Source organism: Marmota flaviventris, chromosome 18, assembly GCF_047511675.1.
Source record: "Marmota flaviventris isolate mMarFla1 chromosome 18, mMarFla1.hap1, whole genome shotgun sequence".
Classification (NCBI taxonomy): Eukaryota; Metazoa; Chordata; class Mammalia; order Rodentia; family Sciuridae; genus Marmota; species Marmota flaviventris.
In genome coordinates, this window is record NC_092515.1 from 2,032,437 (window position 1) to 2,166,483 (window position 134,047).

The 134,047-nt window shown below is 56.4% G+C and overlaps 14 protein-coding genes across 28 annotated transcripts in view; 8 read left to right on the forward strand and 6 right to left on the reverse strand.

Annotated features, from left to right (window-relative positions):
* Positions 1–232: 232 nt before the first annotated feature.
* On the reverse strand, positions 233–19,690 carry Ssc5d (scavenger receptor cysteine rich family member with 5 domains; the record flags this gene model as incomplete). The annotated part of the gene is made up of 12 exons (XM_071604907.1): positions 233–1,650; positions 4,118–4,282; positions 10,154–10,300; positions 10,505–10,819; positions 10,896–11,492; positions 12,950–13,267; positions 16,514–16,690; positions 17,236–17,553; positions 17,936–18,244; positions 18,501–18,611; positions 18,799–18,912; positions 19,201–19,690. Coding segments are annotated over 12 exons (4,413 nt in total), but the record flags the coding sequence as incomplete, so codon positions are not given.
* Positions 19,691–21,253: 1,563 nt separating this feature from the next.
* Positions 21,254–31,508, reverse strand: Nat14 (N-acetyltransferase 14 (putative)). 7 transcript variants are annotated; one of them, XM_027921250.2, is made up of 4 exons: positions 23,683–23,743; positions 23,338–23,579; positions 22,834–22,959; positions 21,254–22,274 (listed from the first exon to the last, which is right to left on the reverse strand). In XM_027921250.2, the coding sequence occupies exons 3-4, from the start codon at positions 22,903–22,905 to the stop codon at positions 21,726–21,728; spliced, it is 621 nt and encodes a 206-aa protein (XP_027777051.1). In that variant the 5' UTR covers positions 22,906–22,959; positions 23,338–23,579; positions 23,683–23,743; the 3' UTR covers positions 21,254–21,725. The 7 variants fall into 7 exon arrangements, with proteins under 7 accessions (XP_027777051.1, XP_071460634.1, XP_027777048.2 ...); XM_071604533.1 differs by lacking the exons at positions 23,338–23,579; positions 23,683–23,743 and adding an exon at positions 31,425–31,508; XM_027921247.2 differs by lacking the exon at positions 23,338–23,579 and having other exon boundaries at positions 22,834–22,956; positions 23,683–24,331.
* On the reverse strand, positions 24,401–31,574 carry Znf628 (zinc finger protein 628). The gene is made up of 2 exons (XM_027921244.2): positions 31,425–31,574; positions 24,401–27,653 (listed from the first exon to the last, which is right to left on the reverse strand). Exon 2 carries the CDS (start codon positions 27,646–27,648, stop codon positions 24,523–24,525), a length of 3,126 nt encoding a protein of 1,041 aa, XP_027777045.2. The 5' UTR covers positions 27,649–27,653; positions 31,425–31,574; the 3' UTR covers positions 24,401–24,522.
* A 5,954-nt stretch (positions 31,575–37,528) lies between these two features.
* Positions 37,529–46,648, forward strand: C18H19orf85 (chromosome 18 C19orf85 homolog). The gene is made up of 2 exons (XM_034635281.2): positions 37,529–37,701; positions 46,065–46,648. The coding sequence occupies exons 1-2, from the start codon at positions 37,529–37,531 to the stop codon at positions 46,576–46,578; spliced, it is 687 nt and encodes a 228-aa protein (XP_034491172.2). The 3' UTR covers positions 46,579–46,648.
* An 873-nt stretch (positions 46,649–47,521) lies between these two features.
* Isoc2 (isochorismatase domain containing 2) lies at positions 47,522–55,463 on the forward strand. Of its 4 annotated transcripts, none has more exons than XM_027921237.2 (7): positions 47,522–47,654; positions 51,378–51,447; positions 52,127–52,266; positions 52,826–53,035; positions 53,238–53,308; positions 53,398–53,554; positions 55,066–55,463. In XM_027921237.2, the coding sequence occupies exons 3-7, from the start codon at positions 52,129–52,131 to the stop codon at positions 55,141–55,143; spliced, it is 654 nt and encodes a 217-aa protein (XP_027777038.1). In that variant the 5' UTR covers positions 47,522–47,654; positions 51,378–51,447; positions 52,127–52,128; the 3' UTR covers positions 55,144–55,463. The 4 variants fall into 4 exon arrangements, with proteins under 4 accessions (XP_027777038.1, XP_027777041.1, XP_027777040.1 ...); XM_027921240.2 differs by having other exon boundaries at positions 53,437–53,554; XM_027921239.2 differs by having other exon boundaries at positions 52,826–53,023.
* A 149-nt stretch (positions 55,464–55,612) lies between these two features.
* Shisa7 (shisa family member 7) lies at positions 55,613–72,132 on the forward strand. Its single transcript, XM_027921068.2, has 5 exons — positions 55,613–55,804; positions 61,753–62,459; positions 64,148–64,302; positions 66,123–66,272; positions 67,769–72,132. The coding sequence occupies exons 2-5, from the start codon at positions 61,780–61,782 to the stop codon at positions 68,407–68,409; spliced, it is 1,626 nt and encodes a 541-aa protein (XP_027776869.1). The 5' UTR covers positions 55,613–55,804; positions 61,753–61,779; the 3' UTR covers positions 68,410–72,132.
* Positions 72,133–86,573: 14,441 nt separating this feature from the next.
* Positions 86,574–92,287, forward strand: Ube2s (ubiquitin conjugating enzyme E2 S). Its single transcript, XM_027921270.3, has 4 exons — positions 86,574–87,086; positions 87,689–87,836; positions 89,958–90,148; positions 91,805–92,287. The coding sequence occupies exons 1-4, from the start codon at positions 87,084–87,086 to the stop codon at positions 92,129–92,131; spliced, it is 669 nt and encodes a 222-aa protein (XP_027777071.1). The 5' UTR covers positions 86,574–87,083; the 3' UTR covers positions 92,132–92,287.
* Positions 92,288–99,606: 7,319 nt separating this feature from the next.
* Positions 99,607–102,093, reverse strand: Rpl28 (ribosomal protein L28). Its single transcript, XM_027921264.2, has 5 exons — positions 101,994–102,093; positions 101,568–101,656; positions 101,349–101,472; positions 99,887–100,005; positions 99,607–99,733 (listed from the first exon to the last, which is right to left on the reverse strand). The coding sequence occupies exons 2-5, from the start codon at positions 101,646–101,648 to the stop codon at positions 99,644–99,646; spliced, it is 414 nt and encodes a 137-aa protein (XP_027777065.1). The 5' UTR covers positions 101,649–101,656; positions 101,994–102,093; the 3' UTR covers positions 99,607–99,643.
* Positions 102,094–103,720: 1,627 nt separating this feature from the next.
* On the forward strand, positions 103,721–107,212 carry Tmem238 (transmembrane protein 238). The gene is made up of 2 exons (XM_027921064.3): positions 103,721–104,314; positions 107,093–107,212. The coding sequence occupies exon 1, from the start codon at positions 103,786–103,788 to the stop codon at positions 104,305–104,307; it is 522 nt and encodes a 173-aa protein (XP_027776865.2). The 5' UTR covers positions 103,721–103,785; the 3' UTR covers positions 104,308–104,314; positions 107,093–107,212.
* Positions 107,213–108,006: 794 nt separating this feature from the next.
* Tmem190 (transmembrane protein 190) lies at positions 108,007–109,048 on the reverse strand. The gene is made up of 5 exons (XM_027921231.2): positions 108,991–109,048; positions 108,866–108,901; positions 108,461–108,586; positions 108,297–108,381; positions 108,007–108,214 (listed from the first exon to the last, which is right to left on the reverse strand). The coding sequence occupies exons 1-5, from the start codon at positions 109,046–109,048 to the stop codon at positions 108,007–108,009; spliced, it is 513 nt and encodes a 170-aa protein (XP_027777032.1).
* Positions 109,049–113,311: 4,263 nt separating this feature from the next.
* Il11 (interleukin 11) lies at positions 113,312–116,465 on the forward strand. The gene is made up of 5 exons (XM_027921065.2): positions 113,312–113,318; positions 114,423–114,595; positions 114,772–114,858; positions 114,945–115,106; positions 116,295–116,465. Exons 1-5 carry the CDS (start codon positions 113,312–113,314, stop codon positions 116,463–116,465), a joined length of 600 nt encoding a protein of 199 aa, XP_027776866.1.
* Positions 116,466–118,379: 1,914 nt separating this feature from the next.
* On the forward strand, positions 118,380–122,849 carry Garin5b (golgi associated RAB2 interactor family member 5B). The gene is made up of 10 exons (XM_034635282.2): positions 118,380–118,529; positions 118,695–118,849; positions 118,923–119,181; positions 119,400–119,424; positions 119,600–119,679; positions 119,763–119,863; positions 119,955–120,007; positions 120,096–120,169; positions 120,614–122,637; positions 122,822–122,849. Exons 1-10 carry the CDS (start codon positions 118,380–118,382, stop codon positions 122,847–122,849), a joined length of 2,949 nt encoding a protein of 982 aa, XP_034491173.2.
* A 2,169-nt stretch (positions 122,850–125,018) lies between these two features.
* Cox6b2 (cytochrome c oxidase subunit 6B2) lies at positions 125,019–126,062 on the forward strand. The gene is made up of 3 exons (XM_027921303.2): positions 125,019–125,280; positions 125,712–125,812; positions 125,888–126,062. Exons 1-3 carry the CDS (start codon positions 125,094–125,096, stop codon positions 125,939–125,941), a joined length of 342 nt encoding a protein of 113 aa, XP_027777104.1. The 5' UTR covers positions 125,019–125,093; the 3' UTR covers positions 125,942–126,062.
* A 4,754-nt stretch (positions 126,063–130,816) lies between these two features.
* Kmt5c (lysine methyltransferase 5C) overlaps positions 130,817–134,047 on the reverse strand; it is a 6,525-nt gene continuing 3,294 nt past the window's right edge. For 5 of the 6 annotated variants that reach the window (XM_027921095.2, XM_027921097.3, XM_027921096.3 and 2 more), the window contains 3 exons: positions 132,453–132,589; positions 132,142–132,326; positions 130,817–131,960 (listed from right to left, as the gene is read on the reverse strand). In XM_027921095.2, coding sequence (XP_027776896.1) covers positions 131,467–131,960; positions 132,142–132,326; positions 132,453–132,589 — 816 coding nt within the window. In that variant the 3' untranslated portion in view covers positions 130,817–131,466. The remainder of the gene's footprint in view (positions 131,961–132,141; positions 132,327–132,452; positions 132,590–134,047) is intronic. The other variant, XM_071605126.1, reaches the window with a different exon arrangement.

A 134,047-nucleotide genomic window follows, 5' to 3' on the forward strand; every position in this document is an offset into this window, starting at 1 on the left:
TGCCGCCGTCACCATCAGCACCATCTCCATCACCACCTCCATCAGCACCCCGTCATCATAACCACCACTGCCATCACCATGGTTACCCTCATGATAATTGTTACCCTCACCCTCACCACTGCTGCCATCTTACTGTCACCACCTCCACAACCACCCAGAGACAGAGGTCTGTCTTGGGATGCTCTCCAGCGTTCCCAGAATCGCCCAGAAACACTGGTCTCACACGCCTTGCTTTTCATCAGAGGCTTGGCTTTCTTTGGTTTGAGAGTACATTAAGCTCCCCAAATCCTGGACAGGGTCACACATCTCCCCTCAGAGGTCTCTCCTCCTCCTCTGGCGTGGTGGTAGTGGGCACAGGTGTGCTGGGGGGCCAGGCCACCTCTGCCAGTCTCTTCACAGCCTCCCCCAGGTGCCCCAGCCCCTGGGCGGCCTCTGCCAACTGGGCCAGCCCCAGCTCCAGGGCTCGGCGCTCCTGACGGTCTTGTTCCAGGACCTGGGTCAGCCTCTGCAGCTGGTCACCCACGGCCCTCACAGCGTCCACCAGCTCCACCAAGGCAGGTGGCTCACAAGCCATGACTCTTACAGGTGGTGCCGGGGACAGGCACGGGCCCAGGGGACCTGGGATCTGGCCAGGGGCTGGGCCCAGGACAAGGGGATCAGGGGGTGGTTGGTCCAAGGGGCGAGCCCTGGGAGGCAGGTGGAGGTCAGGAGTTACTGTGGGGTCAGAGGCTGAGTGTGGGGTGTGGGCAGGTGGAGGGGTTGACCTGGGGGTCTGGCTTCTGGGTGGCTTGAAGCCCTCCGTGGATAGTGGGTCCACGCTGGGCGCCGGAGAGGCCCTAGAGCGGCTGGACCCGGAGGCTGGGGAGGGGTCCAGGCTTAGTACCTGGAGTGTGGGCGTGTGAGGGGTCCCCACTGCAGTCAGCTGGGGGTGCAAGCTGGGCTTGTCCTTTGGTGCCAGAGTGGGAGAAGGGAGTTCTGTCCCCAGGGAGGCTGGAAGGGACTTGGTGGAGAGGGCTGGAGTAGAGACGGGGTCAGCAGTCCTACTAGGGTGAATGGTGGCAGCAGGCTCAGCTGTCACGGTAGGTGGAGAGGCCGTGGTGGGGTGAGGGGTCATGGTGAGGTCAAGGGTCATAGGAGGAGGAGGCACTGTGGTGGGGTGAAGGGAGGTAGTGGGGTGGGTGGTGGCGCGAGGGGTCGTGGTGGGGTGTGTGGTCACAGTGGGGCCAGGGCTTGTGGAGGGGTCTGAGGATCCAGAAGGTTCTGGGGCTGTCTTGGGGTAAGAAGCTGTCTCCATGTTTGGGGTAGTGACAGATTCTGGGGTCAGCCCTGATGGCGTGGAGGGGCCAGAGGTCGGCTCTCGGGGCGAGGTGGACGATGGCATGGAGGAGAGCGCCCGGGTCACAGCCGGAACCACACTGGAGTCAGCGGTGGACGGAGCAAGGTCAGCTGTTGTCAAGGAGGGCAGGGCTGGGGTGGGTGGAGGAGTGTCAGCAGGGTCCGAGGTCACTTCCCGTGGTGCAGCCCAGTCCAGGACGAGCGGATCCGAGGGCCCTGGCGAGGGGGAGGGCGCGTGGGATGGGGTGGGGGCCGCTGTGCGGGCTGCGCTGGGCTGCGACAGTCGGCGCCCCGACCCCGGCTTCCTCGGGGAACCTGGAGGAGGCAGGAGGGACAGAGGTCCAGCTGAGGTCAGTCTGCCCCGCCCACCCTGGGTCCCGCACCCTCTCCGGCCAACTGGAGGGCGGGGAGCTCACGACATCACGGGTCACCAGCAGACTTCGCCCGGCCCTAGTGCCCTCCTCCCTCCTCCTCCGAGGCTCCAGACGCCACCTGGCGTCCTCTGTCCTCTGCCTGAGGCAGGAAGTCCCAGCCAGATGTGCTGGACAGAGATGGGCCTGCGGAGGGGGCTGCGGAGGTGCTGAGGAGGGGGCTGGCTGCGGAGGGTGCGGCCTGGGCACAGACACAGGGTGTGGCGCAGGGTGCCTGAGCAGGGAAGCAGGCTGGGAGATGGGAGAGGTGATCTTAGGATTCAAAATAAGTACTTCAAGGCAAAATTTTAAACAAAATCAATGTAGAAAATCCACAATGAGCTAAATAACAAAATTTTAAGGACAGGATCCAACGGGCTGGGTTAAGGGGAGTGGAGCGAGGTGGGCAGGATCCTGTCTTTAGTCAATTCTGGTCTGTACTTCATCGTGGGTCTTTTTCGCATTAATTCTGATTTTTAGCAACACTGTAATAGAGCGGCATTATCTTGATTACTGCGGTTTTTGTGCCCCTTCATTCTGTGCCCAGTGGAGTGAGGGGCTGGCTGCCCCCGGCCTGGCTTCCCCTTCGGGAGAGCTCATCTCCTTCTCACAGAGGCGAGCCGAGGGGCAGAGCACAGGGAACCTGCCCGAGGCGACAGACGCAGTGGGCAGGTTCCGGGGTGAGACCGGAGCCCGGGCAGTTGGCACCCAAGTCTAGGTTTCAGATCTCCCCTTCTCAGTGAGGGGGCTGTTCCACCAGCTGAGCGTCAGAATTCAGTGGCCACTAGCCGCTGGTGGCTGGCGAACACTTGAAATGTGACCAGCATGAATGAGGAACAGCGTGGGTCACTGTTCACCATGTCGCCTGACTTAAATTCCAACAGCTGCCGGTGCTGAACGGCCACCGGAACAGCACCGCTCTGGAGATCCCACCAGGTCCGGGGTCTTGGAGGTGCACCCCTCCCAGGTCCTCTACTAGCGGGCTCCAGAAGCTGAGAAGCCAAGGGCAGGGCCTCTGCCGGCTCTCTCCCCGGCTGGGTGACATGGGCAAGCTCCTTCACTGCTTGAATCTCAGTGTGATCCCCACCCATAAACCAGAGGTGACCAAATCCCTGTAGAGCAGCCACAGGGACCCAGAGGGACGGTGGCTGCGTGAAGCACAGCACAAGTCCCGGCAGGGAACAAGCACTCAGGCTACTGGGGCTGTGTCACGGATGCCTGCCTCAATTCCCCTGGGTTTGGGGAGCGTCACAGGGACTAAGGGAATGACGCACAGGGTGCTCCAACAGCACTCGGCGCGGGTGCACCACTCGTCATTCTAAATGTTTTTAGTCATTATTTCAAGAATCTTGACGTGGCTGTGTACTGCAGCCTCAGACCCTGGGAACGGTGGTGGTCTCAGCTTGTCAGAGCCCAGGTGCAGAGGGCCGTGCTGTGTCATTCCTCTGCAGGAGGCCATCAGCAGAGGCTGGAACCCTCCTGGCCCTTCTCCACCCCATCACCCTCTCCCACAGGTACTTCACCAATGCACTTGACACATGGCCTTAAATACGCCTGTGTCCTCCACAGCACGTTTTGTAAGTGTGTGAGTGTGTATGTGTGTGTGTGTGTGTGTGTATTTTTGTGTTGTGCTTTTAACTTCTGCAAAAAACCATTCAGCTGAAAACCTCCTTCTCTTTCTGACTTCCGCCTTGGTGTAGGCCAGGTCCCGCGGCGCCCAGCGGGCGTGCATCCAGAGCTCCCATCCCGGGCCCACTGCATCGCTCACCCACCTGCACTCTCCTCCACGCCCTGCGAACCCAGAGTTCCCGGACGTCCTCATACCTGCCTCCCTTGGTAAGTCCGTATGAGAATTCCTCTGCGGAACCGTCCTGGGAGTGGGATTTCTGGGTCCCCGTCCATGACCACGTAATTCCACTAAGTGCTTCCAGACTGTTTCTGTCAGGTGGCTGCTCCCGGGCTGCCCTGTTCCCAGGGCTGCTGCCCCACAGCCTGGCTCCCCGTGGGAGCACTCTGCACACAGACTTGCCTCTGCTTTCTCTGGGAGTTACTGGCACTCTCTCATTGGCTGCAGTGACTTGTGGGGTGCAGGCCGCGCCTCCCCCTCAGCCCTGTTGGCATCTGGGGCTGCGTGGCTCTGGCTGAGGGACCGTCCTGTGCCTAACACCACCCCAGCCTCCACTCATGAGGGCCAGCGGCTGGCTCCCTGCTCTGACGTTACCAAATGCACCTGCGGCTGGCTCCCGGGCGCCCTGGTCTGCACAGTGCCTTGGTTTCAGGATGCACTTCTGTTGGGTCTTCCTGGGGCAAGAGCTGGGCTACCACTGGGGGGTCTGGAGCCTACCTCTACCCTCCCTGGGCACGTGCCTCACCTCTGTCCCCAGGGGCCCTTGGAGCTGGAGAGGGCTGGCCTGGGCTCTTGGTGGTGCCAGTGGTTAGAGTGGGTCCAGCTGTGGCTGCAGTGGGAGTCCCCTTGGCCAGGTCCCTTCTGGAAGGTGTGTCCCATGTCCAGGAAGACTTGTCACCATCCTGGTCACCTGAAGAGACAAGAGGAAGAGGGTTGGGTCTGACCTGGCTTTGTGCCCCAACTGTCCCAGCCCAATGCGGGCAGCACCAGGACCCAGAGAGTCCATCACGCAGACTACTCCCCAGTCCTACAGCCACCCTGGTGGCCAAGTGGCACACTCCTGCTACCAGAAACAGAGCCTGTGGCAAAGGCAGCTCACAGAACAAGAGCGCTTGTGGTTCCCATTCCCTGAGTCCCTGGCCGGCCTGCTCTTCCTTTCCCTGGGGAAACCAGTGACTCTGCCCACCAGCCGACACTGTGCTCCCTGGTCTCTTTCTTTTTCCTTTTTTGTTTTTTTAATTTTTTAGTTGTAATGGACACAATACTTTAATTTATTTTTTTGTGGTGCAGAGGACTGAACCCGTGCCTCACCTGTGCTAGGCAAGCGCTCTGCCTCTGAGCCACGACCCAGCCCTCCCTAGGTTTTCTGGCCAGATACACTTGGATAGTCTGTAGAACAACTTTATATAACAAGTTTATATAAGTTTATCATCAACATAAAATTTCATTTAGGGGAGAATAGAAAGATGATTCAGTCTTCGAACTTTGTTGATCAAAAAGCTTAACACCCTTTTCTTGGGATAGAACCCACAAACATGGCCACTGACTGACCGAAGCGGCACAAGGCATGGTTCTCAGTGCATTCACGAAGCTGTACAGCTACCGTCACGACGAGGGTCAAGTGTTCACCGGCATCAGAAAGGAAGAGCATCCCCCTCGCCTCAACAGAGAGCTCCCTGCCCACTGCTCTAACCACACCCAGACCGACTTCTGTGACCGTGTCCCCCAATTCTGACCTTAGAGGCCTCTTCACACCATGGATCCTGCCAGGCCCCTCCCAGGCTTAGCTTTCCCACGAGTCCCCACGGTCCACTGTGAAGTCCACAGAAGCTGCCCTGCCGGCCCCTGGGCATCAGTCCCCAGTCCCCCAGTGCTCTGCAGGAACTCCCTTCCGCCCACTTCCAGTGAGGGGCCTGCTAACACCCTCTCCCCTCCACACTCAAAACCAGGCAGAAGGGCAGGGCCCAGGGCCCCGGCACTTAGACATGATCACTTTGCTCTCTAGCTGCGCCCCTGCAGAAACCTCTGCTACACTGATGTGCTACGTGCCCAAAGAACAGGGTCCACTTCCACCCGAGGCCAGTGTCACGGTCGCCCAGCCACGTCTTCAGGTTATTAATCACTTTCCCCCCTTTTTTGGTACTGGGGATGGAGCCAGGGCCCCTCCCGTGCTCGGCAAGCGCTCCACCACTGAGCCCCAACCCAGCCCTCACAACTCCCTTTTTAAATTTTGTTGAGACAGCGTCGCACTGAGTCGCCCAGGCTGGCGTCGAACTTGTGATCCTCCTGCCTCAGCTTCCCGAGTCACTGGGGTCACAGCCACCGAGTCTGCTCCATTCTTAATCAGCTACAGTTCTCTCTACATTAACACCAAGGGGATGGCTCTGAGATCCTACAGGAAGGCACACTCCTAGGGAACTTGAGACCCATTAGCAGCGCTAGCGATTTAAGAAATGATGAAAGAAAAAGAGGGAAAACAGTCCATTTTCGTGAACTGTTAAAGATTTTCCGAGAGGGTGGACTTTCGGAGGACTCCTCTAGGAACAAACTCCAAGCTGACCACCTATTGGAACGCGGCCACCGACTGCAGACGCGCCCTGTGCACCCGGCGAGTGCTGAGAGGTCACTACATGCTCACCGTCCGTGGGTGTGGCTGGATTTCATTAAGATATACTTTTTAAGTGTTTTTTAAAAGAAGGACCAGTACACAGTTACGTCCTTCCCTTCTCCAGAGGGAGCTGCGGCGGGACGTGGCTGTCACTCTCACGCAGGTGCTCACACTTGCTGCCACAGAGGGCGACGGCTCCCGGTGTCAGAACAGCACCTGCCACTGCGCTCACCACTTGGAACTTGTTTTCATTCAACCTCGTGTTGACTGTGACTGCCCGCTATGTCCCTAACTGGTTGGGTAAGCAAGTAACTTCTCTGTGACCCAGTGTCCTCATCTGTAAAGTGGGTATCCTCAGGATGTCCACGTCATGGGGTCACAGAGCTGGGCACAGGATATGCTGTTCTTCACCCTGAAGTAATGTAACTCTGGTTCATTCTTTTTAAACCTGTGTAATATTCCACACTGAACAAACAACCAGTGACCTGCCCACCAGACAGATCTGCCCTGGGACTCCTGCTAAAAGGAGCTGCACAGGTGGCTGGGGAACTCTGCCTTGCCTCAGGCTTGGCCCTGACACAGGATTGCTGTGTGGGCAGCAGGGGCTTCCCCTGGGCATCACCAGGCTGCTGTCCAGGGGGGTGCCAATCCTCGCTCCCACCTGTACCCCACATCCTTGGTACTGTCAGAGGGTTTGATTTTTGTTGGTCTTGTGCGGAGGGAGTGATTGGGAAGCTTCTGAATTGCCACAGATAACTCCACTGAAGCTCAGAGAGTTCGAGGAACATTACCACAGTCACACAGCTCAGTGCCATGTCAGGCTTCAGGCCCAGGCGTCTCCCCTGTTCTGAATGGGTCCTCTTTCCCTCTGGGCACAGACCCCCAAGCCTCACCCCACTCCTGATTTAGCTCAAAGACCTCCCCAATTCCTCCCTGGATGAGGTTCTCCCCCCTCCACGCTCCCTGGATTCTTCAGGACTGACTCTGTCCTTACCAGACTCCATGTTGTGGAGTAAACTCGAGTTTTTACCTAAGCCCTGCCTTTTGCTATTCTGACATCTCTCTACCCCAATCTCCTTACCTGCAAAACGGGGCCAAGGACAGTAGTTACCTCCTAACGTTGCACTAGGAGGAAGGAATTAAACCCGGTCAGCATCATGTACTCAGCACGACTGCTATGATGTGATCTAACACCTAAACTTGATCTTGCTTTTAATCTCGGACCCTCTTCTCTCTGCATGACCTCCTGCAGCAATGGCTTAGGACAATATCTCAAATACAGGTCATCCCACCTCCTCAGGGGCAGGTGGCAGGAACTACCATACACACAGCCGTCCGCTGGCCTGGCCTCTTCACTTCTCGGCCCAGACGCTCCTCTGAGCTGCAACACTGATGTCTCCTGACATTCCCACCCTGGCTGCTGTGCACCCGCCCCACACTGCAGATGGGTCCCGCCACCTCCTGGCCTCCCCTAACCCCTGACCTGGCCTTCAAGCCAGCCGAGGAGCTTCCCACCGGTCCCTCCCTGGAGCCCCTCACCCGGAGAGCTGCATGGCTTTCTCCCACTCTCCCTCAAGGTCTTTGTGCAAATGGCACCTTCTGAGGTGTCTCTTGACTGCTCTGTTTCAAAGCACAACCTCAGGACCTCTCCAGCCTCTGCTGTGTTCCTCACCGCTGTGTTCCCAGGGACTGGTCCACAACCTGACACACAGTTGGCCTCTGACATGAATTAACGTCGGCCTCCAAAAGCCATCAGCCAGGAAGCTCCAAGACATGCGGCTATGTGCAATTGGAAGTGGAACTCCAACTCCGCAGCCTCCAGTGTCATCCCCGCACACTCCTCTGGGCTTACACTGCAGACTCTCCTCCACTCACTCATTCAACCTTAAGTAGAAAGAGTTCCAAGCCCCATCCTAGACCCAAACACGGTAGGCAGAATAACGCCCCCACCTCCAAAAATACCATCCCCTAATCTACAAAACCTGTGAATATGGCAAAAGGGACTATATGTACAGACCTGATAAGAAACTTGAGAGGGACTGAGAGGTGGGGTGGGGCATGGAGGAAATGACAGGCATGAATTCGTATCTAATATGGTTAAGGACCCCGACCTTGGGTGGGAGATTATTCTGGGCCCAAACTAATCATACAAATCCCTAAAATCAGGGAAGCTGTGAAGCCAGAGTGACAAGGCTGTAAAGACAGAGAGCCTCAGAGAGATGCCATATTACTGACTCTGAAGGTGGAGGAAGGGGCGGGGAGGCCAGGAGCTGCAAAGTGGGGGGGGGGGCGGTTCTCCCTTGGGGCTTCCTGAAGGGAGCAGCCCTGCAGGTATTCTGATCTTAGCCCAGTGAGACCGATGCCTGACTGCTGACCTACAAAACTGCAGGAAAATAAGTTCATGTTGTTTTAAGTCATTAAATTCGTATTATGGCAGCAATAGAGATGGATACAGATCCTTTATAGTTTAAAATCTGGCTAAGATTGACAGCCTCGATGCAAATATCGAGCAATGCAAACTTCTTCCCTCTGGCCTTTGCTCCTCTGAGAATTCCCTCCTGCTCTTTTCTGCTGGTGAAAGAATACCACCACCTCTATGAGGTTTTCCTTGATTCTACTACTAAAAATAATCACTCCATCCCTGGGATACTACAGTTGCTGGAAATTTCCAGTAAATAACTGTAACAACCATCGATTTGTGGTTTGAAGCAATTTCACACACATTTTGCTCTTTGGATTGGGAACTGTTGTCTCCCATCAGTTCTGGTCCCGTGGAGCCTAGATTGGCAGCTGGTGGGGGAGACGGACGCCAGAACTCCAGCTTCTAACTAAGTAGCATAGATCCTTCCCAATCCAATGAGCAAGATGTGTCAAGTTTTTTTAAAGCTGATTCCCATCAGGGCTTCTGCGTTAGAGATGAACCTCCCGATCCTTTCTTTTCCCTATCCGAAACATGGGGTTAGCAACAGGCCTTACACCACCTGGTTGCTGGAATCGTGCCTGTCCAGCAGAGACAGCGAGCTCTCGTTGAGGTTTTCCAACAACTCTGGAACCCAAGTTCCCACCGCCAGAGGAAGAAATGAGGGCTCAAAGAGAGGTCATTTTTGCACTGCTACTGAAGATACGAATTCATGCCTGTCGTTTCCTCCACGCCCCACCCCACCTCTCAGTCCCTCTCAAGTTTCTTATCAGGTCTGTACACGAGACTGTAGATTTCCCTTGCGCAGTCGGTAGCTCTGCGTTACTTGCGCTGCGGGGTCTAGCTGGGGAAGGCCGCCTCTGCAGGGCAGGTGCCCCGCAAGTGGCCGTCTCTGCCACGAGGGGGCGCTACAGGCCAGGGAGGCCGCACCAGGTTGCAGGGCACAGGGCGATGAAACCCTGGCCACACCTGAAGGAGGAGCAGCACTGCTGGCAGCTCCAGTTTCCGGCTTGGGAAGCGGGACGGGCAGTCCTACTCTCTGCCTGAGCCCCCCACCCGAGTCACGGCGCCCCCAGGGCCAGGTCCCTTCCTCTCTCCCTCTGGGGCAGGCTACAGGGTTCCAGGCACCTTCGGCGCTTCATCCCACCTCCATCGCCGTAGCAGTGGGCCATCCAACCAATCAGGACACGCAGCGCCCTGTGACGTCACGAGGCGCCAGGAACGCCTGCCCACCGCGTGCGCATGCGTGCTGGGCGCCGGAGAAAGGCGGGAAAGAACGCCAGCGGCCGGGCGCTCCGGAGGGGGCATGCTGGACCACAGAGGCGGGAAGCCGGCCGAGCAGGGCGGAGGAGGACAGAGGGAAGCGGCAGGGCGGAAGACGCAGCGGGACGGCGGGAGGCGGGAAGGGGGCGGCGGGGGCCGACGCCAGGCGGGAGCGCGCGGCGGGAGGAGGAGGGCGGCGTGGTGCCGCGGCCTCGGGGCGGGGCGGACGAGGACCCCACGGAGGCTCTGGGGCCTGCTGCCGTGGCCCTGCGGGTTCCCGGATCGATCGTGGGCTCGGGGCCTGCTGGGCAGTGTGATCCCAGGGCCTCGGGGCGTCGCCGCTAGCCGGCCCTGGAGGGGGCTCCCCTGGGCCCCGGGAGGCCTGTCCAGGGTCCCAGAGGCCCGGGCCAGCTCACTTGGGTCCTTCTGGAACCCGGCAGGGAGGGGAGCAGAGGTTTCCTGAGGCCCCTGGCCGCCCTGCCCGGCCTCACCTGGGTCTGGAAGTCGCTGGGTGGCTGGAGAGGGGCCCCAGGGACGCGTGCGTTCAGACCCCACTGCTGTAGTGGTCTCTGTGGCCAGGTCCTCTCCCGAAGTGGGGTCCCAGGTCCAGGGAGGATAGTCGTCATCGTCTGTGTAGCCTTGGGAGAAAGTGGGCAGCAGTTGACGCAGCTCCCTGTCGCCGAGGTCCTCGCCACTGCTTCCTGCTCCTCTGGAGTCTCCTGGAGCCTGTTGGTGCCCCAGCCCTGACCCCTCTGATCCAGGTCCTCTGATTGCACCCTGGTGCCGTCACCCTGCCCGCCCCCCACTGCCTTGGCCGCCTCCCCTTGGGAGACTGCACCTACCAGTGCAGGTGAGCCCCACGTCTTCTTCATGGTCACAGTTGTGCTTCCCCCACAGCCCCGAGGGGCAGTCACTTAGCGAAGTCTCAGTCCCTTTACAGCCCATGTCATCCAACCAGATGGGCCCAGTCCCAGGGCCATAGTGAGTTTTGCCCACTCGGGGCCGGACCTTTCCACAACCCAGTTCCCAGCAGGCCACAGTGCCATCCCTCAGGTCCCAGTTGTCATCACAGACTGTCCCCCAGCGTCCAGCATGCCATACTTCTAGCCGGCCAGCACACCTGTTGGGTCCATCAGCCAGACGAACCCGGAAGGGGCCTGTGGGTAGAAGGCCCTAGGGTCAGGAGGCAGGGGCAGCCCATCTGTGTTCCCCACTCCTTCCTCCACCACTCACCTGGTTCCCCGAGGGTGCTAGCAGTGGGGGAGGGGACTGAGTTCTTGGATGGCTCTGGAGATCCTTCTGGGATCTCAGCAGATGTCTCTGGGGAGGCCTGGGGGATTTGCCCGGCAGTGGCCTCAGAGGTAGTGTCTCGAGGGCTTTGTGTGGACAGCATTGCCACAGTCTTTGAGGTCCTTTCCCTGGGCACCTGAGGAGTCAGCACTCCAGTGGTATGTGAAGTCAGTCTGTGGGGATCCTCAGAGATCGGCCTTTTTGGCTCAGAAGTTCGTCTGGGGGAGGCTTCAGTGGTCAGGACTGTGGTCTGGGCGGTTAGTTCTCTGGGGGTTGGGGTGCTCAGACCCCTAGAGGGTTTAGTGGTTGGCATCCCAGGAGGTTGAGTGGTTGGTCTCTTTGGAATTTTGGTCACCCACTTCTTAGTACTCTTGGGCATTTTCCCTGGGGCCTTAGTGGTTTTCTCCAGCACACTGGAGGTCAGACTTGCAGAGGGCTTGGTGACAAGCTCTCCTGGGAGCCAGGCATCCTGATCTCTCCCCAGCCCAGGGAGCCAGCTCCAACTGAAAGGATCTGAGATGGTGTCCAGGCCAGGGGTCCCTAGAAGACAGGTGGAAAGGAAAGAGAAGATCAGAGACCATGAGGAGCATATCATCTGTTCAGGTCCCTCCTCTATCTGGTCACCTAGTTCCCGTTTGTTCGTTGATTCTTTCATTCTAGAGGTATGTATTGAGCACTTCCTGTGAGCCACACACTATGTCAGACCCTGGGGGTACTGTGGTGAGCCAACCCAATACCATCTCCTGCTTTCTTGGCACTTACAGTCTGGATGTGATGAACCTCTCCAACTCCTCAGCCTCTGCTCTGAATCAAGGCCTAAATTTCTGGGCCTTCTGAGGGTTTTCTCTACCTCCCTGGCAATTCTTACCAACCATCAGGGTGGCATCAGGTCTGAGAGGCCACTCCCTGGCTTCAGATTCTTCTGTGGCTCCCATGGCACTCAGGAAGAGAGTGGAGGAAAGGGCCGAGTAGCAGTGGAGTTGTGACTCCATCACTACTCATCTCACATCTTTTTGATAGCATATGTATACAGTCAGGAATTAACTGCCTGAAGAAAGCCTTGGCCCTTGGCCCCTGGCTACTGGGAGATGACTTCTAAACCCTCAAATCATCTTGCCCAATGGAAGAGTCGGCCATGCTAGATGGTCTGTGCTGACCAAGTGATTTATGGACTGCCACATAAGCAAGACCAAGCCCTACAAAACCAAGGATATCAAGGCTCAGAGTGCGTCTCTGGTTGGCAGTCCTTCCTGTGTGCAGGGAGAGTTCAGCCTGTGCCCGAGCCCTGCACCACACACCTCTTTCCTTGACTCATTTAAATCCATGTCCTTTCACTGTGATGAGCCATCACCCTGAGTATAAGCCTCTGATTTCTGTGAGTCCTACTGAAGTCCTGGAGCTAAGGATGGCCTTGGGGACCTCCCAACTATGTGTCACATGGGCTTGCAGTGGTTTGTTTGTGCATCTTTCGCTCTCTGAACTGTGAGCTTCTCAAAGACCAGGGCTGTGTCGTCCACTCTGAGGACCCAGCACCTGGCTCAGTGAATGTGGTGAGTGAGCATAGCTGCACGCCTCAAGGTGAGTTGAAGCTGCCCTCACTGTGGCTTCTTGCCATCTCTCCATGCCTCCCTCTCTTTCCACTTCCTTTCATCTGAGGATAAAGCCCTTTTCTTTGTGGGGGGCTGTCTTTGATTTCTGGAACAAGGAAGAGGAAGACATCCCCTGGGTGGGAGTCCTAGCTTTGCCCCTTGGTTGCCATGTGACTTCTAGCAAATTACTTAACCTCCCCATGCTCAGCTTCTTCCTCAGTGAAATGGGCACAACATCCCCTGGTCAGGGAAGTCCACACTACAGTTCGAACGTGGTCACGTGTAGGGAAACACACAGCACAGGGCTGGGGCCTGGGACATGCTCGATCAGTGTCGGTGCCAGGGCAAGTTTCCATTTTCTCCTCCTGGAAGCCTCTTGGAGTCTGGGGGTGGCTATGGCATCCTTACCCGTGCAGATGACCCCGACATCCTCATTGTGAGCGCAGTTGTGCTTCCCCCAGGGAGCAGCAGGGCAGTCAGACAGCGAACTCTCTGTCCCCACACAGCTGACATCATCCAGCCAGATGGGGCCTGCACCCCAGCCAAAGCGGCCCCCAGCAGGGTCTGGCTGCCGAGGCCCCCCGCAGCCCAGCTCTCTGCAGACCACAGCTGAGTCTCGTGTGTCCCAGCTGTCATCACACACTGTCCCCCAGCGCCCATCATGCCACACCTCCAGCCGGCCTGAGCACCTGCTGGGCCCAGCCACCAGCCGCAGCCCAGGGGACCCTGGCATAGAAGAAATGCAAAAACTTAGAGACAGGAAGCTGTCCAGTCCTCCATCTTGGCCTCCACGTGCCGTCCCCTCATTCACCCATCTCTCCTTCCAGATGGGGTGTTTATGGAGGCTCTTCTGTGTTGGCCATACGGCACAGTCAGGCACAGTTGGGTGGTCCCTCGGAAAACTAAAGGTAGAATTACCCTGTGATCCAGAAATTCCACTACTAGGGATATACCCAAGGTCAACTGAAGCAGGTATTCAAACAGGTATGCGAATGTCATGGCAGCACTATTCATAATAACCCAAAGGTGGGAATGACCCAAACGTCCCTCAGTATATGAATGGATACACAAAAAGTGATATTGGTCTTGGCAATGGTTTCATGGATCCAGGCCAAAAGCACAGCCAATAAAAACAAAAATAAGTGAGACTTCATTAAACTAAAATACTTTTGTGCAACAAGGGAAATAATCAACAGGGTGAGAGGGCAGCCTCCATGAGGGGAGGAAATATTGGCAAACTGTCCATCTCATGAGGGGTTAATCTCCAAAACGTGGATATGCCAACAACTCAAGTAAAACATCTCGTAACCTTACATAAAAGAGGCTAAGGACTAGAATAGACATTTCTCCAAACACAATAAATATGAAAAAAAGTTTGTCACTATCCATAAAGGAAATGCAAATTGAAAGTGAAATGAGTCACCACCTTACACCTGTTAGGATGGTTATTACCAAAGGGAAAAAAAAAATCAAAGGGCAACTAGTGTTGGTGAGGATGTAGGGAAATTGGAACCAGCCAGGCACAATGGCACATGCCTGTTACCACAGTGACTTGGAGACTGAGAGGAGGATCAAGTTCAGGGCCAAATTCTGCAACTTAGACCTTGTCTCCAAAAAAATAAAAAAGGCTGGGGATATAGCTTAGTAGTAAAGCACCTCCGGGGTTCACGCTCCAGTATGCCCCCACAAAAGAAACAAACTGGAACCTTGGTACACTTTGGTGGGAACTTCTATGGAAAACAGTATGGAGGTGCCTGGAAAATTAAAAGTAGAACTACTATATCAGCCAAATTATATTGTTGTATTGTCTACATGTATGAATATGCAACAATGAGCCTTACTATCATATACAATTATAATGCACCAATAAAAAATATGGAAAAATAAGTAAAAATAGGACTTCCATATGATCCAGCAATCCCACTTCTGGGCATGTATTCCCCCGAGTTGAAATAATGATCTCAAAGTGATATTAGCAGTCTTAGGTTCAATACAGCACTATTCACAATAAATGAGATGTGGAAACAACCTAAATGTCTATCAGCTGATGAATGGATAAAGAAAATGTGGTACATAATTATAACAATACCATTCAGCCCTTAAAAGAAGGAAATCTTGTCATTTTTGACAATGTGGATGAACCTTGAGGATATTGTATATGTGAAATAAACCAGTCACAGAAAAATGAATGGTATGTGATTCTACTTATGAGAATCAAATTCATGGAGATGGAAAGTAGAATGGTGACTACTAGTAGCTGGGCAGAGGGAAGGAGGTTAATATTTCACAGTGACTCAATCTTCATTTGGAATAATGAAGAAGTCTGGGGATGGAGGGTGGTGATAGTTGGTAACAGTATGAACAGTGGGTACCACCCACCTGTGTTCTTAGGAATGCCGGAGTGGTTGATCCTGTTAGGTGTACAGAGCTGCATTACTTAGAAGTGGGGTACATTCTGAGAAGTGTGTCATCAGGCAATGTCACAGAATGTACTTACACAAATTGAAATGGCCACAGCTTCACTAAGTGATAAAATCTTATGGGACCACTGCCGTATATTGGGGTCTGCTATTAACCACAATGTCACCATGTGGTATATGACTATATTATCAGAAGTAAAAAAGGAATACGGGCTCTGGACAAATCTCTGGGTCTTGGCTTTTCCACCTTTCCGCTGTGCTGCCTACTGGGGACGAGGGTTATAACCAGTTGGAAGCACCCCATGAGTTGTAGCACTGCCTGGATTGAGGCAGAGAACTTGGAACAGCCTCTGTAAATTGAAGCCAGTGAGTGCTCGATAAATGTTGGCTATTATTACAGAGGGTAAGGGAGATGAGGCCTCTGGTGCTCTGCCCGCGGTGACAGCCAGTCGCCACCTGTTCAGCCTCTCCCAGCCTTAAGAAAGCCCTATCAGTTGTGCCTTTTTATTTCCGGTATTTCTGAGTCTTTTGTAAACTAAAAACAGGAGTTCTTCACTTGAGCCTGCAAATGCCCAGTGGTGAACTAAAAGGATGAAAACCCTTGGTGTCTCTACCTGCGTTTTGCACCTGTCTCCGTTTTTCTGAATCACCTTGGATTCCAGGAATAACAGGTCTGATCAAACGACATCTTGTGATGAGTCAAAACTACCCCTCAGGCAATAGCCACTTTCTTACCCTTCTGACAAGTCCCTCCTGTCCTGAGACCTGGTCACCCTGACCGCAGTCCAACAGAGGCTCTTGACTGCATGCTTGTGACCCACCTTGTGAATATGACTTGGAAGCTCATGTCAGTACCCTGAAGACAGGGCTAAAGACCCAGGTCCCCCGTCTTCCCGCTCAGCTATGCTGACCAGAGCTCCTTGCCTGCTTTCCACCATTACTTCTGTTTGATTTTTTAGGGTGAGTGGCTTCATTTGACTTGTTGGGGTCCAGTCACTGGATCACCTGCTTACTCCCACAGAATCCACAACAAAGTCCACTGCCCACATTCCTGCTTGCTCCTAACAGACCCTGGTGCTCCTGTGGCCCTGCGTGGCCTGCAGTGCCTCATCCCCCTTGGGAACTGTGCATACCAACTCCTCAGTGGCCACTGACTCCTGGTCTGTGGACCTCACATCCCTGAGTGTCACAGAGCCTGTTTCAAACAACAGCCGTCATCGATACAGCCCTTTCAGTACTTATGGGAAGGACACAGACAAAATCATTCACCCCATTTTCTAAGAACCTGAGCAGCTTCCCGACAAGAAAGCCAAAGGACATTCCTGAGCTAAGCAGAGGACCTGGTGACAGTCCCACAGCCACACCATGTGGCATGAGAAGCCGGGAGCTTGACATAGTGAACTCTCAGGCCACCACCCTCTCTATCCAGGGCCAGCTACAGCAGCCTGGGCCCTTATTCAAACATGGTCATGGATCTTAGGATGGTGTCAGCAGAGGTCCTGAGCAGGAGGACCCCAGGGGACTCCTCGTGCTGGGGCAAGAAGGGACTCACCAGCTTCTGGCCCAGGCTCCCAGGGGGCAGTAGGAGAGGCTGGAGGAGGTGAACCGCCGGCTGTCCCTAGGGTCTGGCCCACCGTGGTGGAAAGTGGCCTGGTTGCCACCTCCCTGGGTGCTGAACTGTTGCTGTCCACGGCAGGGGCCGTGGGGGAGCCGAGGCCAAGGGGCATGCCTGAGGCAGAAGGAAGCCATTACCACCACTCCCGCTTCCAGACGTCCCCACCCAAGCCTCCCGTCTCTGAGTCCCAGACCTGGGGAGAGAAGCTGTGGGTAGGAGTAAGGGAACAGAGAAGGCAGGAAGTGGAGATAGCCTGGTGGTGATGGGAAGAGGGAAGCTGCTTCTGTGGGGGCAGGAGGCAGGGCGGGGAGGGCCGCCCAGGCTGAGGCTCAGCCTCCGCACTGCTGGCATTGGGGGATGGATCATTCTCTCTGGGTTTGGGTTGAAGTGTCTATTGCACTACAGGATGTTAAGCAGTGTCCAGCCTCTGTCCACCTCCAGTAGCACCACCTCCAGTTGTGACTACCAGAACTGGCTCCAGACTGCCCGGTGCCCCCTACGGGAGCAAAACAGCCCCCAGTTGAAAACCTTGCTGTAGAATGGGCTAGAGGATTGAGGGAAGTGGGAGGTTGGACAGAGCGACTGAATGCAGAGGGACAACTGCACCCCCACTTCCTGCCCAGTGCCTGCCCTCCCCGGGTCCCCCTCGAGCCCCTCACCATCACACACGGCCCCAGCGTCCTCCCGGTGGTGACAGTCATGCTGGCCCCAGGGCCTGGCTGGGCAGAACCTCAAGGCTGTCTCATTTCCCCGACAGCGCAGGTCATCCAGGGTGATGGGGCCAGTCCCCTCTCCAAAGAAGGCACCCCCGGGGGCGGCCAGTGCCCCCCCACAGCCCAGCTCCCTGCAGGCCACAGCAGCATCCCGAAGGTCCCAGGCGTCATCACACACTGACCCCCAGCGCCCACCATGCCAGACCTCCAGGCGGCCAGCACAGCCGTGGGGGCCATCGGCCAGGCGCAGCCGGGGGGCGGGTCCTGGATAGCAGGAAAGGAGGTCAAGAAGACAGGAAGCTAGGATGGACGAGGGACCACCAAGTTCTGATGGGAAACTAAGGGGCAAGGGAGGGCAGGAGGGAGGGCAGGAGGGCAGTCCTGCACAGCTCCTTGGTGTCCGCCTTCTCCGGGTTCCGTCACAGGTCCCAGAGGGGAGTGGCCTCCAGGAGACAGCTGGACACTATGTTGGGTGGGGGTAGGGTGCTGCCCTGGCCCTTCAGCTGTCCCTCCCATTTCCCCAGGAGAGTGGCTGCAATGCAGAGGGACAGACCTGGGGCCAGGCTCTTGGCAGCTTCCTAGAAGCAGGCAGAGGGAGCTGGGGTCTGAGGAAGGTGGGGACAGGACAGCCCTAGCCCCAGCGTACCAGTGCAGACCAGACCAGCATCCTCACTGTGGTCACAGTTGCTCCGGCCCCAGGGGCTTCGGGGACAGTCCCGGAGGGCCCGCTCTCCTCCTCCACACCCCACATCGTCCATCCACACGGGCCCCGCACCAGGCCCAAATCTGGAGCCCCCGGGGGCGGCCAGCGCCCCCCCGCAGCCCAGCTCCCGGCAGGCCACAGCAGCATCCCGAAGGTCCCATCCATCGTCACACACGGTGCCCCAGCGCCCGCCATGCCAGACCTCCAGGCGGCCGGCACAGCCGTGGGGGCCTGAAACCAGGCGCAGCCGCTCTGGGTAAGGACAGACCAAGAGGGAGAGGGACAGTGAGGGGCTCCTCTGACTGCAGCCTGGGGGAAGCAGATCCAAGCCCCCTCCTCGGTAAGCCTGGGGGCATCTCCAACAGGGGAGGGCGGGCGGAAAGGGGAGGCCAGGCCTGTGCAGGTGCAGTGAACACGGGGGCGGTGGAGGCCAGGGGCGGGGCTGGAGGGTCCTCAGTCTAGCCAGGTCTCAGAGCATCCGGATGTTGGGGGGTCTGGAGGGGCTTACCTTGGCGTGGGGCTCCAGTCAGCAAAGGCGCCCGGGTGGACTTGGCTGGCTTGGGTGGCCGGAGGCTCTTCTTCCGGGGGCCATTCTGGGGGATCCCAGCTGGGCGAGGGACTAGGAGAGGACACAGGAGGACAGGTGCTGAGCTGTCCATCCTTCCTGTCCCCAGGGGGCCAGCACTCCCTTCCTGAGGACCTAAAGTGACAAAGTGCTCCTGGGTTGTGCCAGGGGACCTTGGTACTGGCTGAAATGGGAGCAGGGGCACAGGATGGGCACGCACAGCCTCAGCCTTGGGGCTCACCCTGGGTCACGGGGGGCTCCTCAGAGCCGGGGCGCAGCCCCCCAGACAGCTCTGGCCACAGACCTCCATCTGGGGGGGAAGCGGAGTCGTCCCTGGAGGTCGCCACTCGCTGGCCTATGGGAGAGGACAGAAGCTGTGAAGGGGTGGGGGAGCAGAGGCCACTTGCCCCATGGGACAGGGCCCCGCATGCCCTGGTGTCCTGGGGCTCAGAAGTAAATGCTCGTCAGCTGAGGGTCCCAGAAGGAAGGAGACACATGGCGCTAGGGCGGTCTCGTGGCTCTAGGGAGGCCAGGGGTCAGGTTCTGCAGGACGGCCCGTCAGCTCAGACATCCGGGGGTGCAGGACTCGGGCCCCTGGGCCATCTCAAAAGAGCTGCCCATAACGGAAGAGCGGTTCCCTCACCTGCACAGACGACGCCGGCGTCCTCCTCGTGAGAACAGATGTGGGCCTTCCAGCCCCGGTGGGGACAGAGGCCCAGCTGCCCCTCGCTGCCCCGGCAGGCCAGCTCGCTGAGCCACACAGGCCCTGCGCCCTCCCCGAAGAAGGCGCCCCCGGGGGCGGCCAGCGACCCCCCGCAGCCCAGCTCCCGGCAGGCCACAGCAGCATCCCGAAGGTCCCATCCATCGTCACACACGGTGCCCCAGCGCCCGCCATGCCAGACCTCCAGGCGGCCGGCACAGCCGTGGGGACCGTCAGCCAGGCGCAGCCGCTCTGGGGGCAGAGGGAAGGCTGTGACTCCTACCAAGGAGGCCACAAGGCAGGACCAGAGTGAGGCAGGCCCGGGGACTACCCCACAGGGCCCATCAGGAGACCAGCTGCTGCCCGGGACCCTCCTCGTGGACTCCTGGGTACTCAGACAAAGGCACCTGAGGCGCTGGTCCCTGGGGCCTGGTCAGTCAGAGTGCAGTGGGGGTGGCCAGGGACCCAGCAGGAGGGCGAGACAGATGGGGAGGCTTCTCGCTGGGCGAGGCCAGAGGCCAGCAGACGGGAGGAGAGTTGGGAACTTACCAACAGCCTGGATCCCCACCAGTGCTGCTGCAGGGGGGTGGACAGAACAGAGTGAGGGACAGGCCCGGCCCTTCCCCAGCCTACACACACCAAGACACACCAAGACACACCCAGGCTTCTCACACCTCCGAACCAGACACCCTGCTGCTGGGAAGTGGACTGGGCAGAGACTGGGACAAGACAAGAGGTCCCTGTGGCGGGTGGAGCCCCAGATGCCTGGTTCCTGAAGTCAGGCCTGGGACCAGGGGCGGGTGATCCCCCACCAGGTCAGGGCTAGGGCATGGGGGTGGGGGGCAGGTCCCTTGGGTTGCTGAGGGTGGGACAGGACATGCAGAGGGCTGGTTCCCTGCGGGGCTAGGCAGCCAGATGCCAGGGTAACCCAAAGCACCAGGACTGGGCGCTGGACTTCTCGGTCCCTAATCTGGATGCGCTAAGGGGTCAGAGGTGGGCCCAGGCCCTGTGAGTCCCCCGGGAGAATAGGTCACTCACCAAGGAGACAGGCCAAGACCTTCATGTTTGCAGAGTCCGGGGCAGGGGACGGGGTGAAGGGGAAGAGGGCAGGAGGGCAGGAGGGGAGGAGGGGAGGTAGGGACGCACCGAGGCTCCCTGGACCAGCAGAGGAGCGGGCGGCTACAGGCTTTGCCAGGAGCAGAGAGGCGGCAGGGAGGCGGCAGGGGACAGGAGGGGGAGGGGGCCGGCCCAGCCGAGGCGTGGGGAGAAGGGGGGAGGCGGGCGGGAGGGGGAGAGCGTCCAACTGCAAACACCCACACGAGGAGACCAGGCAGGCTCGCCAGCGCACCCTGCGCTCAGAGATGCTTAGGGGATGGCAGGCTCAGGGAAGGGACTGGACTCCAGTGTCTGGAAGACTGCAAGGGAGGGGACACACCCTCCTGCCTCCTCTCTTGTCCAGCCATGGAAGTGTGGCTGTGAGTGGGCAGATCTAGGGCACTCCTGCAGCAGCAAGAGGGCTTGCAGCCAGACACCAGAAGGGACTTTCTGGATTAGGAAAAGAAACTGAGAAAACCCGCTTTTCATTTGACAGCCCCACTGGTGGACCTGAATGTAAAGCCCTCAGGCCCCATCTGAGGGAGGAGAGGCTGAACTTCAGAGCCCCCAGAAAGAAGAGGTGGGGGTTGGGCAGACAGGGCCAAGGCTTGGGGGAGGGGGAGGGAGCTACACACACACACATACACACACACACACACACTCTCTCTCTCCTCTCTCTCTCTCCCCACACACCAGGCAGCAGCGAGGGGAAAAAGTTGGTAATGGGGAGGTGACTCAGAAGCCTGGCAGGGCGGCTGCGTGAGCTCACTGCCCCCTTCCCCAGCCCAGCACCCCCCACTCCACCAACACACACAGCAACTGGCGAGAGGAGGAGCCAGCCAGGCAGAAGGGCCAGCGGGGTCCAGAGGCAGGCTGGAAAAGGCATCAGGACGAGGCCGCACACAGCAGTCTCAGGCTTTATTGACACACTGTAAGGACCAGACAGAAGGACGCACAGGAGCTGTGCCCACCAGCCCCACCCGCTCCCAGGGAGGCCTTGTCCCAGGCACCCTGCCTCAAGTCCTAGCTAGCTCAGGGCGAGCTTGCGGCCGCTCCGCCCCTCCCCAGAGCTCCCCCAGGGCCAGCAGCACAGACAGCACAGCTCTGCAGACAAAGCAGGGAGATTCTCAGTGCAGACAGAATCTGAGGCAGGGGCTTGACAGGTTGACCTCTGATAGCCCTCGGAGCCAAAGGGGAGAGGAATTTGTTCCACACTGGACACTGCAGGCTGGCGGCAGGTGGAGGGGTGGGTGTCTAGGTCTGCAGTCCTCGCTGGGGCACAGGTGTGCTGGGGTCACCGAGGCATGGATGTGACAGTGCCCGGGCACAGCAGGAGCGTTGAGTGCTGGCGTCCCCCTGCCCCAGGTCTGCAGTCACAGGTCTTTGCTGAACTCCCTCACCAGTGTGTAGCCCATGCAGCCCCAGCCCCCCTCGGCCTGATAGCCACAGCCCTCCAGCAGCCCTGCCACCCCCCAGGCAGCCACGGCCACGGGGACCACAAGCCGGGCCCGGGGCTCCCCCATGCCCCCTGCCCAGGCTCGAGCCCGAGACTCAGCAAAGGCTAGGAGCCTCCTACCCACTCCCCTGCGGCGGTGCCAGCGTGAGACAGAGAGGCGGGTGACCCGGGCTCCATCCCCCGCATTGGTGCCAGGGGCCAGGGCCAGGACTCCACACACATCGCCAGAGCCCCTCACGGCCACCCAGGGCCCCCCCAGGCCTCCGGGAGGAGGCAAGGAGCCCCACCAGGCTCGCAGGCCTAGCTTCACTGCGGCCACAGCCAGGAACACAGGCAGCAGGAGGGCCAGGGCGAAGGAGGCCAGGACGAAGCGCAGGCCGCTGCTGGCTGCCGCCAGGAGAAGAAGGGCCGGGGGCCGTGTCAAAGCATGGAGGGCCACACGGTTTTCCGTGTCCTTTACGCCAGCCTGTGGGTAGGGGTGGGGCTCAGCCATCCAGAATGTCAGCGCCCCCAGGACCAGGAAAGGAGGTGGACCTGTCCAGGGCCAGAGTGGGGGCTCCCTCGTGAGGAGGCAGGCAGCTGACGGGGTGGGCACACTGAGTGTGAGTAAAGGGTGAGGGATGGGCGGATGGGGAAGGCTGATATGGAGCTGTGGGCACCATCCAGCGGAGGTCCCAGAGCCAGGCTTCAGGGAAGCACTCTTGAAGGACAAGGAGGCCCCACAGGACAGAAAGGGGAAACCGAGGCTACCGGCTCTGCTCAGGAGAGTCTGGGGTGGGAGGCAGGCAGGGAAGACTAGGAGTTGGTGCTGGGGTGCTGGATGCAGCACCCTGCCCCCTGGGACCCCCATCTGCTAAAAGCCGGGGCAGCTGAGGCCAGATGGGGAGAAGGCACCGGAGGAAAGGGCACAAGCCGCTTAGGAGGAAAAGCCCCCGGCGGTGGCGTGGGTGGACAAGCCCGCCCCTGCCCGGCTCAGGCGTGGCGTGGGTGGACAAGGCCGCCCCTGCCCGCCTCACCTCTCTCACCTTGAGCATCTCCAGCACCAGGGCTTTCTCATCCTCCCTCATCTCCCGCACAGACAGGTGGCTGGGGGCCATGGCAGCCCCCAGGCCACCGCCCCCAAAAGGGAGCTGGCGTAGTTTGTGCACCTGCTGGAAACACAAGTAGGTCAGTACCAGGTGGGCGCCTCTGTCCCCAAAGCCTCCCGCGGGGCGAGCAGCAGCGGCAATTTCCAAATCGGGTACCGAGGACCCTCGGGGTCCCTGAGCGAAGGCCGTGTCAGGATAGGTCCCCCCTACCCAGTGACCTTCCTAAAGTCTCCCTGATCCCCCTCCCCATGGTCAGCGATCCGCCCCTAATCAGGCTGTGGACGCGAACACCTTGCAGCACGGCCCCTCCCAGGCGCCGGGACTGCCCCGGGGGTCCACGAATACCCCGGGACCCACTAGAGGAGGGGCCGCGCTCCCCCCGCCCAGCCCCCGCCCCCGTGCCCCTCGCCCCGCGCCGCGCCAGCGAGGATCGGCGAGCACCTCCTCGGGCGCTCCGATCCCTAGACAAGGTGCTGGGGGAGCAGGGTCAGGAGGGGGTCGCCGGCGGAAGTGACGTCCACACTCGCGCTCGGCTGGGCGGGGCGGCGCCGACTCCGGGCCTTAGCAACTGTTGCCAAGCGTCTCCGGGGTTGAAGGGGAGGCGGCGGGAACCGAGTGCGCTAGGGTGGGACCGGGGCAGCGAGCCGGACCGCTGGAGGTGGGTGGAGGCGACCTATCCTAGCCTGGAGAAGGAACAAGGGGGGAAAGGGACCTGGGGGCGAACGGAAGCAGAGGCCAGCAGGGAGGTGGTGGGAGTAGAGACGAGCGTCTGGGAGAAGTACTTACTGACCCCGAGCGTTCGCAGTTTCCTTCACGACGGTCCCTCGTTGCTAAGCGACCTAAGCGCGGGAGGAGACGGAGACCGCAACCGCGACGCCAGTACATCGATTCCCATTGGTGCTGGGACCTTTGCGGGTGGGGTCCGGAGCCCCCACCTCAATCCCTGGGGGCGCCCTGACAGTGCCCTTCGGGATAAAAGATCTACCCCCCACCCATTTTTCAGATGAGGAGAGAGGGCGAGTGACATCCAGCAAACAAGAGGCAGAACCGGTATTCTGATTCTAATGCCTCCCAGCTGGAGACCAACCATGGCATCGCCACCAGCTCCCTTTTAATGAATAGGGAAAGAACTCCATAAAGAACAGTGGCTGGTCCAAAGACGCAGAACTCTTGAGAGCCAGGAAGCAGAAGTAAAGACTCCAAGACTAGGCTGGGCACAGTGGCAAACGCCTGTAATCCCAGCAGCTTGGGAGTCTGAGGCAGGAGGACTGACAGTTCAAAGCTAGCGTCAACAATGGCGAGGCGATAAGCAACTCAGTGACTGCAGTGTTGCTAAATAAAATATAAAATAGGGCTGGGGATGTGGCTCAGTGATCAAATGCCCCTGAGTTCAACCCCCAGTTCCAAAAAAAAAAATATATTCCAAGACCCCAGATGGAGGCCATAGCCTGACTGCTCCCTGTCTCCTGCCCACCCCCCAAGAGGAAAAAAAAAAAAACAGAGAGGAGATTCTGGGTCTTTATTAGCACGCCCAGCCTACAGCCCCCTTCTCCTGGGGCTAACCCCAGCTCAGCCAAGGAAAATGAGTTAGGAGTCTCTGTGTGGGGTGGACAGAGGCGCCAGTCCTCAAAATGTGTGCACCAGCTGTACTGCTGGTAGGGTCTGCACGATTTGGATAGAGGGCACGCCCTGTGAGGTCATGACCCCAGGCCCAGCCCCTGCGGGGACCACTTGCACCATCTGGGAGGTGGGAACAGCAGGCATCCCTGCGGGGGTAGAGACTGGGCCAGGTGGTGGTGGGGCCAGAAGTTGCAGTGTGGCAGCGCCTCCTCCAACACTGCTGTTCTCCAGCAGTTCAGCCGCTGGGGCACTGCGGATGATAAGGAGTTTCTGCCCCGGCGGGCCAGGGGCAGGTGGCTCTGTCAGTCCGGGGGGAAGGGTCTCTACCTCCTGCACACAGAGCCGGGTCTGCTCCCCATCTGCTCCGCTCAGCACCAACACGCTCTGCAACCCCTCATCCGTCTGCAGTGTTTCAAAGAGGACATCCTGGACCACACCCGTGCTAGCCTCACTATCCCCTGCCTCCCCAGGACCTGGCCCAGTTAGCAATTCCTCAGCTGCCCCACTCTGAACCACCAGCAGATTGGGGGCCTCAGCAGTCACAGCTCCTCCACTGGAACTAGAAAGCTGGCCTGCCAGGGGTTGGAGCTGGACCGTGGTCACTTCCTGTGCGGGCTGGAGCTGGACCGTGGTCACTTCCTGTGCGGGCTGGAGCTGGACCGTGGTCACTTCCTGTGCGGGCTGGAGCTGGACCCCACTCACTTCCTGGGGTCCTGCTTCCCCACCCCCTACATTCTGCAGAACAATGAGGCTCTGCCCTCCCCCGCTGGCCCCTGCTCCACTCCCTCCCTGCACCCCTAGACTCCCAGGGCCTGGCAGCCAGACTACCCCTGTCCCAGGGCTGGCTTTCCCTGCTGCGCGAGGGCACTGCCTTGCACGGCTGCCCCCGCTCCCAGCACTGGAGGGCAGCAGGATGAGCTTAGGTGCAGGTGGGGGCGGGGGAGTAGGGGGCTGGACGCTGCTAGGGATCAGCTGGAGACCCTGGGCAGTCTGCACCAGGAGAAACGTCTGGGAGTTGGGAGCCCCTGGGCCCGGGGGCGGGACCTGGGCTGTGCCCCCAGCCACTTCGAGGGAAAGCGTGGCTTGGAGGTGAGGGAGAACATGGACATCTTGGGTGGCCAGTGAGGCCGGGGCTGCAGCCAGTGGGGCCTGGGGCTGAGAGCTTGGGGCAGCGGAGGCTGTAGTGCCGGAAGCCGTGTTGGCTGGGGCATGCGTCCTCAGATGTCGCTGCAGATAGGCGGCCATGACAAAGCCGCGACCGCAAATGGGGCAGGCAAAGGGGCGCTCGGCTGAGTGGGTGCGCTGGTGCAGCAGCAGGTTGGAGGAGTGGGTGAAGGTCTTGGGGCAGAGCGGGCAGCGGAAGGGCCGCTCGCCCGTGTGCACGCGCTGGTGCTGCCGCAGGTTGGAGGTCTGGGCGAAGCTCTTGCCGCACACGCTGCAGGTGTGGGGCCGCTCGCCAGTGTGCACATGTCGGTGGCGCCGCAGGCACGACGTGTTGCGGAAGGCCTTTCCACACTCGCTGCAGGCGTAGGGCCGCTCGCCGGAGTGTAGCCGCAGGTGGTACTGGTAGTGAGATGACCACTTGAAGGTGAGGCCGCACTGGCCACAGGTGAAGGCCCGCAGGCCTGTGTGTACGCGCTGGTGGATGGCCAGCAGCGAGGAGCGCTTGAAGGCCTTGCCACACTCACCGCACTGGTAGGGCCGCTCACCGGTGTGGTCTCGAAGGTGGTACCGCAGCCCTGAGGAGCCCTTGAAGGCCTTGCCGCACTCTGCACATTTATATGGCCGCTCTACAGAAGCCACAGCAGGCGGGGGAGGAGGCGGGGCAGGAGCAGCAGAGGCCATAGGCTCCTGGGGACAGGTGACCTCGGCAACCTCAGCCTGGGGGGGTGGGCGCCCAGCCGCAGCCTCTTCCACGTGGCATTGCTGGTGCGCCAAGAGGCTGGCCAGCTGCGGGAAAGCCCCGTCGCAGCTGCCGCAGCGGAAGGCCTGTCCCCCAGCTGCCCCATGGCTGTGCTGGTGTCGGGAGAGGCCTGCCACCGTGCGGAAGGATTTTCCACAGGGAAGGCAGGCAAAGCCAGGAGCAGTGACAGGAGGGGGCTGCGGCAGAGGGGAATTCGGGGACAACGACGCAGGGGGCGCATCATTGGGCGTCTCGGCAGGGGCATCCTGGGGCTGGGGAGCAGGCCCGGGGCACGGCTGGTGCTCCAGGAGCAGCTCCTCGCTGCCAAAGCCTTGCTCACAGCCATCGCAGCGGTACACCAGCTCCACCGTGGTCTCAGCTGCCGCCAGAAACAGCTCGGGCACCACTGGCGGAGGCTGGGGCGGCGGGGCGGGGGGCGCGGGCGGGCTGCTGGACGGCAGGTGGCGCTGCAGGTAAGCGTCTGAGACCAAAACCTTGCTGCCCGCGCAGGGTTCACCAGGCGTGGGGGGCGGGGGCACGGGGGTGGGGGCGGGGGCGGGGCCGTGGGTGCGCTGGTGCAGCAGCAGGTTGGAGGAGTGGGTGAAGGTCTTGGGGCAGAGCGGGCAGCGGAAGGGCCGCTCGCCCGTGTGCACGCGCTGGTGCTGCCGCAGGTTTGTGCTCTGCGTGAAGCTCTTGCCACACACGCCGCAGGTGTAAGGGCGCTCGCCAGTGTGCACGTGCCGGTGGCGCCGCAGGCTGGATGAGTTCTTGAAGGCCTTGGGGCAGTCGAGGCACAGGTAGGGGCGCTCACCCGTGTGCTGCCGCAGGTGGTACTGGTAGTGGGACGACCATTTGAAGGCCAGGCCGCACTGGCCACAGGTGAAGGCCCGCAGGCCTGTGTGCACGCTGCGGTGGATCTGCAGCAGCGAGGAGCGCTTGAAGGCCTTGGGGCAGTCGGGGCACTGGTAGGGCCGCTCGCCAGTGTGGCCCCGCTGGTGGTAAAGCAGGGCTGAGGAGCCCTTGAAGGCCTTGGGGCAATCCGGGCACTTGTAGGGCCGCTCGCCTGTGTGCGTGCGCTGATGGTGCAGGAGCCGAGACGACCACCGGAATGACTTGCCACACTCCCCGCACTCATACTGGGCCGCAGGGGCGGGGGCCGCCGGGCCGGGTTTCTCCCCAGCCCCGTCCGCGGTAGAGGCAGGCGCCATGTCCGCGTGGGAGCCAACCATCACACCTGGCGGAGGGATTCCGGATCAGAGTGGGTAGGCACTGAACTTTTAAGGGACAGGGGTGGCAGAGGGCCCTTATCAGGATTAGGGTTTACAGTGGCCCACGTTTTACCTGAGACTGAGAGAGGAGTAAGGGGGTCCCTGGGATGTGAGACTTCCGGTGCTAAAACTTCCCAGCAAACAAATCAGCCACCTCCCAGCATGCTGGCCATCTCCTCCAGGAGGCCCCCTCTGGTACCCTCTAAAGTTGGAAGCCTGGCTTCCCGTGTCCACTCCACTTCAACACTGGCTCTTCCTGTCACACCCTGAACCATTCACTCTCCAGGCCCTCAGAGAGCCGAGCCGAACATCCCACTCTACCACCCCGCCTTCTAGTCCCTTCCCTCGCCAGCCAGATCTAGTTCTCTGGATCCTGCAGGCTCTGCGAGCTCCGGTGCTCCATCCATCCACTCCTGCAGTTCTGCCCTCGCCCAAGGGAAGTGCTGCTGAGGACCCTGCAGTCCCTCGCAGAGCGAAAGCGCAGGGCTGCCTCACTGTGCACTCCTGCCCGCCTCCCTCTCCACCTCACACATATTACTCGGCTTCACGCACTACCCTGGGTGACTGCCTGGCATGCTTCTTTTCTCCTGAAGCCTCCAGCACCTCCTTTTCCCTCCTTTCCCTTGCCATCAACCATACTGGCCACCAAGAGACTGTCTCCACGCTCCAATCACCACACCAGAGGCTCCCAACTGGGCGAATGTCCTCCCACCACCAGACATCTAATGATGCCTGGAGACACTGCTGCCTGTCAGTCAACTGGAGGGGCCAGTGCTACTAGCATTTAGTGGGTGGAGAGATCTGGATGCTTCTCAACACCCTATAATGCACAGGACAACCGTCCCAACAAAGGTGGACCTAGTCCAAAATACGAATCCAGCCCAAAATGTCAGGCTGAGAAACTGCACTATGGGTCCCTTCAGCCCCTTCCTGTGCCAAGGCTTGGAGCTCCCACTGCGTTCTGGAGCTTTCCTCTCTCCAAGACCGTGCCTGTCAGCATGTCTCCCATTGTTTTAAAAGAAACAAAAAATTCTTCGCCCCATTTCCCCCTCCAACCACAGCCTCTCTTCTCTCCGGCCCTTTACAGCAGAGCAGAGCTGCACTTCCCACCTCAGGCCACTTCAGTCACACACTTGCCCTGTCCCCTGCTGCTAAATCCTACTGCTCAGCCCTCGACTCCTTCTTCCAACCACCTCCCCTGGCTTCCAAGAGCCAGGTCTCCTCCTCCCTCACCTGTGGCTGTCTCAGTCCCTAGTTGGGTCCTGCTTGTCCCGGTGACTTCTGTGTGTAGGAGACTGGGGCTCAGTCTAGCCTTGCTGCACCCCTATCTGCCCTCTCCCTAGGAACTCTCAGCCCCTAGTGGCTTCACACCCTAGGAACATGTGACTTCAAACATGTACCTCTGCCTGAGACTCCACTGCTCCACGTCCCCTGCTAGACTGTGCCAGCTGAGGTGCTGGGGATGGAACCCACAGCATCACACAGGGTAGGCAGTGCTCTACCACTGACCTACATTCCCCAGGCCCTCCCCTCTTTTAAATTTTATTGAGACAGTCTCACTGAGTTCCCCAGGCTAGTCTCACACTTGTGATCCTCCTGCGTAAGCCTCCCAAATAGCTGGGATTATAGGCGCACACTACAATACCGGCTCAACTTTAAAACTTGGACATCTAATAGCAAAATCTAAGCCAGCTTTTTGCTCCTGTGCCCCCCCTCAAATTAGGAATTAAATGTCCTACTCAACCATAGTCTTCTCTGAAAACAGGGGTGCTATTCTTCAGGCCTTGGTCCTCCTCACCTCTCTCTCTCTCCCACTCCAGCTCTCTCATTCTGTATAATCAACCCGTCAGCAGATTCCTCTGTTCCAGCGAGAACCGAGTCAGAATGTGACCACTTCTCATAAGCCCCACCTTTGTCCAAGCACTGCCATCTCTCTCCTGGGCAGATGTGACCTCCTAACAGACTGCCATTTTCCTTGCCATCCTGCCCCAGTCCATTCCCAACACTGCAGCTAAAGGAACCTTCATTAGAGAAAACTGGGCATTTCATCCCTCTGTTCAAAGACTTCTGCAGATTCCCACATAAGAGCAGAAAACAAATCCCTTACAAGACCCTGCTGACTTCCCAAACCCTGGGGCCTCAGCCCCTTCCTGGCTTGTTCTGCTATATACCTCCATTCTCATCACTCCAGCCTACCAACCAGGAGAGGCAGGCTGCTCCCATCTCCTATCCCTCACCTCCAAATCCTCACTGAAATCCCCTCTATGAGGCCTTCTCCCATTGCCCTATTAAATCTGCAGTCCCTTTCAACTCTCCTCATTTTCTCCCCCTACCCCATTTTCCCTCTAGAGCATTTATCACCTTCTCAGTACTATACAGCCAATGTTTCTCAACCTCAGCAGTAAAAACTAGGATTGCACCATTTGCCAGAGAGCACATCCTGTGCATACTGTGCTGAGCATGGACCTGGTTCCACCCCACTAGATGCTAGTGGCAACCACATCCCTGCAGCTGTGACAATTAAAATGTTGCCTGACTGACCATTATCTATTAAACACTCCTCCTCTACACTGTTTACAAAGTTCACTACTGCACTTCAGGTCTTTATGCACTGTCACCCAGGGAAGTACCATCACCCCCTCCCACTGACAACCATTGCTACAGAATGCCTGGGGCTTCCTGTTTTATTCTGCCTCCCCATGCCAGAATGCCATGAAAACAGGCACCTTTGTCTTGTTCACTGTTGTATTCCAGTTTCTGTATTAACATCTGTCTGGCAGTGTGTGCTCAGTAAGCATATGTTACATGAATGAAGGCTGAGTATTCCCTTTAGACAAGTATAAAGATCTCCTTTTAAAAAGATGAATATCGGCTGGGGCTGTAGCTTAGTGGCAGAGTGCTTGCCTAGCATGTGTGAGGCATTGGGTTTGATCCTAAGCACCACATGAAAATAAATAAATAAATAAATATTTAAAAAAAAAAAAAAAGATGAATGTCAACTGGGCGTGGTGGCAATGGCTTGTTATCCCAGCAACTCAGGAGGCTGATCCCAAGTTTGAGGCTAGCCTGGGCAACTTACAAAACCCTGTCTCAAAAAATAAAGAGCAAAAAAGGTCTGGAGATGGAGCTCAGTGATAGAGCGCCCCTAGATTCAATTAAAAAAAAAAGACGGAGGTCCAGTTTAAACTGTAAGCAGGTCCTCTAAAGGGACTAAGGATCCCAAGAAGCTGCACACATTTTTGAGAAGCCAGACATTGCCTCTTAAACGCGAAATGCCCACGCTCTGGAGGTAACAGGGATCCACCTTATCAATCAGAGAGCGTGCCCTTTAAAAGGCCAGATCACCCCCTCCAACAGGCTAGAATTTCCCTTTAAGGGGATGCGCTTGCTGCATGCTCATCTCCACCTTTGTTCAGCAAAACTACGGATCGTTTTGAAGGCACCAGGACTATGGAGTTTTACCTTGAATGTCTGAGAAACTGTCACTGGACTTTAATTTGACAATCTCCTTTTCACAGGAGGAAAAATCAGCGGGAAAGTTTAGAAAATGTAAACCCTGCCCCGCCCTCTAAACGCATCTCCGAAGCCTTTAAGAGGGCGGAGCCGGCCCAACCGACAAAAGTCGGAGGCGAAATAGAGAACTTCCCTTTAAGGCGCCCCTTCCGGTTTCACGCTCGCCGTTTTCCAAACGACTCCGCCCTCCAGCCCCTCCCCCACCCCGCCCTCCGGTCTCTCACCTGCGGCCCCGGTCCGGAGGACGAGGCGGGAGGCCCAGGAGCTCCCCGCGGGGGCCGACGGGAAGGGGGGCCCGGCACGGCGCCGCAGTAGCGGGGGCCGGGGAGGGGCGGGGGCGCGCTCCCTCCCGACGGCCCCCGGCGCGAGGCACCCAACCTTTATCGGCGGCCTCTTGCGCACACAAACCCCGACTCGCGTCGCGCGTCATGACGCACGCGCCGCGCCCGGCCCCGCCCCCGGCCACGGCCTCGGCGCTGCGGAGCGGGCGGAGAGGGTTGGCGGGGAGGCGGTGCCAGAGCGGCGCGGCGCGTCCTGCGGTGCTCCGAGACTGTCCGGCAGCGCGCTTCGGGAACCCGCCCACCCACTGCTGGCGTGGACCCTCAGGCGGGGAGACGGAGGCCGAGTCCCCGGCACCGACCCGAGCTCCCTCCCGCCTGACCTGCCCCAGCGCCACTCGTCCAGCGGCAGGGCAGGTGTCTCAACCTGGACACCCGTGACAGTGGCTTGGGTCGTTCTTCTGTGCGTTGTAGGGTGGTCAGCAGCAGCCCGGGCCTCCACCTGCTAGATCCAGTAGCACCAACTACACTCACATGCCTCAGTTTGCCTGGAACTCTGAGCCTATTTAGACCCACTTTGGCCCCGCAGGGCTTGGGCCCTGTCTGCAGGGCATTCCTGCGGGTAAAACCCATGACATCCCGCTTAGCTCAGACATTCCTCTCACTTTGGCTTTTAAAACACCCAGCAAAACATAATGGATGCTGCAGGGCTGGGTTGGGTTAGTGGATGTGGAGGGTAGGCCCAAGGATGTGGGTTCCACTGTCTTCCGCTTTGCCTCAGTCCACCGGGGATTCCTGCAGTGATGAAGAGATCTCAACTCAACCCCTTTTACCAGAGGTGTTAACAAGGGAGGTGGGAGAGGCTCTGCCCTCCTTAGCATTCTCTGCTTTGCAGTGGAAGGTGATCAGAGGTCTAGAAGTGGCCTTGAGCAACAGGCTTTCACTAAAAAGGTAATGCACATTCAACAAGTTGGTCTTGAAAAACACAGAACAGTGTCTTGGAACCAAGGAGGGAGGAATATTCAGCATTTGCCAAGCCAAAGAGTAGTCTTGGGACATCATCACCCCATCCCACATCAGTTATGTGCTTGACCTGTCTTTGAACCCTTGTATGTAGAAACCTCCGTTAACCCTGCATCTCGTACTTACAAGAAAACGGAGAATCCAGGAGCTGAAGTCACAAATAAGATAACAAAATCACCATTGCCCATTCCAGTCTTGAGGTTCATGAGGTGAAACCTCTGAAAGAGAAGGAGGATGACTCTATTGGATATTGGTCTAGAAGCCATTTGTGTTACATTCTGGCAAAGAAGTTGTCTACATTTTGTCCTTGTCCTCAGACTTTTTGTGAGGCTGAATTCAAAGGTGATGAACTAAGTAATCGATTGGAGGAAATTTCAAGGCAGCACAGCATTCAGGTAGTGATCTGGATATTGCTGGCAGCTTTTAGCTACTTTACCATGATAATTGGAAGCAGAAAGCAGAGCAGAAAAACTTGAAAAATTTGCAGTATGATTAGAAAACTGTGGGGCTGGGGTGGTGGCTCAGTGGTAGAGCACCAGCCTAGCATGTGTGAGGCACTGGGTTTGATTCTCAGCACCACATAAAAATAAATAAAATAAAGGTCCACTGACAACTAAAAAATATTTAAAAAGAAAGACAACTGACTAACTAGGTCTAAGGAAAGTGTGTTTATTAAAAGAGATTACAGCCACTAAAGAGGTGCTAACTGTTTTACCTAGAAAGGTAGGAAAGATGGCTTGAGGGCATTTCAAAAATTAGCAAGACCACACCCATTTTAGGCTTAAGGGTATAAAAGTAAACCATTTTACTTTTATGTGGTCTACTGAGAAGAGACCATTGAGGTGCCCTGCTTGCTCAGGGAGGCCTAGGAAGTTATTTCACTCTGCTCAGCTGCCCAGGCACTGAAGGCAGCAGCTGTGGTCCAATGAGGTTTGGCCATGGCTCAAGATGGTGACAAACCTTGGCATCAACCATGTGGTTGCAGAATACTGTACTTCGGGTATCATGGAAGTTTCCATTAAGATTTTAAAGAACAACCTAGGAGTGTAAGGCAAAGTGTAGCAGGGTTGGAATTCCTGCAGCAGCCTCTGAGAGGTCAATGTGCAGATGTGAACAGGAAGCCAAAGCTGCAGCGGAGACCCCTGAGATGCCAGTAATGTGGAAAGTCTGCCGAGGAAAGCTGCAGGGATCCAGCAGAGAGGAGCCAAGAGAGAAACCAGGTGGACTGCAACCCGCAATGCCATATGGCTGGACCGCACAAGCCCGACACCACAGTGTCGTGTGCCCCAGAAGCTGGACATGGAGCTACAGGGCTGGTTTGTCCAGCTGAACTTCAGTCTTGTTCTGGTCCCATCCGTTCCTTCTGTGTCCCTGGTATTCCCTTGTGGAATGGAAATGTCTACTCTGTGTCATATATTGGATGAATATGAATTCCTTTTGATCTTTTAGTCTAACTTGCCTCGAGTCTCATATGAGATTTTGGACTTGTACTTTTGGGCAATGCTAAACTGTTAAGACTATGGGGACTCTTGGAAATGGACTAAATGCATTTCGCATTGTGAGATGGGCATAAGCTTTTGGGGGCCAGAGGCAGAATGTTATGGTTTAGATGTGAGGTATCTCCCAAAACCCCATGTGAGAGAAAATTTAAGAATTTTCAGAGGTGAAATGATTATTTTATGAGGTATAACATAATCAGAGAATTAATCCACTGATATGGACTAATTGGGTGGCAACTGTAGTCCAGGTTGGGTGTAGCTAGAGGAAGAAGGTCACCGAGAAGTGTGCTTTGGAGCTTATGTTTTGTCCCTGGTGAATGGAACGGCTTGCTCTCTCTGCTTCCTGGTGTCATGTCCCGAGATGCTTTCATGCACTATGCTCTTCTGCCATGATGATCTGCCTCACCTTGGGTCCAGAGATATGGGATCAGCCATCTATGAACTGAGACCTCTGAAACCGTCAGCCAGAATAAACTTTTCCTTCTCTAATTGTTCTTGTCAGATCTTTTGGTCACAGGGACACAAAAGATGACTAAAAACAACCTAAACAATATTTTTTTTTCCTTTATTAAAGTGAGAACTTTCACTTTTCACTTTAAAGAGGTACTTTACAGCTTCTCTTTAGCATATTTGAATTACCAGCATCACTGCTCCTGCGCTTTGGGTCCATCATTGTTTAAAACAAGGGCTACTGAAATACAAGCACTTTGATGATACTATAATAGTTTGTCTGAGAATAGAGATGGCTACTAAGCAGGCAACCAATGGGTAGCATATACAGTGGATTAATACGGAGGGAGAAGGCATGAGATTTCATCACACTACTCAGAATGACTCCCACCAAGGTTTGCATGTAACTGAGATTGTGGAAAGTGAAACCCACTGAATACCACCAACTCTCCTGGGTCTCCAGCTTGCAGAAGGCAGATCAGGAGTGCTTCCTCTCACCCTCCTCCTGGCTATTCTTGTCCTTCCACCATGATGTCCTGCTCTGTCTTGGGCCCAATTATGGAGTTGGCCAATCATGGACTAAGCCTCTGAAACTGTGAGTGCAAAATAAATCTTTCCTATTCTTAATGAAAAGGAAAGAAAGAGAGACTGGGGTTGTAGCTCAGCAGTAGACCACTAGCCTAGCACATAAAAATAAATAAAATATCCATTGACAACTAAAAGAAAAGAGGTATCATGTTCATCTACAGCTAAAATTTTTAAAAAAGAAAAAAAGTAAGCAGATCAGGAGACTTTCAGCCTCCGCAACCACATGAACAAATGTCTTACAATAAGTCTCTTTCTGGAGAGATGTCTATACCGGCTTGTCCACCTATCCATATCTATCTAGATGGACTGATTGATAGGTTAATAAATAGTAGATCCTACTTCTCTGAGAACTCCAATTGATCCTAACTCTAACTGCCCTGGGTGGACCTGATAGACTCAGTCAGGCCCTGGAAGACTGTGTCCACAAGTCAGAGATTGTACTGCCGGCCCCAAGGATGTGAGCCTCCATGGAATCCACCGATGTAAGGAAACAAACTCTGCCACATGAGCTTGGAAGAGGACCCTGACCTCAGGTGAGACAGAGAGCCTCGGTGACAGGAGCAGACGACATGTATGTGAGGCCAGAGAGGAGAGAAAGGGAGACTGCAGGGGGGACCTAGGAGGAAAGCAAGGTCCATCCAACACATTCAGCATTCAGGCTACAGGACAAGAGTTACCTCCTCAGAAAGGGGTTCCCCAGGGCTGGGGTTGTAGCTCAGTGGTAGAGCATGAGGCCCTGGGTTTGATCCTCAGCACCACATTTAAAAAGTAAATAAATAAAAATAAAGATATTGTGTCTATCTACAACTAAAAAAGTTTTTTAAAAGGGCTTCCCCATCTGAAGGAGCCCCACCTGCACCCCCACGTCCATCTCATGGTCCAGTCTTGGCCCCACCACAGCGCACACCACCTGATGTTTTCTCATTGCTTGTTTGTGGGCACTTCCCCGCTAAGTTCTGCAGGGACAGCGGGTTGCATCCTCAGTCTCTGCACACAGTAGATGTTGAGTGATTAAATCCACCACCACAGACAGTGTTATGAGGGCTGGCATAGGGAAAAGAAACCTGGCCAGCACGTGGAAGTGCAGGTCCTGGATGAAGTCAGCCCTTGGCTGTGGGAGAGTCTCACCAGCTCAGGGCACAGGAGAAGTAACCATAAGTCTGGGCCTAGAACCTTGAGCCTGGTCTCCCAGCACCAGCCAAGTCATTGGCGCCCCTGGTGGCGCATTCCCAGGCCAGCGCCTGGAGTAGCAGCCCTGTGTGTTCCTGCTGGCTGTGGGGACAGGGTTGCCATAGATGTTGCTCTTGGCTCCTGGGGCTGGGGAATGCAAGTCAACTCTGGAGCTGGACTAGCGAAGGCCATGCCTCAGCCACGGTAGCAGCAGCCCCTTCCTGCCCTCCAATCCTCCAGAGACATGGGGGTCCACTTCTCTCAGCCCCTGGCCAAGGGGCCCTGGGTCCTCACCTCTGGGCCTGAGAGGGACAGAGACCATGAGGAACGTTCAGAGCCTAAGAAACAGACACTGAGAGAGAGAGAGAGAGACTGAAACTCAGAGAGCCTCGGTGACAGGAGCAGAGGACATGTATGTGAGGCCAGAGAGGGGAGAAAGGGAGACGGCAGGGGGGCCCTAGGAGGAAAGCAAGGCCAGGGAGACAGAGGGCAGCGCCTGAGAGGGCACCCCGAGGACTGGGGCTCTGAGAACCTGCGAGACAGGGAGGTCCTGGAGGCCCCCAACCAGAGGACATCCTCTCTCCCACCAGCACCAGGAATGCCTTTTGGGGGAACCTGGCCAGTGTTTTCCCCTCGACCCCCCAGCTCAGTGCCCTGCCACGGCCCCTCCCCGTTCCCTCCTGTGTGCGAGTGCTCAGCACCCAGAAGCCAGCCTTCTTGCGAGCTGGAGACCGCGGGGCTCAGTCTCCCCTAAAGACTTGGGCCAGGGGCTGGGGGACATGTGGGGGCGGGTGGCTGATGAGAAGTCTGCGCACACTCAACCTTGGCGTCCCAGCTCCTTTCAGGGGCTGGTCCCCTTCTCTCCACCCACCACCTGTCCCCTCCCCTGACTCCAATTAAGGGTCCTCAACACTAATCGCTGAGGTTGACTTGCTCCTGGCCTGGCCTCCTTAACAAGGCCTTTGTCCCCTTAATTGGCTATCTCCGGGCTCTTTTCTCCGTCCCCCCACCTACCAGCCCTGTCCTATATCCCAGGTCCAACTATGTGCTAATTGGGCACCTGGGGGGCACACAGGAAGCTCCTTGGCTCCCAGCCATTTGCCTTCCTACAGCCGCCCTTCACCCATGCGTCCCTCAAGCCTCACGTCCAGCTCCGGGAAGTAGGGACCATGTTAGGGATCAGAGGGGGCCCTTACCCTAGCTCCCAGGGCTGACCCCAACCTCAGGGCTGCCCTGCCCGGGAGTCCACTGGCCCCTCGAGATTTGGGGAGGGCTTTCCAATCAGCACTACCTGGGGAGTGACTTCAGAGTGCCCTGGCCATGCACCCTGGGGTCCCGGCGGCACTGGGGCTCTCTGAGCCTGGTCCCCGAGAGCTGTGTGCTTTTGTGAGTGGGGCAGCGGCCCACATGCTGCGGGCCCTGCAGCCCAGACGCACCCGGCCACCCAAGAGGAGGCCCAACCACAGGAGGTTCCTGCACAACCAGATCTGCAGGTGGGAGGACAGTGGGAGGAGGGGACAGGTGGGGGGCAGTGGGAGGAGGGGACAGGTGAGGTGGACAGTGGGAGGAGGGGACAGGTGGGGTGGACAGTGGGAGGAGGGGACAGGTGAGAGACAGTGGGAGGAGGGGCCAGGTGGGGGGCAGTGGGAGGAGGGGACAGGTGGGGGGGGACAGTGGGAGGAGGGGACAGGTGAGGTGGACAGTGGGAGGAGGGGACAGGTGGGGTGGACAGTGGGAGGAGGGGACAGGTGAGAGACAGTGGGAGGAGGGGCCAGGTGGGGGACAGTGGGAGGAGGGGCCAGGTGGGGTGGACAGTGGGAGGAGGGGACAGATGGGGGACAGTGGGAGGAGGGGACAGGTGAGAGACAGTGGGAGGAGGGGCCAGGTGGGGGGCAGTGGGAGGAGGGGCCAGGTGGGGTGGACAGTGGGAGGAGGGGACAGATGGGGGACAGTGGGAGGAGGGGACAGGTGGAGGGCAGTGGGAGGAGGGGACAGGTGGGGGGCAGTGGGAGGAGGGGACAGGTGGGGGGCAGTGGGAGGAGGGGCCAGGTGGGGGGCAGTGGGAGGAGGGGCCAGGTGGGGTGGACAGTGGGAGGAGGGGACAGATGGGGGACAGTGGGAGGAGGGGACAGGTGGAGGGCAGTGGGAGGAGGGGACAGGTGGGGGGCAGTGGGAGGAGGGGACAGGTGGGGGGCAGTGGGAGGAGGGGCCAGGTGGGGGGCAGTGGGAGGAGGGGACAGGTGGGGGGCAGTGGGAGGAGGGGCCAGGTGGGGGGCAGTGGGAGGAGGGGCCAGGTGGGGGGCAGTGGGAGGAGGGGACAGGTGGGGGGCAGTGGGAGGAGGGGCCAGGTGGGGGGCAGTGGGAGGAGGGGCCAGGTGGGGGGCAGTGGGAGGAGGGGCCAGGTGGGGGCAGTGGGAGGAGGGGACAGGTGGGGGGCAGTGGGAGGAGGGGCCAGGTGGGGGGCAGTGGGAGGAGGGGACAGGTGGGGTGGACAGTGGGAGGAGGGGACAGATGGGGGACAGTGGGAGGAGGGGACAGGTGGGGGGGACAGTGGGAGGAGGGGACAGGTGGGGGGGACAGTGGGAGGAGGGGACAGGTGGGGGGGACAGTGGGAGGAGGGGACAGGTGGGGGGGACAGTGGGAGGAGGGGACAGGTGGGGGGGACAGTGGGAGGAGGGGACAGGTGGGGGGACAGTGGGAGGAGGGGACAGGTGGGGTGGACAGTAGGAGGAGGGGACAGGTGGGGTGGACAGTGGGAGGAGGGGACAGGTGGAGGGCAGTGGGAGGAGGGGCCAGGTGGGGGGCAGTGGGAGGAGGGGCCAGGTGGGGGGCAGTGGGAGGAGGGGACAGGTGGGGGGGGCAGTGGGAGGAGGGGACAGGTGAGAGACAGTGGGAGGAGGGGACAGGTGGGGGGGGACAGTGGGAGGAGGGGACAGATGGGGGACAGTGGGAGGAGGGGACAGGTGGGGGGGACAGTGGGAGGAGGGGACAGGTGGGGTGGACAGTGGGAGGAGGGGACAGGTGGGGGGGACAGTGGGAGGAGGGGACAGGTGGGGTGGACAGTGGGAGGAGGGGACAGGTGGGGGGGACAGTGGGAGGAGGGGACAGGTGGGGGACAGTGGGAGGAGGGGACAGGTGGGGGACAGTGGGAGGAGGGGACAGGTGGGGGGGACAGTGGGAGGAGGGGACAGATGGGGGACAGTGGGAGGAGGGGACAGGTGGGGGGGACAGTGGGAGGAGGGGACAGGTGGGGTGGACAGTGGGAGGAGGGGACAGGTGGGGGGGACAGTGGGAGGAGGGGACAGGTGGGGTGGACAGTGGGAGGAGGGGACAGGTGGGGGGGACAGTGGGAGGAGGGGACAGGTGGGGGACAGTGGGAGGAGGGGACAGGTGGGGGACAGTGGGAGGAGGGGACAGGTGGGGGGGACAGTGGGAGGAGGGGACAGGTGGGGGGGACAGTGGGAGGAGGGGACAGGTGGGGGGCAGTGGGAGGAGGGGCCAGGTGGGGAGCAGTGGGAGGAGGGGACAGGTGGGGGACAGTGGGAGGAGGGGCCAGGTGAGAGACAGTGGGAGGAGGGGACAGGTGGGGGGGACAGTGGGAGGAGGGGACAGGTGGGGGGCAGTGGGAGGAGGGGAGAGGTGGGGGGCAGTGGGAGGAGGGGACAGGTGGGAGACAGTGGGAGGAGGGGACAGGTGGGGGACAGTGGGAGGAGGGGACAGGTGGGGGGCAGTGGGAGGAGGGGACAGGTGGGAGACAGTGGGAGGAGGGGCCAGGTGGGGACAGTGGGAGGAGGGGACAGGTGGGGGACAGTGGGAGGAGGGGACAGGTGGGGGGGGGACAGTGGGAGGAGAGGTCATGTCCTGGGGGCAGAGTTTGGAGAGGATCAAAGGCCCCACAGGACAGGAGTGGACCGAGAGCTGGATCAAGGGTCATTCAGTATGCATTTATTGAGTGCCCCTGTGTGCTTGGCCTGTGCCATGGCCTGGAGACCCCTACCTTCCTAAAGTAAGGGTCCTCATGGGGGTGGCAGATAGGAAGGAAGGACCCAAGTAAATATCACTGCGTGCATGGACGACCTTGAAACGTGGTGCTAAGGGAAGGTGGTGAGCCACCAAGGGCAGCGTTGTGCGGGACTCCAGTTCCATAGCAGGCAGATCCATAGACAGAGCCTAAGGCAGCCCCAGGGCCGCTGGGGGGGCTCGCAGGTTAGGGCTTGCCTTGAGGGTGATGGAAGCCTGGGCGCTGGGGAGCGGTGGTGGCTGCACACGTCGTGCGCGTATTCACCGCCCCCCCCCCCCAGTCTCCTGCACTCTCTGAAATGGTGGCTTTGGGTACATTTTGCCTCCATTTAAAAATCTATGGATCTTTTAGAAGGGGACGCAGGCTTGGAGAGAGGGAGGACGGGGAGTGCGGGGGCGGCGCGGTGTGTTGAGGGAGGCCTCCCAGAGGAGGTGGTGTTCCGGAAAGACCAGCAGGGGCTGCGGGGAGGCCCTGGACGGCTGAGGGAGGAGGCCAGGCAGAGCCTGGGTGAAGGCCCGAGGCTGGGATAAGCGGCAGCTTCAGGCCAGCGTGGAGCCGGGGGCCTGGCTGTGAGCACAGGCGCTGGGCGGGGGTCTCTGGCTGCTCTCTGAACAGAGCCTAGGAGTGAGGCTGCACTGAGAGCCGCCCTGGTCCTGGGCAGGGACAATGAAGACGCCACCAGGGCGGGGGAGTGGGATCCCACGGGGTGTTTTAGTGAGTTTTTATTTTACTTTTATTTTTTATTATTTGTTGTCCGAGGGACAGAACCCAGGGGTGCTTCACCCCTGAGCCCCATCTCCAGCCTTTTTCATTTTTTATTTTGAGACAGGACCTCACTAAATTGGGAGACTGCCCTTGAACCTGTGACCCTCCTGTCCTCAGCCCTGGCCGGCACACCCAGCCCCTGCCGCACTTTAGAGTCAGGCTGCCACTCCTGCTCCCAGGCAGGACCCACTCATCCCCTCTGCTCAGGTATTTCCCTAGACTCTCCATGGCCCCTGCCCTGTTCCTGGGCTCTCCCCCTCCCCACCCAGCCCCACCCTTGGGCCGCTGGTCTGTGGCCTGCTCCCTTTGCCCAGCACCGCCCTCCCCGTCTCTGCGGGGGCCTGGGGGCCTCTGTCCTTCAGCTTCAGTCTCGGTCCACCTCCCTCCCAGACCCTCCCCCCGTGTTCCCCTCTAAACAGGACAGTAACAAGTACCTTGCTGTGGGCCAGGACATTTGCTGGGGTCTTGGCATACTGCATGTCACTGAATGCTCCCGAGAATCTCCCTGGAAGGTTCTGTCTTTGTCCCTGTGTCACAGAGGAGGAGGCTGAGAGAGGTGAACAGCCTGTGGTCGGGGCCCACCCTCTGTGCCAGTGGTCAGTCCTGCCTGGACCCAGCTTCCCTGCCCACCTGATGGTGATGGCACTGAGGATGGGGGTGATGGTGGTGACAGTGCTCTACTCAGCTTTTTATTGCTGTGACCAAAAGACCTCACAGGAACAATATAGACACCTGGCGAGGTGGCACACACCTGTGGCCCCAACAACTCGGACTCCAGAGGCTGAGGCAGGAAAATCGAGAGTTCAAAGCCAGCCTCAGCAACTTATGAGGCCCTAAGCAACTTAGCAAGACCCTGTCTCAAACTTAAAAATATAAAGGGCCGGGGATGTGGCTCAGTGGTGAACTGTCCCTGGGTTCAATCCCTGCTACAGACGAAAAGAAAGAAAACCCAGAAAGAAGGGGAAGTTCCTGGGGGCTCATGGTTCAGAGGTTCAGCCCGTGGTTGGCTGACTCCACAGCTCTGGGCCCAAGGTGAGGCAGAGCGCCGTGGTGGAGGGGCGCGGCACAGGAAAGCAGCTCAGGACAGGTCAGCCAGGAGGCAGAGAGCCCCACTCACCAGGGTCGAAAAGGCACAGCCCAGTGACATCCTCCAGCCATTCCCGAGGTGCCTACAGTCACCACCCAGTTAATTCCTACCAGGGGTCAGAGTGCTGCTAGGTAAGGCTCTCGTCACCTAGTGGCCTCCCCTCTGAGCTTTCCTGCAGGTCCCACAGCTGAGCTCTTGGGGACACCTCACAGTTGAGCCGTCACGTGATGACCGTGATGATGGTATGAGAGGGGAGATGATGGAGATGAGAACGGTGACGACGGGTGACGGTGGTGATGAGGTGGAGAGGATGACAGAGAGGTGAAGGTGACAGTTGGTCTGAGGGTTATGTGGCTGGTGTGAAGAAGAGGATTATAATGTGCTGACCTTGACGTTGACCTTGGTGGCGATGGTGGTAGCTGACCGTGTACCGGGCACAGAGAAGCACTTCCATGTTAGCACTAACGAGTGAGCCCTTGTGCACGATGATGGTTACCTGATTAACCTACACCCCAGTCCTGGAAGGTTCTCAGATGAGGACTCTGAGACCCAGGGTGGTAGTGGACTTGGCCACAGACCCAGCTTCCTGTGAGTAGGGTGCCTCTCCCGGCCACCCAGAACCTTGCCCAGCAGGTCTTGGAACCAACCTTGAGTAAACGGGAGTCTATCCTACCTCAGCCCCAACGCCCAAGGCTCCGTCGCCAAAATGCCTCCCACCACCACCGCCACCACCAAAGAGGAAAGCTCATCTCCCCAACAAACCCAGCCCTGTGTTCTCGAACTGCCTTCGAACGCCTCCCAGCCCCCTGTCAACTGCTCCAGGCCCTTCTCATCTTGAGCCCCCAGCCCAGGGTTCCCGGGCTCCCCGTCTGGCCACACTTCCCCTGGGCAGGTAGATCCCAGGCGAGACCCCACCCTGTGCCAGGCTCTGCCCCACACTCCCCAGAGACCCAGGCTGCCCACCATGGTCTTGAGGGCTGGGCAGCCTGGAGCACATTCCCCTGGGACCTGGGCTCACCCTGAGAAAACCCAGGGGCGGAGGGCCGTCCTCAGCATCCCCGACCCTCAGGCCCTGCTCCCCCAGCAAGCCTCCCACCTCTCCCTCGGCTCTCACCCTTTCTTGTGAACATTTCCAAACCTACAGAAAAGTCCAAGCAGTTGTCTGGTGCAGTGGCTCTCGACAGCCACCCCCAGGTCCCTAGAAGCACAGGCCAGCATCACCTGGGGAATGCAGACCCCACCCCCAAATAACAGAATCCAAAAGCAGCTCCAGCCAGGGGCCATCGTTCCCAAGTCACCTGTAGGTGACTCTGAATTGTGCTCAAATCTGAGAACCTCTGGTCTGATCACTCAGACTTAGGTTCTACTCTTTTTTTCTTTAAATGTTTACTTGTATATTTATAATGTAGATGGACACAATACCGTTATTTTATTTTTAAGTTGTGCTGAGGATTGAACCCAGTGCCTCACATGTGAGAGGCAAGTGCTGTGCCCCTGAGCCCCAGCCCCAGCCTTAGGTTTTAACTCTTGACAGCATTTAGCATATTTCCTTCATATATATTTCTTCTTCCTTCTCCTCTTCCTCCTCTCTTTTTTATCTCCCTTCTTCTCCTCCTCCTTTTTTTCTTTTTTTCTTTTTCTCCAGTATGCAGACTGAACCCACGGCCTCACACAAGCTAGGCGAGTACTCTACCACCTAGCCACACTTCTCCAAGCCCTTTTCATTTTTATTTTGAGACAAGGTTTCACCAAGTTGCTGAGGGTCTCATTAAGTTGCTGAGGCTAGCCTCTAAGTTGTGAACCTCCAGCCCCAGCCTCCTGAGTAGCCAGGATTACAAGCATGTGCCACCATACCTGGATGGTGAGATATATATTGCAGAGCTGGGGATGGAACCCAGGGCCTCACACATGCCAGGCAAGTGCTCTACCACTGAGCCACATCCCCGGGCCCAGATATATGTTTAATTAATAATGTGGCAAAATACACATAACTTGTAACCCACCATTTTAGCCATTTTAAAGTGTACAGTTCAGTGGCATTTGATAGAGTCACCATGTTTTAGCCATCACCTCTGTCTAGTCCCAGTACATTCTGTCACTCCTATGAAGAAGCCACCCCAAGACCCGCTCCCCCAGCCCTGGAAAATCACTAATCTCTTTTTTCTCTCTTGGGATTTGCCTATTCTGGATATTTCATTCACATGGAATTATAGATATCAGATATATTTTTAAATAAGCCTTTTTATGGAAATTTAATATATACACCCACACCATTAGCAAAGAGCTCCATGAATCTCCCCACTAGTGTAATAAAGAGAACCCACTCGTGTAATCCACACTCAGATCCAGAAGCCCAAGGCTTTCTCGCCCCAGGGGCCTGGTGGGTCTCTTCCCCTAGGCCGCGGTCCTGCCTTCTCTCCCCACTATCAGTTCATTCCCACTGGGGCTGTGTAGGGAAGGGTCACACAGCACAGCTGATGGGGCTCACTGCCTTCACCAGTGTGTGCACCCGTGTGTGTGTGTGTGTGTGTGTGTGTGTGTACATGTGCCTGTGGGAGCTCTGCCGTAACAAAGCACTGCAGACCCAGCAGCTTACACGACACTCATTCTCTTCTGGCTCCGGAGACTGGAAGTCCCAATCAGGGGGTGGGCTAGGTGGCTCCCTCTGACCTCTCTCCCTGGCTTGCACACACCTGCCTCCTTCTGACCTGATAGGCTCTTTCTTGCCTCTGTGCTTTAAACCTGACTCCTAGTCTCTTCTTCTTCTTCTTTAAAAAAAAAAAAAAGACAGAGAATTTTTAATGTTTAGTTTTCGGCGGACATAACATCTTTGTATGTGGTGCTGAGGATCGAACCCGGGCCGCACGCATGCCAGGCGAGCGCGCTACCGCTTGAGCCACATCCCCAACCCCTCCTAGTCTCTTCTTCTTGGACTGGGACCCAGCCTAATGATTTCGTTTCACCTTAATCACCTCTCTGCAGGCCTCATCTGAAAATGCAGTCTCATCTGAGGTACTCAGACCTAGGAACTCAGTGTAAGAATTTTGGAGACACAGTGTAGTCTACAGCAGTTCATGAAAGCCATCCAGATTGCCGAGAGTGTAGGAATGCTAGGGGAGAGATCCACAGGGTGGCTACTGCAGTTGGGAGATGCTGGAGACTCCAACCTGCGGTTGCTGGAGAAGCCAAGAAGAAGGCTGATCCAAAAGAATCCACAGGGCATCAATTTGACCATATTGTCATATTGAATGTCACATCAATATGATTGTGCCACCAGTCCATAGCACACCTTTTTGTGATGGGTGATGGGTAATGTGTGCACGCTGGGGTTTGAACCCAGGGCTTGGTGCATGCTAGGTAAGCACTCTATCAATGAGCTACAACCCCAGCTTTTTTATTTTTTGAGACAGGGACTCACTAAGTTACCCAGACTGGCCTTGATCTCGTAATCCCCCTGCCTCAGTCTCCTGAGTACCTGACTAGAGGCATGAAACACCTTGCCCTGCACCTTTCTTTGAAAGCACTCCCATAAGACATTTTACACTTTTTTTTTTTTAGAAGAGAGAGGGAGAGAGAGAGAGAATTTTTAAATATTTATTTTTCAGTTTTCGGTGGACACAACATCTTTATTTTTATGTGGTGCTGAGGATCGAACCCAGCGCCCCGCGCATGCCAGGCGAGCGCATTACCACTTGAGCCACATCCCCAGCCCTACACTTTTATATGTTGGAATAAGGTCATAATAAATCTGTAATGTCAAAAATGTGCCTAGAGCTGGGCTGGAAGGGCTGCCTCTTCCACCCTCACAGCTATTCAGTTTCCCTTACCATACTCAAAAAAAAAAAAAAAAAAAACAGAGCCAGGGCACAGAGATGAGCAGGAAGAAGAAAAATGGGATGGAAAGAGGGGACAAGTTGCTCCAGGGGTGCAGAAAGGAGAGGGGTCCTTTGTAGTCACACAGCTAACACCCGTCTCTCTTGCAGGCAATTCGCCAAGATTGAGGCTGCCACCCAGAGCCTGGCCCTATCCATCCTGTCCCAGGAGGCAACCCCCCAGAGAAAGCCAGCCAGAAGGCCACCCTTGCCGCCTCCATCTCCCTTCCTGGGGGTGGCTTGTGCTATGGCCCCCATGGAGGCACCCCATACCAGCGCCACCCTGAGCCTTGCTGCCCTAGAGGCCTCCACCCTTGACCTCTTCGATGACATTGCACTCACCCCAGACTGTCCTTCAGTGCCATGTGATCTGTCCTCACAGCCTCCGACTGCTGATACTCCCCAGCTGGCGTGGGATCTGTCCTGTCATGCTCTGGGCCAAGGAGACCTGAGGCAGCAGGACATGATGCTGGCACCACATTGCTCAGATCCTCTGCCTCTTACACAGCATGCCCAATGGGGAGAGTCTGAGACTGGGCATCTGGACTGGAGCTGGGTGGACAGGTGGGAAGTGCCTAGTACCTGGCATTCTCAGGGGATCCGCCAAGACTGGGGGACCCCATGATTATCAACTGCAATGCAGCCCAGGGCCCAGGACAAAGCAGAGGCCTCACCCAGAAGTCCCCTGACCTGTCCTCCACTCCTTTCCTGACAGACCCTGAGAAAACAAGCCAAGCCCAGACTCCTGCCTCGGGCCAGTCTCAGGGGCCTCGCCAGGCCCAGGGCCCCACCTCTGTCCCTTGGGGACTCATTCTGGGTTGCCTTCTCCCTTCTTTATTCCCAGCCCCATCTTGGCATCTGTGGCTCCCTCTCACCGGGCTCATCTCTGCCTAATGTCTAGGCTCGTCGCAATTATTCCCAAGATCTACTGAGCGCCTACCGTGGGCCAGGCCAGATGGAGGTGTGGAGGTGCAGCAGAGGATACCCTGCCCTCCTGGCGCTCTCATTTGTGTGTTTGTGTGTGGAGGAGCCAACAATAAACGAGTACCCAGATAGGTCTTCAAAAACCAAGGTAAACCTCCAATTCCGGAGGGGAATGTCGAGCAGTGCATTCTTGCAAGGAGCCGGTCAGGGCAGCTCTGGGGCCTGGGGACAGGAAGGGCACACGCAAAGGCCCCGAGCCCTGAGGAGGACACCTGGCGGCGCGGTGCGGCGCGGCGGGAAGGTGGGACCTGAGAGGCACCGAGGTCGGCCATGGCCCACCATTAACAGGGAGGAATGCAGACTTAGTTCCAGGATACCTGGGAGCTCTGCCCTCTCACCACCCTGCTTGCCAAGTGCAACCACTCAAGGAGGAGGGGACCAACAGGGGGCCAACGGGGGACTCGCTTAGTCTCGGTCTTCCCTGCAAGGTCACCCGCGCGAGCCCCAGGCCTTCCGCGGCGCCCCGCCCCGCTCGCCGACACGCCCCCACGGCTCTCCAATGGTCGGGCGCGCGGCCTCCCCGCCCCGCCCCGGGCCAATCACGTTCTCAGGAAGACAGCCCCGCCCGCGCGGTGTCACGGAGGGCGGGGCGAGCGCGTGAGGATTGGCCGGCGCGCGGCGGTTACCCCCTGGCCACGGCGGGCCGTGCGTCCCGGACGGCCGGAGACCCACCGAGCGCGGTGCCCAGTCCCGCCCGGCCCGATCCCGGCGCCTCGGGTAAGTCCGCCCGCCGCGCAGAAGGGGAGGAGGCGGCGGCGCCCGGCGAGATCCGCGTGGCCGAGAACTTCGGTGGCCGCGAGTGACCTGAGCCCTCCCGGGCGCTCGCGCCGCCTCCGAGTCCCGGGCCGAGTTCTGCGTCCTCCCGGCGGATGGGTGGGTTTGACCCCCACCTCCTCGAGGAGGAACCCGAGGTTCCGATAGAGTGAAAGTTGCCCGGGGTCCTACAGCCAGGACGTCCATCTCAGAGCCCGGTCCCCGAGGCCACTTGGGGAAGTAGCCAGCTCGCCCTCGCCCCCTGCGGGCCAGAGTACTGTCGCACCCGCGGGCTCCTTCCGGACCTCTCCCCACGACACTCAGGTCCGGCTGCAGCCCAGACCTCCCTCCTCACATCTTATCCCCACACTGGTCCAAATACTTACTTCCCCAGACCAGCCCCCCTCGCCTCTGATCAGGTCCCCGCTAGTGTTCAGGTCCTGAACCACACTGGGCCGGAAACCTGGGGTGTCTCCAGGCCCCTGAGTTTCTGTCTTGCCCTCCCGTTTTTTTTGTACCTGGGACAGAACCCAGGGGATCCTTCACCACTGAGCCACATCCCCAGCGCATTTTATTTTTTTATTTTGAGACAGGGTCTTGCTAAATTGCTTAGGGCCTGGCTAAATTTCTGAGACTGGCTTTGAACTTGGGATCCTTCTTCCTCAGCCTCCTGCGCCATTGGGATTACAGGCTTGCACCACCATCCCCTGCGACCTGCCCCCTCTTCTACATCTGCCCCCCAACCTAGTAGACCCCAGCCCCAATCTCCTGTCAAGGCTCCTCCTCCAATCCAGCCCCACCAAGGTCATGGAAGCCTTTTCGTTTTATTTATCTTGAAAACTTTTAAAGGGGAGTATATCACATATACAGAAAACAGTGCAAACCATAAATACACTGCTCAAATAAATCTTCACGAAGTGAACACCTGGTGTAAACAGTGATGGAACATTCTCCAGAAACCCTCAGGGTGCTTGACTATCTTAACATGTTTCACCACAAATTGGTTTTAGGTTCAACCCCCTACCTTTTTGGAGGGGGCATTGGAGATTGAACACAGGGGTGTTTTATTGTTGAGGTTTTTTTCTTTCGTTTTAAGATGGGGTCTCTCCAAGTTACTGAAGCTGGCCTTGAACTTGTGATCCTCCTTGGGCATTCCCACTATGCCAAGGAAATAGTCAGTCCTTTCTTTGTGTTTTTTCTTTCTTTCTTTCTTCTTCTTCTTCTTCTTCTTTTTTTTTTTTTTTAATGGGACTGGGGATGGAACCCAGGCCTCACACATGCTAGATAGGTGCTTTACTACTGAGCTGCATCCCAGGCCTTTTATTTTGAGACAGGATCTTGCTAAGTTGCCCAGTCTGGCCTTGAACGGTTGATCCTCCTGCCTCAGTCTCCCAGGTTTCTGAGAGTACATGCATGGCCACTGCACTAGGCTTCTATATTTTTTCTCTACGGGACAACCTATTATACATTGTCCAAAATTCAAAAGGGTGAAACTCAAGTCTCCATCACACTGTTTCTCACCCAGTTTAGACCCAGTTTCCCACCTGAGTGTCTGGTCCTTGTAGCTGCCAGAGATAGTAGATAAAGATTTTGATATAAATGAAAATATTTCATACACTCTATTTTCCTTTTTTTTTTTTTTAACAGTACTACAGATTGAACCTGAAGGGTCTATACCACAGATGATACATCTCAGCCTTTTTGAGACAGATTCTCACTAAGTTGCTGAAATTGACCTAAAACTTGTGATCTTCCTGCCTCAGCCTCACAAGAACTGGGATTATAGGCGTGCACCACTGCACTGGGCCTCCTTTTTCACTTCTCTTGAATTTTCCTTATCGTTAAAGAGCTTCCTGGTAGTTGTTTCTAGCTGCACAGAATTCTGTAGTAGCAGCCAGTGCCCTAACTGTGAACATTTAGATTTATTTCTGCTCCTTTGCCCTCCAGAGTGCTGTGGTCAGTAACCTTCGTCATTTCACAGGGATGTCTGCCAGATAAAGACTTAGGGGCAGATTTCTGGGGCAGAGGGTTTGTGTATCTATCATTTTGAGAAATGGGGCCTTGTAGTTGTCACCTGGAGTCACTGTCCACACTGCTGCCAGCCTGAAGGGGAGCTCCTCAGTGTACTGACACCCTCGGACTCCCTGAGCTGCCCACTCCCCTCACAGAGATTCCAGGGCCTAAGTGACCCACCAGGGAGCTCTCCATCAAGGACCCTTGGATGGGCTGGGGCTGGAGGGGTCCCCAGAACCTTGTTGGAGGGGGTTGCATCTCTGTCCTGAAGACAAATAGAAGCCATGGGGTCCGGGTTGTGGGAATGGCAACAGGAGCAACAGCTTTGTTTTCCAAAAGATCATCTCTCTCTCTTCACTTCTTGGGAAGAGATTTCAAGTAATCACAGCACTTATCACAGTTGTAATTATGTGATTAAATACTTTGCTGTGGTTTTGTTTTAGGGGGGGAGTATCCATTACATTTTAAAAATTGAGATAAAATTCATAAAACACAAAATTCACCATTGCTCTGGGGTGTAGTGTAGTGGTAGAGCTTCACATGCACAGGGTCCTGAGCTCAGTCCCAGCACTACCAAACAAGTCACCAACATAGTCTTCTGTTCACTCTTAAAGTTGAGATGTTACACATAAAACACATTTTCTATGGTAGATATACTAAGTTTTAATAATAAACACCTGTGGGCTCAGCACTCAGCTTGAAAATATTAGCAGTTTATTGTTTAGTGCCTGCCTCCCCCACCCTGGTCCACACTTCACGGGGTCCCCACAGTCTCTGTTTCCCAAATGAGTCAGTGAATGAGTGAGTGTGCGGAGCCACCATTCAGAGTGGCTTCCCACAAGTGAGCACAAACAAACCTTCCATGTGTAGTGAGAGACCTGCAGAAAAACGCCACCAGAACTCCCCCCACTGTGCAGCAGCGTGGGGACCCAGAAACAGGCCTCCTCGGGACACTGGCTGGGGCACACCTGGGACACACCAAGGTTCTTGGAGATGCTCTGATGGAGGGAGTCAGGCCAGACCTGGGGCAAGTCAGGGGCTCCCTGAGACTCAGTTTCCTCCCTTGTAGAAGGATTGCTGGGCAGGTAGCTTCACCAGTCCCATCCTCTTTCTTCTTTTTCTATTTTAAAAAAAGTGGTAAAATACATAGAACATAAAACCTGTGTGTGTGTGTGTGTGTGTGTGTGTGTGTGGTGCTGGAGTTGGAGCCCAAGGCTTCACCTGCTCTACAGCTGAGCTGCACTCCAGCCCAAAGACTTACCCTCTTCATTTTAAAACGTGCAGCTAAGTAGCTCTTAGTATGTTCATGATGTTGTGCAACTGTCACGACTGCCTCAATCAGAACATTTTTGTCACCCTAAATTGAAAATCTTGAATCGTTAACAGTCACCCCAGGTTCCTCCTGCCCCAGTCCCTGGCAGCTGCCACTCTGCTTGCCTTCTCTGGGTTCGCCTATTCTGGATATTTCTTACAAGTAGAAACACACACAGAGCAGCCTTGTTACCGACCTCTCACTGAGAATATTTCAAAGTTCCCCTGTGGTGTGACGCCTTGGTCCTTCATTCCTTTGTATGGCTGAAGAATACCCGCTGGGGTGTGCCATCTTCTTTCTTTCTTCCTTTTTTTTTTTTTGAGAGAGAGAAAGAATTTTTAAAATCTATTTTTTTTTCCTAGTTTTCGGCGGACACAACATCTTTGTTTGTATGTGGTGCTGAGGATCGAACCCGGGCCGCACGCAAGCCAGGCGAGTGCGCTACCGCTTGAGCCACATCCCCAGCCCTGTTTGCCATCCTCTTTCCAAGACCTGGGAGGGAGTCTGCCAGTGTATTCTGCACTGGGTGAACGGAGGTGGGAGAAGAGCCAGTGGCCACCCTGGGAAGTCAGGTTCAAAGGCTCTGCAAGCCCTGCAGCTGCAAGGGGTGGGGTGGGGAGAGCCACAGCCTGGAGAGTGCAGTCCTTTTCTCTCAAGGGGCACATCCCAACTCTATGTGTCCCTGGGAAGGTCACTTCACTGCTTGGTCCTTAGTTTCCCCAGAGGTGAGGTACGGTTGAGGCTTCACGTAGAAGCCTCATGGGAGGGCGCTGGACACATGGCAGAGCATGAGCCCAGAACCCTGTGAGTGGCAGGTGGAAACTAAGGTCATAGAAATGCTTGCTGATGTACAGTCTCCAGGATGGAGAGGTCTGGGAGGGTGACACTGGGGACCATGATGGTCAGGGCCACAAAGGCTTCCCAGAGAAGCGTCCTCCTAGCTGAAGAAGATGGGAAGAAGATGCAGGAGATCAGTAGATGCAAAGGTCTGGAGTAAGCAAGTCCGGGGTGAGGACCCCAGGCGGAAACCATGCCCACCCTGGATGGGAACTGCAGAATGTGCTGGACTCCCTCCCTGCTGAGCCTGCCCCTGCCTGTCTCCCACTTGAAGGAATGGCAGCAGCTAGGACCAGCCTGGGCCGAGTCCTCCCCGGATCCTCCATTCTGTTCCTCTGTGACATGCAGGAGAGATTTCGTCACAGTATCGTCTACTTCCCACAGATTGTCTCTGTGGCTGCTCGAATGCTCAGGGTATGTGTCAGCCTATTACCTGGATCAGAGGTCCAGGCCCAGCCTCCTCCCTCAGACCCAGGGTCCAGGCCCAGCCTCCTCCCTCAGACCCAGGGTCCAGGCCCAGCCTCCTCCCTCAGACCCAGGGTCCAGGCCCAGCCTCCTCCCTCAGACCCAGGGTCCAGGCCCAGCCTCCTCCCTCAGACCCAGGGTCCAGGCCCAGCCTCCTCCCTCAGACCCAGGGTCCAGGCCCAGCCTCCTCCCTCAGACCCAGGGTCCAGGACCAGCCTCCTCCCTCAGACCAGGGTCCAGGCCCAGCCTCCTCCCTCAGACCCAGGGTCTAGGCCCAGCCTCCTCCCTCAGACCCGGGGTCCAGGCCCAGCCTCCTCCCTCAGACCCGGGGTCTAGGCCCAGCCTCCTCCCTCAGACCCAGGGTCTAGGCCCAGCCTCCTCCCTCAGACCTGGGGGCCCAGGCCCAGCCCCCTCCCTCACAGGCCATAGACCATCTTTCTTCAGACCTAGGGTCCAGGCCCAGCCTCCTCCCTCAGAATAAGGCCTTTGTTCCCTCTCTCTGGCACAGGTGGCCCGACTGCTGCAAGTCCCAGCCCTGCTGACAGAGCAGTACCCACAAGGCCTAGGCCCCACAGTCCCAGAGCTGGGGGCTGAGGGCCTTCAGCCAGTAAGCAAGACCTGCTTCAGCATGGTGCCCACCCTGCAGCGGGAGCTGGACAGCCGGCCCCAGCTTCAGTCAGTGCTGCTCTGTGGCATTGAGGCCCAGGTTTGCATCTTGGTGAGATTCCCCACTGATCCCCTGGGGCCCCACATTCTCACCTGTAGGGACCTCCTCTGACCGGGGACTTACTTCCTAACCTGGGCCCCTGCTCTGATGTGAGCCTCCCTCAGCCCCATTCTGGGTCCCCAGTTCTGACCCAGCCCCTCACTTGGGCCCCTGGTTCTGGCCTGGGTTTGGTTCTGACCTTTCTCCACCCTAGCACACAACTCTGGACCTCCTGGAACGGGGGCTGCAGGTCCACATTGTGGTGGACGCCTGCTCCTCACGCAGGTGAGAGTGCCTCCCAGGAGAGGATGTGTGTGGGGGTCAACTGGGGCCACGTGCCACATGTGCCAGAGTATCAGGTGTCTTTGCCACAGCATGGACCCCTGCCCTCTCTTCCTCGGACTTGCTTACAGTCAGGTGGACCGGCTGACAGCGCTGGCCCGAATGAGGCAGAGTGGTGCCTTCCTCTCCACCAGCGAAGGACTCATCATGCAGCTTGTGAGGGATGCTGCCCACCCCAAGTTCAGGGAGGTAATGGATCCTGGTGTCCCCTTGCTGGGCCACCCTGCACAGGAGAATGTGTATGGGCGTGGGGTAGGCTAAATTCTGGTGGAGGATTGCTCGCCACCATGATACATAAATGAAAGGACATGTCAGATGCCCATAAAGACTCCAGAGAACAAGAGGGATGATGTGGGGTGTTGGAGTGCAGAGGAGGGGGTTACATGGGGTGGTTCAGGAGGCTTCTGAAGTTGGTAGTTTAGAATGAAATAAGGAAGCCAGGCAGACATGGGGTGGACAGTCCAGCAGAGACCCTGTGAGCAGAACCCCTTGACACCCTGATACCCACTGCCAACTCTTCATGCCCTAGGCTTTTGCCCCATTGGGTGCTGGTGCCCATCCTCACCCTCTTCTGGTGCCTGACCAAATGCTAGTGTGCTCTCCCCACCACACCTTCAAACCCCTAGGCCTCAAGATGATGGGAAAAGACTCAAACTAGAAAGCCCCAGTTCTTGCCCCTCCCCTTCCTTACGTGCTGTTGAGCATCTGTTGAGCCACGTGGTTTGGCCAGGCAATGGCAGAATCAGCCCTCCTGGAGCTAGTAACGCAGTGTGGAGACAAAAAGCCAATCCATGTTCAATAACAGGTTGTGACCCGGAGCTGGAATGTGCAGAGGGCGATGATAGGTCATCTGGAACCCAAAACCTGGAGGGTAGGAGCAGTCAGTTCCTTCCCTGGTGCAGGGAACAGCTGGGATAAAGCCCAGAGGGTGGGACTGAGCTTGCCTTATTTGAGGAACTGTATGTTGGAGGACATAGTCGGTGCTGGGCAGGTATGCGGAAGAGGCAAAGAAGGCAAGAGGTAGAGCCACATCTTGGCAACGATTTGGGATTTTAACAATAGGCAGTCATCAGGGTTTTACACAGTAGAGCTGACCATAGTCAGATCAGCAAATAAAAAGATTTTCTGCTAAAAGGATGGGTCAGGTTGAGGGGAGAGGGAGTCCAGCAAGGGGGCAACTTCAGGCATCGAGGCAAGCAGTGATAGGGGCTTCACTAGGGTAGAAGCAGTGGAGATGCAGCCTTGGTTTTTGTTGTTTAATTTTCCAGAGATAAACTTGGTGGAACTTTTTGATGGATGAAATATGGTTGGTTGTTCATATTCAATAGGTAGTTAGGATAAATGGGTTGGAGTTCAGGGGGCAAAGCCTGGGCTGGATTTTGGGAATCAAAGACCAGAAGAATGATGGAGAAAGGAAATAACTGAAGAGGAAGTGTAGACAAGAATCCCTGGACAAAGCCATCCCTGTTTAGTGGTCCAAGCCAGCAAATCAGACTGAGATGGTTTGAAGTTATGACTTAAACCAGACAGATGTGATGAAAGGGAGGCCCTGGGAAAGCTTTTGAGAAGAGAGAATAGTTGACTTAGTCAGCTGCTGCCAAGAGTGTCAGGGAAGATGAAGATGGAGATGTGTCCCTCTGATTTGTCATCATGGAGATGGGGACCCTTGAAGACTTCCTGACTCCTCCCTCCCTCTACAGATCCAGAAGATCATTAAGGAGCCCGTCCCGGACAGCGGGCTGTTGGGCCTCTTCCAAGGCCAGAACCCCCTTTTCTGATGACTCTCCAGCCCTAACTTGAGGGGATACCACCCTCCTGTTACCCCATGGAAGTGCTCTTCCCCCATCCCTGTATCCCAAGAGTGGTGCCGTCCACCAGAGGTACCGCCCCCTTGGGGGGGAGGCGTGGTTATGCCTTCCCATTGGGCAATTCTTCCCGGAAATGCAAATGAAATTCCTGGGAGCTGGGCGGGAATTGGCTGAGAGCGAGGTGGGGGTGGGGCTGGGCCCCGGGCCACTTCAAGGGCCTGAACGGGGAGGGGGAAATAGTATTACAGACTGGGACCCGGACTCGCAGAATAAACATTGATGTGGCTGTAGACCGAACCATTATTGGGTTTGGGGGGTTTCCTGGGGGCGACTGGGGTCCGCGGGTGGGAGAAAGAGGGGTCCTAAGCAAGTGGGGAGGGGGAGGTGCCTTTTCTCAGTCTGTGCAAGGCACTGGCGAGGACCGGCCGCTGCCACATCTGCACGGAAGCCGGCGCATCTGCACGGGAAAAAGCACCGCTGGCCGGGGTCGCCGCCACGCTGCGCCCCCATCGGCGCGGTGCGCGCACGCCCAGCCCGGCTGGCTCGCAGACACGCGCTCGCTGTGCCTCCCCCGGCCAGCCCCCACGCCACCACCCCCGACTCCCTGAGGGTCCCGCATCCGGAAGGTGAGGTGAGCGCGACCGCACCCGGTGCGGAAGGGGAGACTGAGGCACTGGACAGGGAGGAAGGAGCAGGCATGTGGATGGATGGGTGGATGGATGGATGGAAGAAGAGACGGCTGCGTTGAGTGGTCCCTGTGCCCCGACGACTCAGGAGTCCAGGGACTCACATGAGAGCTCCAAGATTCTGCAGCCCCCTTGAAAATCTGGGAATTAGAACTCTATAGACGCCCAACCCCCCGGAGATTGACAGTCCTTGCCCCCTCCCAAGACTTGGGGACCTAGGAAGGTATCCTCTGCGTCCCCCGGGAATGCAGGGATGAGAGCCCTTAGCCAGCCAGCCCTTCACTACCGATGCTGGCAGCCCAGACCCCTCCCAGAAGGCCCGGCAGCACAGAGCCCAGCACCCCGTTCCCTGGGAGTAGGAGTCCCAGCCGCCCCTCCTCTGGAGCCCCTGGGACGGGAGTCGGCACCCCCGGCCCCCGCCTTCCGGATCCAGGTGTCCCCTCTGCACCCCCAGCCCGAAGCCTGCGTCTGGAGCCGCGCTCTCGTCACCATGGCGACGGGAGTCTATTTTGCGCTGGGAACACACAGCTCCCGCCGCAGCGCCCCCCACCCACCTCTCCTGAGAGTGGGGGCCGGAGGGGCGGGGGTCCGAGGAAAGGGGACTCTGGCATTCAGAGGGACAGAGGCACGCAGAGACAGGGAGCCAGAGGCAAAGGGACAGAATGTGGCGGAGACCGGGAAGACGCAGAGCCCAGCGGGGGAGGCAGGGGATGAAGGCTAAAACAGGGGGCGGATTGAGACCGAGATGCTGAGACCGAGACCCAGGCAACGCTGAGATGCCACAGACCTATAGGAGACTGTGACCCAAGGGCAGATCCCGGCAGCGACAAAGACCGGCAGTGGGCGGGCCGAGGAGGGGGCGGTGAAGGCAGGGGTCCAGGGAAGATAGATTAACGGGGACGCCTGGGGCTGGAGACCCCGGAGATGGAACCACACGGGACCGTATCTGGTCCCCCTCAGGTGTTCATCCGGGGAGGGTCGGGGTGTGGTCCTTGCCTTCCGGCCCTGCCACCTCTGCTCAACCTCCCCCCTCCCCTGAACCGGCACCCAGACCCCGCTTCTCCCTCCGCTTTCTCCTCCTGTGGGTCCTCCTAGCCTGCTTCTGACATTCCCACCCCAAACTGCCTGTGAACCCCATGTTCCTGGAAACCCCTCCCGCCCCTCTCCATTGCATCCCCAGCCCCTCCACTGCCACTTGCTGACCCCATTGCTGCCATTCCAGAGGCTCTGACCCTTTCCAGTCTCCATGCCCCTCTCTCCCTCCCTCCACCTCGGTCTGTGCCCCCCAGTTCCCTAGGTGTGTGTCTTCCTCTGCTCACCACTGCCCGTCCCCCTCTCTCCACCTTTCACCTCCCCCCACGCACCACTCCTGGGGGGCATATCTCCTCCCTTCTCTCTCTCTCTTCCCTGTCCCCTGACTCTTTCTGAACTCTCACCCCTCTCCCGGATCTCGAGGTCCCCGTCAGTGCCTGCCCCTTGCTCTGGGCACCCTCAGCTCCCACCTCCTGCTGCTCTCTGTGGGGCTTCCCAGGGGGCAACTCATCAGGACCGACCGTCCCCCAGCTGGCAAGGCTGAGAGGGGACAGCAAGAGAGTGGAATCTGGAACCATGTTGCGTGGCAGGAGGTCCACAGGATGTGGACCCAGAGCAGAACTGCCCCGGGCCTGGCTCCCTGATGTGTGTCCCCTGTCTCTCAAGTTGCAGGCCTGGCTGGAGAGGGCAGGCCAGGACAGTGCATGGACACTAGGGTCTGGCCTGCTCCTCCCAGCTGTGGAGGAGGACAGAGCAAGAGGTGGGGGCCTTCTGGGGGCGGGGTGGGGTGTCACATGCCTGCTTCCAGGCTCTCCATCCCAGGCGAGGGTGTTGCCACGTGTGCGTGCACCCCGAGGCTCTGTGGCTGAGCTGTGAGGGGCCCGCACAGATGTGTGCCCACTGCAGAGAGGTTGGCAGGCCCCTGGCTGGTTTCTGAGCTGCTGTGGCCCCAGCTTGTCATGGTGTCTGAGTCAAAGGTGCAGAAATGCATGGCTGTGTCCATGTGGAGCTGCGGGGACCACACTGGGGTCCTTGCACGTTGTGCCTGGTGCACTGTCTAGTGTCCTGTGCTCTGTGCCCCTGTGTGTGGGTAAGTGCTGTTGTGAGGTAAGGGAAGAGCTAGCCCCTGTTTTTTTTTTTTGTTGTTGTTGTTTCTGGTCGGGCACTGTCTGCAGGTGTGTCCTCTGTCCACCTGTAGGTGCTGCCCATATGGGGAGGTGCAGAAAGGCAGTTTGTGTGGGGGGAGACTGAGCTCGATGGGGAGCATGCTGCTGTGCTACCTCCTGGCTGGTCTTGCCATGCCCTGGCAGCGTGTCTCCCAGGTGTCCACTTGGATGCAGTGGACGAGATAGCAGAATTCCTTTAGCAAGGGATGCCCAGCCAGAGGGTGGCACAGGATGGAGAAAGCAGAACTGCTACTCCACAGAACAGCCTTGTGCAGACCAGACAAAAGCCCCTCCTGTCCCATGAGCTCCCGAGTCGAGTGTTTCACAGGCACATGGCAGCCTGTGAGTCTCCAAGGGCATCCCTTGCCCAGGTGGATGCAGCCCCTGTGGGGAGCAGGGTCCTGCTGGGCCCCTCTGCCAGCGTTCTGCCTGCCTGGTTTTCGATGGCAGCCTCAGTGGTGAAGGACCCCAGGTGGCTGTGTGTGTATCACCCCCATCTCTGGGTGTGGGATAGAGCCATGCGCAGTCTGCAGGCCTCAGTGCCTGAAGACCAAGTTCAGAGGCCACTGCACCACTCCTGCCTGCACTGTGGGGCTCAGGCAAACAATAAGGGCTTTGGAGTTTGGATGTCCCCATCTGAAACGTGCATAAGACAGAGAGAAACCCCTCTCACACTTGTTTTATCTGTTCAATAAACATTAATGGAGGGCTGGGGCCGGGGCACAGTGGTGGAGCACGTGCCTAGCATGTTGAGGCACTGGGTTTGATTCTCAGCACCACATATAAATACATAAAGGTACATTGACAACATGAATCGAACACCTACAAAGGACCAGGCACTAGTGCTGGGTGCCAGACACGGTGAGAGCGCTGACAGGAAGACCTGTCTTATGGATGTCTAGTGCAGGGGAGGGGGGCAATGGGACCCCACAACATGGCAGGTGGAGGCAGGAGTTAGAGGATACCAAGTGAGGAGGACACTGGCGCATGTCCAGGCTGCTGCCAGAGGCTGGACAGGAGGCCCGCTGGGAGAAGCAACACCAGAGGAAAGCAGGGGGGTCTTAGAAGAGAACAGCAAGTGCAAAAGGCAGAAGAGTGCCAGGTGTGGCCACACCTGGGATCCCAGCAGCTGGGGAGGCTGAGGCAGGAGGAGTGCAAGTTCAAGGCCAGCCTCATCTATTTAGGGAGACCCTGTCTCAAAATAAAAAGGGCTGGGGGGATGGCCCAGTGGTGAGGCGGCCCTGGGTTCAATCCCCTATACCAAAACAAACAAGGAAGGTAGGAAGTGGGCACCTGCTGGGCATGACCCTGAGCAGGCAGGAAGGGCCACAGAGAAGAGGAGCAGGGCCCAGGGCTCCTGGCAGAGCTGGGGCTTACCTGGGTGGGGCAGCCTAGGGTCCGGACGGGGAGTGGCTGGTGGGTCAGAAGCATGTGTGCCCATCACTGCTGTCCTCACCCCCCGAAGGAGGCCCCCTACCCATTACACAGCCACTTCCGCCCCTCCCCTCAGCTCCAGGCAGCTACTAAGAGGCTTCCGGCCTCCGGATTTGACACTGTGGAATGCACACGGGGGAATCAGGCACTAAGACTGGCCGCTTCCCCAGAGCAATGCCTCACTCAGGGCTCCCCCAGGCAGCAGGCGTCAGCACTTGGCTTCTTTTCAGGGCTGACTAATACTCCTCTCTGCAGACTGCCATGTTTTGTGTCTGTCCATCCCTGATGGACCTTGTCTCATGCTTGGTGCTGCTGTGAACAGTCATCTACATGTTTTTGTGTGAACATGTGTTTTCGGGTCTGTGGAGGAGAAGCGTGGGAGTGCAGCTTCTGAGTCCCACCGTAACTCTGTGTCTAGCTGTTCCACAGTGCAGGCGAACCACTCTAGACACAGCTAAACACCAAGCACAAGAGCCACAGGCAGTGGGCATCCAGGCTGGAGTTCAGGGATGGATCCCACTGGGAGCTCAGAGTGAAAGCTGAGGCCCCATGTGGGGTGAGGCGGCACCCGCACCCCCCAACCCTCTCCCCACCCAACTGCCAGCCACTTGTTGACAGTGTGTCCCTAGACACACACACGCACTGGAAGGGGACGGATAATAAAAACAGCACCTGATGATATGGTCGGGTTAGTCCCACCCACTCTCCTTCCGCTGATGCTGCTTACTTATGATCCCTCCTCGTTCACCAGTCTTCACAGCGCTATGCTCTCAACATGGATCACATTTATCTGTGTCCGTGACTCTCCCCGCTCACTGGAAGGCCACCCGCAGGCTGCCAGGGCCCTGTAGGCTAGCTCCCCACAGCACCCCAGGGCTCGGTAGGCACTGCCTGGCGGCCCTGTGCAGAAGGAATCGGCATCCCGACCTGGCGCCACAGGGCCTGCGCTACTGAGGGCAACTTCTGGGCATCCTCCGGTAGGAGCTGTCATCCTCTAGAAGAAGGGAGGAGGAAGCCTGCAGCTGCCCACTGCCCGCTGCCCGGTTCTGATGCTCGGTCGTCCTTCCTGGCAATGGAGCAAGTGCAGTCTCCTCTGCTCCCTAAAGGAAGCCAGGCATCCTCCCCACCTGCTATGTCCACTGGGTGGGCATGTCCAGGGCCTGGCTGGATTGTTGCCATAGAAACAGCGGGGAACCTGCCCTGAATGGCCCCAGACTCACTTCTCTACCCCCATCCAGTCTCCCTTCTGAAAAGAACAGTCCTTCCAGTCCATGAAATCCTGCGCGATGCCTCCAGAGCCCTTACAGGCTGGGTCCACCCTCCCAACAACCCTGGGGTGACCAGCCTTACTCCTGCCCTTGTCTTACAGTGAGGAAATGAGGCGTGGGGCTGTGGTCGGGTAAGAGCCATCAGGTGTCCAGTAGCTGCACTCCACTGAGCTGCAGATGAGCTGCCCTGCCAGTCTGCCTCCCCCACTGTGGACAGAGACACTTCAGACCTGAACTGTGAGAGTGTGGTGTGTATGAGACAGGGACGGAGAGAGGGGGCACTAAATAGAGGACAGAATGGGCATGGGGGCACTGAGGAGCCTGTGGGTGAGCCAGTGGCTCTCAGCCTGTGCCCCCATCTCCACCACGGGAACTCCGAGCAATGCCTGAGGTACCCTAGGTGGTCACAAACTGGGGGGCTGTGGATGCCGCTCATCGGTATTCGCAGGACGGTCTCTCAGGACCAAGCCGGATTCCTGCCCCATGTCAGCAAGTCCAGGAGAGAACCTGGCGCGAATCCCCTGGCCTGCCTGGGCTGCCAGCTTCCACTCCCCCCGGGTCCTCCACCCCACCGTCCCGCCGCCCGCCGGCCTCTGCCTGCTCCCGCGCCTCCCGGGCGCTCTTGCTCCTCTGCTCCCCCCACCTCCCGCCCTCCTTGCCTCCTCCATCGCACCCTCCTTCTCCTTTGGCCTCTCTATTTCTGCGCACGCCCTGATGTCTCCGTGGACCCCCCGATCTTCCTCCCTCGGTCACTTGGTCTTTTCTCTGCGTGCCCCTGTCCTTTCCGTTCTCCTCCCCGGTGTGCGTCGCCTTTCCGTCGCGCTGGGATGCCCGCCCGACTCCGCGTGCGGCGGTCACCTCTGGGCCCCTTCCCTGCACCCCTCTGCCGTTCCCGGTCCTTCTTCCCACCCTGCCCGGCCACCTGTCTACGACTCTCCGCCTCTGGCCATCTCTCCCCTGCCCACACTCCAGCCTCCGCTTTCCGTTCCGCAGCAGCCTGGCGGCCGACCTCCTGCGCTCATGCCGGCCCTCCTGCTCCTCGGGACCCTCGTGCTCCTGGCCTCCACCGCCGGCCAGGCCGGGGCGCGCCCGTCCAACGCCACGAGCGCCGACCCCCCCGGCCCGCTGCCCGCCCTGTTAGCGCACCTGCGGCGCCTGACCGGGGCGCTGACGGGCGGCGGGGGCGCGGCGGGCCCGGGCGCCAACGGCACCAGGACCAGCCCCGCAGGCGGCCCCGGCGCAGCAGCCCGGGCGCCGCCTCCTGCCGAGCTCTGCCATGGCTACTACGATGTCATGGGCCAGTACGACGCCACCTTCAACTGCAGCACGGGCTCCTACCGCTTCTGCTGCGGAACCTGCCACTACCGCTTCTGCTGCGAGCACCGCCACATGCGCCTGGCGCAGGCCTCCTGCTCCAACTACGACACGCCGCGATGGGCCACGACGCCGCCGCCGCTGGCCGGGGGCGCGGGGGGCGCCGGGGGCGCGGGCGGGGGCCCAGGGCCAGGCCAGGCCGGGTGGCTGGAAGGGGGCCGTCCTGGGGGTGCGGGGGGACGAGGGGGCGAGGGCCCTGGAGGCAGCACCGCCTATGTGGTGTGCGGGGTCATCAGCTTCGCCCTGGCCGTGGGCGTCGGAGCCAAAGTGGCCTTCAGCAAGGCGTCCCGCGCGCCCAGGGCGCACCGCGAGATCAACGTGCCCAGGTGCGTGTGCGTTGGGGAGCCAGGGTAGGAACCTGGGGGCGGGACCTGGGCCGTGGGAAGTGGAGCCTTTGGGCGAGGGCGGGCTCCAGGGATGGGGTGGACCAGAGGCCCAGGGAGACGGGGCCTGAGACTGGAGAAGACCAGCCCACTGGGCTGTCCATGACTGAGCGGGGAGCGCCGGCCTTCCTTCACCCAACAACTATTTCTTTTTCTTTTTTCTCTTTTTCTTTTTGGTACTGGGGACTGAACCCAGGGGCGTTCTACCACTGAGCTATATTTCCAGACCTTTTTATATTTTGAGTCATGGCCTCACTAAGATGGGTAAGGCCTCATTAAATTCTAAGAACTTGTGATCCTCCTGCCTCAGCTTCCCACGTTACAGAAATGTGCCACCATGCCTGGCCTCCACCAACGTTTCTCAGTTACCTTCTGTGGGTCAGGAACTGGGATTACTGCATGACCAAACAAGGTCCCGCCTTCTGGACAAACCTAGTCCTGCTGCCGCGGGCTGTGTGGCCCAGGGCCAGCAGCTTAACCTTTTTTTTTTTTAGTTGTAGATGGACGCAGTACCCTTATTTTATTTATTTACTTTTATGTGGCGCTGAGGATGGAACCCAGGGCCTCGAAGCCACCTGCTAGGCGAGCGCTCTCCCGCTGAGCCCCAGCCCAGCCCTGCTTGGCCTCTGTGTTTCCTTGTCTGTGACAATCCTGACCTATGGGACTGTAGTGAAGATTAACTGAGTTGGTTCGGGTAGAGTCCTGGCGTGGCAGGTGCAGCCCGGCCCAGTGGTGCAGGCCTGCAATCCCAGTGACTTGGGATGCCGAATGGGAGGATCACAGCTCCAGGGCAGCCTCCTCAGCTTAGACTCTGTCAAAAAAATAAGATAAATATGGGGTGGGAGGTAACTCAGTGGTAGGGAACACTGGGTTCAGTCCCAGCACCTCCCCTGCCATGCAGACAAGCCCTGTGTCTGCAACCAAGTATGCATGCAATGTAATTTTAGATATTAGTAATGGCTTGAAGGGAAAAAAGCCCCATCAAGGGCTGAGAGTGTGGGGAAGTCTGGTTTAGATGAAGTGGTCAGAAAAGGCCTGTCTGAGCAGAAACATGAAGAGAGTGATATCTTGGGAAGGGCATTCCAGGCAGAGGAACAGCATGTACAAAGGCCCTGAGGTGCCCTCACAGCAGCAGGAAAGGGACTGGTTCAGCTGAAGTGGTAAGCAAAGAGGCAAGGGGCAGCAGTCCGGGCCGAGTGTCTCTAACTGTGGAGGGGGCTCTGGGAGGGTCCTGACCTTGGGGGAGAAGCACCCAGGCTGTGGGTGAGACTAAACTGCCGGGCAGAAGTGGGGCCACTGGGCAGGAGGCCAGGGCAATGTCGGGGCACCGGGAGCTGGCGGCTGACGGGAAAGGTGGGAATGAGGAGTCGTGGTGACGGCGAGGTCTGGGGTCTGGGTGACTGGGCTCCTTTGTGGCTTCCAGTTTCAGGATGGGACAGAGCCACCAGGAGCATGTGCAGGGACCACATGGGGTGGGGCCATGAGCTGGGAAGGACCCTTCAAGGGGAAGTATGGCCTAGAGAGGGCGCCAGGGACTCCCCGGAGGAGGGGACAGGAGGGAAGGGCCTGGCCTCTCTCCTCCCTCCTGTCCCCAGGCCTTGGGCCACTGACCATCCCTCTGTCCCACTTAGGGCCCTGGTGGACATCCTGAGGCATCAGGCGGGGCCTGGAACCCGTCCGGACCGGGCCCGAAGCAGCTCCCTGACCCCAGGGACTGGGGGTCCCGACAGCATGCCCCCCAGGACGCCCAAGAACCTCTACAGCACAGTGAAGCCCCCCAACATCGGTGAGTGGCGTCACCGGGCTGCCTGGTCTGACGCGCCCTCATCCCTGTGGCCTCGCCCCCAGCCCCCCTCGGGCCCACGGCCTGCCCCCAGCCTCTGCCCGTCCTGAGCTGTCCTGCACTCAGCACCCGTGGGCTCGGCAGGCGTTCTGAGTGCACCGAGGAGGCGTCCCAGAGCTGTAAGGAGGACAAAGGGTCTCCTCTGTCCTAGGGGAGGAGGGCTCCCCAGAGTGATGTCTGAGCCAAAGAGCTGTAGGGTGAGGGGCTACTGCAGCCTCGTAGGCCCTGGGCAGCTGGGCCAGCTGGAGGCCAGGGAGAGGCTGGGGCTGAAGAAGGAGAGACTGCCTGGTCCTGAGGGCCACGGGAGCCACGGGGAGCAGCGAGGACTGAGCTGGAGTCGGGGGAGGGGAGGAGAGGGTCTGAACAGTTATAAGAAGGAACATTCAAGATGGATGCTGAATAGTTCTCCAGGCAAGAGGAGGAGGAGGGCAGAGAGCTGCACACCTGGGATCCCAGCCACTCGGGAGGCTGAGGCAGGAGGATGGCATATTTGATGCCAACCTGAACAACTTAGACTTGTGTCAAAATCAAAAGGGCTGGGGACGTAACTCAGTGGTAGAGCATGTGACTTGCATGTGTGGGGTCCTGGGTTCAATCCCCAGTACCAGAGAGGACAGAGAGAGGGAGAGAGAAATAGAGAGAGAGAGGGAGGGGGAGAAGGGCTTCAAGGCAGCCAGAAAAGAATAACAGCATGTGCAAAGGCCCTGGGCAGAACTGAGCTGGGCTTATGCAGGCCTCAGAGAGAGGAGCAGCGAGAGGGAAGATGAGGCTTCAGATTTCCAAGGCCTCATCGCCATTCCCAAGTCCCATGTCGTCCCATGGGTGAGGGTGAGCCGTAGGAAGGGTTTCCGCAGAGGACGGGCAGCAGTGTGTCGAGATGCACTGGCTGAATGGTCAGGGGGACAGCATGGGTCAGGGTGGACACCTGGAGGCCAGGAGGGACCAAGCAGACATGAGTGGGGAGGTGGAGGGAGGCTCTCTGGCCTGGACTTTAGAGTGGATGTGGCCGCAGCCCCTCCCCAGCCACGAGCCTGTGCCGCCTGCTGCCCCCTGCAAGTCCCCAACTGTCACCATACACAGCCAATGGCTGGTCTGACCTGGGAGCCCCAGTGAGGCCTGACCGAGGGCTGAGCTCAGGGCCGGGATCTGTCCAGGAGGTGGGGGCAGCAGGGGCAGTGACATCGCCTCCTTCTCGGTCCCCTCAGAGAATCTGCACCACAACTACCTGCACCTCAGCGCCAACAGCCCCACGCACCGAGCCGCCATGCTGGGTACGCAGAGGGCTCCCTCCCGCCGTGGGCGCCCGAGCCAGGCCTGGGAAGGAACCGGAGTGAGGTGCCCTGTGGCCTGCTCACAGCACCCACAGTGCCAGCCACCAAGGCAGCCTCCGTGTCCTCCAGTGGACATGGAGGGGTCCTCCTTCCACCCATGTTAGAGGGGGCACACACGGGCTGCACCCCAACCCCAGACAGGTGCCAGCTTGCAGTGTATCTTCCTCCCTGCAACAGGCCTGGGTACTGGTGTGGGGCAGCTAAGGTGACTGGATTGCTTTGAGGGGCTGGGGTCCCAGATTTCTGCCTCCCCCAGGGAAGGGGCCCAATTGACTAAGTGGGTCTGTGGGTGGAGGATTGGGGTCTGGACCCTGGGTCTGAGGGAGGAGGCTGGGCCTGGACCCTGGGTCTGAGGGAGGAGGCTGGCCTGGACCCCGGGGTCCATGTATGTGTTGGGTCTGGACCCAGGGCTGACCCCTGCCTGCTCCCCAGACTGGAGGGCCCTGCCACCACCCAGCCCCTCCCTGCACTACTCCACGCTGTCCTGCTCTCGCTCCTTCCACAACCTCTCGCACCTGCCCCCGTCCTATGAGGCTGCTGTGAAGTCGGAACTGAACCGCTACTCCTCCCTGAAGAGGCTGGGTGAGTCTGGGGAAGGGGACAGGGGTTGGGTTCAGGGCATTGGACAGTGACCCTACAGTCCTCTAAAAATTTAGATCCTCTCTCAGTATTTTATCCACATTTGTTCCAGAATTACCCAAGGCAATTTTATATTAGAATTACCTGGGGTATCTTTTTTAATGAAAATTCATGGTTTACCCTCTGAAGACCTATTGCATTTGTCGGGGTGGTACCGGGGTTTGAACTCAGTGCTCAACCCCTGAGCCACGTCCCCAGCCCTATTTTGTATTTTATTTAGAGACAGGGTCTCACTGAGTTGCTTAATGCGTGCCTCGCTTTTACTTAGGCTGGCTTTGAACTTGTGATCCTCCTGCCTCAGCCGCCTGAGCTGCTGGGAGTACAGGTGTGTGCCACTGCACCTGGCCACCTACTGCATTTTTCAGTAATATAACTTAAGCAAAGAAAACAAGTTCTTGTTGGCTTGATCATGGAAAGTCTACATGTCTCTACCTTGAGATATGGCTGGATCCAGCAGCTCAAGAGTTTCTTCAGTATTTTATAGTCTCAGCTTTTCTAAACAAGCTGGCCTCATTTTCAGACACGTTCTCTCCCCATAATCGCAAAGATTGCCCCATGAATTTTCCGGCTGTCATTCTACCATGTCAGCTTAAGTCTCCCTGGCAGAAAAGAATCCCTTTACTGCGATCCCAGCAAAAACCCCAGGCCTGGATACCATTGGTCTCATGCCACTCTCTGAACCAATCATCGTCACCCTGGTTAGGCATTTCCCAGCCGGGGATTTTCCCTGGTGGTGGAGTAGCTTTCTAACATTTTGAACTGAAAACCACACTGAGACATGCTTTTTATATCACGATCTGTGAGGCACACATATATGCATACTTTTAACTGCAGAAAAGCTTTGAAACTAGTTATCCTGGGCATTTTCAAACACTTGTGGAAGTAGAGAGCATTTGTAAATGAAGCCCATGTTCACTCTCAGCTGTAGCCACCAGCCTCATTCTGTTTCCGTCCTCTCTGTGCCTGTCTTTTTTTTGGGGGGGGGTTCTGATAAACTAACCCCAGGCGTGGGGCCGTTTCATCCCCTAACCTCGGAGCCTCCCTATCTGGACCCTGTATTCTTCATCCTGAGGACGTCTGTTGGTCTAGCCTTCTTTCCTATTCTATCCCCTTTTCCAAACTGCGAGTCACTACCCGCAAAACTCACTGCACCTCCCGGCAGTGACTCTACATGCCAAGAGTGAGGAAGAGTGCTCCAGGTGAGAGGGGGGTGAAGAGAGTCCCCCAGAGCCAGAGTGGTTCACCTCCGGAAAGAAGGGGTTCTCAGAGGCCAAAGAGAGGGACCCCGCCTCCCGCCCGGCAGTGGAGTGGGGCGCGGGGCTGTGCGCAGCCCCAACCCGGGGCCCTTTGGGCGCACCCGCGGGAGCTCCCCAGGCAGCGGGGGGAGGCAGGCCCTGGGCCGCCGGGAGGGAGACTGCACCTTGCCCCTTCTTCCCCAGCCGAAAAGGACTTGGACGAGGCCTACCTGAAGCGCCGGCACCTGGCCGAGATGCCCCGCGGGACGCTGCCCCTGCACGCGCTGCGGCGACCCGGCACTGGAGGCGGCTACCGCATGGAGGGCTGGGGTGGCCCGGAGGAGCTGGGCCTGGCGCCCGCGCCCAACCCGCGGCGGGTCATGTCCCAGGAGCACCTGCTGGGCGACGGAGGCCGGGCCTCGCGCTACGAGTTCACGCTGCCTCGCGCGCGCCTCGTGTCGCAGGAGCACCTGCTCCTCTCCTCGCCTGAGGCCCTGCGACAGAGCCGCGAGCACCTGCTGTCGCCCCCGCGCAGCCCAGCGCTGCCCCCCGAGTCGGCCCCCCGGGCCAGCCTGGCGGCCTCACACTCCAACCTGCTGCTGGGGCCGGGGGGCCCCCCGACGCCGCTGCACGGGCTGCCGCCCTCCGGCCTGCACGCCCACCACCACCACGCCCTGCACGGCTCGCCGCAGCCCGCCTGGATGTCCGACGCCGGGGGCGGGGGCACGCTGGCCCGGAGGCCGCCCTTCCAACGCCAGGGCACCCTGGAGCAGCTGCAATTCATACCTGGCCACCACCTGCCCCAGCACCTGCGCACTGCCAGCAAGAACGAGGTGACTGTCTGAGGCCGGGCGGGGGGGCTGCGGGCTGCGGCCTTCCAGGTCCCCTGCCCCAAGCCGGGATCCACCGGCACAGGCTCACACACCCCAGGGTCCAGAGACCCAGATGGGCCCTTGGAACCGAGACCAAGCCTCCCGCCAGGATGCCAAACAGCAGACAAGATCCCTCCTCCTATTATGTCACTGAGTCCATGCCTCCTTCCCATGATGTCATCGCAGAGGAAGAGGCCTGCACATGAAGTCACTAGCAGAAATGTCTGTGTTCTTTGATGTCACTAGCGGGACAAAATCCCTTCCCATGAGGTCTGCCTATGAGGCCATCACTAGAGGCCGCATCTACTCTCTATGACATCACCACAGACTTTCTAGGATATCCCTGCAGAGGCCAGTCTCACCCTCTGAAGTCATCCTGAGCTCCGAGGCCTCTCTGGCAGCAGTGTTGGGGGGAAAATACTTTCCTTCTTGTTTTTGCTATGGACAAGATGCCTGTGTCCTAGGATGTCATTGCTACAGACAAAGCCATCTCTCTGGGACACACTGCAGGAGAAATGCCTTGCTGGCTGTGTCCTCACCAAAGGTAAGGCCTCCTCTCCACAACACCGTCACAGAACTCTGCCCCCTTCCTGGGATGCTGTCACCAGAGAAGCTGCCTTGCCCTATGATGCCACCAGAGGGGCTGTGGCTGTCCCTGGGGGATACCATCACCAGAGATGACAACCTGCTCCTGTGACCTCTCCAGAATGAGGCGCTTTGGCAATGTCACCACCAAACGCCACCCACGGGGGTGGTGATGACACCAGGGGACACCTCACTGCTGTTGCCATGTGTGAGAGGGCGAGGCATGATACTGAGCCAGGACCACCCTGTCCTGAGATGTCACCTAAGTGTCACCACTCAGAGGCCACCCTCTGGGACCAGTCTCCACCAGTGAGGACTGTGTGGCTGTCGGCTGTTGACAGTGACGCTCCACGTTTCAGCGTGATCACCAAGAGCTTCCCCTCAGAGGCAGTGTCTGCTCAGAACACCCATCACTGGTGACGGTGTCACCAGAGTTTCTGCCCCATCCCACTACGACTTGGCTTGGTGGCTCCTTCCCTGACCCCAGGGATATGACCACCATGATGCCTGCCAGAGCCTCTAAAGGGAGGTTGGGCCCCTGTGCAGTGACTCCTAGGAGCCGTGTCCCTAGATGGGCTTCTGCTCCAAGGAGCCCACTCTGACCCACCTAGCTTCTGGAGCCGTGGCACTTGTCAGTAGCCTGAGAGCTGTGTCACTTCTCTCTGCCACATGTAGAGACATCACCAACTCTGTCAGCAAAGTCCTAGCCTCCTACTGGAGGGGGAGGGTTGGGGTGTGCCTGCTATTGATCTTGGCCAGGACATCATCAGTAGTGTCCACCACTCATGATGACATAGCACTTGGGGTCAAATGTTAACCAGTCATTTGCCAGGATTCCCTATGACCCACCTCAACCATCCTCTTTTTCCAGGATTTTCCATAATTAATACTGTCATCATTTCCCAAGATTCCCTACAGCTAGTGGTGTCACCATCTCTCAGGACCCAGCACAGCATGGTGTCATTATATCCTAGAATTGACCATAACCAGTGATGTCCTTGCCTTCTAAATCCGTTATGCCTACCGGTGACCTTCTCTATCAGGACCCATTAAGACTGATGATGCCAGAATTTTTTCCCAGAATTCCTTTTGATTACCTCCCAGGATCTGCTTTACCCACGTCTCCACGTCCCAGGACCCACCATACTTTGGGGTTATCACCTCCTAAGATCCTCTCCAGTCACAGAGTCCTCCATGCCCCCCAATCCACCACAACTGTGGTGTGCTCATCTCCCAGGAGCCATGAGAGCCAATGGTGTCTAATCAACCTCAGTGTCTTCGTGACCTGTGATACGTGATGGTACCTAATAATTCATCATCTTCTTCCAAGATCTGTGGGAGCCATGGTGTCTCCACCTCCCAAGATCCACTTCCACCATGTGCCATCACCTCCCATCCCTGGGGGATGCCATGACCAGAGACGACATCCAAGATCTGTGTCACCATGTGTCCAGATCCATGAGAGTCAACAGTATCAGCACCTCCCAGAGCCCACTGCAGCCATGTTCTCATCATCTCCGAGGAGTTATCACCACCGGCGTCCATCATAACCATGGTGTCATCATCTCCCTTGATCCGTGACACCCAGTGTGTCCCCATATACCAGGCAGCCATGTGCCATTGCCTCCCCAAAGCCACCATCTGAGGGGTCGAGTACATGACAGGTTACATTTCAATTGTCCTCCAGGGTCAGCAGAACATGCCATCTTCCCGTTCCCTCACATGAGTAGTGTGGAGCCCGCTGCCCCTCGGATGGCATCACCCCACTGTGCCCTTCCTGATTATGCCATTGCCTCTCTCCTGACAGGGTGGAGGCCCAGATCAGCCCCATCACAGGCTTGGCCTTGGCCAGCATCCCTTCACTCCTGGTGAGGGTACCCCCAGACAGCATCACTGCCCCTTGCCCAGCCATCTGATTGGTGACAGGGTCACCCAGCGACCTCTCATCAGCACCAGAGTTGGGGCACCCCGGCCCTTGGATGGTATCACTGGCCCTTGCCTGAGCCTTGTTCCCTGGACCCCACCAGGATCAGAACTTACTGGCTCGGGCCAAACTCTCTTCAAAGGCCCCTGGCCCTGTGGAGGGCTGTCCCTGAGCCACCTGTGGCTGTCAGCACCACCTCTGCTGGCCTGACCCTGGGAGCAGCAGCCTCTGCTGGAACCACCTTCAGGGGCTAAGGGTGCTCCTCCACCCCCTCTCCAGCTACCAGGAGTGTCCAGGGAGTCCCCAACACCCGACACAATCTGTCCCAATTCTCTTTGTACATAGCCATGTTGCAGGGGGTGGCCATTCCCCGTTCTTAAAGGGCTACATGCCCCCCTTCCCCAGCCCCCAGGGCGAGGTGGGGGGGCCTCTTCTCCCTCCTCTGGGCCACCCCCTCCCTTTTATGTCTCCCCCCAAATACTGGCCTCTCAGCTCCTCCCTTCTTGTCAGGAACCTGGGGCACTAATTGAGCATACTGAGGAAACTGGGGGGCCCCAATCCACCTAGGCCCCGGTGCCAGTTTTTCAGTCCCATTGCTTACGGCTGCTCTCATGGGCTCCCCCCCCCCCCCGTCCCTTCTGAGGCCTCCTTCCAGTGTGCTCAGGCCGACTCTGACCTCCCCAGAGGAGCCAGCTGGAGCGCCGCCCAAGCCTGGGGCCCCTCCCCACTGCTCAGCACCCCCAGTGAACACTCAGCTTTCTCTGGTCCTTGGAATCGGGAGGTTTGGGGTCTTTTAGCTGTGGGGTGCCCCCTGCACCTGCTCTCCCCTAGCCTGGACTCTAGGGATCTGGCCTCGCCCTCCACTCTCAGTTCACTTGGCACAGCTGCCTGACCCTGGGGCCTTGACCTCTTAACTCAAATAAGCCATAGTGGGGAGAGGTCTAGAGGGTGGGCCAGCAGGCGCATTCGCCTGTCCCCCTTGATGCTTATGGAGCTGGGACCTCACCATCTGTCTTCCCCCACACCCCCAATAAATGCACACAAACACGTGTGCACACGGGCACACCCACGCACAAGCACCTCCCTCTGACTGGGGGCTGCCAAGGGGCGTCACTGAAAGTGATAAACAGTTCCAGACCAGGAGACCCTCCACAGCTCTGCCCACCCTTCCCCTCCTCACGCCTCCCTCCAGCACTGGACCCTGCCTCCATTTCCTGGTAAGGACAGCTCAAGGAGCTGAGACTTGGTATTTTTTGGAATAAACTGACGACGTTTCCTGATCTGTGGTCTCCAGGTTTTCTGGGGCAAAGGATGGGTCCCTGGGGTCACCCACACGTGTAGCTGATGGCAGGTTGGTGTTTCTCCAGGGACACTTCTAGTGTCTACGTCTAGGTGGCTCAGGGACAGCCCTCGCCCTGACCACCACGCTGGGGGTGCCAGTGGGGTCGGGTGGGGCAGGGTTGTAGCTGGCTTTTAAGTTCTGGATCTGTTCCTCAGAAACTTCTCCACTCTGAGCATGTAAGCATGTGTTTGCAGATGCTGGAAGTCACATGCTTATATCTGAAAATTTTGACTAAATATCATGAAGAGGAAGGGCAGGGGACTTTTCTAGAACTGCAAACTGGGTGGCTTACACAACAAAAGTCGATTGTCTTGTGGTTCTGAAGTCTGAGGTCAAGGTGTGAGCAGGGCTGGTTTTTTCCTGGGGGCACAGAGCGAGAACCCATCCCAGGCCTCTCCCCAGTTCCCTTGTCTTGAGGTCACTGTCTTTCCCTGTGACTATCCAGTCTTCCCTCTGCACCTGTTTCTGTGCTCACAATTCTCCCCGCCCCCCACTTTCTTTTTTTTTTAAAGACTGTCAGTGTCCTGTTGGGTGAGGGCCTCCCTCAAGACTTCTAGAAAGACCAGGCTCCAACACCTTCCTCCTGCCTCAGCCTTCTGGGTGGCTGGGACTGCAGGTGGACATCACTGGGCCTGGCTTCCAGCATCCCTTTTATGGGGGGTACCAGGGATTGAACCCAGGGGCACTTAACCTCTGAGCCACACCTCCAGGCCTTTTTTTTTTTTTAATTTTTATTTGTTGTAGTTGTAGGTGGACAGAATGCCCTTATTTTATTTGTTTCTGTGGTGCTGAGGATCGAATCCAGTGCCTCACACATGCTAGGCAAGCACTTTGCCATTGAGCTACAGCCCCAGCCCCCCAGGCCTTTTATTTTGAGACAGGGTCTCCCTAAGTTGCCTAGGGCCCCACTAAGTTGCTGAGGTTGGCTTTGAACTTGCCATACTCCTGCCTCAGCCTCCCAAGCCGCTGGGATGACAGGTGTGTGCCATCACGCCCAGCCCAGCATTTCTTTTGAGGGATATCCTAAACGGGGGAAACTGCTCGGTGCAGCCCTTCGAAGTGTCAGTTTTTATGATCACTAGAAAACATTCCCCCTCCCATCCAGGGCGTTAGAACATGTGCAAAGTGATGGCCAAAGTTGCCTTCTGGTCTTAGAGCTTGAGTAGACCACAGCAGGGGAAGAAGGTGTCTCCACGTACTGGTTCTACAAACTTTCGGAAAGTTTTCCCCCAGGGGCAACTAAGTGTTGGCCTCTACTTCAAAATAATTTGCACACCACTCTGGAAAGAGATTGGAGAAGGATAAGAGACAAGGAAACAGAAATGCTGGGGTGAGAACGCACGGGGACAGGATGGTGGAGAGGCCGCAGCTGCCAAGCCTTAGTTGGAGATTCCGAGAAGCCGGATCCTATTTTCTGTTATGCCGGTTCACTAACTTATCCAGCAAAATAGTGAACAGAACACTTTCCTGTTCTTGAGGAGCAAGGACCCACGGATGTCCCTAAACCCTCCCATGAGTCTCTCTTGATCGGACTCCTGTTCCTGGCAGCCAAATGCACCCTGACGACGACAGTGACTGTCAGAGAATTCAGAGAAGCAAGGGGAAGGCCAACCAACAGCTCAGAGTCAATGCTATTTGTGTTTTTATGTTTTCTTCCAGAATTCTCCTTATGCAAATAATTTTCTCACAAAACAGAATTCCCATATGTAGGCTGCTCTGCTGCTCTTCACCTATTATCACGAGGGTGTGAAGTCACGTGTTTACGCAACACGTGCACCCAACTAAGGGTACTTGCTGCAGGGAGAGAAACAGGAGTTCAACAGAGTGAGGCAGTCCATGAAAGAGAACGTGGGTGCCCTTCTGTCTGCCCACATTGCTTGGTATGGAACAATCTCCAAGATGTTTTAAGTAGGAAGGCAGGATACAGAACAGTGGGTAAGCCCTCATTTGTGTGAAAGGAGAGAGGGGTAGACTCCAAATATAAACTTGCTCACCGAAGACGCCCATTCTCCTTCAGGGCCCGTGGTAGGATTCCACTTCCCTGCCCACGCGACTGGCCCTGGCTGGTCAAACATGAGTGGACGTACTTTCCAATGGCGTGTTGGAGAGCCCTTGTGCCTTCCTGTCCCTCTGCTGTCATCCCTGGTGATATCTGAGGTATTGGCTCTCTTTCAAACTGGACCCAGGATGATGCCACACAGGGGCCTCAACCACCCCACAATGCACGTGTGGCACATGACCAGGACGTGGCCTTCCCATGCCAGCCAACAACCTCGTTATGTTCCCAAGGAAAGCAGTCTCCTCTGTGCACACTGTGCTCTGGACGGGCAGGTCAAGGGTGAGGCCTGACAGGGGCATTCAGCCTCCCACTTTCCCCCTGGGCCTGGCGCGGGCTCCGTTCCCAGCAGTAGTGTCAGTAAGCACAGCCTCTGGGCTGCTGTCCACAGCCCAAGCTGGATGAAGTCTGCACCAGGCTGCTTCCTGTTTCACTTCTTCCTGTCTCACTTTATATTCCAGACTTTATATTCTGTAACTTACAGAAAGTTTCAAGACTCCTGCATCGGCTTGGCCAGTCCCCTGTGTTGACATTTCACAGCGGGGCTTTTTGGTTTTCTTTGCCACACAAATATCCATGGTGTTTCTTGGAGGCAGTTAAGAGTAGGTCCAGGGGGCTGGGGATGTGGCTCAGGCGGTAGCGCGCTCGCCTGGCATGCGTGCGGCCCGGGTTCGATCCTCAGCACCACATACAAACAAAGATGTTATGTCCGCCAAAAAATAAAAAATAAATATTAAAAAAAAAAAGAGTAGGTCCAACATCATGCCCGTTGCCCATTGCCCCTGGGGACATTTCTGAAGAGCAAGGACATTCTCCTATGTCCCGCAGTACAGTGATCACTGTTAGGACTCAACATTGACCGTCCATGTTCCACCAACTGTCCTGAAGAACAGTTTTCTTTCCAGTTCCTGATGGCCTAGGACCAGGGCGTCCTCTGGCCAGCATGTCTCTTGAGGACCTTTGCCTTTAACAGTTCCTTTGTCTTTGTTTTCAATGAGGGGTGTTTTGAGGAGTGCAGGAGCCTACTTCGTAGGAGGGCCCTGTGTTTGGGCCCTGAGTTTCCCTCCCGATTAGACCCAGCTCAAAAGGATGTGAGTCCTCGTCCCTCCACCCTGGAACCCCTGCCCTGCTCAGTGCGGCACTGGTGCCCTTGGTAGAGTACAGGCAGGCTCCCTGCTGTGGACCCCAAACCTAGCCCACCCTGACGGATTCAGGAGGGGCCAGTAAGGAGGTAGTCTATGTTAAAGGAGGTCATGGGGCTCTGATAGGATTCAAGTCCTCATAGGAAGTGATACCAGAGGGCTCTATGCCCCCACAGGAAGAGCTCAGTGAGACTGGGTTGTCTGCAGCCACAAAAAAAGTCCTCAGTGGAAACCGGAACTGCCACACTGTGATCTTCAACTTCCAGGCTCCAGAACTGTGAGAAAATACATTTCTGTTTTTTTTTTTTTTTTTTTAAATATCTTTTCAGTTGTAGATGGACACAATATTTTTAGTTGTTTATTGCTACATGATGCGAGGATCTAACCCAGGGCCTTGCACTAGGAGGCAGGCGCTCTACCACTGAGCCCCAGCCCTAGCCCTACATTTCTGGTTTTTAAGCCCCTCTGTGACCAATGAGCCCCTTGGCCAGGGCACCAGAAAGGTACTATTTTTCCCTTTGCAGTTAGGAAGTGCCTCGCCTGGAGGACACTCTGAAGCTACAGGTATCTTGTTCCTCCTCAATTTTCCACTTGCTGCTCCAGCCTCCACAGGTGACTCTCCTGCCTGAATCAATTATTATCATGATATTTGAATATAGAAATCTTCAAAATATTTGCATATCAGCCAGGCACAGTGGTACACACCTGTAATCCCAGCAGCTGGGCAGGCTGAAGCAGAAGAATGTGAGTTCAAGGCCAGCCTCAGTAACAGCAAGACCCTGTCTCTAAACAAAAATGTAAATTGGCTAGAAGTATACCTCACACACACAAGATTTAAATATCATTCTTCAAAAGATTGAATAGCAACGTTCAGATGATACTATTCTACTTCATTATTCCTTCAACATTTATTAGTATTTGCTAATGGGTTTTTTTTCCACTTTATTTTGCATTGTTGTTGTTGTCATAGTACTGGGGGTGGCACCCAGGGGTGCTGTACCATAGAACTACATCTCCAGCCCTTTGTATTTTTCATTTTGAGACAGAGTCTAAGTTACTGAGGCTGGCCTCCAACTTGCAATCCTCCTGCCTCAGCCTCTGAGTTGTTGGAATTACAGTCATGCACTACTGCTGCAGGCTCATGGCTCATTTTTCAGGAAAAAGGATCTAGCACTTTCATCAGATTCCTTTGTTATGGGCCAGGCTATATGGGCAATGACCAAACAGACTCCATTTTACCCTGAGACTCCATATCATGTAAGAAATTCTTCTCCCATGGGAAAGCCCCGCCTCTGTTCCCACTAATAGTTTCCTAGCAGAGCATACTTGGCAACACAAAATAGTAATTCTTATACAATGTAAAATTGTTCTCTTTGCTTTCCATTTTTCTGGGGCAATGCACATTGTCAGAGATTGATTGTCTAGAAGTTAGTAACCACTCTCTAACTTGTGCTGAACTAGGGTCATTTTGACCTCCTTCCCTTCTGCTTGCTTGCTACTATGCCAACCTGGAAATTCCCATGGGAAATACCAACTTACCCGTTGCATTGTCTGGCTAACTGCCCAATTCAGCTTCTGTACCTGCATTCTTGCAGCTACGTCAACCCAGATGTGGTTTTTGCCTTTAAATATCCTAAAATGCTCAGGCTCGGGGCTTTTCCTTGTAGAGACAGTTAGGGGTGCTGCAGGGAGCAGTCACCAGCCGGCTAGCTAAATAAAGACTCTTCAATTTGGACAAAACTGGGACTCAGTATGCTTTCTGAGTGACCTGCCCCGAAATGTTTGGAGGCCCCAGCGAGATCTACTTTTCTTGCATTCTGGAGGTCACACAAGGAAGGTGAGGTGGTGGAACGATCACCTAGGGGAAGGCCTCTGAGAAGATGTTCCTCAGCCCTAGGGCCATCTCTCCACCAACCCCCACCCACCTAAAACTACAAGAGTCATCTGTTTCCCCAGGGAAGGTAAGTCTGGTCTCCCTTGGTCCCCTGGTCCGCGTCTGGTCTCCCTTGGTCCCCTGGTCCGAGTCTGGTCTCCCTTGGTCCCCTGGTCCGAGTCTGGTTTCCCTTGGTCCTCTGGTCCAAGTCTGGTTTTCTGTAGGTTAAATTTGTCTTTGGCACCTTACCTGTTGTGTGTTTCATTGTCCTGTCTTGTTTATTGTTTGTTATTGTTTGTCCCCTTTCTGTTTTACGTTAATTTCTACCTCAGTTTGTTTCTAAAGTTAAAAAAAAAAAATGGTTAAAAGGGCACTTAGGATTCACACAACAAATCCACCATGATTTCTGATGGCTCTTGTCTATTGTGTTGAATTGGTGCAAACCAGCCCCATCTGGGCTCAGGTGTCCCCAGTTTCCTGGGGAAAGCAATACTGAGGAGCATCTTCCTGTATACCACTCTGCGCCCTCCGTCAGTCCCTCAGGAAGCCCTCCCGGAGGCAGACAGTTGGGTGAAGGCCTGGCTGCTTTGGAGGACTTCTGCCAGACAATGCCAACTGCAGCACAGAAAGCCTGAGTCCATCCATCTGGGTGAGAAGTCTGTCTGCTCCCATTCTCGCCCTGGCTGGGCACTTCCAGCTTATTCTTGGCGTCTTTTTCAGAGCAGTTAAGGAAGCCCTGAAAGCCTAGCCTGCCCTGGGCTCCAGGGTCTGTGTCTGCCACTAGAGGGAGCGCCTGGCCCACTTAGGAGCACACTTAGGAATCAGCAGCGATGCTCTCACCAGGAAAGCAGACCTCTGCTCTGGAAGCACAAAGCAAAGTGGTTCCCACAGCTACCCACCCCAGTGTGTACAGAGACTTCAAGCTGCAGCCATGAGTGGCTGCGTACAAAGATTCAGGCTGGTCAGGGGCAGGGAACCACAGCCAGCGGACTGAGAAGCCCACTGGGAAGAAAGGAAACGCAAATAAAAGCGGAGACACTTTCCTTGTCCCAGGACTGCCACTATTTTGTTAAATCTTCATTCAAATGTCACTTTCTCACTGCAGCTGCCCATTTAGACTGTGCCCCAGCATTCCTGAACCTCTTTCAGCCTGCTCTGATTTTCACAGCTACTAACTGACTTAAGGAATATGTCTTAATAACCACAGGCTGAACCCAAGACCCTCACAGTGTGAGCACTGGACACCCTGCGTCCTGGGTTGCCCCTGGCCTCAGGCCAACCCCAACAGTCATCACCCACTCTCAGTACTTACTGTTAATCACCTGTCTCCCGCTGGCATGGAAGCCCCAGGAGGACAGGGATTTTGTCTCTAACGCGTCCTTTGATGTGTCCCAGACACCCAGAACAGTGCTTGGCATGCTGCTGGTGCTAAATAAACATGTGCTGCAGAAGCAAGTCACGTCCTCATGGTAAGAACCCAAAGAGGAGAACCTGCCAAGGACCACTTGGCAGAATGGCAAGTACACACACTCAGAGCCTGTGGGATTCCAGAGTTTCTCCAAGTTTCTCCTGCAGAGCTGTTCACAGCTGTGCCACAGACGAATGCACGGGACACTCACTGTGGCATCTGCCCACAGCAGACCCTGCCTGGGTGCCATTAGATACAGGACACTTCTGGAGGAACAAAGTGCAGTTTAAGAGTTGAAGGCAGTCGCTGACGAGGAGCTGCCAACCTGTGGATGGACGGGCCTCAAAGTGTCCGGGACACATGGGCAGAAAACATGGCTGCCAGTAGGGGAAGAACACAGAGGGAAGGAGGGCTGGGGCTCCTCTCATTGCCCTCCCTGCACTCCGTGGCCAGAATTCCCCCCAAGCACGGGTTTCTTTTATAATTTAACACTGAGGGACATGGGAACCAAGGCTAGTTCTGGAGCAAAAATTCAAGCCAAGGGGCAATTTAGGTTTCGTTGAGGAAAAGTAAATTTCTGAATAACCAAAATTTATGAAGGATGAGTGACTGTCCCCACTCATCCTCTGACAATTCCTGCCCATTGCTAGGCCACTTCTTCAAATCGCCTTTCTCGCCCCACAGCCACCACCCTAACCCAGGTCACAACCAACTGGGTGCTGGACTTTGCCTCCACCCTCAACATTCCAGGATCCTCTCCAGATGGGAACCAAGCTGGCACAGACCCAGGGAGAGCACCACCAAGCCTGCCCAAGGCCTCTTGAGGCCCGCAGACCCGGGCCTCTCTTCACCACCTGTCCCGGCTCAGATTCGTCTGTCTCTTTACCCCATCCTTCTCTCTTCTTGCAGTTCCTCCCGTCACACTAATTTCTTTTTAAATTCTCTTTAGGTATCAATGACTTGGCTGGGAGTGTAACTCAGCGGTAGTTTGCCTAGCATGCACGAGGACCCAGGTTTGGTCTCCATCACCACCAAAATAAGTAAATGGCAGCTGTATTGAGACATAATCCATATGCCTTCAAGTCTACCCATCTCTAGTGCCCACTGCCGTGTCTTGTTAGTATGTCCCCAGAGTGCAACATCGGGACTCAGCACCTGCCACACCCAGGGAGCCTGTGCTCACAGTTATCCAGCCATCACTCCATGCCCCTGGCCCTGGCAACCCCTCACCTACTTGCTCGCTCTGTGGATTTGGCTGTTCTGGACATTTTGTGTAAATGGAACCATATAATGTGTCTTTTGTGACTGGCATCTCTCACCTAGCATAAGGATCTCGGGGCACATCCCTTCTGAAACACACATCACTGTGCTAGCCCTCTCCATGGCTGAATAACATTCCAGCCCATGTTCGCCCACGCACAGCTGAGGGCCATCTGGGTTGTGTCCATCTTTTGGCTATTGTGCACATGCTTCTGTGAACATCTGCATATGACTTTGTGTGGACAGTGTCATTTCTCCTGGGTAAGCACCTAGGAGTGGACTAGCTGTGTCATGTCGTAACTCTTGAGCCATTTGACTCTATCCACAACAGCTGCATCATGTGACACACCCACCTACAGTGTGTGAAGGTTATGGCTGCACTAAATTCTTCGCTTTCACTTGTTATTGTTATGTTTGGTGCTAGGATAGAACCTAGGGTCTTGCACATGCTAGGCCTGTGCTATACCACTGAACCACCCATCAGCCCTTTTTTTCTTGAGACAGATCTTGTTAAGTTCTCCAGGCTGCCCTCGAACTCGCATCCTCCTGCCTCAGCCTCACAAGTCACTGGGATCGCAGACACACCACCACTGCTCAGCCTGTTACCATCTTCTCCTTAACCACTGAGCCACATCCCCAGTCTTTTTTTATTTTTTGAGACAGGGTCTCATAAAGTTGATTGGGGCCTCCCTAAATTGCTGAGGCTGGCTTTGAACTTGCAATCCTCCTGCCTCAGCCACCCCAGCCACTGGGATTGACATGTTGCTGTCTTCTTGCCAGCCCTCCTACTGGGATGAAGTGCCTCTCCTGAGGTTTTGATTTCCATCCCTGATGGTGGTGATGTGAAACGTCTTTGCCTGTGTTCAGTGGCCGTTTCTATATCTTCTTTGGAAGAACGCCTGTTCAGCTCCTTTGCCCATTTTTAACTGGGTTATGTGTCCTTTTGTTCTTCATATTTCCAGACGTCAGCCCCTTGGCAGATCCTTGGTTTTCAAAAAAAGTCTTTTTCCATCCTGCAAGTTGCCTTCCACTTTGTGTGTGCACGTGCAGGCTTGTGGGTGTGCAGTGTGGGATGGAACCCAGGCCTCTGTGCGCACTAAGCTAGACCTCAGCCTTGTCTTTTCACTTTTTTTTTTGGCAGTGCTGGACCTTGCAGCACTAGGCAAGCACCCACCACTGACCTAGCTACACTCCCAGCCCATCTTTCCACTTCTTTTAATGTGTGTGTGGTGCTGGGGACTGAGCCCAGGGCCTGGTGCAGGTGAGGCAAGCGCTCTACAGATGGAGCTGTGTCCGCAGCTTTTCACTTTGGATGGTGTTCTTTGAAGCATGAAAGTTTTTAATTTGAAGTCCAATTTTCCTATTTTCCTTTTGTTGTTTGTGCTTTAGAAGTCGTGTCTCAGAAACCACTGCCTGATGCATACAAGGTCATGAAGGGCTATCCCTATAGTTTTTTGGGGGGTGGGGGTGGGGGGTATTGGTTTTGGCTTTTGGTGGTGCTGGGATGGAATCCATGGCCTTAGGCCTTCTACTCAAGCACTACTGAGCTATACCTTCAGTCTCCTGTGGTTTTTTCCCTAAGAGCTGCCAATCTAATATACAATGACCCAAAATGACATCTCAGAGAGTAACTACACTCCTACAGGTGAGTCACTAATATTTCCTCTTTTCCAATTCTTTTTGGTACTGTGGATTGAACCCAGAGGTGCTCTGCCACTGAGCCACATCCCTGGTCCCCTTTATTTTTTATTTTGAGACAGGGTCTCATGAAGTTGCTTAAGATCTCGCTGAGTTGCAAGTTGCACTTGCCACCTCCTGCCTCAGCCTTGAGTCACTGGAATCACAGGTGTGTGTCACTACACACAGCTCCTCTTTGCTTTCTAAAATGACAGTGATGTTCCAGTTACTGCTTTCCCTCACGCACCCGGCCTTGGCCCAGCCTGCCTGGCACACCCTTCTCTCACCCCACCCCACCATCCTGTTGATGCCCTCCTCTCCCTTGGCCCTCAGCCCGGGCATCATCTCTTCCTGGAGGCCACCAAGTCCAGGTGGTGCTCCACTGCTATGAGCCAAGAGATGGCCTAGAGCTGGCATGATGATGTGTGCCTGCAGTCCCAGCTACTCGGCAGGTAGAGGGGGAGGAAGATGGCTGGAGTCCAGGAGTTCAAGGCCAGTCTAGGTAACACAGGAAAACACTGCTTCAAACAAAACAAACAAAACAGCTGGCACTTGCCCCCAGAGAAAGCAGGTTTCCACTGGGGTCATTCAAAACCTCTCTGCCACTGCCATAAACTCAGAGTTCCCTGAAGGCAAGGGTCAAGCCTGGTTTTGACATCTGCCCCTTGCTCTTTCTGCACAGCCCCTGACACAAGCCACACTGATAGGGCACAGACAGATGCCAGTGGAGGGAACATGAGGTCCAGGGAATGATCCGGTAACTGGCCTGCTGTGCAGACCCCCACGTGTTATTTCCCAAGAAGCAATTCACCTGCAGCTCTGCCTGGCTTCAGTGGACAGGATACACTAAAACCCTCAGTAAACTACCTGTTATCTGCAAGAGGAAGGCAGGCCTGAAATAATGTTGGTAAGAGGGACCCAAGTTACCCTGAAGGGAGATTTTGTGTACCCTTTCATAGGCCAGACCCTGAAACTCAGGGAAATAAGGATAATTCCTCCAAACCATAAAATATGTAAGAATTTATGGTTAAAAACCCAATTAAAACTGGTCAGCATGGGCCAAAGTGACCTAGAGTTCTCATGGCAGTCAAGTCAAGGGTGGATCTGGGCAGGAATCTGATAACTTCTCTAGGATCACCAATAAAACTGGAGGGCAGGAAGGGCAAACTGTCCCTCTCCTCTCTGAGAGGAACTACTGTCTCCCTTGAGAATGTCCCCTTTCCTATCCCTTCAATAACCTCATACCTATTTCTGCAAGTGACAGGTCTGAAATCTTTCTGATTTGATTGCAAGAGGCAGGGTTTGAAGGGGGTCTTCACAGTGCCTCAGTTTCCCGGAAGGCCCCAGCTCCTGGATGATGTCCCACTGTCACCTCTCCCTTGGTAACGGTGACATCCTCACCCTGCCCATCTTCCCACCACTCCATGGCCCATCCTGGATCCCACAGAGTCCTGTGGTGGCACAGAGAGCACAGAGCCAGGTTCCAATCCCCTCACTCCTGGCGCTGGCCATCTCTGTGAGACCCTCACCCACCGCCCTTCGCGTCTGCCATGCCGCCACACTCCCCCAGCTGTCCTGGACCCTCTTTCTCTATGGCTGCTCTCCTTCCTCCTTTGCCATCCCTTCTCAGGGTTTTCCAACAGCCTCCTCCCTGGCCCTTCCACCTCCACCTCGCTGAGAGTGGGCTGAGACAACCTGAGCCATATCATGAACTCCTCTGCTCAAGACCCTGCAGTGGCGCCCGATTCCCGCAGAGAAGAGGCCAGAGTCCTAAACTAGTCCTAGAAAATGCTCCGTGACACCCCACCCCACTACCGCACTCCACCTTGCTCACTCTTTCCCAGCCCACCTGCCTCTGGGAAGCTCCTGAGGTACACGAGACCTGTGTTCCCACTGATGGGAATGTCCTTCCTCTGATACCTGTATAGCTCAACTCCTTCAAACTTGGGTCCCGTTGACACCTGTTCAGGAGGCCTGCCCTGACCTCCCCACTTTCAATTCACCACCACACAGCCTGGCACCCCAGGCCCTTTTCCCCTACTCTACTCGTCATTTCCATGACACTGCCTTCTCAAACCACGTTCAGTCACGAGTCACCGAACAAGATCTGAGATCAGTGTCATTTGGCAAACACTCTGCCTTTACTTACATAATGACGTAGGATGTAAGATGGGCAGGCCCCTGCATACCTAGGACATGAGGTAGGCCTACCCTCCACAGCTGCAGCCACGCAGCACATGACCACACTGAGTACGGCAGGCAACTATAACCGTGGTGTCTGTGTATCTAAACATATACAATGTGAAGTAAAAACACTAGGCCACAGGTTTCTTTAGTTCCAATCCAATCTTGAGGAACCACCACCATAAGTACACAGTCCATTACTGACCACGATGGTGCTATGTGGCGAGTGACCCTGTCTGCACTCCTTGTTCTGCCTTTGCGGGTGTCTTCCCTCACTCCAACAAGCCCATAGCATCCTCGTCTGCATCCAGATTGGTGCCTGACACACAGAAGGTGCTCAATAAACACTCACCGAATGGGTCAACGCTTTCAATTTGTCCAGCATTCTGCTAGGGGTGGAGGCCCTACCAAGACCCCTGCTCCCCTGGCACTGATCTTCTAGTTGAGGGAAACAAGTAAATAACTGCAATTCTTTTTTAAAAAACTTTTTAGTTTAGGTGGACACAATATCTTTGTTTTGTTTTTATGTGGTGCTGAGGATCGAACCCAGTGCCTCATGCAAAAGAGCTCACAGGTCCTGCAGGATTAGGGTATCCAACACATAGTGGAGAGGAGGGCCCTTGAGGTTTTTTTTGTTTTTTTTTTTTAATCAGGAGTGGGGCACCCCAGCTTTGTGGTTTAAAGCTGGGCGGGGAAAACACAGCCTGAGGGCCACCTATGCCTGCCACTTGTTCTCAGAAACAGCTTTGTAGGCACACAGCCACACCCATCCACTGTCTAGAGCTGTGATGGCAGAGGTGAGTAGGCTGGCACCAAGCCCAAAGGGTCACAAGGTCCAAGAACCTTTACAGGGAAGGTCACCAGTCCAAATTTATGATGAAGATTCAGGGTGCAGGTGACCGTTTCCCTCTCCCTCATCCCACATCAAATCAACACCAGTTTCTGTTGGCATTCCCTGTGGAGTCCCATTCCTTTTCCCATCCCACTGCCACCAGTCCTACTGGAGCCACCATCTCCACCTGGACCATCACACATGCTTACTGGCCTCCTTGTTTCTGCCCACAAGGGAGATGGAGGCATGTCGCGCTCCCCAGTGGCTCCAATGCTCCAAGAAGAAACAAAACAGACACCATGGCCCAGGAGGCCCTGCAGGATAAATCAACTTCTTCCCCTGACCTCAAGCCTGGGCAAGAACCCATGATCACTCCTGCCCAGCCTTGATGGCCTTCTGCTGGTTCCCCAAGCACTCAGCAAGATCCCCCTCACCAGGCCTTTGCACGGCAGGTCCTGAGTTCAAAATGCTTCTCCTATATACCTCCCCACAGCCCTGAAGGTCATTCCTCAGGGAGCCCTTCCCTGCACAGCCAAGGCAAGACCTAACCCTAACCCTAACCCCACTCTGACCTACGGTCCTAGTCTTCATCATTCACTGCCATGACACCTGAGGACCTACGTCTCACTGTCTGGCTCGCCCATGATAGCCCAGGTCTTGTCCCTTTTACTTTCTGCTGGGTCCCTTCGGCTTCTTGCAGCCACATGGCAGGTGAATGAATGCAGGCCTCCAGAGATAATCATGAAATCCACCTGCCAAGATTCAAGAGACCAAGTGTATGAAGAAATTAGAAGGGTGCCTGGCACACAGCACCCACATAATATTAACCTTTAGTGTCACCAGGATGACCACTAGCTCCACCTGGTCCCAGGTTGGGGGTGGCCTCCAACTCCCTCAGTTTCCTTGCCTGTTAAATGGGGAGGAATCATGCACCCAGCTGACTAAACCGGGTGATCAGGCGTGTGAGATGCCCACGTGTGGCCAGTTCTCCACGAAATGGTCACAGGTTGCTGCTCTGCCGCAGGTCTCTCTTAAACGTCCCTCCTTCCTTTTCCAGGAAGACTGCCCCTGAGGGAAAGCTGGTGGCCAGGCTAGGCCCGAATACTGCTGCCCCTGCCCATGGCTGGGAAGGCCAGCAAACTAGGGACTGCTGTGGGTGCCCCAGGGTGCGAGGATGTGCAGACCTGCACAGATGCCCGAGGTGGGCAGCTCCCCCTGCACCTCCGGAAGGCCAGCCCTGGAGCCCTGGCCTCGTCCACCTGACTGACAGGAGGCCGCAGCTGTGCTTCCCAGGAGGCACAGCGAGTTCCAGAGAAGGCCCTGGGCTCTCCGCCCTTCCCTGCCATCCCTAGGGATCCCAGATCCCACTGGCCACGTAAGGAAACGGAGCTGGGCAGGACGAGGTCACCCAGTGCGGGGCCAGCGGTCCAAGCCTTCGGGCTCCTTGGGCCTTCCTCGTCTGTGGGCCTTCTCAACGCAGACGTGTGCCAGGTCACTTCCTGCACAAAATGGCGCCCCACAGAAAGACCTCAGCGACTCCAGGGTCCACCCCGACCCTGGTGGAGAGGCGGGAGCGCCGACAGGCACCGCGAGCTTATTTGCATACACAAAAACTTCACGAATCTCATTGGCCAGGAGAGGTCTCTCCGCGTTCAACTGGGCTCCCGGCGGCGGATTCCAGTCCTACCCGACCCCGCCTCTCTCATCAGGGATTGGTCTGCGCGAGTCTTGTTCCTATTGGCCCGAACGCCTTCCATCACTCTTTAAAAAACCCAAGTGCCGCTTCCTCCTCCTCCCCGGCCACAGAACAACCGTTAGTCGCGTGCGCGAGTTCCTCTGCGTCAGGACGCGCGCGCGCGTACGCGGGCCGTGGCGGCTTCTCATTCAAACGGCCCAATCAGCGGCAGCCCCGCCTCCCGGGTCTCCTTCCGCTTCCACTCCGGTTCTCAGGTCCTCCGTTTTCCCCGATCCCCTTTCCGAACCCCGCGCGCCCTCATTGGCCAGCCCGCCACGCAGTCCCCTCCCGAACGCCTCTCGCTTACGCTTGCGGTTTGCGGGGAAGGGGTCGAGTGCGTAGAGTCCCGAGGAACGTGCGCGCTGACGTCTCGGGTCAAGGCGCGCCTCGGGGCGGGGCTTTTGGGCGGTTATAAAAGCGCGGAGGTGCGCGCGCGGCTGGCTCAGTGCGGCCAGGCATCGGGGCGGGCGGAGCGGCGGGCGCGGTGTGCGGTGGGCGTCGGAGGCAGCGGGCAGCGGAGCGGGGCCGCCAGGGCCGCAGCGGCCGCAGTTGGGCCCCCCCGCCCCGGCTGGCGGCCCGAAGAGCGCGGGAAGGGGGCCGGGGGGACCCGCCCCCGGCCGGCCGCAGTCATGGTAAGCGCGGGCCACCGGGCCCGAGAGGGGTGGTCGGGGTCTCCCTGCAGAAGGGGGCATAGTCCCAGGAGCTTCTCAGGGCGGCCTCAGATGCGAGGACCCAGTGGGGGTCTTGGGCTGGGATCCAACCCAAGGGCCTTTCTGAAGGCGGGCAGGGGCCCCAGCAGCCCGCAGGAGCCCTGGCCAGGAAGACCCGCAGATGCTCGGGGAAGGGTCTGGGCGCTCTGCGACCCGCCTGCGGGTGTTACCGCGAGGGAGACGCCCGCCGCCATTTCCAGGCCTGAGCCGAGATTTCAAGGGTGGGTTTTCCCAGGCTGGATGTGGGACATGGAAACAGGCTAGGCCTCGGGCCTACCGTTGGGGTCCCGTGCGGGGTTGGGAGCGGGCCTTGGGGACATCGGAGTCGGGTGGAGCCATTAGAGGCCCCTTCGGAGACCTGCCCCCATTTCTTTTGGGAGGTCTGCCCGGGACCGCGGTAAAGCATTCTGGTTGAGGGTCTGGGGGCCCAGGGGTGAGACCTGTAGGGTCAAGACTAGGGAGGCCATGGCATCCTTAGGCCCAGCTTTGCCGGCCACTCACCTTCCTCTCCCGACTACGCTCAGAACTCCAATGTAGAGAACTTGCCCCCCCACATCATCCGCCTGGTGTACAAGGAAGTGACGACACTGACCACGGACCCACCTGATGGCATCAAGGTCTTCCCCAACGAGGAGGACCTCACTGACCTGCAGGTCACCATCGAGGGCCCTGGTGAGTGTGGGCATGAAAGAGGGAGGTGCTGCTTTTTAGTATCTTCTGTCGCCCGCTCTAGAACAAACAAGGCTTGAAAGCACCCATCATCAAGAGGCCAGGCCCTGTTAGGAGCTGAGGACTGGTGGTGGGCAGGGCAGGCATAGCACTCTTGTATCCACAATCCTATTCAGCAGGATACCACAAATGAGCGATCATGCATCCTTTTCCCGTAAACATTGAGAAGTTTGTTTGCTGAGAGCATATAATGGAGATCTTAACCTAGGTTTTTGGGGGTGAGGCTGTCAAGTGTGGCTCCCCTGGGACCTGAGAATGGGTAGGTAGGATTAAGTAAGAGTGGGAAGAGAGTTCCAGGTGGTGGGACTAATATTTGGAAAAGTTGGGAAGGTAGTCCATACATCTGAAAGTTTATCTTTTAGTATCAGGAACACTGATGTAGTTGGGCATAAGCAAAATTCCGCATCGTGGGAAGATAAGTGATTGTACTTGATTGTTTTGTTTTGCAGAGAGATTTAGAACTTTGTTTTGTGCAAATTATGTTTCTGTTATCACTTGAATATTTAAAACATCAGCCAAGGGCTGGGGTTGTGGCTCAAGTGGTAGAGTGCTTCCCTAGCATGCTTGAGGCACTGGGTTTGAGCTTCAATACCACAGAAAATAAAATATAGTGTCTACCTAAAACTAAAAAATAAATATGGAAAAAAAATCAGCCAAGGTGTTACAAGAGCTTATAAAGGAAAGATCTAGTTAGGAGCGGTGATATGATCAAGGGAGATTTTCCTGAAGTGTTGACGGCTATAGGAATTCTTTCTTTATTGGTACTGAGGATTGAATTCAGGGGCACTTGACCACTGAGCCACATCCCCAGCCTAATTTTGTATTTTATTTATTTAGAGACAGGATCTCACTGACTTGCTTAGTGCCTCAGCCTCCCAAGCCACTGGGAGTACAGGCGTGTGCCACCATTCCTGGCAGGAGTTCATATCTTGCTATTTTCCACCATGCGACCAGCGCACTGGTTTCATTAAAGAGGTTCTTGGTATAAAAGTTAACTAGTAGATCGAAATAAACACACAGACTCAGTTACCTTTTTCTATGACCAGGTCCGAGACGGCTCCCCCTCTGGCTCTCACCTCAAACCACCCGGTAGGGCAGCAAGGATTACTCAGGGCTAGCAGGAGAGAGAGAGAGGGAGCACGCCAGGGAGTAGCCTTTTGTTGGGGAACAAGAAATTCAGGGGAGAATTCCATCCAATGAAGGTTGAGGGGGGCCGCACTCCAAGGTCAGGGTTAGTGATTGGCCCCCGGGGTCAGTGGTCAGTCACACCCCCACACGGACAGGCTCTCGCACCAGGAGAGGGCCGGGAAAGCTCCGACACAGTTTAGCCATAGCGCCTCAGACCCAAATCGGGAGTGGCCCAATCACGTGTGAGAATGGCTCCCCACACTGTGTAGGAGGGTTGAAAGGTGAAGGGTCAAGAAGTTGGGGAGGCAAGGCTTCCAGAAAGGTCTAGAGCAGGCAGATCTGGGTGTTAAGTGGGAATCAAAAGAAGCGGTTAGAGAACAGATCTTTTAGGGACACTAAGGCTTCTAAGGAGCTTGGGGAAGAAGCTAGTAGTGAGGTTAACGGGTATGACAGATCCTACTTAGTTCCTTTGACCTGCAAGGAAGAAGTTAGTGGCCTGTTGAGAAGCCATACTTGAAAGTGGGGTCACCTTCAGGAGATTCTGAAGGGCAGCTGCCCAGTTGCTGATGTGCTGGATTTGGGGGCTATGTGACGGTAAGACAGTCGTGGTTCCCACATTTTTCTACTCCAGCAGTAGGTAAATGGAGAAGTTGTGTACTGGGCTGGGGAAAGGCTGTGGAGTTGAAAACTGTTGTTCTCATTTACCAGGAAAACAAGTGGGCATCAGGTCCCTGCTTCCTGGGAGAGAGAGAAAGGGTGTCCAAGGGGGGATGTCAGTCATGGCCCCTGGTACACTAACTTTTTGCTGCCTCAAGAATTCTTCCAATCTAGGAGAAGAGATGTCAGGCACTTCCCTCACATCCAGACCCTGGAAACTGGGCTTGGGGTGCTGGGAGTCCTCAACCTCCTGACCCAGTCTCCTTCCTTCTACCCAAGAGGGTACCCCTTATGCTGGAGGTCTCTTCCGTATGAAACTCCTGCTGGGGAAGGATTTCCCTGCCTCACCACCCAAGGGCTACTTCCTGACCAAGATATTCCACCCAAATGTGGGTGCCAACGGTGAGATCTGTGTCAATGTGCTCAAGAGGGACTGGACGGCTGAGCTGGGCATCCGACATGTGCTGTTGGTGAGTTCTGGCCTGGGCTTCCCAGTAACATGGGAGCCACATGCTTTGTTTTTTAAAATCAACTCTGAAGTACGGGGGATTTTCACATAAAAATTCAGGTTCCCAATTTTTCTGAAAAATTGTGGAAGGGTTGGGTCTAGGGCACCGAACAAGTGGTGGGTTTGTGATTAGAATTGTGTCCTGGCAGGTACATACACATCAGTGTCTGGTTAGAGGATTCCCCCACCCCCTTAAATTTTATTTTAAATTTTTTTATTTTGAGACAGGGTCTTGCTAAGTTACTGCAATCTTCCTGCCTCAGCCTCCTAAGTAACCAGGATTACAGGCATTTGCCTGGCTTCTTTTTCCTTTTGATTTGTTCAGCAGTTTTTTTAACAACGACAAGGTGTATGCATCTATCTCCGCTGTCTGTCCTAGATTGTTTCCTACATGGTTTATCAGCCAGGGTGATTTTGCCCCTGGCCTTGTGGAGATGTCTTTTGGTTGTCACTGCTAGAGAGAGGTGTTGCTAGCACCTTGAGGTGAGGCCAGGGATGCTTCTTGGACTGCCCACAGCATCCCAGCATTGGCTGAAATAGAGACACCTTGGTCTGGGCCAGTGTGCCGCGGTCTCTAAAAACCACTTAAACCATTTAGGTCACTTGATGCCTTCCCTGTCCCTCCCCCAAGCTTTAAAAAAAAAATAACTTTTTTTTTTTTTCTTTTCTTTTTTTTTTCAATTTCAATTAAATTTCTAATAAGCCCTTCACCAGATAGTTGGGAAGATGGGAATTGGGGTTTCTTGGGGCATTGGGAAAGCATTAAGCTTAATGGTAACCAAACCCCAAACCTTTTCCACGCATTCTACCTTCCTTGCCCTGTGGTATATGCTGAGCTTCATCCTGCCCCTGTAGCAAGGCATTCAGGCCCCAAGTTTAGGGTGCCATGGTAAAAATTGTAGGGTCCCTGCATCTCTGGTCTTCATCAATAGTGTCTGCTGGGCTGGGTGTTGTGCATCTATTATAGTAGCCCCTGAAGTGGGGTCAGGGGAAGATACTCTCCATACTTAGAAGCTGTAGCTAGTCTGCCCAGACCCACTTGAGAGGATCCACCAGGGGCTACTTTAGGCCTGGTTACTCATCATACCTGTTATCTGGGCTGACGAGGGTATTGAAGACTCGTCCCCTTCCTGGCCTGCCCTGAAGACTTCCCTTTGGCCCACTAGTCTCTTAATATTCTACCTCCTGATGCCTTTCCCTCTTGGTTGTTGTTGGGCCCTGCCAGAATCCTATGGCTGTGAAATTTGGGTTCCTGTTACAGCTCTGCATTTCGTGTTGTAGAAAGACAGAGCTCAGAGCTGTGGAGCCCAGCAGCCCAGTCCTTAGTGCCCTTGAGTCCCTTCCCTCTTCCATTTAGGCCTCTGTTAAACCAGTGGGCTCTGAGAGGCCTCAAGGGACTAGGAGGAGGAAGCCACCAGGCCAGGCTTGCCTGTAGCATAGCTCCTATGGGAGCATTTACTGTGGGTGTCAGGAAAGTAGCCTGGCCACTCGGGCAGAGGTAAGGATGCAGCTGGAACTGGCCTTCGAGTATTGAGTTGAGAAAGGGAAAAGCCAGCATGAAGGGCATGAGGCTGGACAATTTCAGACCCCTGAAGGCTGCTGGGCCCTCTCCCCACAGACCATCAAGTGCCTGCTGATCCACCCTAACCCAGAGTCTGCACTCAACGAGGAGGCAGGCCGCCTGCTCTTGGAGAACTACGAGGAGTATGCTGCCCGGGCCCGCCTGCTCACAGAGATCCACGGTGGCGCAGGTGGGCCCAGCAGTGGGCGGGCTGAGGCCAGCCGGGCCCTGGCCAGTGGCGCAGCGTCCTCCACTGACCCTGTGGTCCCTGGAGGTCTAGGAGGAGCTGATGGTCCCATGGCCAAGAAGCACGCTGGTGAGCGCGATAAGAAGTTGGCAGCCAAGAAAAAGACAGACAAGAAGCGGGCACTTCGGCGGCTGTAGTGGGCTTTTCTTCCTCCTCCCATCCCTGGCTCAATTCCCCTCCTAACCCTTCCCTCCCACGCTGTCTCTAAATTATTTAAATTATGGCTGGGGTGGGGGAGGGTGTGGGGGACACTGGGACCTGGATTTGTTTTTCTAAATAAAGTTGGAAAAGCAGTTTCTACGTTTGGCAGGTGCCCTGGGACCTGTGCTTATATTGTTGTTTAGAGCATGAGGTGTCCCTGCTCTGCCCCCAGTCCTCAAAGGCTCCTAGGCTAGTTTATTGGACTTTCCTTAGGGTTTGAGAACATTTCGCTCTGCAGTCTAAAATGGGGTGGAGCCCTGAAGCCTGCTCCCAGCAGTCTGTGTGTCCTGCCCTTGCTCTGCCTCTGAGTGAGCAGTGATTTGCAGTGACCTTCTTCCACAGTCCTGGGGCTTCAAACAAAACCCATCTGTGGTTTCTGCTAGAAGTTAACACAGCTGAGCTGCTTGCTCAGGATTTCACAGGTTGATATTGATGCTATTAAGTCACACTCCTTAGTCCTCTCTACAAAGCTTATATATTGTTGGTTTATTTCAATGCTTGGGGTGGAGTGGGGCTGAGGACTTCTCAGCTCTCATATGCTGCCCCTCCACATCAGTCCCATCAGGAATGACTTAAAACCCATCCCTCTAAGAATATTCCAGTTAGGCCAAGACTTCCCTAATATACCCAATTACTAGGGTTATGTCCCTTCCTGGTGTCAAGGTCTGATCTCACTGGAGGGCAGGGATTATCCCAGCTGTGTACACCAGGGGGTGGTATGTGTGCTGCTATTCTGTGAATAGGCTTGGGTTAAAGAGTTGAAAGCAGCAAATTGTCAAAGTAACGGAAAATAACCAGGACACAACTAAGATTTGTGACCCACCATAGGTGGATGAAAACTTTTTCCCCTGGTGGAACTGGTCAATTTGTATTTTGATGCTGGGGATTGAACCCAAGGGTGCTCTACCACTGAGCTACATCCCCAGGCTTTTTTTAATTTTGAAAGGATCTTGCTAAATTGCCCAGGCAGCCCTTGAACTTGCCATCATGCCTCAGCCTCCCAAATAGCTCTGAGACTTTGGCTGCCTTTCTTTTTTTTTTTTTTTTTTTTTAATATTTTGTTGTAGATGGACACAGATGCCGAGCAACTGGAGCACTCATGGTGCTGGGGTTGAACCCAGTACCCCACACATGCCAGACAAGTGCTCTACCACTGAGCCACAACCTTGGCTGCCTTTGCCTTTTGTGAGTAAAACCTTGAGCTGCGCAAGGTAAAAGGGCCTGTGGTGATTAAAAGCAGGAGAGGATGAACTGAAAACTGTGAAGACAACAGGTCCCAGGGTAATCACACGGCAACCACAGAAGTGCAGTCTTAAAAACATAAAGGCACACTTGAAAGTACCTTCAGGGAATAAAACAAAGGACTGTGATAGTGGACCTGAAGGGTTGAGGGTGTAGCTCACTCACTGGTAGAGCACCTGCCCAGTAGTGTAAGACCTGGGATGGGTCCCCAGCAACACGAAGAAAAGGAACAAAAACCTATAGGAAAAAAAATCAAGATTTAAACAAAAGGGCTGGGGTTGTGTCTCAGGGTAGAGCACTTCCCTAGCACACCTGAGCAAGGCAGGCCCTGGGCTGTATCCCCAGTACCACAATGAAAAGAAAGCTAATTCTTTGAGAAAAGCAATGAAATTGGCAAACCTCTAGTGATAGTGAGAAAAAAGAAAATATGATTTGCCAGTATAAAAAATGAAAGTAAGCATCACTACCAGGTCAAATCCTAAGGACATTAAAGAGTAAGGGAATATGATAGACAACTTGATAGCAGTAAAATTGCAATTTATATTAAAAGGACAAATCCCTCAAAAAACAAGAATTATCCAGATATACACAGGATTAGATGATCTGAGTGGCCCTGTGATGATTAAAGAAGTTGGATTCATGTTTTAAAATTTTCTCAATGAAATCCTTCACATCCATGAAGTAAGTAAAATTGAAAAGAAATGAAATTCTAGAACAGGCAAAATACTGATAACTAAGTCTGACAAGGAGGCAGAGTAACTGGGACCCTCACATATTACCCACAAGTATAAAAAGTTAAAAATTGACTTATTTTTTTAAAAATTGGGGGGGCTGGGGGTTTAGCTCAGTGTACAGCACTTGCCTAGCATGTATGAGGCCCTGGGTTCAATCCCTATGACCACAAAAAAGAAAAAAATTCACACGACCCAGCAATTCTGTTCCTGGATATTTACACAAGAAATACAAAAACATGCCACATTTACATAATGACTTCAACATGAATCTTATAGAAGCTTTATTTGTAACAGGTAAAACTGGAAACAACCCAAATGTTTCATCAACACATGGATGAGCAAAGAACCTGGTGAATTCATACAATGGACTGCTCAGCTGAGACCCCAAAACAACATGAATGTCAAAAATATAAAATATAGGGCTGGGGATGTGGCTCAAGTGGTAGCACGCTCGCCTGGCATGCGTGCGGCCCGGGTTCGATCCTCAGTACCACATACAAACAAAGATGTTGTGTCCACCGAGAACTAAAAAATAAATAAATATTTAAAAAAAAAATATATATATATATATATAAAATATATAAGCTGAGCTAAGGCATATAAGAAACGTGAAAGAATACTTGATTCCATTTATATGAAAATTAATAACTGAAAGCAGGACATTGGTTTTCTGGAATCAGGTGAATCAAATGTTCAGCTATGAGAACATTTTTGGGGTGACAGGCATATTCTAGTTGACAGTGGTGGTCACATGAGTGCATAAATGTGTCAAGACATCACACTATATTTTAAGGTTTTTTTGTTTTTTGCATTACTGGGGATTGAACTCAGGGATGCTCTTACACTGAGTTATGTCCTCTGCCCTATTTATTTTTTTATTTATTTTGGTACTAAGGATTGAAGGCAGGGGCACTTTACCACTGAGATACATCCCCAAGTCTTTATTTTTTGAGACAGTCTCACAAGTTGAGAGGCTAACCTCCAACTTGGGATCCTTCTGTTTTAGCCTCCTGAGTAGCTGGAATTATAGGCATGTACCACAAAGCCCAGCTCTATTTTTAAAATAATATGTTTTACTTTGTGTAAACTAGACCTCAGTGAATTTTCTTTTTGAGAAATTTTCTTTTAGGGGCTGGGGATATGGCTCAGTTGCTAGAGTGCTTGCCTAGCATGCACAAGTCCCTGGGTTCAATCCCCAGCACCAAAAAAAAAAAAAAAGGCATTGTGTTGTGTCCATCTATACCTAAAAATAAATATTAAAAAAAAAGAAACTATCCAGGCTTGGTGATGCACTCCTGTAGACTTGGGAGTGCTAAGGCAGGAGGACTGCAAATTTGCAACCAGTCTCAGCAACTTAGGGAGACCCTGTCTCAATAAAAGGGGCTGGGGATGTAGCTCAGTATTAAAGCATCACTGGGGTCAATCCCCAATACTTAAAAACCAACAAAAAGCTGGAAAAACAAGTCAGCATGATAAAAAACATCTGGAAATATACAACTCAAGACTCATCCAAAATATATAAAGAGTTTCTACAAATCAATAAGGACAGGACAATACAATGGAAAAGTTGGCAAAAAGACTTAAGTGAGCACTTCACAAAAGAGGAAATGCAGATGGCTACTAAACACATAACAAGGTATTCAACATCATTACTGATTGGAAAAATGAAAAATGTTAACCAAAATTGATACCACTATACTCCCATGAAATTACCAACAATTGGGCTGGGGATGTGGCTCAAGCGGTAGCGCACTCGCCTGGCATCCTTGCGGCCCGGGTTCGATCCTCAGCACCACATACAAACAAAGATGTTGTGTCCACCAAAAACTAAAAAATAAATATTAAAATTCTCTCTCTCAAAAAAAAAAAAAAAAAGAAATTACCAACAATTATAAAATCTGATAATACCAAGTGTTGACAAAATGGTGGAACAATAGAAAATCTCATGTGCTCTAACTGGAACAGTGAGATGGTAAAACCTTGTTGAAGGTATGCATTCCTCTTCCCCTCCCCCAGTACTGGAAATTTAACCCAGGGAGTTCTACCGATGAGCTATACCTCCAAACTTTTGATTTTTCATTTTGAGACACAATCTCACTAAGTTGCCAAGGCTAACCTTGAACTTGCTATCCTCCTGCCTTAGCCTCTAGCCTCCTGAGAGGTTGGGACCTGTAGCTGAATCTCATTAACCAGTATGCTACACATAGTCCCTAAGACAAGTGTGTCATTTTGTTGTAAGAGAGTCTGGGTCAAGAGCAGGTTAACTCAGTAGACCTGGGTTGCTCTAACCCTGCACATTTCGAAGCAAGCCCGTCTCAGGAACTCTGGCCCATGACTGGTTCCTGGGAGGTATAACTCTGGAGCCCTTGGAATATTCTGGAAGGCAGGTGTCTTACTGAGGCCTTGAGCCATGCCTACTGGGCTCCCACGTGGGCACTCCACTCGGGCCCAGTCAGAACGCTGGATGCCAAGGCTTGGTGGAGCGTCCCTGGTTGGCAAGCCTCACATGTTGACGGGTAGTCACACAATATTGCTGGGAGAATGAAGTGTGTCCTGTGGCAGTCCACTGGGAGTACTCTGAAATATAGTAGCAAAAACCGGAACTGTCCCCAGTAGGAGTACTGGTGACATGGACCTACACATTTGCTGGTTGAGCACCATCCCTGTGCCAGGAATTGTGCTGGGTGCTGGGGGGGGGGGGGGGCGCAGGCAAGAAGAAAGCCGAGGCATACACTCTCCTCTGTTTCCAGGCAAATGGGGAGACATACTGTGAGCCACATGTCAACAAGATGAGCACAGAGTGCCAAGTGAGGCGGCCTCCACACGGGAGCAAAGCACTGGGCTAGCAGAGGACGCCAAGACACCACAGGTCACACTGTGCTCGACCCATTCATACAAGATGTCTGCTGCCTGCACACGGCAACTGGCAGTTGCCAAAGCTGGAGGGAGGTGGAGGATGGGAATGATGTTTCAAGATGTGGAGTCCTGTTTGCATGATGAAAATGTTCTGGAATTAATGGTTGTGACCACACAACTTTATTATGAATAGACTAAAAATTACTGAATTGTGCACCATAAAAAGGTGAATTTGGGCTAGGCATGGTGGCAATCCCAGCAACTTGAAAGGCCCAAGGAAGATTCCCAAGTTCAAAGCCAGCCTCAGCAAACTAGACTGTATCAAAATAAAAAAGAGAGCTGGGCATGGTGGCACATGCTTATAATCCCAGTGGCTGGGGAAATTGAGGAAGGAAGATTGCAGGTCGAGTCAGCCTCAGCAACTTGGCAAGACCCTGTCTCAAAAAATGAAGCTCTGGGATGGCTCAGTGATTAAGTAACCCTGGGTTCAATCCCTGGTACCAAAAATTAATTAACAAAAAATAAAAGGGTGAATCTTACATTAATTCTGTTGAAAATTTGTTGAGAAAAAAATCTTGGAGCTGGGTGTGATGATGCATGCCTGTAATCCCAGCAGCTCAGGAGGCTGAGGCAGGAGGATCAGAGTTCAAATCCAGCCAGTTAGGATTCTTTAAGCATTTCAGAAAGGTGTCTAGATAAGGAGACACTAAGCAATTTAGTGAGACCCTGTCTCAAAAAATAAAAAGGGCTGGGGATGTGTGCTCAAGTTCAATCTCGGGTATGGAAAAAAAAAAATTTGGCTAAAAACCACACACATTTGCCATCTTTTCATGCATGCCCTTGGGCAGTTCTGCCTCAGCCAGGGTCAGAAGGCTGGCAGAACCTTTGCTGGGTCCTACTCACCAGCACACAGGTAGACAAGTAAGACTGACTGCACCTCAATGCTGAACTGAAGCAAGGGTCTGGGGAGGGCTTTCAAGTTTCATTGGTGTGGAGAGGCCTCACTAGGTGATGTGGCAGAATGAGCCAGTGAGCCACATGCACAGACCAGTGTCAGAGGTGAGGTGAGCCAAGAGGTGGGCCTCCTCAGGCGGGAAGGATGGGAGGTTTAAGCAAGTTCAAGCCACCCAACTCCGACAACAACCCTCTTGGTCTGGGTTAGTGATCTGAGAGGGAAAGGGCAGGGTGTGGCAGCAAGGGTCCAGGAAGACAGCAGGGTTGTCAAGAATCCAGGAGGGTTTTTGAACTGGGTAAGGCTGAAGTAGAGGTTGGGTTGAGCTCTGGAGGTGTCAGCCCTCAAAGGCACATCACAGCCCAAGGACCCCCTTTGTCTGTGGCCAGGGATCTGGGATGTTAGATTCTCGGCTCATGACTGGCACACAGGAAGCATGGCAGGATCAACATGGGTAACATTTTCCCCATTTAGACCTACTCCATTGGTACTGTGGGGCTGACACCTGCCTCACAAGGTGACTGGGGGTACACAAGCACCTACGTAAACATGTGTCTGTGTGCAAATGATCCCTGACTTCCAATGAGTCAACTTTTGATCTTTTTGACTTTTAAGATGGTACAAGTGACATGCACTCAGTACAAACTGTACTTTGAATTTTATTCTTTTCCTGTGTTGGCAACATGCAGTATAACGACTTGGCAGGCTGGGCAGCCACTCAGACCTAATATTACAGTATTCTGCTATACTGCTGAGCTGTGTCACTGGGTAGACACATCTGGACATAATCAAAAGTGGAGACAAGGTTCTGCTTCTCACAGTACACGTTCTAGTATACAGACCATTGATAATTACTAAGCACTTAACTACCTACAGCCCCTGTCCTCAGCTCTTTGGATTCATTAACCCACTTCATTCTGGCAAGGAAGCAGAAGTGGAATAGCCCAGTCAGTGGCAGGACTCTGGCAGCCCATATTCAGTGTGCATGCAGGTCCCGATGTCACAGGTTATAACAAACACTAGGAAGCAAACACACAAAGAGCTGGGGAACCCAGGAGAAACTACATACATCAGTGAAGATCCCTTCAAAGGAGACACTAAGCTGAGACTTGACAAAGAGCCTCCCATTTGGGACCGCCTGTCTTGTCCTCAAGGAGATGGGGCATTTATGAGGCTGGCTGCTGGCCCCCCTACTGGGTAGCCAGTGTGGACTAAATGCCCATCTCCAAGATGGGGCCACATGAGGTAGCCCCCTGCAGCTCAGGCCCAGGACACGCAGGACTCTCTCATCAGAGGACTTCACTCCTGTGGGCCACCAGGTTCCAGGGTCCCAAACCCTACTGTGATACCAAGGACTTAGATTTGGGCTGAGAGCACCATCAGGGCCCACAGCTCCTTGGATGCTACCATTCCAGGCTGGAAGAAACCTCACCCCCACCCCCCAGTTGGGATTCTTTAAGCATTTCAGAAAGGAGTGTCTAGATAAGAGACAAGCAAGCCTTTTTAGGAAACAGTTGCCTGCCCACCTTCCTGCATGTCCAGCCCCGTTTATCCCCTCAGAAAAACACTTGGACACTTAAGAGATTTAGTGAAGCTGCCTGAGTGACAACACAGAGGGCCAAAGAAAGTCAGCTGAGTCTTTATTGCTTTAGAAGGCTTGAGGCTCAAGAGCTCTTAGTGGGGCGCGTCCGCTTCCTCTTCACCATCACAGGCTTCTGGCTGCGCAGGATGGCACTGGCTCTGCGGATGGCAGCCTGAGGGCAAGGGCAGAGTGGGGTTCAGCTAACGGGCTGCCTCCCAGGTCCACGGGGGGCGCGGGTGTCCCTGGGGTGGAGCTCAAAGGAAAGGTCCCTGACCTTCCCAGCCCATGCCTTCCCCCCTTACCCAGAGGCCCTCTGAACACTCACCATACGCAGGTCCGGGCGGTACTTGTTCTTGCGAATCATGTGCCTGATGCTGCTGAGTGTGGCCCGTGCATTCTTATTGATGGTGGTCCGGACATAATTAGTAGCTGGCTTTCGCTGGCCTGGTGAGGGAGTCTGTGGGTCAGTTCAACTGCCTAGGCCCTAGTGTGCCTCCCGGGTAAGAGGATACAATCTCACCCCAAGAGTCAAAGCACCCTTGGCTGTGAGTCTGAGGAAACTACTGCCCAGCCATTCCCCCAGCCTCCAGGACCAGGCCAGCAGACAGCCTGCCTATCCACAAGACACTCAGGCCAAGGGCCCTCAGGGAATGTATACCGACCCCATCTTCACAGTGGTCTGAAATACAGAGGCAACAGGATAAGGACTCTCAAGGCCCCATGTAGCAGAGCTAACTGTTCCTAAGCTAGACCCCATAACCACAATATTCCAGTGTTCCAGGGGCTTCCTTATCTGGCATCAAAAAGATCTTCAAAATTCTTCCAGGCTCTCCCAATACCGTTCATGTGAAAATATCCTTTTCTTGTATCATGAAGCAGCCATCCATCAGGACATAGTTAGAACTAACAAGCCTAGCCAGAATCATGCTGCTGATACTGGGACATAAACAGCTTCCCCAAGACACCAGGCTGTCACCATGCGGATTTTTAGCCCCCAAAAGGCACTCATGTGTTCAACAATTCAAGAGAGGAATCAAAAGTTCTTAGGATGTATGCCTCCAGAATGGTCCTCAGGAGAACTCTGAAGTCCACTAGGGAAATCAACTGGTGACTCCTTGGGCTGCGATGCTCCCGAGAAGAGACACTATCTCCCTCCAGGATGGGCAGGAGTCACTGAGGTCACCAGGCATTGAACCAGAACAGAAGCCAGTCCCACTGAGAACCCAAGGAAAACTCGTTATCTTAAAAACCCCAGGTGGAGGTGGGTATCCCACAGCAGATCCCTGCCTCCCTTGACCTCCCACAAGTACTCTGGGCAAAACAAAACAAAACAAGCCTATCTGCCTGAGAGCACAGTTTAGCAGGGTGGGCTCTTCAGGACCCCTTCTCTTTAGCTCAGCCAGCAGAACTCTGGGATAAATGTCAAACTGATACTTGGACCCAGCGTATCATCTCTACAGGGAAAGAAGAGACAGTTCCTTATTTGTCTCAATTTTCACATCAGTGAGACCAAGACATCACCCCACCTGAATTGTCTTGAGGACATCTGAAAACGTCACACAACTGCACAACCCAGCAACTGAACCGTCTCAACAACCCCCTGAAGCTCGGGTTCTGTTAGTTTCTCTTTACAGGTAAAGAAACAAGATGTGACCTAGCCAGCTCAGATGGGGCAGAGGGGAGGGGCTTCCAGGCACGCTCCATTCCCCAGCAGAACCCGTCCGCTGGCCCGAGGGAAGCACCCCAGTTCCCAGCCCGGGAAGGGGCCCCTATCCGACGACGCTCACCGGATCTGCGCTTCATGACCACCACTACGCCTTTGCCGTCGGCCGCGGGCTCCACGCCCACAGTCTTGCGGTGAATCAGCCCGTTGTAGCGGAAGGAGTTGCGGGCCTTCAGGTTATTGGGCTCCTGGGAAAGGTGCAGGGAATGTCACTGCCGCCAGAGACACGCGGAGGCGGCGCCCCCAACCCTCCCGCGGTGGCCAGCCGCCCCGGCCCACTCACGGTGCTGTACGTCTGCTTATTCCTCTTGATCAGGAAGCTGGAGCAGTTCCGCACGACCATCCACTGCAGGTGCGCGGACATGGTGCAGGCTGCGGAGAAAGCGGGCACGAGCGAGGCGTCAGCCCGAGCAGCAGGCCGGCGCTGGCGCACCGCGCCTCGTCGGCACAGGCACCCTGACCCACGTGCCCACGGGGCAGGCAGAAGCCTCCGTCGGGCGGGGCTGATGACCCCAGGAGGCGGACCGAACGCGGCGGCCGCATCTGTAGGGACCGGGGAGGGGAAGAACGTGACTCCACAACTACGGGCGACAGGGGTGGGGACCGCCAAAGACCCCAGGTGCAAAGAGGGCCAGGCCGGGCAGCTCACACCCCACGGCGAGCGAGAGATGGCGGCCGCGCCGGGGGGGAAAAGAGAGCGCACGCTCACCTCCTCTCGCTACGACGACCGGAGACGGAAAGAGGCACGCTTGGGGCGGAGCCACGCCTTTAATACCGCATACGCATTTCCGCTTCCCCTCGGAGCGCGTACCTGAAGTCGCTGGCCTCCGCTTCCTCCCTCCTTTCGGCCCCGCCTCCGAGGCGGCTCCGGGGCTTTCGGCTATTTCCGCCAACAGTCGCGTACCGCTCGGGAGCCTTCGGAAATCCTCGGGTAAAGAGGAGGAGGCGTGTTCTCGACCGTGGAAAGCCTCGGTTCCGTGGTCGCTCGGAAATTTTCGGAACTCTACGGTGGATTCCGAGTGGATCCAATTCGAGAAACCTCGAGGCCTATTTCTCAAAGACATCACTCCAGTATTGCTCACCCAGCGCTTGGCACTGTGTGCGGCACATAGTGGGCAATAAATAAACTCTTGTGAATTTGAAAGAGTGTGTGATTTAAACATAACCCTGGCGTCTTCGGATTCTAACGCTCTTCTTCGTAGGACCTCGACTATTCCCGATGGGGACACTGAGCCTCGCTCGGGCATTTTCGGAATGTCCGAAGTCGCTCGGAAGGGTCAGCCAGCTGCTTTACCCCAGTCACCCAAGCATGGTTCGGATCTTTTCAGAAACATTCGGTTTCCATTCGGCAACGTTCGGAAGCCTTCGGTTAATCCTTTAGTCCCTCCCAGCAAAAGTACCCCAATCTTCTTGAAATCTAAAATTGCTACCTGGAGTTTGGGGAGAACCTAGACATAACTGTCTCTCAGACTGCCACCCCAGGGGGGAGTGAATTTCCTCTAAGGACTAGTTTGTTTGAAGGAAGGGAGCTTTACATGTGACTGTGTCTGGTTCCCTTTAGTATTCCAGGGCGGTTCGCCTAGGCTCTTGCTTGTGCCTCAATGCCTCCGCCCTAGTTACCCGCATGGGCTCCCTGGAAGCGCATTTCCGTGGACAGAGTCAGGCTGGGGAGCAGGAGCCCTGCCTGATGTGTGTCCTCAGCTTCCCTAGCTAGGCCTGGCCTTGGGGGAGCCCCTTAGGAGACACCTACTAAGGACACCAGGAGTGAAAGTGCCTGTGCCACCTCTATTGCTGCACCTTGACTCGGTTTCTCTGGGAGCTCCTTGAGGGCGGGGACCCTGTCAGGTCCACATCTGTGCCCCTGGCTTCATCCTTCACCGGTAATAAGCCCTGACCTTCGGGCTTGTCCTGCTATGTCCATTAGCACACTCTAGGTCTGATGGATATCAGTCCCTCCAGTGAGGGAGTTCCATCTTTGCGCCTGGGGAAGTCCTCGGTGTCGCTCAGTGTAGGCCTATGCTAGCATGCATGAGGCCTGAGGGTTTGCTCCCCAGCACCAACAAAGGAAAGTGAGAGAAAGCCTCCGCCCTTTCCTCCCTTATGGACGTTCATTTTCTGCATCCCAGAGCTCCTTGGAGTCCGGGGGCCTTAACTGCTCTTGTTTCTGACCCCGGCAGTGTCCACCACGGGGATGTGGGCACTGAAGAGAACAACGCCCTGCTGCCTCCATCGTGGCACCCTGAAGTTCCACCAGGAATTTGCCTGGCGCTCCCTGACGTATGGGACCCTGAGCAGCCATATCCGCGTGCCTGCCGCACCAGCACAGGCCCCTGAGGGTCGGGCTGCACAGGCCCTCAGTCAGGCCCAGGGCCGCCGCGCCCGGCTCGGCTCAGGTGACCCAGCGGGCCCCGGGTCCACCTGGCTCGGGCCCCAGACCCCGCCCCGGGCGGCCGCACCCCGGAACGCTCTCTCCCAGAGCGCGCGGCTAGCAGGGCCAGGCCATGGCGGCGGTGCCGGCGACGTGCGGCTCGCAGGGGGCCCCGCCGGTGACAGGAGCCGCAACAGCGCCAGCCCCTGCGGCCGGCCTGGGCCGCTGCCGCATGGCGCTGCTGCTGGCCGTGGCGCTGGACGTGGCGGGCATGGCGGCGCTGTTGACCGGCGTATTCGCGCAACTGCAGGTGCGCGGCCGCGACTTCGGCGACCTACTCATCTACTCGGGCGCGCTGCTCGTCTTCCTGAGCCTGCTCGGCTGGATCCTCTGGTACACCGGCAACATCGAGATCTCGCGCCAGGAGCTCGAGCGCGACTACGGCCTGCGGCCCTCGGCACTCGCCCGCCTGGCGCGCAAGCTGTCCCGCCGCTGGTCGGCGCCCGCCGCCGGCCGGCGCGCAGCGCCCGGCTCCCTCGGAGCGCGCCGAGCCGCCCGCGCGCCCGGGCCTCCCGCCGCCGGCGCCCGCCGCGTGCGCCTGCAGCTCGCCACGCTCGAGGCCGGGCCGGGGGCTGCAGGCAGTGGCAACGAGTGAGCCCCAGGTGAGCGGAGTCCGGCGGAGACGCGGAGGTGGAAACAGACCAGGAGAGATGGCGACCGCGAGGGGCGAGGGAGACAGGAACCGCAGGAGACGGAGACTGGAGGGGACTGAGGCAGGGTAACAGGAGCCAGAGGGACGGAGACTCAGAGACCGCCGGCGTAGGTGCAGACTTGGCGGGCACGAATGATCCCGGCAACTGGACATGAGTCCGGAGGTGGGGTGGTCAAGGTTAGGCACTCCCAGCCTTCGGAAACACCACCCTCAAGCCGACCCCATTTAATCCTCTCAGTGGATTGGGTGCCTGAGATTACGTGTTATTATCCCCATTCTACAGGGGGTAAACTGAGGTCAATAAAGTTGCCACCTTTGCCCAAGATCATACGACACATAGGTGGAGGAGCCCGAGTTTGCTGACAAGTAGTCCTATGAGAAGGACCAACGGAGGCAGGAGGAGTGAAACCGCCCTTGTTCCCTCCCCTTTCTCCTTTACCTTCTCCCTTATGTAAGGTTCAGTACTATGCCTGGCCCCGGGCATCCCTGGAATGTCAGAACGTATCCCACACGGATGAGGAGGAATTACTACTGTATCCCCTTTCCTAAACACACCAGCTTGCCTGTCGGCCTCTGCTCAAGGACCTGCCGTGGATCTCTCTTGCCCTCTGGTTAAGCCCAGGCCATTTTCTTGCCTTCTCTGCAGTGACCTCTGTGCATTCCCTCTACGTGGGGAGTGTCCTTGCTGTCTGCCCTCTACCCAGAAAACCCCTAGCACATCCTTTAAGCGCCAGCCCCCCTTCTCTGCCAGCTCCTCTGAGTCTTCCTGTTGTCTGAGTTTCCAGTTCTGCTTGGATGACTGTGCTTTGTGTGTTGGCACTGTCTCTACCACTGCCAGGGACTCTTTAAGGGTAAGGCCTGGGTCTTGGTGTCTCTGTTCCTAACATTGCCCAGCAAAAAGTCTGAACCCTGTAAATGTTGGGGCTGGGTAGGTAGGTGGGTTAATAAGTAGATGGGTGAATGCATGAGTTGGTTGATGGATGGGTGTATGGATTGGTTGTTTAGTGGGCAGATGTGGGTGGGTAGATGAATGAGTGGGTGAGTGGTTTAGCTGGATGGGTAGATGGGTGAATGGGTGTGTGGGTGGATGGTTTGAGCTGATGGGTGGTGGATGGATGAATGAGTGGATGGGTTTGCTGATGGGTGGATGAGTGACTACATGTTCCACATGGGAGTCCCATAAAAGATGTGAACCCAGAGATTCTCTCTGATGAGTTAATTTTTCTCATGCATCCAGATTGATACTAGTTATAAACTATTTGTGAGAATTGAGAAAATGGTCATTCACCATATCCTATGCTCTGAGTTCAAATGAATAAGCTAGTTTGAGAAAGAATAGAGCCAAAAGCCTTGCTTCTCACTCAGGAGAGCCCACACTCTTACCTAAATAATCTGTGTCTAGGGCTGGGGTCGTGGCTCAGTGGTAGAGCACTTGCCTCACACATGTGAGGTTCTGGGTTCAATCCTCAGCACCGCATAAAAATAATAAAAAAAATGTTGTGTCTACCTACAACTTCTCTCTCTCTCTCTCTCTCTCTCTCTCTCTCATACACACACATATTTAAAAAAACTGTCAAAAAAAAAGGAAAGGGAAAAAGGAAGGCTAGAGCCAGGCACAGTGCAGTGGTGCACACCTGCAACCCCTGCTACGCTTAGGAGGCTGAGGCAGGAGGATCACAAGCTCAAGGCCAGTCTGTGCAACTTAGTGAGACCCTGTCTCGAATTTTAAGAAAATCAAACGGCTGGGGGATGTAGCCAAATGCTTGTCTAACAGGCATAAGACCCTGGGTTCAATCCCTAGCACCAAAAAATAAAATTTAAAAGGATGAACAACTATATGTGTAAGTAGGGGAAACATGAGCCACTGCAAAATTTGGCATATCATGCAAAACTAACCGTCTATAGTTAAAATGAGCTTTGAAAGTCCTTGACATGGCCCGCAAGGCCACCCCAGCCAGTGGATCTGCACTGCTGGTACTGCCCACCAGAGCCTTAGACCTTGCTGCCTTGAGCCAGGCCCCTCTCAGGAGGAAAGGGAGGCATTCAAACAAGGGCTCCTCCTTCCCTGGGAGGGTGAGGTGCTGCCAGCACATGGAGAGTTGTTTGTTTGGGGGGTCCTCCTGCCCCAGTACTGAGGACTGAGCCCAGGAATACTGTGCCACTGAGCTACATCCCCAGCCCTTTTTATTTTTTGGTTATGAGACAGGGTCTAAGTTGCTGGCCTTGAACGTGCTATTGCACTGCCCCAGCCTCCCCAGTTGCTGGGATCATAGGCGTGTGCCACACCATCGCATCTCCAGCCCAAACTTGAATTTTGACAAAGGACATGCTCTACCTCTATAGCACCCCTATCCCTCTGAGGCCAAAATGAGAAGGGCAGAGCCACCCTCCCACCATTATTTCCCCTGTCTCTATCTCTGCTTTCTTCACCTCTGCTTCTGTCTCCAGGTCCTTTTCTGTCTCTGCGCCTCTGTCACTCTCCTCTGCCTCTCCCTGGTCCTGTGAATTCCAGTGAGCTGAAGGCACACAGAGTCGCACATGCATGCACACACTGGGGTCTGCCGCAGATGGGAGGGATGCAGGAAAGGAGACACAAATGAGCAAGGATGGGCGCCAGCGTGTGAGGGGCTCCCTGCGTCCACCCCTGCCACTGGCTAGGGGGCCCAGGACATTGGGATGGAGAGGAGGCCATCTTGAGCAGTCACTAACCCCACCCTCCCTCCCACAGATGATCTCACCAGTCAGGACACGACTGACTGCGAAGTGCAGCTGCCCCTCCACCGGCCGACCACCAGTGCACCCGTCTGCCCCCAGTGTCCTCACTTGGATAAACAGCTCTACCTTACAATACCACTTGCCTGTTTGGGAGAGGGACTGTGCTCGAGTGGGATGGAAGCCCCTGAGAATCGGGAAGCTCAAAGGCATCAGAGGGCAACGGTGAAGGAAAGGACCTCAAGCCCAGACCCTTGCCTCCGCCTGGCACCCCAAGGAGGCCTGGGTCGTCTCAGAAGCAGACACAGGCACCTTGGGTTTTCAGATGTGTACTGGGGGAAACACGCAAGGCAGACGGTACAGGGGGTCAGGCCAGCCGTGCAGCAGTCTCCCACGGCCGCACACTTCTACAGGAATTTTCACCAGCCAGTGGGGAGCCTGGGAGCCAAAGCTGTCCACTGGGGAAAGCCCATGTTCTGCCGCACTGGTGCCCTGCCCAGCTCAGCCTTGGGGGCGAGCAGCACACAGGGCTGGAGGGGGCACTCGCCAGTCACTCTACTACAGCAGGACAGCTGGGGACACGTTTCCATGGCTGTGTGCGTCCTACCCCACCGTCCTGCTTAGGTGGCCCGCAGCCCCCACTCATCCCGGCTCCACCTCAGGTTCACTGCAGCCCCCTACGCCTGTGCCCCCTCAGCCTAGGGCCACTGAGCTCAGATCTGCCCCACTTCCCCAGAATGCTGTCACTCCAGACCCCCTTCAGCGCACCCCTATGCTCACGGCTCCCAGTCTCAGGTCTGACCCTCAGTCTCCCTCAAGCACATGCACCCTACCCCAGGTTCACACTGAGTCACCTGTTCCCGCAGCCCCCAGAAATGAGACACACACCTATATGCCATATCTATATTGAAGGGTCCCCTGGGGAGGCCCCTAGTCTCCCCCCTCCTCTGTTTCCTCGCCCCCTTCCGTCGCTTCCCCTTCTGTCTCCCCGCCCTCCCCAGGGGTTTGCATGCTGCCTGCAGATGACTTCTTCTCCTTTGACGCTCGGTCCTTGGACAGCAGTGAAACTGTCCTCGACAGGTCGCATTTGCCCTTCAGAAACGGTGGGAGGTGCAGCATGTCCCGGCGCTTGGCCCTCCTGGAGAGGAGGGGACGTGCTCAACCTGGCCACCAGCCTGTGCTTTGGGGGGCAGGTGTCCACCTGAGCCCCGCCTACTCACCAGAACAGGCAGATGACAAGGATCAGGAAGAGCAGGCCACCACAGGTCCAGCCCAGTGCCCACATGTGCTTCCTGCGCATGTTCTCTGCATAAAAGAGGGAGGTTGATGTCCCTGGGCTCCACCACCAGCCCCATGTCCCAGCACCCTCCCCCTGGCCACTCACCATCCGGACGCTGATGGTAGCAGACACCATCTCGGTAGCAGCATCGAAGGCGCAGACAGAGGTTGGGGTTTTCGATGGCCGCCTGACCCCCACAGCTCTCCCTATCCCACACATCTCCCTCACAGCCTGGGGAACCATACCAGGCACAAACTCAGAAAGCTGGCCTCAGGCTAGACAGGGCCCAGCCAGGACGGGCACTGCCTGCCCAGTGTTGGTGTACAGGACCAGGGCCCAGCCTCCTCCTCCAGACCCAGGGTCCAGGCCTTCCTCCCCCAGACCCAGGGTCCAGGTGCCCTCCTCCCTCAGCCCAAGGAGTCTGGACCCCAGCCCTCCTCCCTTTTAGACCCTAAGCTCTAATTTGGGCTCCCTCTCCCTTGGGGTGTCAGGATTTCAGTTCCGGCTCACTCCATGGATAGAAGAATCCCTGGATTCCATTCCCATCTGTGAGAGAAAAGGGTGGTGTCGGGGGCCTGCATGGAGGCCAGGGTGGCCGGCTCCTCAGCCCCTGACCGCCTCATGAGCCCCCTCACCTACTGAGCCCTGCATCAGCAGGAACAGGCCCAACGCTGGGATCCCTGAGCCCACCATGTTACCTCCCAGAGCCCTGGGGCCTCTGTGGGGAATGGCCTTGAAGGTCATCACCAAGCAACAGCCAGCCCCGCCCTGCTGCCCCAAGCCCAGGGTTCTGAGTTCTGTTGCTAGGGAGTCCCCCCAGCCAGGGCTTGGCAGGGAGCGTCCCACTGGCCTTGTCATGTCTGGGCAAGAGGGACTCCATTGGCACCCAGGAGGAAGAGGCGGGTGTGGGGGGCACCTCTGAACTTTTGAGAGCCCCCTTAGGAGCTCCAGAGGGAAGGAGAAGGCGGGCAGGCGCCTAGGGCTGGCTACCTCCCTCTCATCAGCCCACCCAGTACAGAAGGGAGGGTCCGAGGCCTCTGTGCTGCGGAACCCTTCCTCCCTGACCCTGCCGGGGAAGGCAGCCTCTGGGGGCCCAGGCTCAGGAAACCTCGTGGCTAGGGAGTCTGTCCCCTTAGCAACCAGAGGGAGGGGCCTCGGGCACAGGGGAGGAGGGTCTCACTGAGCCCCATTGTTAGGGAAGGTTTCCGCAGCAACCAGGAGACTGGACCTGGAGGCTGGAGCCCTAGCGGGGAGGACCCTAGAGGGCTCCCCAGCTCCAGCCAGAGCTGGCCTTCTCTCCAGGAACCTGTGGCCAGGCATGGGGCTGTCCAGGCCCTGAAGACATGGGGGCTTGAGGGGCTCAGCGGCTGTTAGGTGCCTCAAGAGCAAGGGGCCCATGTCCACCTGAGACTCAGTTTCCCCACCTGTAAAAGGAGAATGTCCACTGGAGACTCTCAAGTGCCACTGCTGTTTTTCCTGTCCACAAGGACCGTCAAGGGGCCAGGTTTCCCACGAGGGGAAGCCAGATTAGGGACTCGGTAGGGACCATGATCCCTAGTTTATCCTGTCTCCGTGACCACTCAGCACAGTGCGGGGGGAACCTCGGTGACTTCTGGTGTTCTGGCTTTGGCCCAGAGCTCCTGAGTCTGAGGAGGAGGGCTGGGGTCCAAACTCCTGGGTCTGAGGAAATAGGGCAGGGGTCTGCACTCCTAGACAAAGGGAGGAGGGCTAGGGTTTGTACTCTTGGTCAGAGGGAGGAGGGCTGGGCCCTGGACTCCTGGTCAGAGGGTGGAGGGGTCCAACTCCAGATCCCATTTCCCAAAAAGCCGCGGGGCTGACTCCTTGTCATACCCATGTCTCCTGTAAACATCCTCCTGGGTGCTGAGTGGGCCCTTGCTGCCTCCGTCAGAGATGACACAGGTCAGAGGGGCTCGGCAGGGGGCCGGGGGTGGGGGTCAGAGGGGTTGTGGGGCTGAGGCCTGGCAGCTGCTGACCATTTCCTGTGTCAACACCATCTGGACCCACTTCCCAATTCCCGGGATTCCTCAGGGATCAAGGAGGGGGTGGGGGGGCGGGGCTGACTGGCCCTGGACCGCGGCTTGGACTGGGGGGCCCAGTTGTCACGGCCCTCACCGCTAATGACAGGTTTGGGCTGCCTCTGTGGCTGGCCTGCCCCGTCACCCCCAGAGGCCAGACAGGACCCCCCAGGGACAGACAGACACACACAGCCTGGGAGCTGCAGTCATCACACGCAGCCAGCGGGACCTCACCCGGGGCCAGCACAGCAAGGACCCCCAGCCCACCCCACAGAGCAGAGGCACCTCCCCCAAGTCTGTGAGCACCTGAGGGCTTCTCCGCCTGCTCCCCAGTCTGTTCCAGACCCCGCCATGCTGGTCTCCCCGGCACCCATCTCTTCCTGTGTCTGGGTCTTACTCTGGCCTTGGTGGCCCCATCTCTATCTGTACTTGCCCTGTCATTTGTCATTCTTGGGGTTCCCCAGGCTGCCTCTAAGTCAGTCTGGTCTCTTGCTATTGTTTCCACAGAAGTAGCCCAAGGTGTCCCCACCCTGCCCTGGGAAGACCCAAGCACAAGGCCACCCTCCTGCAGTTACCTTGAGGGGGTCAAGTCTGATGCCACACCCCCAAGGGTGAGGACCAAGGCAGGACTAGAAACTGATGCCAGCCGGGGACCCCTCATTTGACCCAGATTTGTGACCTTCTCCACAGAGTGCAGAAGGGCCCCAAGTATTCCTCCACCTATCTTCAAACAAGGGTTTAGGGCTTGGACCTGGGTCTGGGGGAGGAGGCTGGGGGTCTGGACCCCTGTGTCTGAGAAGAGGGGGCTGGGGTGCGATTCCTGGATCCCCGTGGGTGGAAGGGCTGGCATTCCCAGATCCCTTGTGTTGCTCCAGGCCTGGCCCCAGGCCCAGTCCCCCATCCCCTCAGGCCAGTCCATCCCCCAGGCTGGTGGCCTGAGTCACCTTGGCTGGCCCTGCCGGTCTGGGGGGGGGCTACGTCAGCTCTCCCCTCACTGACGCAGCTTTGGGCCCCCCACGCTGACTCAGCCGGAAACAGGCCCCCTGAGGGGCGGAGACCCAATGGTCAGAGGCGCGGGTCCCAGTGGGAGCCAGGGCTGGGCAGGGCCCCTGGGGGGCCGTTGAAGGGGTGGCCATGACAGACCTAGAAAGGGAAGAGAAAAAACTTACCTGAGGAGATGAGGTCATGTCCCACTGTGGGGGGCTGTGACCTCATCTCCTGAGAGACCTGAGCAGTTCCCCCAGTGGGGTGGGTGGGGAGGGGGAGCCTCAGCTTTCATTCAAGCCCCAAGTCCCCCCCCCCCCCCCGCAGTGCAGCGTAGTCTGGAGGCCAGCATGGGGGTCTGCAGAGATGTTTGGAAGTCCTTATCCCTGTGCTCAGTGGGATCCCATCTTTCCTTGCCATCTCCATTCTGGGGAGGAGACTCCGGGGGAATTTGGGTTGATGTCTCTGTCTCTCCCTTTTGGGGTTGTGAATCCTGGGCCACCCTGCCCCCCACCCCATTTCTCTGGTGCCACCAACTGCATTGCTATGTTCCCCATGCTGTGTGTCCCTCTCCTGCCTGGACACCTGTCTTGTTCCCATCTCTGTGTGACATCCTTCAGTTCTCCAGCACCTTGGCCCTGCTCTAGGGTGTCCCTGTCCCCCTCGCTCCCTTTCACCCACTCACCACTGTCTGTTGGGCTCATCTCTGTCTCTCTGGACTGTTAGTGAAATGGAGCAACGGCAGTAGCGGTGGTTGACATTTGTCCAGTGCTACTTTGTGCTTTATGTGGGTGGATGAGCTCACATTATCTCTGTGTGGTCAAGGGTGGAGGTGCCCTCATTACCCCTGCTTCACACAGGAGGAAACTGAGGCACAGAGAGCCCGTCTCTGCACAACACCTGGCTCTGTCTCTGGTCTTTTCTAGACCAGTGTCTCCCAGCCTTTGTCATGTCCCCTTGCTGAGTTCCCCCATCTCCACACCCTCTTCTACTCTCTGTCTCCTTGGCTCTGGGTCGCTGCCTGCCCAGTGTCCCGCACTCTCTCTCCTGCAGCTGCCTCCTGTCTGCGGACCTCGAGGTCCTGGTCCTCTTTCCCCTGGACTCTCTGGGAACACGGACAGAGGACTGAGGGTCCCTGCAGTGGTCTTGCCTTTCACACTCTCCTCTGCCTCGTGGCTGATTCCCTCAGGCTCTGGGCGCTCATTCCTGGTGTCCCCTCATTCCTGGTGTCCCCTCATTCCTGGTGTCCCCTCATTCCTGGTGTCTGCTGCATCACAGTTTCCCTGTCTGCTCCCGCCAGCCTCCATTCCCGCCCTGACCTCTCCACCTCCCGGTATGTCTCTCTCCTCTGTCTCCATCTCTGTCCTGGTGCCCCATCTCTCTCTCCGTCCCTGACTCTCCTCGCAGCTCCATCTCCCCAGGCCTGTGGCTTGCCTCTCCTGCCCTTCCTGGTCCAGCCAGACCCCCACCCACAGCGGGCCCCAGCTCTTGAGCCACATGTGTCTGCCCTGGCGGTGGAGGTGGAGGGAGGGGACGCCAATGACCTCACCAGCCCCTCTCCGACCACCCCCCCCCCCTTCACTTTTCAACTTTTCCAACTTTTTCTTCCGTGCCCTCCTCCGAGCAAGGCGGTGTGAGCCCTGCTAGGCAGCCGGCTCGTCTGAATGGAAAAGGCAGGAGGGAGGGTGAGTCAGGATGTGTCAGGCCGCCCTCCCCAGCCGCCTGCCCCCCGCCCGCCCGCCCCGGCCCCCTATATAACCCCCCAGGCGCACACACTCCCTCACTGCCGCGGCCCCTGCTGCTCACACGCACATGCCTCCCCTCCCCAGGCCGCAGCCCAGCTGACCCCCGGGGCTCCCCCGGCAGCGGACAGGGAAGGGTTAAAGGCCCCGGGCTCCCTGCCCCCTGCCTTGGGGAACCCCTGGCCTGTGGGGACATGAACTGTAAGTTGGTTCCAGTTCATGGGATGAGGGGACAGGGAGGGAGGGAGGCACCACCGGCGAGGGAGGGACAGAGGACAGAGGAGAGAGGGAGTCAGAGAAAAAGAATATTCAGAGAAAGTAGGAGCCAAGAGGAGAGATGAGCAGAGAGACAGACGAAAGGGCAAATCAGACAGCAGAGAGGGACAGGCCACACAGGGACAGAGGGACAGATGCTGGGAGGTGATCCCAGAGTCCGGGGACCCCGACGGAGGCTCAGCAGGGAAACTGAGGCAGAGAGTCCTAGAACATGAGAGCAATCCTGGGAGCACGGGTCCCAGGCAGGGGAACAGAGACAGACAGGAGTGCGGAAAGAAGCTCGGAGAGACACAGACTCGGCTGCAGGACAGACGCACGGACAGACCGCCGGCCTGGAAGGGGCGGGAGGATGGACCTCGGCCAGAGGGGACCAGGGGGCGGGCTGGGGGTGTGATAAGGGAGCGCAGCGGGCCGGGGGGCGCTGATTGGCTGGCGATCGCGGGAGTGGGCGGGGCAGCTGGGGGATGGGCAGCCGGCGAGCGCGCGGCCGGAGCCCCCGCGCCCGGAGCGCCCGTCTCTGGCTGTGCGCGTCGCTCGGTACCTCGCCGCCCAGGTGCGCCCGAGTCCTGCCCGGCGCTGCGGCCCAGCCTCCCGCGCCCACTCTGGCGGGCCTAGCTGGGGACCTCGGAGCCCTCCCGGGGGAGGGGTCGGTGCGTCCGGGTCTCACTGCGAGCCCCTGGCTCCTTCCCCTGCTCCCAGCCCGCTGGGCTCCCCGGCCCGGGAGGGGGCAGGTTCTGGCCTGTGCCTCCCCCTCATGCCCCGCCCCGGGGCCCAGATTCCGGCGTCCGGGGGCGGACGGGAGACGCCCGGCCCGTCTACCCGCCCCGGGCCGCGTCTGCTCCGACGGGCGGGGCAGCCAGAGTCAGGGAGGGAGAGGGAAGCCCGCCTGGGCCCTGCGAACTGCCCCCGGGCGCTCCACCCAGAGACTCACGACCTCAGCCCCTCCTTGCGAGAACCCGGAGTGCGGAGCCCACCCTTCCCCTCGGACCCGGGTTCCAGCTTGAGCCTTCTGTGCCCTCCTGCCTTCAGGTGTTTGCCACTTGGTCCTGGTGGTGCTGAGCCTCCGGTTAGATAGAGCTGTTGCCCCTGGGCCACCTCCTGGTCCCCCTCGAGTTCCCCCAGACCCTCGAGCAGACCTGGACAGTGCGGTGCTCCTGACACGCTCCCTCCTGGCAGACACTCGGCAGCTGGCCGCACAGCTGGTAGGAGCCTGAAGGGAATGAGCTGGAGCAGTGACAGATATGAGAGTCACGGGGTGGGGGGGTGTCTTCCAGCATGCCACCTGGAGAGCTTCTAGGCACCCAGCATGGCGGGGACCGAGAGTTTGGGACCAGAGGTGGGGAATATAGGAAGCTGCTCAAAGCCTCTTTCCCACCAGAGAGACAAATTCCCTGCAGAAGGAGACCACAACCTGGAATCCCTGCCCACCTTGGCCATGAGTGCAGGGGCACTGGGAGCACTGCAGGTAAGGACTGGGGTTTGGGGGTCAGGGGGTTGGGGGCTGCACAGGCATGTACCAGCTGTGTCCTGAGGCCCCAACCTGCTTCCCAGCTGCCAGGAGTGCTGACTAGGCTTCGAGCTGATCTGCTCTCCTACCTGCGGCACGTGCAGTGGCTGCGCAGGGCTGGTGGCCCTTCCTTGAAGACCTTGGAACCGGAGCTGGGTGCTCTGCAGGCTCGGCTGGACCGGCTCCTGCGACGGCTGCAGCTCCTGGTATGCCTTAGCTCCCAGATTCTACACCACCCACCCTGATCCTTGAGATCCCTAGAACCTATAGCCCAAGACCTTGAATCCTGAGATACCAGGATCCCAGGCTGACCCTAGAAACCCAGACCCCAAACCTGATCTCTGCTCTGAGACCCTGACCCTGAGACACACAGGGTCCTGTGGTCCTGAGACCCCAGACCCCAAAATACTTCCTCCAAGCCCCAAACTCTCACCCCAAGACCCTGAGCCCCCTCATGTCCCCAGGGTCCCAGACCCTGAGACTGAGACTTCAGAGCCTGTGGTTTTGTTCTGAAGTTAGACCTTGTACTCAGAGAACCCCAAGACCCAAGGTCCCCAGGATTGGGGGAGACTTGAGAACCTAAATCCTTACCCCCAGACTTGGACACCCTAGTCCCAAGGCAGTGACCCTCAAAGTCCCAGCCAGAGCTCCTAACACTGAGCAACCCTGACCCAACCAGCCTTAAGACCAGATTTCAAATACTGAGACCCCAAAGTCTCAAACCTGCAGACCCCAGACCCTGAGCCTGGGACCCCATATCTCTCTTCCATGGTCAAAAATATCTCAGTCTCAGATCTTGATTGTGTAAGACCGTGAGATCTGACCTCCAAAGCCCCAAAGAGACTGGAAGACTTTGGGCCCCAGTTCCTGAACCTGACTCCTAAGACCTCAGACCTTTAATTCTAGCTCCTAGCTCTGAGATCCCAGATTTGAGACCCCAGCCCACCCATGAGTCCCGAATAATGAGTCCCTAAAAATAATAAACCCTGTTTTTAGAATGATGGTCCTAGAGACAATACATCTGAAACTATAGCCCTGAGATCCTGGGCCTGACCCCAGACTTGAGTGCACAGACCCTAGAGACCTAGCTCCAAAATTCCAGACCTGACTACCCCAAGAGGCCCCAGCCCTCACTAGAAAGCACCAGGAGCCCAGCCCCAACTTTACAGACCTCTCTCCCAACCCCCAAAACAGGGTCCTGGAGGCCGACCTTAAGATGACAACCTTTTGACATCAGTCTCAATTTTTTAGTTCCTGGAGACCTTCCTTCCCTAACCCCTCATCTCACATACCAGAGACTGCAAATATGCCCCCAGGCTGCCCCTAAATATCCCCTTTCCCCAGAACTCCACCACATTCCTTACCTTTTTCTCACCTCTGTCCCCTCCTGACAGATGTCCCGCCTGGCCCTGCCCCAGTCGGCCCCAGACCCACCAGCGCCTCCCCTAGCCCCACCTGCCTCAGCCTGGGGAGGCGTCAGGGCGGCTCACGCCATCCTAGGGGGGTTGCACCTGACCCTGGACTGGGCCGTTCGGGGGCTGCTGCTGCTGAAGACTCGGCTATGACCTGGGACCTAAAGCCACCGTCGTCCTTAAAAGCCACATCTTATTTATTTATTTATTTCAGTACTTAGGGTGTGAGGGCAGGGGATGGCCCCTCTCATTACCCACCATAGTTAGATACAGTCCCTCCAGGAGACTTGGGTGGGGGGCATGTGTGCCTTATTTATACTTATTTATTTAAGGAGTCGGGGGTGGGAGGCAGGTGGACTAAGGAGAAGGGAACCAGGATCCTGGATTCTTGGATCGCTAAGAAATCTTTCCACAGTGTCTTCCTGGCTTCTGCCCCTCTGGGCCTGGGCAGGAGTGTATATTATTTATTAAACAATTACTTTTTATGTTATGGTGGGGAGGGGGGAAGGAAGCCTGGGTTTTTATACAAAAATGTGAGAAACCTTTGTGAGACAATGGGGAATTAAACTTGTCATACCTATGCACTTAGAGGTGGATTCTCTTGAGGGCTGGGGGCCTGGATGCTGGGGTCCCTGGTGCAGGGGGAGGCGGAGGTCCTGAGTGGGCAGAGCAGGGGAGGGGAGACTGGTCAGCTACTCAGAGAACTCTAAGGAAACATGGGTCTGGGCCTTGTCTGGCGCCCAGCACTTCAAGGTGTTCAATAAATATTTAATGGAAGGTTCCAGAAGGTTACCCTGTGACTGACAGGACCTGCATGGGGCAGAGCTGCAGGCTGGCGGCTGTTCATTTTGGCATTGCTTCCTATGACAAGTTGGAAATAATTTAGATGCCCAGCCGTGGGGAGATGTTTAACTAGAGCACAGCACCCACAGCATGGAGTGTCTTCTGGCCCCACAGGAGGCTTCAGACAGGGCTGCTGAGACACCCAAAGATGCCCTGTGGCCTGAAACAGCAGGATGCAGAACCACTGAGGGTTTTGCATTTCTCTTTATCTATGGATTTTGAAAAATGCCAGAGGGAAATACACCGAATGTTGACAGTGGCTGGCTAGGTGGAAGTGAGGGATGGGATGCGGGTGACTTTCATTGTTTGCTCTTGTCTGTATTTTCCAGAATTTCTACCATGACTGTATTTTGCATGACACATTTTAAAATAATAATAAACACTATTTTTAGAATGATGGAATGCCAGTCTTACCTTCCCATCCCCCCCAAAACAAAATCTAAATAATAAAGACCATGGGTTGAGCCACAGCCCTGGGCTGTGCTCTGCCTGTGGGCTCTTAGATGGTCCCCCTGGACCCTGGAACATGCCCCACCTCGTAGGTGAGGGAAATTCCTCGCAGTCACACAGCTAAGGGGATGAAACTGATGGTAGTCTGGTTGGACTCATTCCAAAGCTGGCTGGCATCCCACTCTGTACAGCTTGGTGACAGGGACTATTGACGTGGCCCACACACTGTTAGACGTGAGGAAACTGAGGCTCAGCGTGAGTTTGGGTCTTACACAGGGACTAGAGCAGGCCAGGGGCAGAGTGGGCGGGCCTCTCATTCCTTTGGTTAATGGTCCCCTTACAGTAGCCAGACACCCACCCCCAAGGGGCCTTGTTTTGTCACAGGTTTAGCTCTGGAGGGTGCAATGGGTCTGGACCCCACCCTAGGTCTGGGGTTTTGATTCACCCATCCCCACCCTGAAGACTCCAGGTCATACCCCTGGAGGACAGGGCTCCTGAAGAGTTCCCAGGAAGAGTCCCCTGTGTGTCTGTTGAGGTCACAAAGCCCTCCACCAAAGGCTCCTCCCCCAGCTCAGTGCTGTCCACCCCAGCAGGGCCATGGCCACAGCCCTAGTCTCCCGGCCCTGGGGAAGCTCCACTCTCTGTGACCACTGAGCTCCCACCACCCGTGAAGCCCAAGGGGCCCAGGCCAGTGGGCCAGGGTGGAACAGGGGCGTGCTGGGTCCTGGGTCTCAGATCCCTAATTCATACCTCACCCAATGCTCTGCAGGCATCATGAACCGGCTTTGGAACATCCGGCATCCCCAGCAGCACCAGACCCCTCAAAAGTGGGTCCCTATTCTGGGGGAGCTGCAGAAGACCCTCCAGAAGGGCGAGTACCTGCCCCTCCGCCCGCTGCCCATGTTCGAGAGTAACTTTGTCCAGGTCCCCTACTCCCTGTGCTCTGTGGGCTGAGGGGGCAGGAGGGTTGAGACCATTGGTGGGGGTTTAAGAGGGTCGGGGAGTGGGCTGGAAGGGGGCTCAGGCAGAGGGTGCTAGAGGCGTGTTGGAGAAAGGTTGGGTTCCAGCCCCTCTCCCTGGCCACCCCAGGTAACAAATCGTGGGGGCCCCGTGTTCGTGCATCACAGAGCCAATCGGCTGACCATGGGCGTGGCTGCCTCCCTGCCAGGCCTGATGCTGCCCGACATCCTGCTGATTGCTCAGCCCACAGAGGGCAAGGACGCCTCCGGCCTCGTTCTGACCAGGTGCCTTCCTGCCCCCATCCCTGCCACCCCTCCCCCCACCTCCAGCTCTAGCTGGCTGTCTCTGCCTCCCCAGGATGATCCCACTAGACCTTGTCCACCTCTATGTCCATGATCTGTCCTCCTGGCGCCTGAAACTGCGCCTGGTCACTGGCCGCTGCTACTACCTGGAGCTAGACGCCCCCGAGCATGAGGTGGGCTTCCTGTTCAACCGCTGGATCCGCCTCATCAACTTGCTTCGGGAGCCTGCCACCACCTGGGCCCCCAGGACCCTGCAAACACCCCCCCTGGACATGTCCTTGGTCACAGCGCCTGCTTCTACCTGGCACCTCCAGGTGGGGCCCTAACACGCAGATCTCAGGCAGAGAGCTCCAACTCCATGAGGAGCTGGGACCTACTGTCTAAAGTCCCACGGTCCCAGCAAAGGGGCTGGGGTCCATACCACTGGGTCTGAGGGAGGAGGGGCTGGGGATGAGACTGCTGGCTGGGTGGGCCATGGAAGTGTACAACCAGGGCCTGTGACCCCTCCTGACTGCCCCCTCCCTGTCCACAGGAGCAGGCCCACATCAGACAGACAGGTAAGCGGGCTCTGCCATCTGTTAGGCCCTTCTTGATGGGCCAGGTGCCTTCCCTGTGGAAGTGCCAGCACTTGGACTGGGTCCCTACTCTCCCCTGGGTGGGCCCTGCTTGTTCTCCTCAGGGCCTTGTCCCCATGTCCTGTCCTGACCCTCCTTGCTCCACCTCTCTTTCCAGCTCTCTCTCCAGGTGCAATCCCTGAGCCCACTTTTCCTTATAAGATGCTGGCCTCTCAGAAGAAGAAGAAGAAGACCAAGGTGAGCCCACTGGGCAGGCCAGTGGGCCGGGCACTGGGATGGGGCTGCCCTTTCTCTGACTGTCTCCCTCCACCCACTTCCAGGCCCTCAAGCGAAGATTCAAGTCTCAGGCTGTGGGTGACTCCGTGCCTCTCGTCTGGTCACACCTGGATCATGCAGGCAATCAGAAGAAAGCCACAGAGAAGTGGGTGCAGGCTTGTTGCTGGTGGGGGGCAGCACATGGAGCAGGTCTTTGGCTCGGGTTCCACCAAAGTCCCACAATATTGCTCCTACAGGTCCCACCCAGATGTCCATCCTGACAAGTCCAACACCCAAGTCCACATTTCTGGTAGGAGCAACTCCCTTCCTCTGCTCCCTCCCACATGTGGGCCTGGCTCTGCTTCTCTCCAAGGGCTTAGTCCACTTTCTCCCACCAGGAAAGGCCAGTATCACCATCCGCACCATCTTCAGCATCATTTCCAACACCATCAACCAGTCACAGTCCTCTAAGGCCAGCTATACTCCAGGGGACCCTGGGTCTGAGGGAGGAGGCTGGGCCTGGACCCCTGGGTCTGAGGGAGGAGGCTTGGCCTGGACCCCCGGGTCTGAGGGAGGAGGCTGGGCCTGGACCCTGGGTCTGAGGGAGGAGGCTGGGCCTGGACCCTGGGTCTGAGGGAGGAGGCTGGGCCTGGACCCTGGGTCTGAGGGAGGGGGCTGTGCCTGGACTCCTGGGTCTGAGGGAGGGGGCTGGGCCTGGACTCCTGGGTCTGAGGGAGGAGGCTGGGCCTGGACTCCTGGGTCTGAGGGAGGAGGCTGGGCCTGGACCCCTGGGTCTGAGGGAGGGGGCTGGGGGTGGCCCCCTGGGTCTGAGGCCTAGGGGAGGGGAACTCAGGCAGGACTCCTGAGTCTGTGGTCTCTTGTGGCCCTGACCATTCATCCCTCCACCCATCTACAGCCCGGCACATCTGATTCTGATGAGGCCCCAGGCAAGGGAGGTGTGATTAAAAACCCGACCCGCTGTATCTCCAATGAAGGCCCCGATTTCACCTTCCTGGGCTCCTATGAGCACTTAGAGACACTCCTGTGGAAGCAAGACATTGAAGAACTAATGGACCCGGAGTCCAGCACTTTATCCTCTTCCTCCTTGGGTCCATCTCCCTACCCACCACCCATGTACCTCTTTCCAACTTGTATCTCTTTTCCTGAGCCCCGTGACAAGGCCAAGAGCATGGCCTCCCGGCAGGGCCCAAGCCCACCACTCTCCCACAAGGCCATGCCTGCCCCAACCACGGCCCTGAAAGCACCCTTCATCGTAGACCAGTCCCAGAAGGTGCCGGCAATCCCTGCTCCATCCCGGAGGTCCCCAGCAACTCGTGCTCCATTCCGGAAGGCCACAACTGGAGGTGGCCCGTCACAAAAGCTGCCACCTGCGTCAACTATTTCCCGGAAGACCCCAGCCTTGCCTTACCCATCCCGGAAGCCTCCAGCCCTGTATTTCCCTCCCCAGAAGACCCTCCCTTCATCTCAGCAGGCCCTGCCTCCCTCTGCTGTTCCCCCTCCCCCACAGACGGAACCTCTACTCTCACTTCCCCAGTACCAGCCGGCAGTGGGCCCGTCCACCTTGCAGGAGAAGGCCGCTGCCAAGCCAGAAGTGTTGACAGTGGGAATTCCTGGAGGGGACAGGCTGGAGGGAGGCAGGTCTGAAGAGAAGTCCAAGCCTGTGGTCTTCTTGGGAGCCCAGGAGATAAATAAGGTGGAGATGAGGACCCAGATGATGTCTCTGGAGCTACCCTTCACCACAACCAAGAAGGAGTCTGAGGACATTTTGATCAGCAAGGCCCGGGAGCTTACCCTGGATGGCTTCAGGGGCAGAGGAATGTTGGAAGACAGGGCCTACAGGATGAAGGAGGAGTTGACCCTGGATATGCCTGGCATGAAGTCCAAGGAGGTGGAGCATCAGAAGAAATGGATCAAGACCAGGGAGATGGCCATTGAGGGCCCCCCACAGGAGCAGAGCAGGCCCTTTTCCGTGGAGGGGCTGGCGATGGCCAAGCTGATGATCATAGCCAACTCCAAAGAGAAGCACTTGAGACTGCCTGAGGTCTCACTGCCCTCTTGGCTCCCGGTGGCTTCTGGAACATCCACTGTGTCCACAAAGGCCCCCTTGCCCTTCAGTCCCAGCCAGCTGACCTTCATGGATGGGCCACCAGTGATTGTCAGGGAGCAGCCAGAGTCACACACCTGGGTGAAGGAGAACACGCAGAAGAAATGGACTGAGAAGGAACCACCCTGGGACCCAGTGGAGCCTTCTAAGGTGACCCTCTACTCTGTGCCAATCTCTGATGGCCCAAAGATAGTCGATGACCCCCAGGTTCCCATCGCCCTGCCTGCCTCAGGGTGGGAAGACTTGACGTCACAATCTCCCCTGGAAGCAGCCCCCACCTCCAGGAGCCCGGGCTCAGTCAGAATCGTGGACTCCATCAGGTCCCCTGGCTCAGTCAGGACCCGGGGCTCGCTCAAGTCCCCTGGCTCAGTCAGGACCCGGGGCTCGCTCAAGTCCCCTGGCTCAGTCAGGACCCGGGTCTCACTCAGGATGCCTGGCTCAGTCAAGACCCGGGTCTCACTCAGGATGCCTGGCTCAGTCAAGACACCTGGCACAGTCAGTGAGCCCGGCTCAGTCAAGACACCCGCCACAGTCAGCGAGCCTGGCTCAGTCAAGATGCCCACCACAGTCAGCACGCCTGGCTCAGTCAGGGCGCCCGGCTCAGTCAGGGCGCCCGGCTCAGTCAGGACGCCCCAACTGGCCAGGAGAATATCTCAAAAACCTGAAAGCATGCTGAGCCAGCATCCTCTGGCCAAGGCGGGATCATCCTCGGAAATTCTCCGGCCTGTGCTCTTGGAAATTGATGATAGGAGTGATGTGGTCACCAAGGCAGAGATAACAACGGAAGAACAGGGCTCCTTTCACCCATCGCCCAGGTACTTGGGATCAGCTGCTAATGCTTATTGTCACCTCCTTAGTCTGCAGGAGAGTGGGGATCTGTTCCCTGATGTCACCTTAGATAGACTCTATGTTTATGTATATCTGGGTGGTTGTCGCCATGGCCCAGGGCCTGCTGAGCTAACCTGCATCCGTGTTTACTGTGTCTGGGTGTTGTTCTAGGCAGGAGGGATGCAGCATCCAACAGTGAGGGTGAACATGGGGTATGCTGCTGGCACCTAGTGGGCAGGGACAAGTCAGGGACAGCCCCACCATAGTGCAGGTGGCCAGGGAGGCAGTATGGAGCTGGAGTCATTTGTGTAAACACCTGAAGGCCTCTGCTGAGTACCAAGGCAGGAGCAGAGTGCTTGTGTGCACCGAGTGAGTCCAGGAGTCCAGATGTGGGAAATGCAGTCAGGGTCCCATCATACAGAACTTTGCAGAAAAGTTTAAGGATTGTAGCTTTTGATGCTGAATAAACTAGAAGGTTTGGGGCACAAGAGTGGCAGGAACTGGGACTGGGGCTGTAGATCAGTGATCGAGTGCTTGCCTAGCATGTGTGAGGCACTGGGTTTGATCTTCAGCACACATAAAAATAAACAAAGGTATTGTGTCCATCTACAACTAAAAAATATATATTAAAAAAAAAAAAGATGTTGGGTGCGTTGGCACACACCTGTAATTGCAGTGGCTTGGGAGGCTGAAGCAGGAGGATCTTGAGTTCAAAGCCAGCATTAGCAACTTAGTGAGATCCTAAGCAACTCAGTGAGACCTCGTCTCTAAATGCAAAATAGGGCTGGCGATGCAGCTCAGTGGTCAAGTGCCCTGGAGTTCGATCCTCAGTATCCCTCCCTCAAAAAAAAAAAAAATAATAATAATGATAATGGCAGGAACTGATTTACGCTGAAAGGGCTCTCTGGCTAGGGGTATGAATACAGAGGGGCAAGGGTGGGAGCTAAGAGCAGAGGGATCATGGGGATCAAAGAGGCTGGGGAGAAGATTGTGAATTCTGTGCTGCATCTCAATTCTGAGATGGTCAGGGAAGCCATGGGGTAGTAGTTGGATAACATGATTCTGGAATTCAGAGGAAGCAATTTGGGGTGTCACTGCCTATGGAAGGGTCACTGATGGAGGTCACCAGTAAATAGAAATGAAGAGACAGCCCAAGTTGTTAAGAAAAAGAAGAACCAAAGTCAGACAGTAGAATAGCAAAAGGCAGGAGCATCCAGAATGCTGTCTGAAGAAGTTAATGAGGGAGGAGGAGCAGGGGACCATATGTCATATGCTGCAAGAAGGAGGCAGGACTGAGACAGGACCCATGGGTCTCCGCAGGGAGGAGACATGTTGGAGAAGGCCTGACTGAAGCAGGCCTGAAGAGGGCACAGAAGGGGAAGCCACCAGGCTGCAATACTGGGCAACCTTAAAAATGTTATGGCAAGTGCCAGGAACTGGACATAATGGGCCCTGTTTTGTAGGGTTCCATTTCCACAAAATGTCCACAAGTAGGTGAATTTGTGAAGACAGGAAGGGGTTTTTCAGGGGCTGAAGGTGCAGGAATAGGGAGTGACTGCTAATGGATTAAGATTTTTTTTGAAGTGATGAGAACACTCTGGAACTGGAGGTGATGTGATTTCACGGTTTGAATGTACTGAATGCTACTTTAAGGGGTACACTGTAAATCAGAGTGGTAAGTTTTATGTAATAGGTATTTTTCGGTGATATACTTAGAGCCTTGGTTTCAGATGTCCTTGACAGTCCCCCAAGGTCCTCTCTGGCTTTTCTGTCTTTGCAGCATGCCAAGTTCCCAGCACTTTGAATAGCAGGTTGCAGAGAACTTGCTCTCAGTCGGCAAACTGTCCAGAGGAGCCCAGCGGGGCCAGGTACCCCTGAGACCCGGATACTACTTGTATTAGACCTGGCCCTAGCCCTGGTGGGGATCCTGGAAGCTGTGACCTCACCTTCCCTTTCTCCTCTTCTCCTACAGGCCCCAGGGTGCTGTGCACCCCTACTGTAGGATGCAGAATGCTGGAAAGTCCAGGCGGGGGGATTTTCCCTCTCCGGTAGAGACCAGAGTTATCTATAAGTTTATATTTTGGGGGGGCGGGGCAGGGAGAGCCCGCGGAGTAGCCCAAATTCGCAGAGATTAAAAGCCCGAGTCTGAGACTCAGCCAAAGTCCCCCTCAGTGCTTGTGTGTGTGCGCGGCCCCCGAGGGGGCGTCAGTCCCAGCCTGGAGGCAGTCTGCACTGTCCCCACCCGCGTCCCAGTCCGGCCCCGCAACGGCTCCCATTGGATGGGTCTGTTGGGGTCCCAGCCAATCCGATCTGAGGGCCATGTTTTCCTGAGCTGGGCGGAACCCCCCCCCCCCTCAGAAGCCAGAGGCTCCCGGGAACCCCAAGCACAGTGGACCAACGACGCGTGGACATCAGTCTGGTGAGGGCAGGACAGGTGCTCAGGATGGGCTCAGGAACTGGGTGCGGTCAGAGCCCCACGGAACCCCCTCCTGCCCCGCAGGAGGTAAGTCCTCAGAGGATACTGGACGTTGAAACCCAGAAGCCCCCCAGGGGGAAATGGACGACTCCGCCCTTCGACCCGCGCTTCCCCAACCAGAACCAGACCCGTAACTGCTACCAGAACTTCCTGGGTGAGACCTGGTGGGCCAGGTTAGAGGGGAGCAGGGCGAGCGACGAGGGAGGCGGGCAGGCGGGGCCCACCTGGAGTCGCCCAGACCGTTAGGGGGTCGGGGTACGGGCCGAGCCTGGGGTGGGGCCTGGCCCGCGAGGGGCGGGGCCGGAGTGCGAGGGGCGGGGCCGGAGTGCGAGGGGCGGGGCCGGAGTGCGGGGGAGGTCTGGCCTGGAGGGGCGCCGAGCCCTGGGGGAGCGGGGCGAGGAGCGGGGCGAGGAGCGGGGCGAGCTAGAGGGGGCGGGGCGTCAGTGGAGAGCGGAGCTGGGGGTGGGCGAGCCGGCCCGGGCCTGCAGACGGCGGGTCCGGGTCTGGGGGGCGAGGTGTGGCGCGGGGCGCGGGCCAGGGTCCTGGGCGGGGCCTGCCAGGTGACCCGCCCGCGGCACTGCGCAGACTACCACCGCTGCCTCAAGAACACGAGCCGCCGCGGGAAGAGCACCGAGCCCTGCCTGTACTATTTCCGCGTGTACCGCTCGCTGTGCCCCATCAGCTGGGTGAGCGGGCGAGGGGCGCGGGCGGAGGGGCGGAGGGCTGGGGCTGAGCTGAGGCGGCCCGCTGCTCCTCTCCAGGTGCAGCGCTGGAACGAGCAGATCAGGCAAGGGACTTTCCCAGGCAAAATCTGACCGCCGAGCGCGGTGTTCCCAGCCTTCAGCGCCGGTGGCCCGTCTTCTCGTGTCAGGAAGACCGGCCTTAGTTACCACCCCCCCAGCCTAAGCCACCAATAAAGTTGTGCTGTTGCTAGTGTTCTTTGGTGATTCATGGGGGTGGGGCAGGGCTCTGGGGGCCTGTGTCCCAACACTGCTTTTTCTGATAACGGGGGATGGGCAGGGTCAGGACACTGCTCCCTCAGGAAGGGCAGTCAGGGCTCTAAGGCAGGAAGATAGGAAAAAGTCGAGGGCCCCCGTGCCCCGATTTGGTCCAGCCAAGATGCGCGTACCCCAGTATACCCAGATGGCTCCAGCGACTCGTGCCTCTCAATCCCCACATCTACCTGTCACCCAAGTCTTTATGCCCACGGCTCAGCCTCCTCCCCTCCTGTCTGGGTCATCTCCTTTATCTTCCCCCACCCCTTCCACCCTGTCCATCCAGTCTCCAGTTCTGAGGGGTCTTCATATTGCCCAGAGCTGCCCATATTCCTCCCTGCTCACCCTGCTCTGATGCTTTATCTGCTTTCCACCATGTCCCACCTGCCACCTTTTTCCTCTCTGAGCATCACTGTGCCAGTCACATGAGCCCCCTTTCCTAGTAGGGTTCCTGGGATGTGTCATCTCCATCCTTTCCATATCCTGAGGGACAGCAGCAGCAGCCTCCTCTGTTCTCTAAGCAACAGCACCCCCTACCCCTGTATGAGTACATGTGCACACAAATGACCCCATCTGTCCCTCTCCCAACTTGGCACTTTGGTTTCTCCCAATGCCCCTTTGGGAAGCTCAGCCTCGGCTGAATCCTTGCTCTTTCCTCATCCACAGCAGCTGCGGAACCAAGCTGCTGAGTTGTTCTGGTTCCAGGTGTTCCTTGAACTATGGCCTCTCCCCAGGCCAAAGAGTGGCCCTTGACAGAGCCCAAGGGTTCCAGGCTGGTTCTTCCCTGAAACTTGCTGCTGCCTAAGACTATCAACCTCAAATGAAAGCTTGTGAAGGAAGCCCTACATCCTGATCCAGGTGGCCTCAAGAGGCCCTGCTCAACCCAAGGCTCAAAGGTGACTATGACAAATAATAACTCATTGGGTGACTCAGCTGTAGATGGGTTATGTTATCAGAATAAGCAGGGCAGGAGGGGCTGGTCAGTTCAGAGGACTAGCTCCATCCCACCCTCACTCCATGATGACCTGTCCAGCATCCTGCCCAGGGCACATCCCACAGGAACCATCTCCTTGGATGGCCTCCTACTTTCCTGCCTCTGAGAAGCAGGGTGTGGACATGGCTATGGTAGGGGGGGACCACATCTGGTCACTGAACAACCCCAAAGCCACAGAGGTGGCACTAATGCTGGAAGGGAAGCCAGAGGGCAAGAACCTGGAGTCAAGCAAGGTTGGCTGTCTGAGGACTTAGTGAGGTCACCCAGGTAGTGTCCAGAGCACAGGGTCAACACCTGTGCAGCCATGACTAACTTTTTCCTTCCCAGAGCCAGTGTTCTGAGCTTTCTTTCTGCCTGAGGCTGCCTCCTCCTCTCCTCTCCTCCCCACCATCATTTGGCCACTTCCTGGTCTCTCATTCCTGGCCTCCCCTGCCAGGGCCTGACTTGCCTTGCTTCCAGCCTGGTGGGCCATCCCACCACAAACCTCGGCCAGCTATTCCTGCCAAAGGCACCCGGTGTGGCTTCCTTCACGGTCTTCCTTCTCCCCCTCCTCCCAGCCTACTGACAGACACTCTGCCTTGGTCACACTTGTTCCAGAGGCCCTGAAGGCCTGTTTCCCTTCATCTCCATCCCATGACGCACTGCTGCCAGCTTGTTGTTCCATGGCTCCCAGCAGGTTGGTTCTGGCATCTGCATCTTTCCTATCCCGAAGGTCCAGGAGCCTGGATGGGCTCTGACAATAGGTGCAACTGGACTGCAACTGGCCAGTCACATGACCCGGGATAGACCCCCTAGACCCTTGTACTGTGAACTTTCAGCCCCAATACGGTGATGATACCCATGATTCCCAGGGCTGTGGGAGAGGGTGAGAATGTAGAGAAGCTGGATGAGCCCAGCTGTCCTCAGCGTGTGGGCTGTCTACAGAAACAACTGGAGTCACCAGCAGAGTACAGAACTCAACTCTGGTGTGTACTGTTGTGCTGGACAGTGGGGGACTAGATGGGCAGAGGGATGACCCATCACTACAGTCCTGTAGCTCCTGGAGGCATCTGGTCTACTTGAGCTCAGCACAAAGGGTCACAAAGCACTCCCATAGGTAGGAGCTGAGTCTAGAATGGAGGGTCCTCATGACAGGGCCCATGCCCACCAAGTCTGAGAATAGTACAGGTGCCTGGCACATGACAGCACCTGGGTCCCATGTTCTCTCACCGTTTTCTGTTTTAACTTCTATCTGCTTCTGCCTGACTACCACAGTCTCTCTGTTCCTTCCCAGTTTCCTGCTGTCCCCACACATATGATGGAGTCCTCAGGCCTGGGACTTAACCCATCAACCCTCAGACAATTCCCTCTTCCCAAGCAGTTTCTTCCCTTCTGGTGACTGAGCCACCATGTGAGCTCATGACATCTAGCTCCAGCTCCACTGGAATAACCTCCAGGTCCCACCAGTGGGCTAGTGCCCAGAGCTTCCCTGTGGCACCCCGTGGTCAATGTGGAATCCCAGCCAGGGAACATTGGGCAGGGCTACCCTCTCCATGTGTTCCTGTCTATATAAAAGATAACCCTGGACATACCTCACCTCTCAGGGCTGTGCTGGCAGCCCATCTCCATACATAAAGAGTGCCATCTTCTCATGCTGGGGCGCTTCACACACGCTAAGCAGTACTCTACTTGAGCTGCACCCCCAGCCCTCTTTGTTTTTAGTGCTCTAATCACTGATTTTTAACCATTTTTTCCCTTGGGTTGTGGATACTTTAAAATTTTTTTTTTTTTTTTAGTTGTAGATGGACAACAATACCTTTGTTTATATGGTGCCAGGGATCAAACCTTGTGCCTCACACATGCTGGGCAAGCACTCTATCACTGAGCCACAACCTGGCCCAGGTGGATATACTTCTGAGACTTTGATGAAGGCTGTGAATCCCCAGGAAAAAAAGTTCACATGAATAAGTATTCAGAACATAAACTAGACTAGGGTTTCAAGAGGTGTGTAGAAGTTCCAGTCTCCAGTCCACAAATCATGGGATAAGAACCCCTGCTCTGCTATCATTCTGGTTTTTTTTTTTTTTTTAAAGCATTCTGTCTAGAAACCATGGTGACAATGCCTGAATTTCAAAAAGCAATCACTTTTGGGCACTCTTGTAATCCCAGCAGTTCAGGACACTGAAGCAGGAAGATGGAGAGCTCAAAGCCAGTCTCAGCAACTTAGTGAGGCATTTAGCAACTCAGTGAGACCCTGTCTCTAAAAAAAAAAGGGGGGGGGGGGCTAGGGATGTGGCACAGGGGTTAAACACCCCTGGGTTAAATCCCCAGTATCAAAAAGAAAAAAAAAAAAAAGTAATTGCTTCAATTTCTGCAGGAAGATAAACTCTTTAGTGCCCATTACAGCAGAGATCTCTTTCCCTCATAACTGCTGAGTGACCTGGAGTCCCCTCCTCCTCATTAGGAATAGGAGGGAGAAACAGCAGGGTTCGGCAGGAATGGCACTGTAAGAAAGATTTCCCTTTGCAAAAGGAATGATAGGCCCAGTCAATCTATGCAAGTAAATTTTATATGAAAAAACATTTCTCAAGTCCACTGCCAAGGTACCCTGCCCAGACCATCCACAGCCCACGTGGCCCAGTGCTGCTTCCACTTTCCTATAGGTTCCTTTTCCACCAGGCTGAGGATGGGCTGCTAATACAGATGCCTGGGGCCTTGCCTGCCCAGGGTGACTGTGTCCACAGCTGGCTGACATGGAGGAAAAACACAGGGGCCTGCAGCCCACACGTGAACTGTAGAAGTTAGTGTGGTCTAATGAGGACATCTGTGAGGTGCTCAGGGGAAGCCTAGAGTCTGTGAAGTGCTGGCCAGTCAGCAGCTGAGCCATTACTATTCTATCCTGTCAAACAAGGCTTTAGGGTTGCTGTGAGTTAACAGAGGACAACAAAAATCAAGATATTGGGTTGGACTTGAAGAAACAAGACAGCAGGGGCTGGGGCGTGGCTCAGTAGCAAAGTGCTTGCCTTGCACATGTGAGGCGCTGGGTTCGATCCTCAGCACCACGTAAAAATAAACACAAAATAAAGGCATGCTGTCCATCTACAATTACAAAAAAGATTAAAAAAAAAAAAAAAAAGAAAGAAAGAAACAAGACATAGCAGCACTTATTAGCCCAAGCCTGTAATCTCAGTGGCTTGGGAGGCCGAGGCAGAAGGAAGGCAAGCTCAAGGCTAGTCTCAGCAACTTAGTGAGAACCTGTCTCAAAAAATAAAAAGGTCTGGGGATGGAGCTGTGATAGAGCACCCTGGATTCAATCCCCAGTATTGCCCCCCGACCTCTCCCACACATACAGGAAATGAGACCTGCTTGAGAACAGAGAAAGGCATACCAGGGCCACCTCCTTGGTTGGCCAGGCCCATCCAGCTGGGTGGGGATGTCTGACTTAACAATTGAGAGAAGGGTGCTCAAGTCCCCATGTGCCCTGGGTAAGTCACTCTGCTTCCTGGACCTCAGTTACCTCATATGGAAAACAGGAGAGTCGTTTCCTCCTGGGTCAGAAGGCATTTTCAGGGAGCAGTCTGAAGGGTGATGGGGCTTCTGCCTCCATACTCTGCGACCTCAGAACCCACTGCTCTTTACCCTTTCACGACAGCTCACAGCCCAAGGGCTGAGCCGCCTCCTCACCTCCCCAGCAGGCTGAGGTATCAAGAAATTTCCAAGGGTACTGCTTATAACAAGGTTTTTAATAAAATAAAAAGTTCAAGTGCTTCCAATCCCCCAACATACCCCATTCTGGTGTGGGGAATGGAGAAGCTCGCATACCCCAGTAGCACCAGGGATAGCACCATGAAAAAGATAAGGTCGCACCGGCCTCCCTGAGACCTGTGGGGGTGGTGAGAATGTGCCCAGACACCACGGCCCCCAACCTGCCCCTACCTCACAGCTGCAGAGTCGGGAGCACATCCACTCCCCATCATGGGGGCAGTCTCTAGGAGGGCCACCCCCGAGTCAGTTCTACCTCCTCATGAGGCCTGGGCTTCTGGGGAGATGCCATAGAGTGGTCCCCACGCACTATGGCTTTTCTCCCTGGAGTGGAAGGACTGAGGGGAGGGGATGGCTCCTGTGGTCCTGAGTGGGGGCAAGGGCAGCAAATGGCCAGGGCTCATTGCTGGGTGTGGGGGTGGCTCAGGGGTCAGCAGTCATAGAGGGTTGGGTATCAGATCCCTGGGGATGTCCTAACCAACCCCGTCCCAGGGTCAGAACTGTGCTGGAGTCAAGGGTCAGCTCCTTCTCAAGAGGTTCCTTCTGGGTCTGGTGGGGTGTCTAAGAGAAAGACTTTCCCCACCCTGCCTGGACCCCCCTGCCTGACCAGTCACGGCTCTCCACTGTTGACATCCAGGTCAATGGAGCCATGATTGACCACCAGCCTCAGGCGCTTGGGTGGGGAGAAGGGGGCAAAGGCAAGGGCCTGCTTAGGGATGGGGATGGGGCCTAGGGCATCAGCTGGGGCAGGGGAGGCTGGTGGGGCAGGGGCCAGACGGCTGAGGTCCACACGCACCACATAAGGCAGCCCGTAGCGCCGGGCCCAGTGCCAGTCCTGCTGGGGGGCCCAGTGGGTGCGAGGGGGAAGGTCCAGAGTCACCAGGGCCTCAGCCCGCAGGCGGCAGTGGGGGCCACAGCCTCCCCATCGGTGAAGGGAGATGTAGGCAGCACGGACAGTGGGGGGCATGGGGGCCTGACGGGGCCGGGGGCGTCGGCGTTTCCGGGGGCGCACTCGAGGCTGGGGCTTAGGCAGCCATTGGAGCCAGAGGGGTGAGATGTCCAAGCGGGGGCCGCAGGGTGGCAGGTGCAGGGGCTGACAGGCAGCTGAAGGGACACAGAGGGACCAGAGAGGGAGAGAAAAGGGAGGCCATGTCAGGAGGGCCTGGGTAGGTCCTCCAATGGAAAATGGGTTGTTCTGCACCAGGCTCTTCAGAAAAGAAATGCAAGAAGAGGTGTTCAACAGCAGGTCTGAGAGGGCAGGAGGGTCCCATCGGTCTGTGCTCACCACAAAATGGGTCCCAATGCAGTGGGGACAGGTGAGTGCAGGCCCGCGGGCCCAGCAGGTTCTGCCGGCTGCTGTCCATGCCTCGCTGCAGGCGTCGCTTGGTCTCCCGGAGCTCATACTTGTCCAGGAGCTGTGGTGGCTGTTGCAGCTCCCTGGGCTGCAGTCGAAAGGCTCCTTCACCTTTCCTGAGGGGCAAGTAACAGGGAGGCAAGGGGGCAGCTGGGGATGGATGTGCTCAGGGATTGGTCCCAGGATGCCTCCTGGGGCCAGCTGGCCTGTCCCCATCCCACCTGCCCCCAGCCTGTGCCAACCTCTCACAGGTGTAGCATTCACAGTGCTCATTCTTCTCCCCGAAGAAGCCCTCACCGTAGAAGCATGTCACTTCATCCCCCGGCTCAATATCCCGCAGCACCTTCACACAAGCTGTGTTCCCATCTGCAGGCACAAACTGAGGCCGTGCCCACTTAGCACACCCGCCTGAGGCATAGGCTGGGCCTGACCCCCTCCCTCAGCCTAGCCAGGTAGGTTCAAGAGTCCTCTCCTGGAATAGGTCACGGCTGACCCACCAAGAAACACCATTCTGAGATGGCTACCCCATCCAGGGCCTGTCCTATGCTCTCAGCCTGTAAGCGATCTGTCTGCTGGCTGGTGTCCACCCCTCCCTGCAGGAAGAGATGAGCTGCCCTGACCTCCCAGCACAATGCAGCACCAGTATGGGTAACAGCTCCCTCCCGCACACTTCCTCAGGCTGCTCTGGCCTGTGCCAAGACCCACCCCTGAATGCACCCCTACAGCTGCTCACTGTCAGCCTGCCTTGGGCAGCCCCCCTTCCTGTGCATTCTGCAGCCCAGTGTCCATATCCTCCTCCCTGACTCTGTGATCACCTGCCCAGTGGGCTGTCCCTTGGGTTCCTCGCCTTCTCCATAATCACACTTGCCTCTACACTCCCTAAAGGAGGGGCAAGAACACTATCCATCTGTCTACTCAAGCCTGACACTTGCCTGAAGTGGCCTTCAATGCCTCCTTGCCTGATGGTCTCCAGGCCAACTGACGAGCACCTTCTGCATCTTTGTCCTCTTCTGGTCCCTGGATAGCTCCTGCAGCCAGTCCCTCATCAGCTCAAGCTCCATGACACACTAGTCTGCAAGGCCACCCTGTCCCTTCCCACTAAGGCTTCTGCACACCTGCTGCCATCACTGTCTAGACAGTGAACCTCCTATTATGCACTTGATTGGAGTGTCCATGGCTCCCTGACCTAGACCATGGCATCCCAGGGCACACTACGCCTCATTCCAGCCAGGCCTTCTGGCATGACATATCCTGCTTGGAATGCCTTCTCATGCCCCTGTTTTCTTCCAACACCTAGGAAAATCCTGCTCTTCCTCAACACCCAGTGTGGTGTCACTTCGTGTGAAGTCTGTGGGCTCCGGATCACTAAGCGAGCTGGCTACTCCCTCCTGTGCCCATCTGGGTTTCCATCCCACCCTGTGTCTAGGTGCAGGGTGAGACGACTAAGCAAGGGCCGTGTGTCATTCATCCCCAGATCCTCTGAATCTGATGTTCACCATGTGACCCCTACAATAGGGGCATCTGAGAAAAGAAACCCAAAGCCAGGCAATGTAGCCAGAACCCCACCCAGCAATGGCTGCACAGAGAACACTCGAGGCCTCATGGTTTCTCGCCTTTCCTGATCCCTTGGCTCTGTGTTCCAAGCCAGCAGCATTCTTCCTGCTGCTGGGCCACCCAGAGTTTCCTGTGGAGCCCCAGTTCCTTATCACTGGGGGTCTCTTTCACAGCTATCTACAGGAGAAGCTGGGGTGAGGGGCCCTGGCTGTCACTAAGTGTGATGTGACTCCCTATCCCACTCGGCCTCCCTTTCAGAGGGCTGGAGCCAGCAAGCTGGGTG

Coding starts and splice junctions, on each gene's coding strand:
- Il11 (XM_027921065.2), top strand. Junction 114,859..114,944: donor GGGCACTGGGAGCACTGCAG/GTAAGGACTGGG, acceptor CCTGCTTCCCAG/CTGCCAGGAGTGCTGACTAG. Junction 115,107..116,294: donor TGCGACGGCTGCAGCTCCTG/GTATGCCTTAGC, acceptor CCCTCCTGACAG/ATGTCCCGCCTGGCCCTGCC.
- Tmem238 (XM_027921064.3), top strand. CDS start 103,786: ATGGCGGCGGTGCCGGCGACGTGCGGCTCGCAGGGGGCCCCGCCGGTG.
- C18H19orf85 (XM_034635281.2), top strand. CDS start 37,529: ATGCACCCTGGGGTCCCGGCGGCACTGGGGCTCTCTGAGCCTGGTCCC. Junction 37,702..46,064: donor CTGCACAACCAGATCTGCAG/GTGGGAGGACAG, acceptor TCTCTCTTGCAG/GCAATTCGCCAAGATTGAGG.
- Isoc2 (XM_027921237.2), top strand. CDS start 52,129: ATGGCAGCAGCTAGGACCAGCCTGGGCCGAGTCCTCCCCGGATCCTCC. Junction 52,267..52,825: donor TGGCTGCTCGAATGCTCAGG/GTATGTGTCAGC, acceptor TCTCTGGCACAG/GTGGCCCGACTGCTGCAAGT. Junction 53,309..53,397: donor GACGCCTGCTCCTCACGCAG/GTGAGAGTGCCT, acceptor TCTTTGCCACAG/CATGGACCCCTGCCCTCTCT.
- Rpl28 (XM_027921264.2), bottom strand. CDS start 101,648: ATGTCCGCGCACCTGCAGTGGATGGTCGTGCGGAACTGCTCCAGCTTC. Junction 100,006..101,348: donor GGTCATGAAGCGCAGATCCG/GTGAGCGTCGTC, acceptor CTCCCTCACCAG/GCCAGCGAAAGCCAGCTACT. Junction 99,734..99,886: donor ACCGCCCGGACCTGCGTATG/GTGAGTGTTCAG, acceptor CCTTGCCCTCAG/GCTGCCATCCGCAGAGCCAG.
- Shisa7 (XM_027921068.2), top strand. CDS start 61,780: ATGCCGGCCCTCCTGCTCCTCGGGACCCTCGTGCTCCTGGCCTCCACC. Junction 62,460..64,147: donor CGCGAGATCAACGTGCCCAG/GTGCGTGTGCGT, acceptor TGTCCCACTTAG/GGCCCTGGTGGACATCCTGA. Junction 64,303..66,122: donor AGTGAAGCCCCCCAACATCG/GTGAGTGGCGTC, acceptor CCTGCTCCCCAG/ACTGGAGGGCCCTGCCACCA.
- Znf628 (XM_027921244.2), bottom strand. CDS start 27,648: ATGGTTGGCTCCCACGCGGACATGGCGCCTGCCTCTACCGCGGACGGG.
- Garin5b (XM_034635282.2), top strand. CDS start 118,380: ATGAACCGGCTTTGGAACATCCGGCATCCCCAGCAGCACCAGACCCCT. Junction 119,182..119,399: donor CTTCTACCTGGCACCTCCAG/GTGGGGCCCTAA, acceptor CCCTGTCCACAG/GAGCAGGCCCACATCAGACA. Junction 122,638..122,821: donor TCCTTTCACCCATCGCCCAG/GTACTTGGGATC, acceptor GTGTTGTTCTAG/GCAGGAGGGATGCAGCATCC.
- Cox6b2 (XM_027921303.2), top strand. CDS start 125,094: ATGGGCTCAGGAACTGGGTGCGGTCAGAGCCCCACGGAACCCCCTCCT. Junction 125,281..125,711: donor CTGCTACCAGAACTTCCTGG/GTGAGACCTGGT, acceptor GGCACTGCGCAG/ACTACCACCGCTGCCTCAAG. Junction 125,813..125,887: donor CGCTGTGCCCCATCAGCTGG/GTGAGCGGGCGA, acceptor GCTCCTCTCCAG/GTGCAGCGCTGGAACGAGCA.
- Tmem190 (XM_027921231.2), bottom strand. CDS start 109,048: ATGGTGGGCTCAGGGATCCCAGCGTTGGGCCTGTTCCTGCTGATGCAG. Junction 108,382..108,460: donor CTACCATCAGCGTCCGGATG/GTGAGTGGCCAG, acceptor TCTTTTATGCAG/AGAACATGCGCAGGAAGCAC. Junction 108,215..108,296: donor CTTGTCATCTGCCTGTTCTG/GTGAGTAGGCGG, acceptor CCTCCTCTCCAG/GAGGGCCAAGCGCCGGGACA.
- Ube2s (XM_027921270.3), top strand. Junction 87,837..89,957: donor GGTCACCATCGAGGGCCCTG/GTGAGTGTGGGC, acceptor CTTCTACCCAAG/AGGGTACCCCTTATGCTGGA. Junction 90,149..91,804: donor GCATCCGACATGTGCTGTTG/GTGAGTTCTGGC, acceptor CTCTCCCCACAG/ACCATCAAGTGCCTGCTGAT.
- Nat14 (XM_027921246.2), bottom strand. CDS start 23,781: ATGTACTGGCGTCGCGGTTGCGGTCTCCGTCTCCTCCCGCGCTTAGGT. Junction 22,960..23,682: donor ACTGCGAACGCTCGGGGTCA/GTAAGTACTTCT, acceptor TTGTGTTTCCAG/CAGGTGCACAAACTACGCCA. Junction 22,275..22,833: donor TGGTGCTGGAGATGCTCAAG/GTGAGAGAGGTG, acceptor CCCTACCCACAG/GCTGGCGTAAAGGACACGGA.